At 37.0% G+C, this 121,896-nt stretch overlaps 4 protein-coding genes and 2 long non-coding RNA genes across 15 annotated transcripts; 2 read left to right on the top strand and 4 right to left on the bottom strand.

Annotated features, from left to right (window-relative positions):
* Positions 1–1,434: 1,434 nt before the first annotated feature.
* On the bottom strand, positions 1,435–4,735 carry LOC123317936. Of its 9 annotated transcripts, none has more exons than XM_044904568.1 (10): positions 4,529–4,735; positions 4,331–4,432; positions 3,949–4,272; positions 3,557–3,882; positions 3,254–3,489; positions 3,056–3,196; positions 2,457–2,997; positions 2,253–2,406; positions 1,749–1,876; positions 1,435–1,682 (listed from the first exon to the last, which is right to left on the bottom strand). In XM_044904568.1, exons 1-9 carry the CDS (start codon positions 4,719–4,721, stop codon positions 1,869–1,871), a joined length of 2,025 nt encoding a protein of 674 aa, XP_044760503.1. In that variant the 5' UTR covers positions 4,722–4,735; the 3' UTR covers positions 1,435–1,682; positions 1,749–1,868. The 9 variants fall into 9 exon arrangements, with proteins under 9 accessions (XP_044760503.1, XP_044760500.1, XP_044760499.1 ...); XM_044904565.1 differs by having other exon boundaries at positions 1,435–1,695; positions 1,749–1,868; XM_044904564.1 differs by having other exon boundaries at positions 1,749–1,868.
* A 16,786-nt stretch (positions 4,736–21,521) lies between these two features.
* Positions 21,522–75,405, bottom strand: LOC123318083 (protein henna). 2 transcript variants are annotated; one of them, XM_044904780.1, is made up of 6 exons: positions 75,077–75,405; positions 34,687–34,987; positions 27,638–27,997; positions 26,078–26,340; positions 21,871–22,100; positions 21,522–21,804 (listed from the first exon to the last, which is right to left on the bottom strand). In XM_044904780.1, exons 1-6 carry the CDS (start codon positions 75,161–75,163, stop codon positions 21,648–21,650), a joined length of 1,398 nt encoding a protein of 465 aa, XP_044760715.1. In that variant the 5' UTR covers positions 75,164–75,405; the 3' UTR covers positions 21,522–21,647. The 2 variants fall into 2 exon arrangements, with proteins under 2 accessions (XP_044760715.1, XP_044760716.1); XM_044904781.1 differs by lacking the exon at positions 75,077–75,405 and adding an exon at positions 38,932–39,059.
* Positions 75,406–81,169: 5,764 nt separating this feature from the next.
* LOC123318084 lies at positions 81,170–82,077 on the bottom strand. Its single transcript, XM_044904782.1, has 2 exons — positions 81,393–82,077; positions 81,170–81,319 (listed from the first exon to the last, which is right to left on the bottom strand). The coding sequence occupies exons 1-2, from the start codon at positions 81,610–81,612 to the stop codon at positions 81,216–81,218; spliced, it is 324 nt and encodes a 107-aa protein (XP_044760717.1). The 5' UTR covers positions 81,613–82,077; the 3' UTR covers positions 81,170–81,215.
* A 16,746-nt stretch (positions 82,078–98,823) lies between these two features.
* LOC123317707 lies at positions 98,824–99,597 on the bottom strand. Its single transcript, XM_044904314.1, has one exon. The coding sequence runs from the start codon at positions 99,595–99,597 to the stop codon at positions 98,824–98,826; it is 774 nt and encodes a 257-aa protein (XP_044760249.1).
* Positions 99,598–101,470: 1,873 nt separating this feature from the next.
* Positions 101,471–102,601, top strand: LOC123318086. Its single transcript, XR_006538251.1, has 4 exons — positions 101,471–101,500; positions 101,553–101,801; positions 102,081–102,238; positions 102,566–102,601. It is a non-coding gene; the product is annotated as an uncharacterized LOC123318086 (long non-coding RNA).
* An 8,571-nt stretch (positions 102,602–111,172) lies between these two features.
* LOC123318085 lies at positions 111,173–112,742 on the top strand. Its single transcript, XR_006538250.1, has 2 exons — positions 111,173–111,410; positions 111,476–112,742. It is a non-coding gene; the product is annotated as an uncharacterized LOC123318085 (long non-coding RNA).
* Positions 112,743–121,896: the final 9,154 nt, after the last annotated feature.

Raw genomic sequence — 121,896 nt, 5'->3', positions numbered from 1 at the left:
GGTTGAGAACAATTTTCTCGAACACCTTGGAGAAGGCACTGAGAACAGATATTGGTCGGTAATTTGCAATATCATGAATATCTTTTTTTTTATAGATGGGAGAAACTATGGCCTTCTTCAAAAGATTAGGGAATACTCCTGAACTCACTGATATATTGATGATATGGGCAAAATGAGGTGCGATTCTGCTCCTATCTTTTTCAATAGACGAGCAGAAATATTATCAATTCCCGAAGACTTGTTATTATTCAACGAATTTACTACATTGATCACTTCGTGGTCCAAAACTGGCAGAAAAAAGAAATTAGAATTTAAAATCGAGGAGGTAGTACAAACGCTAGATAAGCAAGAACCATAATGAAATATTAATGGAATCAACAATTCCGAAGGAATTGTCGTTCCAGTAACGTGAGTTAGTCATGAACTATCATAGGAAATCCCAGAGAAGTCGAAAAATTCAAGTGCAACTGTAGACCGGTTTCGGGATCATTTTCCCTCGTCAGTACAGTATAGCACTGAATCTCTCGATCGAGCATACACTAATTTCTCCCCGGTACGAAATTTCTCGACCAATCAGGAAACAGCACTGTATACCACTTATTTCCTCCCCACGTCGACGATTAGGTCGTCGACGTGTAGGAAAACCAAAATGCACCATAAACAACATAACCTGTATTCCGATAGTGACAGAGTGACAGCGACATGATCAAAACAAAAATGTTTTGATTGTAGCAGGTGGAATATGCTATTCTTTTTCATATTTGCGTGTTATTTTAAGGCCTAAATTTAATTACTTTTGTGGAGAGCAAAGATGTTTGCGTGTTGTTTGTACGTGTGCATATATTTTGTTCTGAATTTTCGAAGACTTGCGGATTATCAAATGAATTCAAAGTTAGAATATATAGATTTGTCATCAATTTTGTAATAAAAAACAAGCAGAAATATTGTAGTAATTCATTTGGGCATTACGATTACGAGTTCAACTTTTCGCAAATTACATACAGTTCGAGTACAATTCAAAAACTCTGAAGTGAAAAATAAAAAATTTTGATTACAGCAATTCGATAACGAGTTACGAATAAGCATGATCCATTATTTGTGAAGCAGTGAAAATAATGCCACAAATAATATTATCTTTTTTTGTATATTTCATTTGATCATCTCTAAAAAATTATGATTCGTACATACTGACAGTAGGTCACTTTGTATTATAAGTGGAAAGGCTCAAAAAATCTGAAATTAATTTCCTACTGAGGAGTAAAAGAAAAAATGTCTCGCTATTGATAAATGTGCTTCATTATTGTTATGTTAGTATTTAGCTGAGATTTGATCATCTCTCTCTGATTAGTACCAAACATACTTAAATTTTGTATTATGATTTGGAAAAACTTAAATCAGTTTCATTCTAAGGAGTAAAGGAAAAAAAAGTCTTGCTATGATTAACATGCTTCTTTATTCATGTTAATATTTAGCTGAGGTTAGTGCAACGGGGAACCATACAATTCTGCGTATGATACAAGAGCTCAGGGAAAAACCTCAGAAGAAAAAACCCTGCCTCCCCGTGTTTACAAAAAAAAACAAAACAAAATTAACAGGAGATATTCAATACTGAAGGACATCTTATCTTGATTCTTCCAAAAAGGGAAATTAGAGTCTTCTCCGAGGTGGTTGAAATTCAAAGTCTGAAATAGAAAGCTGTACAAGATTAAAAATTAATTATGTGTCAAATCAATTAAAAATTGACCAACCTCTTTCAAGTATAGCCTTAAAACCATCCTTACACCAACATGTTGCAATAGAAAAATACATAAGGACTCTTTCAATTCCAATTTTCCTCTTCTAACATTATTTAATTATCTCATTTAGATCTAGAATACTCAAAAAATAAAAGTCAAATGTACATCAAGCTTCTATAAATTATAGGAAAAATACTTCCTTTTTGAAATTCTTTTTATTACCACTACCTTGAATCGTACTTTTATTTGGTGTTAAAAAACATGCTTTATTTGTCGATAACCTTACAACCTTCCATTATATCACCTGTTAGTTAGTAGATTTGAGTAAATGACATGCAGTATTTCAAAAGAAACTGAAAAGGCAAAGAGTCTTCTTCATATTGATCTGGAATTATCAAAATAAGCTACATTTACACATCATACCAAGCCCCAATACATTAGAAAACATACATTTATTCCATAGACAATAAACCTTTTGACTCCACCAACATGATGTGCAACTTGACTACTTCTTACTTGGGAAATACAACTGTTTCTCTATTTTTCTTTTTCTGCTGGTAGAAGCATTATTGCATTGCAAGTTATAAGCGTCTCTAATAATTTTTGCAATGTTACGAAGGGTACCCACATCCAATAAACCAAGCTGCATTCTAGCTTGTTCTAATACAATCTATAATAAACTATGAAGAACCATATGCATGAATCATCACAAAGACTTACATCTTTTGTAGTAGAATCTATTGGATCATTTGTAATTTGACTGGATCCACCTACGACACTCTGGACATCCATTTCATAAGCAGCCCTACTTGTTGATGGTTGACATATATATAAGTTGTTGTCCTCATCATCATCATTTACAGTTCTCACACCTAAAACAGAATCGCTTCTCTCTGCGACCAGAGCAACTGCATGTATATGTTTACACATGGCAGTTTTTATAGTAAACTCTGCACATTGACATCTAAACCTATGGATGCATATTTTGCACTTAATGCAATATAGAGATGTGCAATCCTTATCACACAACTCATTATATGACACAATATAAAATTTATTACTCACGGATTCCGATGGTACTCTAAACTCACCAGTTTCTAAGCATACTACTTTATCGGTCAGTCCATTTTCTGCTTTCGAATGAGCTTCTCGGTTAACTCTGGCCTGGTATTGATTGGCAGAAGGTCTTTCAGTGTCAATAATGTTTTTCCACATCTTTTCATTTACCAATTCCTCCAAAGTGTCCAGTAATTTCTCTACCCTACAATACATTTTATAGAATATGATTATTATTCATGGTGCATCCTTCAAAACAATACCGTAAATTCTGATTTCCCCTCATTTTATTGTACTTCAATACTTTATTCAAGCTTTCTATAGCCATGTTGGTATTAATCCCAACATTTACTCTGTGGCAGTGAGCCCACATCATGATTCTTTCTTCACTTTGGAAATAATAACTGAAAAACATTTATGAAAATCTTCAATTATACTCTTCCACATTTAAAACAACTCACTTCTTTAAATATTTCAAAAATTCATTTTCCTGTCCTTCTTCCAAATGCTTGAAATATTCGTCTTTCATCTTGTGGAATGTTGATACATCAGTCTCCTTCAAAATTTTTCGCATTCTATTTTTCATCTCTTTTTTGTTGTCCACATTCTTCAACTTGTTTCTCCCCTGTATATTCCAATTCTTAATAACATGCCAAGTACAGAGGAGCCTTCTTGGCTTTCTTTCAGTTACCATTGCCTGGAAAATGTATTAAAAATTTAATAGCTGTAACATAAATCCAATATGTAGCTATGTTCTTCAATACCTGACACCATGCATTATAATATTTTATATCATCATCGGTCATAATATATTCTGCGTCCACTGGCTCTCCAATCTTAGATTTCAAAGCATCAAAAAAAATATTTTGGATGGTTTGATCCAGTCTATTCGATAATAAGAAAGCCACCGGGAAACCGATTTTATTCTCATCTTTGACTAAAACTATAGTCAGATCATAATGTCTTGAGTTCGTGCCATGGGTTCCATCGATGCATATTATCCTTTTGAATTGTTTGAGCTTTCTCTCCATATCATCGTTCATGAATCCTAGAGCAAAGTCTTCTGCCTTCAATCCTGGGTAGGTTTCTCCTGATAATTTTACAATTTGTAAAGAAAGAATAGGAATGAAGGCACAATTTTGAATAATATACATACCAATTTGCTTGAACAAAAAAACATAATTTTTTCCTTGACTGTTCCACTCTTTCACTTTTAAAGTGGTGGCAACCATGTCATCATCATGTCTCCTCTTCTCTATGTTGAATTTTCTTATAATATAAGCAAGATCTGCCCTTTTAAGCACATTAATTCTTTCTAGCTTATTGCCGGTTATAGTTCTTGCATCTTCCAAAATTCTTTCTTTTGTGACTCCAGCTGCCAATTTACTAGCAATCATTTCCTGCTGGTCCTTTGTCAAATGTTTAGATCGCAGTAGATCGTCATGACCAACATGTGTTTCAACAAATTTAACATCCACCCCTTGAACATATTCAGTATATCGCTCTAGAGAATACAACTAAAATATTACAATATTTACCTGTATTACATATCTTCACACGAATTCTAGAAGGGCAGAAACCAGAGATTTTGATACTTCCCCCAGTTTTCATGCTGCGTTTGCTACATTGGCTAGTATATCCTAAAAATGGAACAGATAGATGATATTACATTATCGATGGTGAAATAATAATACTTCACTTGTAAATATTATGATGAATAACAAATAGGTACAAACCTGAAAAATTACTACGATTGCATTCATAATATACCACCTGTCCATCGCTGATTTTACGATCTCTTCGTTTTACGTAATCCACATTTCTGTTATCAAGTGCTCTCCAAGTCTCAAATTCTTCTTCATTCTTAAAAGTAAAAAGTGATGTCTTGATACTTAGAGAATGAATCTGCTGTAAGTGATTAATCAGCATATCATGAGACTCAAGAGCTATTTTTTCTTCTTGAGGGCAAATGGGGCATTTTATATGCACTGTCTGTTTTGCAATAGGTTGTTCATTATGAACATCTCGCAAATGGCGATATTTCGCCGAAACACTAGAGTATTTCTTTTTACAGATTTGACAAATCAGTTTATCGCTGAAATATGAGGTTTTAATAATGAATCAATAATATGTATAATAACATAACATAACAGTGAATACATACTTTTCCCCATCCATGTTCAAGAATCTATTTCCTGAAAGCTAAACTACAAGTTAAAAATTGAAGCAATGAAAATTGCTTTAATTTGAAGAAACTCCTGAAATACAAAAGATATGAATTAGAGCAATAAAAATTGCTTTAATTTGAAGAAACTCCTGAAATACAATAGATATGAATTAGAGCAATAAAAATTGCTTTAATTTGAAGAAACTCCTGAAATATAATAGATATAAATTAGAGCAATGAAAATTGCTTGAAGATATTCCAAATATATTCTCAAAATATTCAGTAGCAGCTTTCAGAGCACAAATGTTTGGGCAAGTAAGCAACTATCAGAACAATTCAGAATTGAATGGCGGAAAGAGTGGAAAGACCGTTACAAATTCTTCAAGTTGAAGAATACGACAGAGACAGAGACAACTCCCACTCTCCCTCTCTCTCTATCGTTGTCGCATGACATGTGCTGTTTCCTGATTGGTTCGCATCAGGGAGAAATTAGTGTATGCTTCTCGATCGGAGGATGGTGGTCTTATGCGATCTTGGGACGTCGAGGGAAAATGATCCCGAAACCGGTCTACAGTTGCACTTGAATTTTTCGACTTCTCTGGGATTTCCTATGATAGTTCATGACTAACTCACGTTACTGGAACGACAATTCCTTCGGAATTGTTGATTCCATTAATATTTCATTCTTCCGATGCGTCCGGTTAGGCGCTTGGAGTACTGTATATCTTTTTATACAGTATTCCTTCCTTTTTGTAAAAAACCATAATGTTTGCTCAACTGTTTTTCAGTTACTGAGGAAAAGTATCCAGCAAATATAGCTGCGAGATCTTCTGGGTCAACATAAGATGCTCCATCAATAATCAACTCGACAGGCTTGCAGCCTCTGCTCGATCGGCCAGTTTGGGCATTCACAATACTCCACACTGTTTTATTTCTATTGTCAGATGCTTCAATCGAATTATTATAATACCTAGATTTTGTTTCCTTAATTAATGAGTAGTATGAGGATTTAGCTTTCTTATAATTATTATAAGTGGATTGGCATTTAATGTTATTATACAACCAATAAAGATTATTCAAGTTGCACTTCGCCAAACGAATCTCGGGAGTGATCCATAGTTTCTCATATTTAGCATGATTAGAACTTAAAATAATTGATGGGCAAAATTTCAGAAAACCTCCTTCAATAAGAGATATGAATGCTCCAAAGCATTCATCAACATCACAAGAACAATAAACACATTGAAAATCACAATTTTTGATGTAATGACAAAAATTGTCAAGATTCTGCGGGCTCAGATCCCGGACCAAATTATGTGAATTAGTATGTTCCGGAATGAAACTCAACGGAAACGTAACAGAAAGAGCTCTGTGGCCACCAATATGAGCCTCGTAGACCTCAACATTTGATTTGGGAAAATTCCCACCAGTCAAGACGTAATCAAGCTTGGAGGTGGATGTGTGGCCATTGACATTCGTGAAAACCCTTGTGGGAGCAGTTGATGAGATATGTAAATCGTAGCATTCAAGTAAGTCTAAGAATACAGTTCGATTAGGACATTCATCTTTTAAATAATTCACATTCATATCTCCGCAAACAAGCATTATGCCACCTGATTTGGAAACATGATCAAGTGTGTACGATAAATGTTCAACAAACGAAGTAAAATTACCTGAGGAAGATCGATAAATACTAAGAATAATATATTTGGATTTCATAACCTCAACTATATTTCCACACACTTCAAACACCACTTCCTCAGAGTATCTCGACACGGACAGTTTCTTTGTGGGTAATTTCTCTCTCACATGGATTATGCATCCTCCATGATTCCTGCTGGGAGGACAATATGGATCAGCTTGAACATAACCAGGAATAACCATTGTTCTAATATTTTTAGGACTACACCAGTGCTCCGCAATGCTGATAATGTCCGGTTTTTTTTCATTGACGTGGACCTCGAGAATATCCAGTTTATTAGAAAGGCCTTGAACATTCATTTGGGTTATCGTTAATTCTTCTCTAATGTGCGAGGAACCATTCGGTCCGGAGGACGATTGGCCTTTCTCGGTTGAAAAGAAAGATTTATAATAGCCTTGTTGGGCCAATTTGATCCATTGAGTGCTTTCTCGTACTCTGAACTTGGAATGAGAACCTTGAATGAGGAATAGCTTTCCGGAAATTTGGACTTAAGTTTCTCACATTTCACTTCGGAGAAATTACTTTTTAAAAACTGTTGAAGATTTTCAGCTGTGGTCTCGGGTTTCAGATTGGAAACATGGAAAGTTTTGAACTTTTCTATCCCCTCAACAGAAGTATCCCCTGAGCCACTTCCGACCACGAGAGAACGATTACGTTTAGTTGACTTCCTACGTGAAACAATGTTCCAGTCATCTCCCTTACTTTGTGTTGTTTGTGATCTCTGCTGATTCGATTGATCGTAATTTTTAACAGTCTCAGAATGAGTAGCTTCACCAGTAGCTCGTAGTTCCTTAACAGATGAATCAGTTCGGGAATTACCGCTGGCATTCGAATTTGCGATTTTGGTGGTAGACAGATTCGTGTTATATTCACAGAGTTCTACTTCATCTCCCGCACTCACCGGTAGAATATGTGCAGGTGATTCATCATCTCCATTGATAACAGTTGGAATTATGTTGATTTGTTTTTTAAGGTTTTCGATTTCATTGTTCTTATCGATTATTTCCGTTTCAAGGGAAGATATTTCATATAATAAAAATAAGTACACTTTCCAGTAGTATCCGAAATTGGGGATGTTTCACACGTATTAGATTCACTTTGACTTGCGATAATTTTGTCACAACATTTTTTGTATCTATTAGCACAACTAGGGTGATAAACTTTGGTACAGATTTTGCACAATATTTTTAATAACAGTTCGCTTACAGATACCACATTCAGGTATCGATATTTGCAGAGACTCGTTAATTCCAACTTTCTTACTCGACGACATGATGTCGAATGTATTGGGACATAGGCTAAGGGCAGATTGTTTGGACCAAAATATGGCGACAATAAAATATTGCTTTGGAAAAAATAGAGGGCGTTAAAGTTGTATTATTTTTTTCGTTTTTTGCTAATAATTTCACTGTATATTTTTTCATCCTTTTTTTGAGGAAAACAAAATTGAACAGTTCAGAGCATTGGAAGGGGATTTGAAGAAACGATTTATTTATTTTATTCATTTATTTGGACGATAAAGCATAATTAAAAACAATGTAACATAAAAAGAATAAACTTAAATTAAATGTTCTACGTGGCCTCCTCCGACTTCTATGCCTTTTCTAATTCTTTTAATAAAGGACTTTCGAACTTCGAAGAAAATATTATTCTGTCCCCTTATAAAAAATTCAACTTTAACGCCCTCTATCTTTTTTCACAGCAATATCTACGTATTTCCAATACGTACCTTGCTAAACTTGCTATAAAACTGTTAGATGTATCCGTCCCGCCCGTTCATCTGAGATTTGGTTTTCGACCAAATCGAGGTACGGTGGACCTGCGACAGCTACAAGAGAATCAGGCCCGTGAATAACAATCAAGGATCTATACAGCGTTGTAAGTAAGGCCTTGGTATCGGTGAATCGGAGAGCGCTATGGAAAATCATGGGACGGCTTGAAGTACCCGAAAAATTCTTAGCAGTGTGAAAGCCTTCATACTAACAACACCGCTAGAAATCAGCATAATGGCTCTACAACCAACCATTTCTTAACCAACTCTGGAATAAAACAAGGCTACGTGTTAGCGCCATTACTGTTCAATATTTTCGCCATAGCTGTCTCGATAATTTATGATATGAGTGTGCCTGTTAGAGATGTTGGAATAAGATTCAGATTTGATGGAGGATCTGTAGGTCACGGTTGGATCTCTTCACTCACAGGAGGGCACACAGTCGCAATTAGCCCTAAGAAATTATAAGTCTGTTCGAACCGTTTTTTTGTCTTTTTGTAGATTTATTCCCGGTAACGGGATACAGCAGCAATGAATGAATGGTTTTGCCTCAATTTCCAACAACAAAGAGTGATAGTTCAACAGTATCTTATTCTGAAGTTGTAGTTCTTGATTATCCACACAGAAAACTGAACGGCATGCTGAAGAAATGAAAGTTCTATATTCTTTCTCGAAACTATTACACCAATAATTGCTTATAAATACGGCACATTCGTAAGTCGTAGGAATGTATTCAAATCATTTTCAAAAATATCAGCAGAGGAGAAGTGGAAAAAGTGCTGCTAAAAAAACTCCCTTCAAAACACATACAGTAGAAGCCCCATTATCCGTACTAATTGTTGTCTTTAGGGTAAGGCATTCGGATAATCGGACGAGAGGAAGGACTATTGTACATATCATTGCAAAAATCATTATGTATATATTTATTCAGGAAAACAAAAATATCACTCAGCAAAACAATAAATATTCAAAAAAAAAAATAATAAATTTACTAAATTCCTCTCAAATATTTACTATGTAGATAGGTATGTGTATTGATTTCATTTTGGGTTGAAATATTCCGTGATTTTCATTTGAGGTCGCGTATCGGGGACGTCCGTATAATAGGGAATTCTTATAACACTGGTCCGGATAATGGGTTTTTAAAGTATAAGTACTATACGGATACGGTTTAACATTAACGCAGCTACAGCAATAGGTTCAACTGGCGAGAGTATATCTCATCAGGCCTTCAAAAGGCTCAAGGAGCTCATCATCACAGGTGGGTTCGTACCATGGGGAAAAACAGTGTGACTCTTGGCTTTCTCGATCGATCGGGGAAACCAGGACGTTTTTGGCTAATTATAAAGAACGAATTATAGTTGTCAGAGCTGATGATAAGGGTAACATTACAGTTATCATGGATAGGGACGAATACTTTAACAAAGCACTCAACTTGCTTGGTGATTTAAGTACATATAAAGTTTTAGCGTCTGATCCCACTGTTAAAATACAGAGCAAGAACAATAGATTGGTAAAAGTTCTGCTTAGAGAGAATATAATAACTGAAGAAGAAGCTAGGACGTTAATTACAAACAATGGAGTAACCCCTAAAATGTACTTTTTACCAAAAGTTCATAAGGAGCAGCTTCCACTCAGATCAATATTGAGTTTTGTAGGTTCGCCGATTTTTGCTCTGAGCAAATTTATTTCTCTGACACTGAGACCAATTTTTGTTAAAGATGAATCATATGTAAAGAACTCTTTCGAACTTTTCGACTCTATAAATGAATTTCAGTTGCCACCTGGCTATAAGTTGGTGTCCCTTGATGTGATATCCCTTTTCACCAATACCCCTACTGATTTAGCCTTAGATATAATTGAAGATCGATGGCGCCTTGTTGAGAACAAGTCCTTTGATTTTGCAACTTTTAAACTCCTTTACGAATTTATCATTGATAGCAGTTATTTTTCTTTTAATAACACCCTTTATCTGCAGATCTTTGGCTTTGGTATGGGAGGTTGCATTTCTTCCATATGTGCTGAATTAGTAATGTCTCGGTTGCAAAGGGTCTCTATTGATAAGTTACCTTTTTTTGTGCCAATTTTTCGTAGATATGTAGATGATCTATTGATGTACCGATCGATGGTAACGATGAGGTTCTGCTGGTCTTTAACAGTTTTCATCCCCGTTTGCAATTTTCTCTAGGAAATGAACATGATGGTAGCATAAGTCTTTTAGACCTTAAGATTCAACGTGACGAATTGAACTTCCTAACTGTTGATTGGTTCCATAAGCCAACTTTCTCTGAACGTTATATAAACTTTTTCTCTCATCATCCGCTCGTACATAAAATCAGCATTATCCGAAACTTGAAATACAGGGCGTTACACCTGTCTGATGAGTCATACTGGGGAAAAAACTTAGAATACGTAAGATCGATACTTCTTAAAAATAGTTATCTCTATTGTAAACCGTATTCTCGGTGAGGGTTTTCCGATTAGTGTCACAGGTACTTCTCAGGATGTTGTTGGCGTTGGGGATGTCCTGTCGAGGAAATTCTGTGGACTGGTTTACGTTAAGTCCCAATCGGAAAGATTGGCGCAGATATTACGATCTGATGATTTGCATGTGGCTTTCAGAAAAAAAACACCGTGAGCATTAATTTTTTCACCCGTATTAAGGACGTAACTCCGGTTTCGTCACAGTCTGGCATTGTTTACATGATTAGATGTAATGATTGCTCCCAAGTATATGTTGGCCAGACTGGCAGATATTAAAAAATTAGAGTTGAGGAGCATAAACGTTCAGTTAGTCTACTGTAATGAATTCCAGTTTTCTGAGAAAATTGGAGTTCATGTTAGTGCATGCCTTTCATTTCACATTTCCGCTTTTGAAAATATTTAATCCTCAAATATTCAGTACATTCATTCCGATAGGCAGAGTAAATGTAAAAAACCGTTTATCTGTGTTTAACGTTGTTTTTCTTGCATGCCGTTGAAGATTTTGACGTTTTTCTGATGTTGATATGCGATAGACCGGAGCTGACGACGTTTTTCACTCTTGTCGCATTCTGGAATTTTCAGATTTTTAATGTGTAATGGATTTGCCTATAAAAGCAGATTTTCCCCCGCGACGGCCTTTTTTTACTCTTTTGTCACTTTTACGCACTGTACTCTCTTTTCTCTGCGATTCGACTTTAATTTTGTGCACGACAAGTCGTTCAACGAATTTAGGAATAATTTTGTGTTGCGAGGGTTAGTGCTCTTAGGAATTAATGTTTAGTTTTCGTTTGTTCTCTGCGAGTGCCTGAAATAAAGGAGGTAGGTCCCCGTCTTTACCGTTCAGTTTCTTTATTAGACCTACGCCGGTTACTTCTTTGACACTGCTGTACTGTATCGCTTTCTGTTGTCTTTTATCGTACTTTACCCTGTTTCGCGAGTCTGACTTTTCCCTTCGCTATCAGTCATGGTACGTAAGCCCTTGGGGTAGTGAAGAGAAAGTCCTGTCAACCCCCTGTTCGCGTTTCGCGGTGTTGAAACCGAAATCTCTTCTTTTCTATCAGTCATGGTGCGTAAGCCCTTGGGGTAGAGAATAAGAGATACCGCTCGTCGTCAGTGAAATCCCGTAGTTGCGCTAAAAATAGACCTTTTCTTCGCTTTCAGTCATGGAGCGTAGCCCTTGGGGTAGCGAATAAAAGTCTCGAATAGATCCGCCCTGGTTGTGTTTCTTTTCATTTCTGGAGAAATACAATTAATTACATCCCGATACCGCATAGCAAGTCATTTCACTTCGCGAGGTCATCCTTAGTATCCATTTCGTCAGTTCTGGTTGGTGCATTTTATTGAACAACCATTGATTTTTCACTGTACCCGGTATAAACTATATATATAAAATAAATATAAAAGTGCCCGTGATCGGATCGAATTTCCTGAATGTATGTTTGCCTATCGATTCGCTCATATTTCATACCTACACATATTTCCGTTGTATATATAATCAGTTTCCGAAGGTGTGAATAAACTGGTACATAATTTGATTTTGACTACTTCGTTATCGCTACCACCCTAGATAACAGCGAACTCTGTCTCCGACTAGCAGCTACTCTGGTAGGTTTGCTATTCTTCCTAGTGAAAAGAATAGCTAGCGCTCGAGATAAGTTTTCTCCGAGGAAACCATGTTACACTACCTATCACCAACCCTAAGACTGCACTAGCTCTCCACAGTGAGTCAAGTGGACATCGCTTTGATTTCAATGATGTTTTTTTGGAGAGGCATCATTTCCTCGGCAAACGGTTGTTGCATGAGATGTTTCAGATCAAGGTTCATGATTCTGTCAATTCCAGAGCTGACATACAGCACCTTTTCAAAATATACCATAATTTATTGAAGAAAGTAAGGAAGAAAACGTAAAGATTTCTTTGTCCGCTCACATTTCTCTGTGTTTGTTTCCACATGTTCCCCATCTCCGTTAGTTGTCAATGTTTCTACTTCGATGAGAGGATAGGTACCATTGTTTAGATCTTCATGAATTTCATAAATATTCTTATTTTTTCAATGACAGTGGGAAAAGCAATTTCATCCTGTAAGTATCAATTGATCTGTTATTCTTTGTTTTCCTAGTCATTTTACCATCTAATCTATTTATTTATTTATCAAATTATTGATATTTGTTTACATATATATGTACATATTCTTCCATATATAATTTTTTATTTTTTTTCTTCTCCTTCTCCTCTGTACTGTGCTTTTTGGTTTTGACTCTAATGGCTTTATTTTTATAACTTTTTGTAATTTTATGCGATTTGTTATTTTTAAGATTTTCGTCATTCTCAGATCAATTTTTAAGAACTGTCTATTATCCCCGTATTATTTTGTACTTTTGTCTCACTGTCGTGAAGGGAGAGACTTTTGGAATTTTATATGCTCATTTTCAGTGCCCTGATGATGGAAATATAATTTCCGAAACGTCGGCTAGTTTGGAGGTTTGATTCTCGAATATTTCGACCTTTTTCACCACCATCCCTATACCAATATTAAAGCTTTCATCAAAACATATTCGAAGACTTCATGATGAATGAAGAAAAAAATAAATAATTATAGGTCCATAACTTGTCCTTCAATTGCACTGGAAGGAATATCATCTCTGCGTCAAAAACCTTCTGCTGATCTTGGTGGAGGATCACCCTCGTCGTTAGAAATGCCTTCAGTAGTAAATTAATAATAGCCAATTCTTGCTTTTCATTCGGAGGGTCTTTCGACCAGGTCCAGTCTTCCAAGTGATGATTCTTCTGTTCTTCAGTTGTTCGAGGGATACTACAGGACCCTTATGTTGGGGAATAATCTCCCATAGATATACCAGTGGTTATTCAGTAGAAAATTGAAAAAACGAAGTTCTTCAGCCTATGAATACAAAAAAAAATATTCATTCTATTTCTACGTGATTTTTTCACTGCAGCTCAGATAGTCTGTCCATCACACTTCCAGTTGGAAATTTTTTTGCCAACTAGACATTTACACCCTGTAAATGGAATACTATCTGTAATGAATGAAAACACCGTAGCGATGCAATTGCAAAAATTCTCTTCTTGCTTTCATATTTGCAAAATCTTTTATGAACTTTCTTGTATCCAAGCTGTCCAAAATTTCATGTTCAATTGAAACTATAGCTAAATTACCTACTTAGTCTTTACTGAAACATTGTTGAAAGTTGATCATGAATAATTTTTGATTATTCTTAATTTTGAAAAGGATCTTTCACCAGATGTAACTGAAAAGCCATATATGTCGGTACTTGGTTTTTGGATCTACTTACTAAAACTTCATTACTGTGTTCATATTGAAATTGTGTTGGTTTTTTTCTTGGTCGGACTGTTTCTAAGTTGACTTGGAAGCTTCTGCTAACACAATTTCAAAATGTTCAGCCGTGCGATATTGTATGAACTTATCAATCACTCGATTTGTCGCCCCCTTGACGTGCCGCACTTGTGGAGTGCACGCCCGCTTACGGCGCCGACGGGACTGTATGTTCGTTCAGTAAAATAAATATCAGTCCGGTGACAGTTTTCTAGGAAAGAACTTACTTCTAAGAAAGCATTTTATGAAAATAGAATATTAGTTAAAAATCACACGAATACCTAAATTTCGTCTAAATTATTCACAATTTTTTCGCAATCTTCATCTTGTTCGAATCCTTAAACAATCGTCGTGAAAATGGTGTGAAATTGGTGAAAGCAAGAGCACTTTGTCAACATGAGCACTTTCAATAAACTGTCTTAATTTTTTACACTGTTTCCATTCCAAATCGGACGATATAGGTATAACAATTTTTTCAAGTAACCTGATGCAACTAATAGTCCAAGATCCCAGAGCGACCAGACATAACTTATTTTCACACAGATGAAACTTTAGGATCTCAGTAGATTCTCATGTGCTTTGAATACCTGCGAACTTGTGTAGCTTGCCTAGTGACACCTGGGCAGATACCAGGTGGCAAAGATGACTAAAAATAAGTGTTACTTTACTTATTTTCACATGGCTGATATTTATATATGTTTTAAAGAATATCATTCTGAAGTTATATTATAAGTGTCAGACACTTCCCATGGGCCAAAACTCTTGCCAGACGCTTTGAAGATGCACAAAAAATAAATGAACTTTACTTGTTTTCACATGTATGATGTTATAAAATATGCCATTGAAGTATAGGTGAATCCCTCCACTCCATCCACTTCAACTGCTGAGCTTTTCTTCGTTAAACAATCTTCAAGTGGTAATAGTAGAAGTGAATAAAATGAGAGTTGTAGTACAATTATTTTTGTGTCAAAATTCTTAGTGTACTGAATTGATCCTACTCCTCGTCCTCCTACCTTGGCTGAAATGTATGTTGAACACAAATTTCGCAAAATTTTCAATGTCCATCGAGAATATAATACTTGATTATTGAAGGCCTTCAGGGAAAACGAACATGTATTTTATTAAATTTTAATGAAACTTCCAATTTTATATAGGGAATAATTTGATTTCGGATTCTCTAAACGTCTCTTCTTCCCTATAAAATCTGCCGAAAATCAAATAATCGAAAGAAAATTCTTTCAATCCGAATATTACAACCCAACTATGGAGCTAAGCCACATATTACAGCACAGAACGCGAATAGGTATACAGCATTGTAATCTGTGCTTATGAGCCGCCATGTTATTTCAAAATTTTCTAATTGTTGCCACTGTCACTGTAGACTGTAGAATGTACACATGGTTTTTCAGTTTTAGTGTATAATTTGTGTGTGGCATTGTTAAAATTAGTGAAAACTATGTCGCTCACACTCCCGGCTAATTTTCATGTTTAGGGGATGTTTGGTCACTACTATTTGTCTGACTGATGAAATATAACTTTTTTATAGTTACTTCAATTGGATATTTCAATATCAGGCATGTGAAAATAAGTAAAGTCCATTTATTTTTTGTGCATCTTCAAAGCGTCTGGCAAGAGTTTTGGCCCATGGGAAGTGTCTGGCACTTCTAATATAACTTCAGAATAATATTCTTTAAAACATATATAAAAATCAGCCATGTGAAAATAAGTAAAGTTCATATATTTTTTGTGCATCTTCAAAGTGTCTGGCAAGAGTTTTGGCCCATGGGAAGTGTCTGGCACTTATAATATAACTTCAGAATGATATTGTTTAAAACATATATAAAAATCAGCCATGTGAAAATAAGTAAAGTTCATATATTTTTGTGCATCTTCAAAGTGTCTGGCAAGAGTTATGGCCCATGGGAAGTGTCTGGCACTTATAATATAACTTCAGAATGATATTCTTTGAAACATATATAAAAATCAGCCATGTGAAAATAAGTAAAGTAACACTTATTTTTAGTCATCTTTGCCACCTGGTATCTGCCCAGGTGTCACTAGGCAAGCTACACAAGTTCGCAGGTATTCAAAGCACATGAGAATCTACTGAGATCCTAAAGTTTCATTTGTGTGAAAATAAGTTATGTCTGGTCGCTCTGGGATCTTACTCTATAATCACATAGACTCGCATAGGTATATAATATTATTATATTATTCTGATTCTCCCTAGGTACCGAAGTACCCCTCAGAAGCTCTGCGATCTTGTACTAGTTTGGAGAACCAGTTGTATTCTCTGTAGGTTTTGTTACTTACTCCTTACGATATACTGTATAATTCATTGTCCAGCCATATGTTTATGTTTGTTTAGTTTTTTCGATGCCGGAATCACCTTCTACAGTTCTGTACTTGGAAGTTAATAGAATTTTGTCGGAATTCTTGGGGTTGTAGTTCAGCCATCTTGAATATAGACAATTTTCGGTGAAATGACTCCACCCTCTGTCAAAAAAAATTGAGGATACCCTGTATACCAATTCATCGGCTTGGCTTGAGGACGCATCATTGACATTTTCAAGCATTCATAAGATGAGTTCAAGAAACTCGAAAGTAGGAAATTAATAAATCATGAAGCAAAAAAGCATCCTCCGTAAAACAGATTTATTATAATTACTAGTACTCAAATTGCATATCAAACCGAATTTGAATCTCAAGGAGGTGGCGTTGAAAATGGTGTCTCGCTTCCCTATGTCGTTTTCAAAAATCAGGAAGTACCGTATTATCAAAATGACTTATATTATGTGTGAAGCACATCAAATAGAAACCAACAGAATGGGCCCTCAACTAATTACAACAATGCATGAGATGGGTACCTATGTCCTAAACACTTTAGGCGATTTCGAATGGCTTTTTCGGTTGATTAATTGTTAACCGGTCGGTTCATAGACTTCCCGTCTGTTCCGATATTCCTGAACAGTACTGTCAGTATTTCAGAGACGATGCCTATTGGCCCAGTCGTCCGAGTTCTATTGTTATTCGATTGCGGGCCAGTAAAACCAGCAACACAGATTACAGAGATCTGTAATCTGTGACCAGCAATATCGGAAAAGGCCCGATGACGTCGGACCCTCAGTTTGTTCCGTCCCATTCGAATTCTTCGTTTAACAATGAAATATCTTATGAAATACGTCTAGTTCCGTAAATCATGCATTCGTTATAAGACATTTGAATTAATAAGGGATGAAAAGAAAACGGTTACAATTTATTTTCTGAAACTTTTTAGGGTTTTCACTCTCTGGAACAAAATCAATTGAAAAATTTGAATAACCGATTATTTTCTCCTGCGTACTCTAACAGGAGTTAGAGTCACTGTACTCTCTACGCTTAGCTTAAGGGTCTTTGATCGAGTCCACCAGAGGGCAGTCGTTGTAGCAATACTACAGTGACTTGATGAAGTCACTGTACAATAATCAAAAATGCGTTCTATTGCTGCTGTATAACAAACGAGAATTGATCGGAAACAGCCAGAACTAAAATTTATGGAGTTAATAACCTAACTCTTCGACAAAAACAAAACGATTGAAATGAATCGCTAGTGCATCAGAAACCAAGAAGAGAATAATGTTGACAACACAAATTATAATGAATTGGTCAGTTTCGTGCGAATTCCAAGTTGGTTACATCAGTTGGCATGACTGATTCACCGTTCATGACATCATTTTATACATATCCTGAATCCACTTTACATACTTCTATCTATATAGTAGCAATTGCCAAATCCAACAATTGTTGTGCCGAAGAACGTAGATAACCGGATAAGGTCCCGCGGAATAGCAACTGCAACAAGTTGCAAGGGATGTGTCTGTTCTTTCATTATAAGTGGCAGTGGCATTACGTGAGTTTTGTACCGGTGTGAATACAACGGCCAAAGATAGCAGACCAAATCTCCGGAAACACCCGAACGCTGACGCCAGTGGCGTACAGACTGATTCAGTTTGCATCATGAGAATTGGATGTATAATGGGAGACATAGTTCAATTATCAGTATATTGAGGACTTCAAATCTTCAATCGTTGTTTTTCAGATTAAATCGGAAATTGAGCGTTCGAATCGGATAGGTTCATTGAAATGTCTACCCTCCAATTACAAAATCCTATTTCATATGAAAACGTGAATCCTGCATCATAAAATTCACAGGGTGTATTCTTTGGGGCGAAAGCATCAAATATTGATTGAAAAATTCGACTTCGGATGGGGCTCCGGGGTTGAAATTTCAACCCTTGACATTGAAAATTCGTATTTCATGAGAAAACGTGATTTCTGCATCATAAAATTCACAGCAAATATTCTTTGGGGTGAAAGCATCAAATATTGATTAAAAAATTTGACTTCGGATGGGGCTCCATTGTTGAAATTTCAACCCCAGAGCCCCATCCGAAGTCAAATTTTTTAATCAATATTTGATGCTTCCGCCCCAAAGAATACACCCTGTGAATTTTATGATGCAGGATTCACGTTTTCTCATGAAATACGAATTTTCAATGTTAAGGGTTGAAATTTCAACCCCGGAGCCCCATCCGAAGTCAAATTTTTTAATCAATATTTGATGCTTTCGCCCCAAAGAATACACCCTGTGAATTTTATGATGCAGGATTCACGTTTCCTCATGAAATACGAATTTTCAATGTTAAGGGTTGAAATTTCAACAACAGAGACCCATCCGAAGTCAAATTTTTTAATCAATAATTGATGCTTTCGCCCTAAAAAATATACCTTGTGAATTTTATGATGCAGGATTAAAGTTTTCTCATGAAATACGAATTTTCAATGTTAAGGGTTGAAATTTCAACCCCAGAGCCCCATCCGAAGTCAAATTTTTTAATCAATATTTGATGCTTTCGCCCCAAAGAATACACCCTGTGAAGTTTATGATGCAGGATTCACGTTTCCTCATGAAATACGAATTTTCAATGTTAAGGGTTGAAATTTCAACCCGAGAGCCCCATCCGAAGTCAAATTTTTTAATCAATAATTGATGCTTTCGCCCTAAAAAATATACCTTGTGAATTTTATGATGCAGGATTCAAGTTTTCTCATGAAATACGAATTTTCAATGTTAAGGGTTGAAATTTCAACCCCAGAGCCCCATCCGAAGTCAAATTTTTTAATCAATATTTGATGCTTTCGCCCCAAAGAATACACCCTGTGAATTTTATGATGCAGGATTCACGTTTTCTCATGAAATACGAATTTTCAATGTTAAGGGTTGAAATTTCAACCCCGGAGCCCCATCCGAAGTCAAATTTTTTAATTAATATCTGATGCTTTCGCCCCAAAGAATATTTGCTGTGAATTTTATGATGCAGGAATCACGTTTTTTTATTAAATACGAATTTTCAATGTTAAGGGTTGAAATTTCAACCCCGGAGCCCCATCCGAAGTCGAATTTTTCAATCAATATTTGATGCTTTCGCCCCAAAGAATACACCCTGTGAATTTTATGATGCAGGATTCACGTTTTCATATGAAATAGGATTTTGTAATTGGAGGGTAGAAATTTCAATGAACCTATCCGATTCGAACGCTCAATTTCCGATTTAATCTGAAAAAACAACGATTGAAGATTTGAAGTCCTCAATATACTGATAATTGAACTATGTCTCCCATTATACATCCAATTCTCATGATGCAAACTGAATCAGTCTGTACGCCACTGGCGTCAGCGTTCGGGTGTTTCCGGAGATTTGGTCTGCTAAAAAATATACCTTGTGAATTTTATGATGCAGGATTCAAGTTTTCTCATGAAATACGAATTTTCAATGTTAAGGATTGAAATTTCAACCCCAGAGCCCCATCCGAAGTCAAATTTTTTAATCAATATTTGATGCTTTCGCCCCAAAGAATACACCCTGTGAATTTTATGATGCAGGATTAACGTTTCCTCATGAAATACGAATTTTCAATGTTAAGGGTTGAAATTTCAACAACAGAGACCCATCCGAAGTCAAATTTTTTAATCAATAATTGATGCTTTCGCCCTAAAAAATATACCTTGTGAATTTTATGATGCAGGATTAAAGTTTTCTCATGAAATACGAATTTTCAATGTTAAGGGTTGAAATTTCAACCCCAGAGCCCCATCCGAAGTCAAATTTTTTAATCAATATTTGATGCTTTCGCCCCAAAGAATACACCCTGTGAAGTTTATGATGCAGGATTCACGTTTCCTCATGAAATACGAATTTTCAATGTTAAGGGTTGAAATTTCAACCCCAGAGCCCCATCCGAAGTCAAATTTTTTAATCAATAATTGATGCTTTCGCCCCAAAGAATACACCCTGTGAATTTTATGATGCAGGATTCACGTTTTCTCATGAAATACGAATTTTCAATGTTAAGGGTTGAAATTTCAACCCCGGAGCCCCATCCGAAGTCAAATTTTATAATTAATATCTGATGCTTTCGCCCCAAAGAATATTTGCTGTGAATTTTATGATGCAGGAATCACGTTTTCTTATTAAATACGAATTTTCAATGTTAAGGGTTGAAATTTCAACCCCAGAGCCCCATCCGAAGTCGAATTTTTCAATCAATATTTGATGCTTTCGCCCCAAAGAATACACCCTGTGAATTTTATGATGCAGGATTCACGTTTTCATATGAAATAGGATTTTGTAATTGGAGGGTAGAAATTTCAATGAACCTATCCGATTCGAACGCTCAATTTCCGATTTAATCTGAAAAAACAACGATTGAAGATTTGAAGTCCTCAATATACTGATAATTGAACTATGTCTCCCATTATACATCCAATTCTCATGATGCAAACTGAATCAGTCTGTACGCCACTGGCGTCAGCGTTCGGGTGTTTCCGGAGATTTGGTCTGCTATCTTTGGCCGCTGTATTCACACCAGTGAGTTTTGTTGGTTAGGTCAAAGAGTAACAACTCTTTGGTTAGGTAGCTCACGAGGCTCCTAACGCCCAGTGAATTATGATGTCGAGATCTCTGCTGGAGCTGACATATTATCTCTTGATGTCCAGGTCCATAATGAAGACCGTTTGTCAAACAAAAGGCTTCACTGAAGTGTTACCGTCTATGAAGGAGTGGATATGGCAGTTACTTCCGTACAGAAGGTCAGTCATGTGAAAAAAAAAGCCTCATTTATTCGGCGAACGTCAGAAGAATGTCCATCGACACCAACCTCTATACTGCGTTCGGAAAGGAAATTCAAGATTTATCCCAGAAGTAGGTAATAAATTTCGACTTTCTACATAATTTAATCTACCGTAACATAACAATTTCTACAAAAACTTAACATGTATTCATTCATATTATACGTACATCAAATATTCGAAGATACTCTGTATACCTAAAAATATAAATTCACAATTTTTTGAGGGCATCGTTCAGTATCGATAACTCATTCACTATATTACCAAGTAACATTTCCACCTGTGGCTTCGAATCGAGAACTTCAATACTTTGAGTGTAGGCATTGTATCGCACACTAAACGACCTAGGAATTGTTGCAGCGTACTTGCTGAAATGAAAAAAAGACTATTATTCATAAATCTTTGAAACCATGGACAGAACTTATCATACGTACATCAATTTCTCCTTAGCATCGTCGAAGCTCTCTGCAACGTAATAAACTGGTTGATATTCAGTTATTGGGTATTTCTGCACTCCCGTCTTCTCTGGTTCAAATGGCCTAATTTCAGCTTTTCCTTCTAATGCATATTGAAGCTCGCCATAGGATGATAGAAGACCAGCACCGTAGGCTTTTATTTCGTTGTATTCTCGGCAAAGGCCGTACTCCACAGTGAACCAGAAGCACTAAAAGACAGAACAACTGATCAAAGTGGGTATAATTCAGTACCTAACTATGTGATGTGACCAAAGCTTACATAAATGTAACAAAAATTTTTGACCTAACCTAACCTAATCTGACTATGTGATGTGAACAAACTACGGGAGGTGTTTCCTTACATATAAATGTAACAAAAATGTTTGGGGCAATTTAAATATTTGTTTTTTTGCCCTGTATATTTTACAGACTTAAACAAGGTGATTCATTGAGTTATGCACATAGAGTTAGTAGGTGTAAATGGAGGACACCAAGGTGCTTCTCAATGATTTACAGAGTGTTTCAAAAAAAGGTAACCCTGTCTCTAGGCAATTTTATTTTAGCACTCGGTTTGCCATGAAATAATTCTCTCAAGTTTTTGTAATTAGAACGCAGTAACCTTGGCACCCATGAAATGTCGTTAATGTTATAACGCCGTTGCCACAACTAATATCAATAAATTGATAATACGAAAATGCCGAAAGTGATTAAAAAATAGCGAAAACAGGGTTTCAGGAAGTGCTATTTAGAATGGGGTATTTTCCTAAAACTCAAAAAAAGAATTAAAAATTATTTTTGGAAACCATTTTCCATTGGTTAGTCACCACATAAAAGGTTCCACTCAAAATTCAGTAGGAAAAAAAATAAAGCCTTTGAAAAAAAATTTGTGAGAGCTTGTGACGTAGAATGCCTTTACTAGAGTCTAGTAATTTTTGTGAATTCGACAACATCGGAACTGATCAAGAGGATATTATTGTCGCGTTCGGCCAGTAGACTCTATAAGCACTTTTTGTTCCGTGTCGTTCGGGCACGCAGTTTCAGAACAAAAAGTGTCAATAGTTGTCGTTCGTTCTAGACGGAGTGGAGTTTTCGGAATCAACTCTATGAGCCCCAGCTCCGAAGGTGGGGCGCGAAAGGAGTTTGTGTAGAAGTAGGGTTATGAAACGAGACAAACCATAAAAAAACAGCTTATAAACAAACTATTCATAAAACTGTAGAATTTCCGTTTAATCCACACTAAGAATCATCTATTCATATACATTTTCGAACAAATTGCAGTCAAATTCAAATTTTTCCCATGATTTTTGTGGTTGACATTTGTCATTCGTTCATTCAAAAATTGCCAATTTGTACAGACTCCATTAGCCCTAGCTGATCTGTGATAAAACTCTAGTTCTACTCGCTCTGTACCGGTGTTTACTGGCCGAACGTAGTCTATATAGAACTTGGAACATAAATGCATTTATGTATTTATGTTCCAAGATACAGAATTATATCTTCCTGAAACCGATGACAGTTTCTGACATTGTTTTAAACGTTCTTGTCAGATTGTTATAACTTGTGGAAATGGAGTCGAATTTTTCAAAAGCAAGCAGTGAAAATTTACCACCTGTAAACTTTTTCATATTGATGACTTTAGGAACCTATAAAATATATCAGCAATGCCTTCTTTCATCAACAATAACAGCCCAAGGAAGATCGAATATTAACTGACAATAAACAACCATAGACTCAATAATATATTATCAAGTCTATGGAGATCAGAAAACATTGATGAGAGTCATTGATGGCAATACACAACCATAGACGCAATAATATATGGAGATCAGAAAATTTGATGAGAAACATTGATGAGTGTTCCAACGATGCCGGATTGTAAAAGTGACGTAGAATGTTTCTGGGAGAATGCCTCCGCGATGTGAATTTCCGTAATTAAAAACAGGCAAAATACAACTGTTAAAATAGAAAAAAAATACTTTTCCATATATTTGAGATATGAGGATTTCGTTGATATATATTTTGAAATTTAGGAAAATACCCCATTCAGGTTTGCTCAATTAAATTGTAGGTAACCCTGATATTCTAATATCTACAATATATCAGACGGTAGCGAAAATATTCAATGTAAGTGAATTTATATAATGTTTCATCTGAAACTAAGCGACTTATATTTTAGCTTAATGTTTCCACAATCAGAAAGATTGTGAATGAAGAATATGACAAAAAATTTCCTTCTACTGAGAGATTTTTATTTTGGTGTGAATGAATGCGAAAACTTACTACAGAATTTTCGATGGATGTCATCGCAAAATAAGTTCCAGAAATTTTTCATTTAACTTGTCCAATATATTGTAAATGTCTTAAGGAATCAATAAATATATAATTATCATCAAAGTATAAAAATAAACAGCAATGAATACGAGCCAGTTGTCCTGTTAATTGTTAATGAAAATGAAATGAAATTAAAAAAAAGTTCCTCTTGCCTTGAAACTTCCTTCAATTCTTTTGACTTCCATTGATGCAAAATGATTTTTGTTGAAGAATTTAACATTCTTGTAATTATCCGTTAATTCCCAAGATACCTATTCTCAATCCAAGTGTCATATGCATTTCAGCTTAGGGTTGATTTTTTTGAAATATACAACTGATGTAACGTATTCAATCTCTATCAAAGAAGATAACCAACATTAAGAGGTTCGTTCAAAAAGAGAAAATAAATATCTCACGTTAGAAACCACTAATTTATATGGGGTTTTCATTACTATCTACTCTTCTTCGATAGAACATTCGCCTTTTCGTTGTCCTGACGATGACAAATTGGCTAGTTCGATTCAGATCGTTATACTTGTTGATATTCACAAATGGGTTTTGTGAATCTGGATTAATTCTTATTATTAATAAATAACCTTTTATTTTCATTTTAATATAAGCAAATTCCAAAGCCAACATTAGAAAGCTAATTGAACTTTTTATTCGAAACAATAATTATCAGTTGATTTCTTATGCATATTACTCTATTTGTAGGGCCTAGATATAAAACTTATTATTTAGAATGATTGTCCTAGAATTAATTTTTTTTATTCATTATGCTCTAAAATAAATGAAAAATACCCATAGTCCTAAAAGTTTCAATACGATGTTGATGTATTTTGTTATACTTATGCTACATTCTCATCAAGATAAATTTCAAATCAAGATAGGGGCGTACTCAAAAAAGCAACAGGAACAACGATCAAATATAATGGGGACCTAAATTCGGTGCTTATTGATAAAAAGTACATACCCTCAAACATGAAAAACAAAGTAACAAGGTTCACTTTTGAATATTTTTTCACCTATTTTCCAAGCAATTGGTAAAAAATTTTATTTATAATTTGTTTCGATTCATCGATAGATTAATATTTGAACTGAAGATTTTCTGAAATATTGATCAACCACTCTCCTGAATACTAAAGCAAACTTTATCAGATCATATATTTATCGATAAATCTATTATATATATATCCTTTTATAAGAGACAAAATTCAATTGGCTATCTGGGGAGGCTATCAGTATCATGGAAATACAGCATGAAGATACTGCCACCAATAATACCCAACCCTTTCAGTGACGATGGCGATCTTACGCGTATTCGAGAAGCTTTGAAATCATCCTCGCCCTGATTTTACTGATCTTCACTAGGAATTACGAATATTATATTTTTACTACTTTTATAATTGTCAGTCTCCTGAAAAGTAACCTCCTTTGGGTTCAATTAACATGTGCTCTAAAAATCTGATAAGTCAAACTACGTTATACGAGGGAGTAAATCAAGATTTGAATATCGAAATGAATAATTCAGAATAAGTGTTAAAGAATAATGAGTTATTATAATTATTTTCTATTTCTCGATTATTTTCGGGTCTGCCAGGCCGACCCTGAATACCTTGACGAGCCGTCATTGCAACCCTAGAATCTGAAGGTTTGGTGGTAGTGACATACAATCCCTTATAAGACTACTGAACCTAGCAGTAAGCGGTTCATTTTTGCAATAAATAAGAGTCCGGGAATTGAACAATTCGGAAGTGGACTGGTGTTCATCAATAACTACAGGTCGAAATGGCAAAATTCAAATTTGAATCGAATCATTATTAAATTTAGCTATTTATGAATTCAACTATTGATCAAAGTTAATAATAACACTCACCGTAGCCAGTCTCTCTATATAATCATCTGGAGCTCCAAGGGAAGCCAGACCTATTTCTTGTGAAAATTGAGCAAAAGCGGGATCAGCGAAAAGTGGTACATGTCCCAGCAATTCATGGCAGACATCAGGTTCTGGTGTGTAAAATGGTTTACTTGGATGTCGTATATATTGTGTCGAATGGAATACTCTGAATGCTAATCCAGCCAGGAAATCTCTCGAAGAAAGCAGTCCCGCCACTGGACGCAATCTGAAGCCTGTGCAGTCTGCAATTCGTTATTTATAGTTATCAGTGATTCTGTGATTCTTTCTTGATGTTTTAAATATATAGGTACTTGAAAACAGAGATCATATATACTGATATTACAAAGAGGTAAAGTCATAGCTTGGCACCGTTAATCAAATAATTAACTTCGTTAATCGCTGGTCCGTTAACTAAAAAAGTTAACTTCGTTAAACTTTAAAGCGTTACTTTTGAGACTATTTAACGCAAGTTGACGTTAATCGTTAACACCATATCAGAAATGCGCTTCCAGATTGTTGCGTTCAAGATATATTTATGAGAATTAATGATCAGGGTTATAGAAATTAACAGTTAAGGAACAAAATGAAAGAAGTGAATAATCAGAATGTGATTTGAATCATTAAATCTAGGTATCTGGTTCTGCAATATCAATATCCTCCAACATAAATTATAATTAATTTAATTAATATTAAATTAATTATTATAAATTGAATTAATAATAAAATTATTTATGAAAATCTGTTCCCTAAGAAATGCATCATCGTTGAACGAATCTTTTCATTTAATTTCTAACCATATTTTGAGAAGATTTTTAGCTTTGGTCTTTTTACTCTTAGACTTTTCTTTAGACAGAGTGACAAAATTGAAGAAATCTTTTTCATCATCGTCTTTGTTACTTGCGTTGCCACCTCCGTCATAGTTTCGAACCATCGAACCAACTTGTCAGCGGCGCCGAGCCGGGCTTTGTAAAGAGTTGGTCCGGATTAACGATTAACGGACTTGGAGATTATTAAACGGAAGTTAACGAGTCTGTTGATAAAAAATTAAGTTAACTCAAGAGTTAATCCGTTAGTGAAAATGTAAACTTCGTTAATTAACGATTAACGGATTACCGAGTTAATGCCCATCTATGGGTAAAGCTTGTAAGTTGTAAGCCTTGCCCTCCTTCCCCCTTCCCTATAATGTCCGTAAAAGCAATGGTTGTTCAGTGAAATAAATAAAATACAACATTGTGCATGAACGGATCTTCTATGAATCTAGTATGTATGTGGCTGTCAAGCCTTCAGGTTGGTGAATATAACTCACATTTACCGACCCGAAGACGTACTGTGATTGCGAAATACGTGTCGTGGTTAACCAACTCATGTCAGTGAAAATTATATATTTCAGTCTTTATTTCAGGAATGACATAGTAATTTGAGAGGCGGCTATGAATAATTGCATTCTTTCCCATTTCTTCTTTACTTATAGAAAATATAATTATGAAAGTTTTCATTTCTTCATAAAATTTTCGACATAAAACTATAAGTATAACTTACCCATGAGAAAATTTGTTATATCTTCAAGTTGCGGTATGTTATCTTCTCTATATCCACAGTTCTGTACAAGGAGAGGAAAAACGTGATTGTGTTCTTTACAGGCATGTGTGGGATAAAGGGCAGTCAGCTGCCTGAATACCTTTCCCCAGGTCTCAATTTCTTCCTTCGTATACTCAACTCTCGGTAAAGGTTCTCCGTGTTTGTAATTGTAAGCGATGTCAGCGAAATACTTTCTCCTTTTTCTGTATACGGGATCCGTAAATCCTGGATGATCAGCATCTAGTTCTGCCCCATACGATAAGATCTGGTTAGCGAATTTGTCCAGATCTCTTATTCTCCTTGGAAACCAGGGTACACTATCTAGCATGAATTAAATGATTGAAATTAGAAAATTATCAAGAAAAAGGAACTGAAATGAAAATTTTTCTTTAACAATGTACCTACTGTATATCTATAATACTGTAATGTAAGCTTTTGTTGAGATAAAATCACGAGAGTTAAGCAAAACCAAATCTCTTACTCGTTCAGAATCTTCGACAATGAATGACAATAAATTCAAATGCGATTTGTTTAGTCGACAATATTAGTGCTTGTGGTTGAAGTGTTGAATTATTCTTCAGCAGTGTTCGACTGTGTAAACATACATGTCAACAGCAGATTAATCTTCGTTACATTATTTATGGTCCTGAATGTTGAAATCGAAAGTTTTTTGAATAATTGACATGAATCGAGATAAGATTGATAAAAAAAAGTTGTCGGTCAAAAAACGTGGTAAAAATAAAGAGGTTTTTACACAAGGGATGTTTAACTGTATGAACCCAAACAATGCACTTTTATATTATAACCTAAACAGGGTGAATCCTGTTGAACTGCACATACTTCACACAAAGGTAGGGGGTACTTAGCCGGTTCCAAAAATATCCCACATGCTAAGTGTTTAGCCACTCGTTTGGATTGTACAGGGCGAATTCCAGTTTTGTGTCATATTTTGAAAATGCTCTAGAGTACGAACGAATGATCACAAACCCATCAAATTTGATGAGTGGGAGGACTACACTAATCCCCATACAGCACATGTAATAGTTCATCAGTTTCCAGAACCGGACTATATTTTTTTCATATTTTCGGAAATCATATAAAAAATCACCCTGTAGATGAAAAAGTTTATAAACTTGTTATGGCAATTCAATCTACACTACATACATTCTAAATAAGATTCATGAAATCTCGTGGCCTACCTACAGATTCAGAGAAAAAAAATATTGAAAATGCGTACTCGGAGATAAGTTTTTTGGACGGCTTGATTTTCATGGAAAAACCATACGGAGATGTATCTCAAAAAGGGCACAGAAGAATATTATCAGTTTAGATCCACTCGATGTGCAAGTATTGCAATATTCAGGGACAGACTCTCATTTCAGATTTTGTTTTTCAATAGCGGATAGGTCAAAAAAATCGCCATGTACATTAACAGCTAAAACAAATCAATGCACAATTCTGAATATCGTTCACACATTTTTCATTCACAGGTGCTCACTTTCATTTATTTGATACAGAAAAATAAAAACACTTTTGGATAGCTTCCCGCGTCTTTTCTCTTTATTTTTTCCCCGTAGAATGGTCAGTAATGTCGAAAAGAAATCTCCGGTTATTGTTCTACCCTTGTCCCTTATCCAAAAAATCAATCATGTTTACTCCATGGCCATCCCTAAAAACTGAAGCAAGAACTTTTCCAGCAGATTTTTGGACACGAAACTTTTTAGATCTTGGGGAACCAGAGTGTCGCCATTCCATCGATTGTTGCTTTGTTTCTGGATAGTAGAAATGTACCCAAGTCTCATCCATAGTAACAATTCGGTTTAAGAAGTCTACATTGTTTTCAATGTAGAGAGAGCACAGATCGAAAGCGATGCTTCTACCCTTTCACGCTTTTACTTTTGGTCAACATTCAAACATTTCGGGATCAATTTTGCAGCAATTTTTCTCATGTCCAAATTGACGTGAACTATATTATGAACGCGTTCGTATGAAATATTTAGTGCTTCAGATATCCGTTTTAGCCCAATTGGACGTTCTGATGAAATCATGTTATGAACTGCATCGATATTTTCGGGGACTGACACAGAAACTGGGCTTCCCGATCGGTCATCATCTTCAATGGAAAATTTACCTCTTCTGAAGGAAAACTGTGGGATGCCAGTAGTTTGCGGGCACGGAGTATAAAAATAGATAAGATGCTGTTGACAAGATGCCACAACAAGAATTGGCAATAAAGTACGAAGTCAAAAAAGGATCCATATTACAGTTACCATCCAGATTCTGTATTGATAATCATAAGCTCTAGTGGAATCGCACGGTTCTCACAGACCAGAAAAAACTCACAGTACATCTGACCTCATCTTGCTGAGTACGTATGAGAACAGACCTTTATTAATCGACGTGGCGATTCCAAATAATAACTTACTAGATAGGCATATCGAGAAGATTTCGACATGCAGAGACTTAGAGGAACAAACATGGAGACAATGGAAGCTGAAAGTCATCAAGACCATCCCTGTTGTAATTTCACCTGGAGGCCTGATACCGAAGAAACTACCAGAGAATTTGAGGAAACTTCAATTGGATGAAAATTGAGAACGGGAGAACATGGAAAGGAACACTATCCAATTCGACAAGGACTGCGATGAGTTCAGGAATCCAACAGTCATCAATCTCAATAAGGGATAAGTTCCTCTGAGGGCAAGTGTAAAATCCGCAAAATTAAAGTCATGTCTTGATTTCTCAATATAAATCGAAACCGAGAATCAGGAATTTTATACAAAGTGTGGAATATATGAGCCAGTCGATGAATTTGTTGGATTTATTCGAACCGCGATGTAAAACTTGACACTTCGCAACAAGGAACACAATTACTCTTTTATACAAGTCAAAAAATCAAGTGAAAAGCGCAGTACGATAGGTGGATAGGAACAGTACTCTACACAACTAAAAAGAGTTCCCTCGGAATGAAATGCTAAAGTTGTGACTTCACGGAGTGAATCGGACGGAAAGGAAAAGGGGGGATCCGATCTCAAACGCACGGCGGGTGTGCCGATTCGTTCACCAGCCAGAACCAAGAACGAACAATGAAGTCGGGGCTCAGCTCCAAAACTACGGGATTGCAGATCGAGAGAACAAGGCATAGCGTTGAGTAAAGGTTTTCCGCTCACAACGGGTTTGCCATAAAGCTCTTCCAGCGGATGGAAACCAAAAAGTATAAGGAAAAAGGGGCACAATTGTTCATCAATCTGGTTTCTGCTTTTAACGGGTTTGCACGCCAGCCAGAAAATTGTACTCCCAGAAGTGGTAGAACTAGATAGGATAGGGGGGTTGAAACTGAGGTTAAAAGTACGGAGTGCTGTCTTACCTCTGGACTCTGTGCACGGATGTTGTTTCCAGCGGTTGTTCTGACACTCGGCATACCCGTAGGTTCTTCTGCAGAAGCTATTCAAGCAGTGAAGATCACGGGGTACATCAAATTAAAAGTTCAGAAAGCCCGACTACAAGCTTATTTCTACACGTACATGTACATCATTGAAACATAAATTCTCAATACGAAAAGCTAGGATGTGAATAAATTTATATAATTCACGCCACTGTCCCGCTAGACAGAGAAGCATCAAATTTTTGTACCACAACAAATATATTTGTAGCATTTCAATGGCCATTTCATGTAAAGAGCTTTTCAACAAGAACTTTGTTTTTCACTATGGTCCCACCGGAACTACATAAAGGTTTTGACATTCGGATTTTGACATATCTATAGTGGAAGCTTGGGCAATTGTAACAATGAATTCCATTTTACTCGAAAATCGTTTCAAAATTCACTATGAAAATGGTGGATCTGTTAAAGTTTTACACATCGGTCAACATAATCGAGAGATGTTAACAACTAAATTTTGGCCTACTGTTGAAGAATATGGATATCACGCATATGTGGTTTCAACAAGACGGTGCCACAAGTCACACATCTACCGAAACAATGGATTTATTGCAAACCAAATTTCCTGATAGCATAATTTCACGAAATTCAGCCGTTAAATGGCCAGCTTGATCATGCGATTTAACACCGCTGGATTATTTTTTATGGGGTTATATTGAAGGCAGAGTCTATACGATGCCAATCGAATCGCTTGCAGCCTTAAAATTCGAAATGCGTAAAGTGATTAACGAAATAGACCCACCATTTGATGAAAAGTGATTAAAAACTTTGATGAAAGAATCGACCTTTGTAACCATGGTTGTGGTGGATATCTATAAGATGTCATTTTCTATTCATAATTGCCAAACCTTTCTTTTTGAATACAATAAAAATTTGAATTATTGTCATCTGAATTTATTGTTTTATTTTGATTTACAAAACAAACTTCTTGTTTAAAAACCCTTCATTTATGTTCCAAGTTCTTGGCAATATATGGTTGGGGTAGGTAGTGGTATATAGGGGTGCAAATTGTTTAACAAATTCCGGTTAAACTATGTATATTTCGTATCGAAAAGGTTTGAGCAGCTTAACTTCTGTTGGGCGTTGCGGATGACATATTGAGAACGCTTGATGAGCAAAAGGCCTCAATACTTAAGCCTTTGGATTTTTACAAAGCATTCTTAATCACGAACTTTTATGTGCTGAGTTAGCATTTAGACCAGAACCCAACCAATTTTAAAAACCCGAATTTAACGAAGTTCTTTGCAGTATTTAGTTCGACGGAAAATTCAGTTTGAAAGTATAAGAGAAAATGCAAACGAAAAATCGGAATAGTTTTATAATGATTGATGATGAAGATGGTGATGACTGTGAAAATCGATAACTCCATTGAAAGATATGCGGAAAACTTTCTGAAAATAAACACGAATGTTTTCGAATTGGCTGGTGGTATATTTATCTTGTTTTATTTACGAATTGCATCAGAATGTAAATATTTTGATGCAATTTTTCTATATAAGATAAATGTCAGAAAAACCACATTACAAAATTTCATGGAAAATACCGATAACTCAAAGTCAACTCAACTTGCGTCATCATTGAGCAATATTCCATTGTAGGTAAGACATCATAGGCGATGTTTTCCATCCATAGATCCTGTATTAATTTGCAACAGAAAATGGTCAAAATTACTATTGGCCGACAAGGTTATAAGAACTATAACAGTACTGAGAGATGTGAACTTAAATCTCTTGATGTAAATTTCTTGTTTAAAAATATATCTGAAGTATACCAATTGGAAAATATATATTCTTATCACTTATTCATTTTAGAATAACACTGGTAGAACTACAATGTGTAATGAGTTGAAAAACAATAGTCGATTAATTAGCAGACCATCATCATCATCAAAGTTCTCCTGGAAGGAAATATTGGCTAGTGCTATCCTTAATTTGGCCACATAAACGAATACATGAAAAACTCATTTCTAAAAAAGTTCACCCAATTGAAAATTTACACTAAAATACTGCCATTGGTATTTGTTATTTATTAATTTCGCGATAGCACTTACTAGTCAACTCCTTCTTCAAACGAAAACCGCGAATAAAGGGCATTGAGCTGAGTTTAAAAACATCTCATATGTATATGTAGGTACTCCGTTTCCGATATACAGGGGCTTTCTAAAGTTTCTCGAAATTTCGTTTGGCCATAACTTCTGATATTTTTGATCGATTCAACTGAAAATTTATGATTAGATTTAAGTTGTTAGTGTCAATGAAACGAAACATTAAAATTTGACAAAACTCAGGACCGGACAAATTAAGTCTATATTCAAATTAAAACTTATGAAAAACACCCTGTATATGTTGTTTTTCATCATAATTTTAATATTCTAGTTATCTGCAGGTACGATTGTCTCGAATTCAATGAATCGGGGGTATTCTCTATCCGTGGATTATTTTTAATGCAATGCCCTGCATAAAAATGGATATGGAAATGATCAACTAACTTTTTTCGTTCCTGAAATATGGCTTGATTTTGTTTTTTATATTTATAGTATATCCGGTTATTCAGAATTGTCATTTACAGTGATAATAAGCTTCATTATTGATGATATAAAGGCAGAAATAAAAAACTACGATATCATGAAAAATATAATTATAACTTGATACCTATTTTCAGAATGAAAAGTATAGACAACTTGGACCTCAAGTACTTTTCCTGATTCATTTTCCCCTCATTTGCCCTTTTAGTGGAGGTAATAATCGAAAATTCGAATATGATAATTTTTTTCGAATTTTTCTTCTTTAGTCCATTATTGTCATTATTGGATCTATGAAGATTATCGTTTTTTTACTCTTTGTTACTGAAGCATTGATCGCATTCATGCCAAGAAAGAAGAAAAATTTTCAGAATACCCAACAAGTTTACAAATAGAAAATATGCAGACGAATGGATTCGAAGTGGAGGATCCCAACATTGGCCTGCTTGATCCCCTGATCTGACACGCCTCCATTTCTTTCTTTGGGGTTATTTGAAGAAGAAATTCTATGAAACAGATATCCTTACAATGGAACAGTTATCAGATCGAATAAATTTCTACAGGAAATTCCACTGAAAACATAACATGACTTGAAAACTATTTATAATCTTAATCGAAATTCATTTTACACCATGAATAAGTAAGATTTCCTATTGCTATTATAGTCGTCTAGATATGCCTTGTTTTGAGTGCAATAATTAGGAAAAGTTACAAAATATTTACTATACAACTGAAGAAAATTGGACTCATCTATAAACCTACTCTATACGAACATTTTTGATGATAGCCTGTAGAATCCACCCAGGTGTTATAATATATAAATGAGTGATCCTGCATGAAAAAATAATGACAGTTTGCAAATTAAATTTGGTCTGTAAATGCTTCGTTTTCCGAGATATGCGGTGTTGAAGATTTTCTTAAAAACTCAAAAAAAAACTATGTATTTCCTCATTTTTTTGAAGCCGGTCGAGATAACCAGATGGATGTTTGTGGGTTTGGATAGGTAGTTATTGCTATCATGATCAATATAGTATATTCAAATCTTACCTTTATTATCTCTGTAATCTCTGGATATAATATTGAGGTAGTCGCTCATATCTTTGACATCTAATATTGCTGATGCAATGTCACCACTTGGTGCACATTCAACCATAAATTCATATCGCCCGGGTAATCTTGCGGACGGTCTTGATTCTATGTGTAAAAGATTCACGTCATTTTTCATGAAGATCTTCAAGAATTTAGCTAATATTCCACATTCATCGTCATGGGGGGCAAAAATCAAGCAGGTGCTTTTAGCCGAGTCTCGTCCTGTTTGAATGTAGTTTCCTCCAGGCATTAGCTTAGGCTGAAAAAGGAAGATTTGAATTAGATACGGTTTTGAATCCTATTGAATATTTTGAGAAAGCAGGTAGCCTGCTTCAAATATGATGATGTAATCAAAATACGAAAAGGCAAAAACCGACGAAATTCGAGTGAAACAAAAAAGAAACCAGATCAATAATTATCATTAAAAAAATATCTCTATGAAAGAAGACCAGAAAAAATAAAAATAAAAAGATTTATGTCGGTGAAAAATTCTTCGCTAAAGAAAAAAATGAAACCCATTAATAGCAAAACGACGTTTCGCTTGTAAATTTTCCACCTTCTTCAGGCTACAAGAAAAATACAAATACATGCGTGTATGGTAAAATTACATTGGTCGAGGTCGTTGCAATCACACCAAAATTCAACAAATTAAATATCTCCGGAGTAGGAAAGTTTTTAATTATTTTCTGTATACGTTAATATCAGATAAACGCCGGTACAGGCTGTCCCAAATTCGATTGTCAATGAGAGCATCTGGAGAAAATCTTCAAGGACCCCGAATTCTTTTTTCGAAATAATTAGATTTCAGAAATCACATCATATCTTGATTCGTTCTCGAGTTACAAGGGGTTTCTGAAAAATGACTCTTTTTTGGTTTTTTGGTTTATGTTCGAAATATTGGAGAAATCTGTTTTTTATTAATTTTTATGTTTTATGTTATACTCGTCACGGATCATAAAAATTAATCACCATTCCAGAGATAAAGAGGATAGTTCCTATGTGTTTTTTGAATAGGATACCTTATGTCTTGCAAAGCAGTTTTCCAGTCGCAGATTTGTCGAAAACCATCCCGTTACCGGTTTTTCGAGAATGCTGTCGGAGTTTCGTTTCAATTTATATGTATTCTTCATTAAATTAAAACATTCAGATACTTTCTCCTTCTTAAATGATATTATCTTGAATGAAAAGACATAAAATGAATTACATCTGTTATTAAATCAAATGACATAAGGTGTCCCATGTCAAGAATGAAGTCTAAAAACTAAATATCTTTGAAACGGATGACATCATATAGGATGTCTCATTAAAGAAACACCGACTCTCTTCTATACCTTTCCCTGAAATGGTAATTGATTTCTATGATCCGTTAAGAGTAGGTATTACATAAACCAGAAGTCCATAAAAATTAATGAAAAAAGTACTTTTGAATTTTCGAATATCTCTAGCATAAACCAAGATATACAGAAATATTTGAAAAAATCAGAAATGCCCTGTAACTCAAGAACGAATCAAGATATCTATGATCTGCTTGACCTCAGTTTATGGTTTCCGTTTGCCCCATTCTTCCCGAGAGACTGTGTATAAAAGATAACTCGAAAACCTCGAAAGATAATTTCCAGGGATAGTAGAACACCAAGAAATAAGAGGCATCTGTCTAATGTTAAGTTGGTTATCAGATTTGAAGATCAATTCAGATTCATTCATGCTGAAACCGTTCATGGTGAGAAATAATAAAACTTATCTGGATAGTAGAACACCAAGAAATAAGAGGCATTTGTCTAATGTTAAGTTGATTATCAGATTTGAAGATTAATTCAGATTCATTTATGCTGAAACCGTTCATGGTGAGAGATAATAAAACTTAGCTTGGCAATAAATTCATTTTAGAAATTGAATATGGAATAATTCGAGAATTTCGTTGAATTTAAATCGTGATATCCAAGTTGGTAAATAATATCAAATCGCATTTGTGTGGATTATCAAATACCCTGAACCAATTTTGAGCAGTTTCTATCCGGAAAGTTTGGTGGACGACTGCTCCAAGAATTTTCAAGGACCTCAAGTGACAATTCAGTCAGAGGACAACCGGGCCCCATTTTCCGGCAATGGTCCCAGTGTTGGTGTGGTAAAACAACCGACAATTGTAACATTTCATTTCATGTGAAAATTTCAAGCCCTTCAAGCAAGAATAGTCCAAGGACAATTTGTCAATCTGGTGTGATTTTCTTGCAATGGTCCCAATGGCAGTGTGGTAGAAAAACAGGCAAGTGCAACATTTTTTTGCATAAACTGATTTCAATAGTTCCAAGCAAGAATAGGTGAGAAGAAATATTGTGATATATTTATTTATCTTATTATTCATTACCCCGAAGAGCACTGGCAGTACAGAAAGAGCAAACTGCAGCCTCATAAGAGGGTGAATTTGAATGTAACACGCTAATTAAGGGTGCTTCAGTGCTTAAAAACGTCCTAACGGTAATCGTGGTGTCCGAAATAAAATGGTGATGATTAATCATTATTTCGGGATGCCTGGAGATGTTTTTTGCTTATACAGTCCCTGACCATATTATTAGACGCATTGATTCGATGCAAAATCTCAATATTGAATTATTAAATTGAATGTATATGTTACATATACTTCATCTGTAAATGGTTTTCACATATAATATATCATATTCAATAAAAAATATTGATTTATTGATGATTAAACATGAAATTCTAATATTTTGCTGAGCCTCCCTGTGTAGCTATGAGAGTTTCATTCTATCAATGCAGAATTTTTCGGTTTGCTGCATTCGAAGATAATGATTTCATATGTGGATTATCGAAATAACGTCCGAACCTGCAGAATGCAAGACGTCCACTGGAAGACATAGTACTGATTCATACTTAAGTACTAATACTACAACATCAAAAATGAATGCCAAATAGAACAATTTAATGAGAGTCGTAGATAAAACGGACATTCTGTGGAAATGAAATTCAAATATTCTGCTTTTTCCTCGGGCAATACCAGTAAATATAATAAAAAATCCTCAGTGCGTCTAATAAACTGGCCAGGGACTGTACATCTTCGATTCTTTGGATTCGCTAATTGTTTTGATAAAATATCCCCGATATTTATGTTATTGAATGAAAATAACAACACATAACACCTATAGTTCCATACCACATACCAATTCCCGAAACATTCACTGACTTACCGAAGAAAAAACACAAAATATTTGCGTATAGAAATATTCAATCTTCTACCAAGTAATTTCATCAATTTGATGTAAAAAATTTGAAATCGAAATAACTAAACTTTTTTTAGATATCGATCATACCGATTGCGGAATTCATAGAATATTTTTCTAACTTTTTCTAAATTTGTGATATGTTTGACGGTTTCCTTCTCCTGCATTGGTAATGAGTTAATGTTATTCTGAATATTCATAACTGGATTATCGATTGAAAACAAATAGATGTGCATACTTCGATCAAGACTCGAAATAAAGCAAACCTTAGCCCTTTTATATGTATAATCTCTGAGTATTCAACATGGGGGTTAATACTGAACAATGTTATGCGTAACATGAACAAATTCAGGTGTGCCTTGAACAATAATTTCTAAATTGTGAGCAATAGTTTTGCTTGAAAATTGTAGAACTCAACAATTATGCATTTCAGAATGACGACCCTTGTAGGTTATCTATGAAGATCTGAGAGGTGTTAGAAACAAAGAAGAGGACATTTCTATTTTAATTGTAGAGCAGAAGACACTTAAACCTGACAATCATTCTAATGAAAATCATGTAGTTTAGTTTCTTTAGTTGTAAGGATTTTCACTAAGTATCGACCACATCAATTCAATATTTATAGAGAATTAAAAAGAATGAGATTCATTCAAGATTCATGTCTCTTAATTAGTATGAAGTAGGATGAAAATTGTGAACCTCGGTCGAAATTTTTACCAAGATTATGCTTGCCGCACGTTGGGAAAAATCTGCTAGTACCTTTTTCCTAAAAAGCGCTATTTCAAACACAATTACGACATTGGGGTTAATGTAATCATTGTTTACATTTCTGGAAGATGAAGTTATTCAAAATTCAAGGAAAGACAACCTTTAAAATTCCATAACACATTTCCAGGCGAAATTTTTTGAACGCCCGTTATTATTCTAATGAATTCATGAGTGATTGAAAAGTCAAATAGAAACTTACATTTTTTTTAATACCACTCTTACCCATCTCAATGAAGAAACGGAATAATAAGCAGCTATTAACAGTGCAGCTGATTTTCTTAAAGAACAACGAGAAACTGAAACAGGAATTCCAATCATTTGGAAGGTAATTTTTAATCTTTGTTCGATTGAGATAGTTTTTTATTTTTCTCCGAAGCAGTCTACGGTAATTACGTATAAGTGTTTAACTTCCTTATTGCGTTGCAAGCGAGACGTAATTGGAAAAGCCAATTCATTCTTGAAGGTGATTCCAGAGCGAAACTTCGTAACCGTGATTGAAATTTCATCACTCCGAGAAAAAATTCAGATACTCGAACAGTTTTTGTTCTACGGACACGTCGGATATTTCAATCAAAATTAATCTCAAATAAAATATTTGGGTAACATATCAATGGTTTATTGAATGAAATTCCTTTTTTTTCTGAGGTATCTGTAGATGAATTCTCTCATGAAAGGAAAATATTCTTAGGTTGAAGAGATCCCATTTCTCTAGATATTAAGCCAAAGCAAATAATTATTCAAATAATGGATGAAACGAAGATTTTGATTTTGGATTGACACTCGTTCGGTAAATTTGAAAATATTCAACACTCAATGAGCGTTGAAAACGAACTATCAATACAGAAAAACCATTTAATGATAGTTTTCCGATTTATAATTGAAGGGCGTGAAATTCGAATTCTATTCCTTGTATTGAAGATTTGAATATCTAGGTTGTGGGGACCAGAAAAATCATCTGAGCAACAAAACAGAAGTAGTGTTTTGTTTTATGATCACATTGTTTGGAATTGCTATATTTTTATTTGAAATTTATGAAGAAACTATGACAGAAATTGAAGATTATGGACAACGAATAGAGTTCTGAATATATATAGGACACAAAAGTATATGGTGATTATACCTCAAAGGTGTTATTTCTGTGCAATACATTGATTGGAATGATAAAATTAGTTTCATTTGATCATTTATATCAGAAATTAATAAGAATAAATAATCAATATATTATCATCATAGCATATACTCAGAAAGAAGAAAAATTCGCCGAAGAAAGAAGTTGTGTTTTGATTGTTCCTATCTTTTGTGATTGTGTGCTCGGGGTTTGTTCCGGATGAGATTTTTTCTCATATGGGTGGCAAGTAAACTGTAGCTGGCTTCTCTTATAGAGAAAAATTTTTCGATTGATGCTTGTTTCGATAATTTTTTCATTTGCGAATTCGAGATTTTATTCTGAAATCGCGCGTGATTATCGGTACTTATCTGTTATTTAGCCTCATATGTAGATGATAGCACTTCTTATCAGTTTCGCATATACGGGGTGCATTCGAGATTTCTTGGATATTTCTATAATTTTATTGGTGTATCCTATCCTTAACATTTTTTTTTTTTGTTTTTCCTGCGGCCCTCTTGTTTGTTTGAAAGTCATCGGCTATCGGCCCGGCCGTTGTGAAAAGTGACCCTTGTTTATTTTCCCATATTTACACCAATCCGTTTTAGGTGATTCTGATGCCTACTATGTCTTGTATTAAATGTTATGTTACTGTAAAGGAGGGAACTGATAGGGTTGTTATATGTGATGGCTGCAATAGGCCTGTCCATGCACAGTGCTCTGAACTTTCGCCTGCTGAACTAAAATGTTTCGAGTCTCGACCCAATACCAGGAGAAGGGTCAAATACTTATGTGCGGAATGTGAGAAAGGTCTTCAGCAGATTCCGAAGATATTGAAGCTCATTAGTGATCTCAGGGAGGAAGTTCGTGAAATGAAGGAGCTGAGAACGGGGAGTACGGCTGGTAATCAGTTGAGTCCTGGACCATTGCTGGCTGAGGAGAGGATGATGAGCGAGTTGCTTGAAAGGAATAAGCGTTCCAGCAATTTTATAATACACGGCAGAGCTGAGAATGGCAGTACCAAAAAGGATCAGATGAGAGAGGACACAGTTCTTGTAGGCGAGTTGTTGAGGGAGTGTAATATACCTGAGCAAACAGTGGTACCTATCAGGCTGGGTAAATTTGATGACACCAGAGAATTGCGTTCCCGTCCTATAAAGGTTCGTTTATCGTCACCGGAGTGGGTTCCTCGGATCTTACGCAATTTCAGGAAACTCAAGTCCAAGTTTCCTAACCTGTCAATTTCCCCGGATAGGACGCCGCATCAGATGGCCGTGTTCAGGGCTGTGAAGACTGAGCTGGAAGGTCGTTTGGCTGCTGGTGAGACACAGCTCACAATAAAGCATATAAATGGGGTTCCCACCATAGTAAGTTTGGTGTCGGAAAACTGAGTTGTCCCAATGGGGTTACTACTTCTTCAGTAGATGATACTTGTGCTTCAACGGTGGGTGTTTCCGTGTACTATCAAAACGCGAGGGGACTCAATACTAAATTGACTAAATTTATGAAATCTGTTTGTGATTATTCATTTGATATTATTTGTATTAGTGAAACATGGTTAAGTGAGTCAGTTTTTGATGCAGAGCTGGTCCCTCCTGGTTACAGTGTAGTGCGTTCAGACAGACAGTTTGATGTGATTGGTAGATCTAGAGGTGGTGGTGTGCTTGCTGCATTCTCTGATGATTTGGTTTATGAGATTTTGGGTGTTGAATTTATAAGGGATCTCATTCCATTGGTCGATATCATTTTGGTTCGGTGTATTTTGCCTATTAGATTTTTAATTTGTGTTTTGTATGTGCCTCCGGATGTCTCACTTCTTCAGCTGGAAACGATGGTGACTGTTCTTGAGATTAAACTTCAGGGTGAGACAGTTATCGTTGTTGGTGATTTTAACGTTCCTGGGTTTTCTGGTTCCTCTTCTTGTCAGAGGTCTATGCTGCTACAGAATTTCTGTGACCTTGTGGGTATGAAACAGCTTAATGCTGTGTTGAATAGGGATGAAAGACTATTGGATCTGGTTATGGTTGGTGGAGATCTTGATGTGATGGTTTCTCACTGTGAGATGCCTTTTGTTTCGGAGGATCCATATCATCCAGCATTGAGTATTGATTTGAGTCAATCCTTGCATGTCCGTCTGGAGAATTTTCCAAGGGGGTCGAGACAGTTTTCTTTTGATTTCAGAAGAGCAGACTTTTCTGCTTTGAATAATTCTATCTGCAGCTATGATTGGAGTGTTCTGGAGATGTTCAATGATGTCAATCTGGCCTTGGAATTTTTTTATGATAAGCTTTTTTGTTTTTTTCGTGAGCACATTCCTACTAGGTCAGAGCCTTCAATGGCGAGAAGATATCCTGTTTGGTTCAGTGCTCGTACTAGAAGACTAATCCGTCTGAAAAATTATTACCATACCAAATGGCGTTCCACGGGAGACAGAAGATACTATGACAACTTCAAGCGTTTGAGAGCGAGGGTCAAGTCTGAAGTTTCTTTGGAGTATGATGATTATTTGGCTGGCGTGCAGGATGATATCAGATCTGATCCAGCATCTTTTTGGAGACACATAAACAGGAAAAGGAAGACCACTCGGATACCCGGGGTAATGCGGGATGATGACAGCACGTATAAGGATCCTAAAGCTATAGTTGATTCATTTGCATTTCATTTCTCAAGTCTAGGAGGGATACATGTCTCCACGAGTGAAAACTCATTTGATTTTGATCATTCTTCTCCCTTTGTCTTGCCTAAAATTTCGGAGGAAGAAATTGAATCTATTATGAAAAAAGTTCCTAATAAACTAACTACTGGCGATGATCAGATTCCTGCATTGTTGGTCAGGGAGTGCGCCTCTGCTCTCGCTTGTCCTGTTCATCTCCTCATTTCGATGAGTATACAGACATCGACATTCCCAAGCTTATGGAAAAGAGCTCGAGTAGTCCCGGTCTTCAAAAAGAATGACAAATGCGAGATCAAAAACTATAGGCCGATATCGATCCTCTCCAATTTCGCCAAGGTATACGAGGAGGTATTGTATAGAAGTATGCGTCAGGGTGTACAGTCCCACCTGGCTGAGAGCCAGCATGGTTTTGTGCGAGGTAGATCGACTATCACAAATCTGGCCACCTTATCACAGTATATTACAGAGACTGTAGATGATGGTGGTCAAGTAGATGTGATTTATACTGATTTTTCAAGGGCGTTTGATTCGGTGGATTTTGATGTGCTTCTCAGAAAACTGTCTTCATTCGGTTTTTGTCCTGCTTACGTGAGGTTGATTGGATCCTACTTGAAGGGAAGATACAACTATGTTTTTTATAATGGTTTTCGGTCCTTTGAATATGAACTGGAAGCTGGGGTTCCTCAAGGGTCGAATCTTGGCCCTCTACTATTTGTGATATTTTTAAATGATCTGTTAAATTCCCTCGGATGCATGGCTTTGGCGTATGCTGATGATTTAAAGTTGTTCCTGAGAATATGTGGTGTGGATGATCTGAGGATGCTCCAGTTCAGTTTGCAGATTGTCTGGGATTGGTGTAAGAGGAATGGGCTAAAATTGAATTTCCAGAAATGCTTCCAGATGTCCTACACTAGGAGACTCCAGCCCTTGGTTGCCAATTACTTCATTGGGGATCACTTTCTTGCACGTGTAGATCAAATACGCGATCTTGGTGTATTATTTGACAGTTCTTTGAGCTTCATTCCTCATATTAATGAGCTGTGCGCCTCTGCTTGTAGAACGCTGGGTTTTATCTTTAGATGCTCTAAAGAATTTGATGACATAGAATTATTTAGAAAACTTTATTTAACTCTGGTTATAAGCAAGCTAGAGTATGGTAGCATCATTTGGTTTCCTACCTATGATTGTCACTTAAATCTGCTTGAGCGTGTACATAGGAGGTTTTTCAAGTACGCTGCTTTCCGACAAACTGGTGTATACCCTGCTCGTGGAGCTGACCTTTCCTCCGTCATGAGAGAGATGAGAATATCATCATTGGCTGAAAGACACGAAAATCAGTGTGCAAGATTTGCTCGAAAGTTGCTGACCGGTACTCTCGACTCTTCATATCTGCTGTCCAAGGTGAATGTTAACGTTCCAAGGTTGACCTCTAGATCTGCTCCTGTTTTTCGTTTGCCGACACCTCGCACTAACTTGTTGATTCGTGCACCAGTTTATCGTGCGTGTAAAAGTGCAAATGACCTGAGCTTGAATATGTTTCCTTGATTGTTATGGTCAAGTGTTATGATTATTTTTATTGTTTTTTTCTTGTTCATTCTTTGGTTGGTACATTGTAGGGAATTTTCTGTATATGTTATTTTTCAGGTTGCGAATTTTCTCATTTTGTTAAATATTTTTTTTACTTTACCCTGTAATTGGGAGTACTCCTGTTGGGTAATAAAGTTATATTATTATTATATTATTATTATTATTATATACACAATTCAGTTTTTCACATAGGTATTACAAAATTTTCAGAACCACAATTGAAAAAAAACCTTACATGCATGTACAAGACCTGGAGGCCCGGAATTAGTATAGTTATAGCATGGACTCACAGAATACTCACAGCAGGTTTCACGAAACTTTGATTGGCTGATCAACAATTTGACAGTCACCCGAATCTTACATTGTAGGTGGAGGTAAACTACCTTCACCCACCTGAAGATGCTATTGTGATAGCGAAACGCGTGTCGTGGTTTAAAAACTCATTTATGAAAATCGTATAATCTGTTTAAAGTTCAATTACCTTGAAGAGTTCTTATTATCTTATTTGAAACAATAAAATCATGAATTGAATTCAAAGAAAACCTGCTAAACAAAGCATTTTGTTACTGCAACCATGTTTTTTTCAGCGCTGTATGGGTACAAGAATTAACGTGGGTGAACAGTTCTCAACTGTTTTGCATTAAGGGGAAGTAATACCTCAAGAATCTCCATTCAAAAACGGCATTCACTAGTTTCTAATTTGCGCTTTCAATTTCTAAAGTAAAGCCTTGATTTTTTTTTTAAATTGAAGTTAAAGGACGTCTTGATGTCAACCCGTCTCTTTTTTTCCAATTTAGTTGTTTTTTTTATGAGAAAAAACTTGAACTCCAGTGTCAATAAAACTTGTTTTCACAATCATTTTCTGACGGTTTTTCGACATATTTCTATAAAAATAACGACGGGGTGACATCGGCGATTAAATTCTTTATAAATTGCAGATATTTTTATAGCGATATATGGCAAAATTACGCTGAAATTCAGGAATAACTGAAAATTAAATTAACTAATATCACTTCTCACGTGGTAATTTCTACTTTTCAACTGACTTAGTATGTAATTCAGGCTATTGCTCAAAGATGTGACCCATTTTCGTATTTGGGGTAGCACTCATTCCTAACATGACTAAGACTGAAATTGCTGAATTTCAAATTCGCCATGACGAGATTCCTCACACCTTATACTACCAAGATAAACAGTCTACAGATTGTGTGAAATTTCTGTGACTATTTCTTCATAGTAATCTGGGATGGGATCACCATATAAAACTTAAGTTCTATTACGCGATCTCATAAACACCCTGCTCCAAATATACTATGGTAAGGTTTAAAGTGATCTATGCTATGATTTGGTTTCGTGAGGCTTGTCAACGGTTAGTGATCGTGTATTTATTACCCAGATAAAAGTTTCAAGGATGATGTTCAATCTCAAGATTCCAGTGAGCCAATTTTCAAGCAATAAAAGATTTTTGCTTTACTGTCCATTTTCATTCTGTATACTTTTAATTACAACAGACAAAAAATGTACTTTTCGAAAAAGTGTACTGATTTTCATGCATATAATGAATATACTTCATCACCAATGTTCATTGGCGCCAAGCTCTATAATCAACTGAATAAAAAATTTAAGAATTTGACAGATAGATAATTCAAAAGACAAATTAGATCATTCCTGGTCAATAAAACATATTACAGTGTTAATTAATTTTTAGAAGATTAGAAATTTTTTCTTTTTTTTTAACTATGTAGTTATTTTTGTTGTAATAATTTTTTTTTCAGCATGACTCGTCTTATAAACACATTCATTTAATATTCGGAAAGATCAATAAACGTATTCTATTCTACTAATGTTCCAACTGTATATTGGCTGGCTGAATAATATAATCGTCATCAAAACTCTCGACTACACCGCATCTACGCATCAGGTGTTTATTATTAGGAATTGTTGATAAATGAAATTGGGATTTATTTTTGAAGGATTATGAACGTTTCGGCCTCCCATTCTGACTCTGGGAAACATTTTATTCGATATGAGTATGTTTTTGTCATTGTATTGTTTTTTTGTTATTCTTGTTCACGTTTTGCATAGGAATAAATTCATTACAGCCTCAAGAATTGTTTCATTGTCGAATTTCCCGTGACAATTCTTACCTAATTACTAATTTCGTTTATCTCAGTGATATCGTAAGTGTGCGAACTCACATAAATCGAATGTGGACAGAAGACAATAATCCACGGAATCTCTATATTTTTCCATCCCTGTAGTCTACTGATCTTTCACTTATTGCTTGTGCAGATAAATTGAACCAAGGTCATCGTGATAAAAACAAAAAGAACACAATCTCATTGACATTGACCTTTACAACCGTTTCAAGAATACCGGAATTCTACCAGTAATCATCTGAATGTAAACAAAGAGTTGAATGATTCGTCAAACGAGTATGTGATTTTTATCTACGGTTGTAATGATGATTTTCATCTCATTCAGACTAATTCCATCCTGACGAAAATTTTGTGTTGTCAATTTTTGTATTGAATTATCCATATTTTATTAAGCCATCTTGGCATGGTTATTGAAGCATTATTATTCATGACATTTCACCTCGTCACACTTCACAGCGGTCGCTAACGAAAGTAACAATAAAATTCAGTAAGCCCAACACTTTTCGATTGTCAAAATAGTTATTTGTGCAACCAGTTGGGAAAAGCATTATTTTTCGAAGTGTTTCCCAACATGTTCAACATAAAAAAAATTATATTTTTGAATAGGGTGTGGGTATGAATTCAAATGAAAAGTACCAAAAACTTCTATGAAAGCGTTCCTCGGATATTCCTCTTAAATCGACTAGTGACGCAAATTATTAAATTTTTTACTTCGTTGCTATGGGAGCATTGTTTCATTATCAGTTGCGGAATATTTTCCTTTTCGTAACTGGTAACAAAATGTAAAGCGTTTCAAAACGTCAATGTGTTTCAAAATGTGTCACTTTATATGTCAAAATATATATATTTAATACTCTGTGTGCTAGGTTTCCGCTGCTTCATGCGATGTTCTCGGAAAAAAATTGTTTTGTCTTCTGAAAAATTCATGGAAAAAATTGTGCTTGATTGGTGTTAATCGTGCCCTTAAATTTTAAAGAAAATCCTTTGGATTTTACTAGAAATCATGAATATGGCCATGTAGAAAAGTGCGCTCCACATGTAGGGGAGCATTGATACATGGGGAGGCTTGATACAGGCTTATATCCGCGATCTGTAGCCGTTTTCAAAAGTATTATACTAGTGAACACTATTCTTTGGCAGAGGGCATTGCGTGACGTTAATCTGTAAGGCTAACAGTAGTTTGTTTGTGAAATATTCAACGAAGAGTGTTTCGAGGTGAGAAATTGTAAGTTATCTAAGGGTTTTATGATCATGCATTAATTCTCCGGCATAAACAAACATTTCACTGGGAAATATGCATTAAACTACTCAATTTACAGTTTTATTCGGTTTTCAAAATATATGAGTATAAGATGAAAACATGAATCACTTTAAAAATTGCTTTCAGGGAGGTTTGAGACATTTGTCGTGGGGGGGCCTGATACATGTATCATCTTCAAAAAATATTCCGTAGCTAGTTGGATGGGCCTACATGAAGGCGTTTTCACCATCCAACTTATCAAAGGGATTTTTAACAACTGGAATTTATCCGTACAATCCCCATGTATTAACGAGGCCGACTTTTCTTGTGCGGAAGTGACTAACCGACAGTGGCGGCTCGTGGGCCTAAGAGGCAGGGGTTCACAAAATTAAAAAAGCCAATGATTTCATTGAATGAGAAAGGTTCACGAATTTACATAATTGTTCACCATTCTGTACAGTGTTTGAAAATGAAATCCATTATTTTTTCCTTCTTTGCAGCGAACTTATCTATAACCACATCGTTAAAATTTTGTAAATTTTCAATAAATTTTTTTTCTATAGATAGCATCGCTAGTGCCGTAGGTCTTTCTTCATTCATCGAACTTCTTGCAAAGGTCTTAATTCTCTTCAATGTTGAAAAACTTCTTTCTACTTCAGCTGTCGTCATCCACAAGTATTTGGAGAAGGGAAAAAGTGGCAGAAAATATCAGTTATAGGTTATTTTCAATGATAAGTTTCAACAAATTGAGAGCACTGCTAAGATTTCTGAAATCAGGTCTTCTGTAAATAATCTCTTATTCGGTTTTCAACCTAATTTTATCAAAAAATGGATATGCGTCCACTGTTGTATCTAAATGCTGCATTGGAAAACGGTTTTCATACTGTTCAAATTTGTCTGCGCAAAAAAGTAATGCCGTTCAGGTTTTCGTCTACCATTTTTTTTAACGTGGAGTTTTTCTTCATAACTCAATGAATTAAAATTTTGTTTTAAATATTCCACAGCAAATTTTGTTGCATTCATAATGCAAACAATGAACGTATAATTTCTACTTCACCTAATGAATTACGTCGCGTGTCGAGGGATAAATAGTCCAAACGGGGTATCCGTAGATTTCACCGTTTGTGCACAGCGAAGTTGTGCTCCTGCTTAAGTTAAAACGGCGTACATCCCCCTCCGCCCGCTAATAAAAATTGTCTAGCAATTCGTCGTAAACCCCTCCTACTCGTTCGCACGTGCGACCGACGTATGTGGACGGCAAGAGTAGAGAAAAGCACTGCTAAGTCTTCGTCGCTGGGTCATGTTCGACATGTTCGTATTATTCATAAATAGATACTAGGTACAAAATAATATTGTAACTTAAGAACGGTAATTTATTGGTTAATTAAGAGAAGAAATTTGATTTTGCGTTACTTTGTTTGGGGGTTCACGTGCTCATGTGCTCTCATGCCAGAGCCGCCATTGCTAACCGACCATTTCCTGATTTTTCTACACCTATGGGATCAAAGCAAGCCAGTATCATTGCTGACCTACCTACTGATCTAAATAATCCTCTCGATTACTCTTCCAGTACATCGTATCAATCCTCCCATATGTGGGGAGGCTTGAGACAGTTTGCATGTTTTTGTGTTCAACGTTCTGTACATAATAAGATGTTTATGTTTTGAGACTTCTATATTTATTTTGTTGAACGATTAATTGAAGAATTATATAATATAAGAAAAGTCCTGTTTCTTCATATAATTCAGTTTCCAGAATAAAAATTCCAAAAAACGTATCAACCCTCCGCAGTCTCCCCTACTTGTGCTGTTGGAATTTTACGAATATTCCGATAATTTTTCAGAAAAAATATTTTTAACCAACATTCTCGTTTCTTTTTGTCCGAGTTGAATTTATATAGTTGCATAAGTCTTACGATAAAACGCTTCTTCAATAAACATGAATATAGCCCAAGATTCTTCTGTTGAATTATTGTGCGATAATATTTTGATTGATTTTCGTGAACTTGTGTTACATTTGTAATTACTACGTGCAATTTGAAATGTTTTTTTACATTTTATGTACAGGCTAGAAAACAGCACAAACGAAACACGGTTCAGGGCTCTTTCATTTTTAGCGCTCTGAACTTTCACAATGAGAGTCAGATATTTTCATATCGAATAGGCTGAAATTTTGAAAAATATAGTTTTTTGTTTGAAAATATTGAGTTTCGATTAATTAGAATTGTTGAAGGGGAGGTTCTTGTCATTTACACCTTGTACATTTTCGGTCTGAACAGTAAATACGAGTAGATCAATAATTCTACATATTGACAAAATTTAGAATGGTTGAGATTTTCTCGAAAAAATTTTCTCAGCAGAAATATGCAGAAACCTCCGACTCCTAATTTTACCAATTGTTTTCATAAGAATGCTATATAACAATGCAGAGAGTTCATTTAAAACAAGAATAGAAGAATTAGGGAGTAAGTTCATTGACGAGAACCCCAACTTATCAATGTTCAGCTCAAAATTAAAATTAGTTCTCCATAAACGTCTAATAGGCCATCGCTGTTTATCACCCTGTATACTAATCTGCATACGTATCGATCTCATCATAAAACTCAGAGATGTTGCATTTTACAGTTCTGAATTTAGCCGATAAAGAATTAAGCAATCCTACGTCAGCCGACAACAGACGCAGAAGTAACGTGAATATATAAACGTTATGTAAAAAATATAATATACAGGATGGGCAAAATTCGTTGTCTGAAGGGATTTCGAGAACTATAGAAGCTAGAAGAAAAAGGACGACACATTCTCGAGGTCTTTTTCCTTGACTTATCCAAAACTGAAAACAGATCCAGCCTAACGTTCATAGAGTTTGAGTTATGAACGAAAATTGAGAAAATGTCATTTTCAATGAAGCTGAATAACTCGCTGTTTTGAACTCGTATTTGAAATCCGTTGTTGCATTCTGCAGGCACTTTTTCATGAGGAATTCGAATATGATAATAGTTAATTTTTTGATTTAGGCATTTTCGACATACGACAGGGATTTCTGATTTTTCAAATGTAAACTATAGATGAAAGTTCTTTCATCATGCTGCAATTTTTTTGCAGATTTCAGAAATGTACTCTATATGTCGCTATTCACATTAATATAATGTAAGAAAAAAAATCAATACTTTTTCCTGCTTTTCGATTAACTGTTGAATTTTCAGTAGGCTGGCGTAACCATAGCAACCGTTGAAAATGAATTATGGTTCGTGAATTCTACATAATTCTATGTTAACTCAACCTTCTGCGATAGGAATCAGTGACTGTCAAATTAAGATATATGTGATTAATTACATGTTGAAAAATATATATTCTCTTAATCTGACAAATTGAGCTTGTCGAAAATGTGTGGGAGGGCGCCAAAATTGCAAAAAAAAATGCCAAGTGTACATTCTCGTTTTTTTTTTATTTTGAAGCTAATGATTAAAGAATAACGGAAAAAATATGACAGTTTTAGCAAGCCGAAACAATAAAAATTGGCCATAAAGGTCACAAAAATCAGTTTTTTAGAATTATCTTTTCCCCTGGGCTTCAAATATTTTTCGCATTCATTATAAAAGTTGTAGAGCATAACATTTTCTACAAATTTTGTCCTGAGCAATTTTTTCTACGTTCAAACGTTTTTGATATATATAGCGATTAATGCGAGGTGTTAAGCGATAAATGCTGAAGCGATAATTCACTCGTTGGAAAATAATACATTCTAAGGTTCAATCTCAGACAACAATAAAATTTTCGTGACTAATTTCGAAATTGTCATCATATAAATACCCTGTCATTTTGACAATTGGATGAATGTATATTAGACTGGGATTCTACATTGACCTTGCCCTTTCGCATGTGTGGCTAAGCTCCTCGCCCTTATCGCCCTCTAACTAGAGAACGGAGAAAGTTGTGTAGAATTTTATTATCTACATTCTTTCATAACGAAACAAAAACGATTAGAGGTACAGTCAGAGGAATATTCGAAAAAAAAGCATTTTTATCATCTTCAAAGTGTCAGATTAAGAAAATCCCCCCTGATTAAAGTCAGATTACTAGGTCAACAAGTCTACAACACCGAGATGAACCACGTGTATGGAAATCTGACGCGCCCGAGTATGTACAAGTAACGATTTTTTTTACATTTTCAAAGGACCGCTGTGACCTTGCGTCACGTCCAAATTGTCAGTCCCTTGAAAAGTAGCTTCCTTTGGGTCCAATTAACATATCCTTCAAAAATATGACACGCTGGAAATTTATTTTTTTTACAGCCGTACAGCCAGTTCCACCGCGCAAACTGTCAGATAAGCATGAATTCATTATCAGTGGGGCATATTAGTATCTCAATCTGATACGCTCGAGTATGTACACCCGACGATTTTTTTTTACATCTTTGAGACCCTGGAGACGCTTACCCCACCCCTGAAAGTGCATACATCATAGAAACTTTTTTCTTTTTACCAACTAATCTTCAAAATCTACTAGGTCTCCACGATGCTGGAGTATATCCTGATTTAGCATCGTCGGCTCCCCATATAAGACTATAAGATAAACATGCCAAACATCGCGAGAATAAACTATTTCAAATTAAACATCGCAATAGTTATTCGGCAATCCGTGATTCCAATCATAGAGGCTCAGGCTTACAAAATATAATGCATATTCAACGGTTGCTATGGTAAGTCAGCCTACTTATAATTCAACAGAGAATCGAAAAGCAGGAAAAAGTATTGAATTTCTTTCTCGTGTAACATTCATGTGAATAGCAACATATGATACATTTTAGAAATCACCAAAAAAATTGCAGCAAGATGAAAGAACTTTCAACTATAGTTCACATTTGAAAAATCAGAAATCCCTGTCGTATCTCGTAAATGACTGGATCAAAAAATTTAATAATATCATATTCGAATTCCTCCTAAAAAAGTGTCTGTAGAATGTTACAACGGATTTCGAATACGCAAATAAGCGAGTTATTCAGCTTCATTGAAAATGACCAATTCTGAAATTTCGTTCATAACTCAAAATCTTTGACTGATCAAAATCTTGTTAGGCTGATTCTGTTTTCAGATTTGGAATAGTGAGGAAAAAAGTTCTCGAGATCCCTTCAGTAGACAACGAATTTTGCTCACCCTTGTACTCACCACTTCTATGTGTTACATCCTTGAAGGTCGTATATGTTTGTTCACAAGAATAAGGACATAAACACTCCGCGTTGCACAAACATGATATAAGGAACAAAAATAAACTTATTATTCAAAGACATAGATTGGAAATGACACAAGCCACGCATATCTATCAGGGAATTAAATTGTATAATAAACTTCCGGAGCTCCGGAGCACATACTTGCAATTAATGATAAAGTTATGAAAATAATTTTTATCGAAAAAGTTTTTTATGCCCTTGATGAATTCTTCTCGCATGACCTAGGTGAATCCTGTCTTTGACTTGATGGCTCTCAATGGTTTTGTATGATTCGCCATTTTTGTATACAGGGTGGGATTTTTAAAACGAAATAGACGAAACAACCACCTTAATTGTTGAGGAAAGTAATTACCAATAATAATTATTTCGTTGTCTAATGTTGACAATTAACTGTTACCATCGTAACCACAGAATGAATTAGTCAAATAATTTATGATTACACATAGCATGGTTAGCGGAATGACTGGTACTGTACGAAATTCAAAATTGAATATCTCGAACATGAATGCATTAAATGAGAAAAAAATTAATATGCTGAATTCGGGATAAAAAGGCCTTTCAAATGAGGTATCACTCACCCTATCTTTTCTATTCAAAATTTAGGGGTTGGTGTTCTAACACCAGGGGTTGAAGCGATATAGTTGTGAATTTGATCTTGAAAGTTGTCCCCCTGGAAATAAAACGTCTTTCGTACGTTCAGATTTTGATTTACCATTTTTTATATATACATATATGTATATCTTCGTTCTTGCGTTCTTCGCGTTTCAAATTTATGTTGTATTCATGTCATTATTTACGTAAAATTATTGATATCTTTATTTGACACACCCTGTAATATTTTTGAAGGAAATAAGAAACAAATATGAATAATGTGTAGGTAAAGTAGTATATAGTATATATTAATCTCAACAATCATAGTACAGATCATAAAAATGAAACAAGTCAAATAATTCCAATCATCTCCTGCTAAACTACACAAATTCCTTAAAATCATGTGGTTCACCATTCAATATAAACTGGTGAATCTCTTTCTTGAAGTTATTACATTGTATTGTAATTTCCTTAAGCTTTACAGGTTCGAATCGACATATAGAGATGATGTTTCTCGAAACCTAAGAAAGTAATCTAGGGAAAAACCATGTGAAAACTTGTATAGTATTATTTTCATTCTTAAATGGAAGGGAACATAATAGTGGCGTTCGTTTCTGACCTCGGCTTTGGTTAGATTGTTCCGAAGGGGGGACGTTCTAAGAGAAATTCTTTCTTCCATAGATTTTTGGTCACGTGACGAAAAAATCCGTCTCATCTCGGATGGTAAAACGAACGGCTCTGCCCTGTGCATGCGATTAATCAATATACACGAGTTTATTGCCCACGAATATGGAATAAAAAGTAATTATTGATTAATAAATTAATTATATTCTCTATGCTTATCAGAATTTCATGATTCTTCTGATCTTCTTTCAAAACGATTAAACGTAAAAGTATGTTTATGCAGAATATATTATGACGCTCACTGCATAATAATTCATAAAAACCAAAACCTTCTACTTTTTCAATGATTCGAATTATTGATAATATTTGGAAGAAGACGGTGGAAAAAGTTTATTTCATAACAATTTTAAAGAAAATGAATTCTGGAGTAATTCATACCAAATCTATAATATTCGACTCGAATTCACTCATTTTTATATACGTCCATTCTATATCACGGATGATCCAAATTGATTCTAATAATAAACCATTTCCAAATTAAATTCTCCTAAAATATTCATTTAATCTGGCCTAGAAAAACCATTGACATTTTATCTCAAACGAGGAACTACGACATACATTATCATATACTTACATGATAACTGAGGACTGATATTGAGGAGACGTATTTCGAATGAATATTGTAGTGTATGATGAGATAACTTGTGGTGATAAACTAAGACTTTTTTCCTACTATCTGACACGGCTTTAATATCAATTAGCTAGCTGAATCCACTGAAAACTAATGAGACCTAAGAATACAGAACGAAATTTTGAATATAAAATAAATGCAAATATTTCAGTACGGATATTTGATTTGGCTGTGATATTACAGAGTGAAAGTGTACTTTCATCGAGATGGCTTTGTTGATTGTCACAACCTTCTAACATAAAAAAATGTGTGAACATTTTGTTCAGCGGCATTTGTACCGGTAGTTTAAAGATGAAATGAATGTTTGCTCGAAATGTAAATCCTACATAATAATATGTGATTTAGTTGAATTGAATATTTTTGAGAAAAATGCACTCTTTTATTAAAATAATATTTTCAAATAACATATAAAACAGAAACAGTATAAAAATATAATCGGTACAAAACATAATTGGTAAGAAAATAAACAGCATAAATATAATGAGTAAAAAAATATAACCAATATAAGTCAGCTCTCCAAATAATAGCATCCAAACATTTTTGTTGTCTCCGTGTCAAGTCATTTATGTGAAGCCAGAGTTGTTTCTGTGTAAAGCTTCTTGTGTTGAAATACAGAAATTCCTTCAGAAATACGAAAAAAAAAAACACCGTCTCTGTTTCCTCGGCCTCCCCATCCAAGGACACAATAAGAGAATATCACTTCTTGCTAAAATTCTGCGTGACTTGTCCAAGTTATTGAATGCCACCATTACCATTACTAACGCAAATTTAAAGGTGGGTACAGACAAGCTCCGAATAGCGCCGCGGTGAAAATTTCACCGTTCCGAACTTCCCACTGTACTTTTTGTCGATCCATCAGTAATCGAGCAGAATCTACATGAAGGGCGTGTTAAATTTGCGTTAGTGATGGTAATAATGATAGCATTCAATAACTTGAGCAAGTCAAACAGTATTTTAGCAAGTCAGTAGTGCTATTCTCTTATTGTATTTTTGGATGGGGAGGCCGTGGAAACAGAGATAATTTTTTTTTCGGATTCTGTATTTTTACATAAAGAGCTTCACACAGAGGCAACTCTGGCTTCACAATAATCACTCGACAAGAAGACAACAAAAATGTTTGGATGTTATTATTAGGAAAGCTGACTTATACTGGTTATATTTTCTTACTCATTATATTTATGCTGTTTATTTTCTTAGCAGTTTAATTCTGTACCGATTATATTTATACAGGGTGTTTCCTAATTGAATGTCAATACTTATGGGGGTGATTTTTGGACCCATTTTAAGAAAAAAACTTTATATGAACATATGTCCTAAACGTCTTACCTTATGAGATACAGGGAAGTAAAATTTTCATAAATAAATCATTTATTATCAATATCTACAATACCACTTCAAATATTTCAATGAAACTTGTCATGCATGTATACTATGAATCAAGAGGCATTTTTAAATGTCACTTTTTTCTTAATTTCCACCAGTGACGTTCGTACGTAATTTGACCTACCTATTTTGGCAGACACACACAGCCACAGATTTTTGCTGAAATAAAAATTATTTTTGAAATTCCCAATCATTTCTTACCAAAGTTGATCACTTGAATTTTTTCAATCGGATTCACGGTTTCCGCTTAAAAAAAAATAGAAACCGTTTCTCTGCATGATAATAACAATATCCTTAATACATACATATGACAATATCACCATGCAGTGACATACGTAGATTTATTTTTTTTAGATGAAACCTGTGCGTCGGACTAAAAAAATTTAAGAGATCAAATTTGCTCATAGTTGAGTACTGATTTTCTAAATAATACCACCCTGTATCTCAAAAGGTGAGAGGTTTACGACATATGTTCATATGAAGTTTTTTTCTTAAAATGGGCCTAAAACTCACCCCCATAAATATTGACATTCAATTAGGAAACACCCTGTATACCTTCCCCGTTTTATATGTATTATGAAAACATCCTTCTAATAAAAGAGTGTATTTTTTTTTAAATATTCAATTTACCCAAATCACATAATATTATGTATTTACGTTTTAGAAAAATATTCATTCCGTCTCTAATCTACCCGTACAAACGCTGCAGAACAAAATGGTCAGCCCAACACGTTCCATATAGAGCCAATGTATTTTATCCATAGACCGACTGGAACACTGAAAGATTCGCAAGCTAGTCCAGACATGAGATCGCAGTGCAACAGCGTTGCTTTCGTGTTTCCTTTGATGCGATAGCCCTTTACCGACACCGAACGGAACGCCATTATGCTACACCGTGATCGCGGCGAGGTGCGATACGCGGTTGCGGTCTACTCTGTAATCTGTGAATATGTTTTAATGCAAATTCTTGTTTACAAACAACATATTACAAATTTTATAGGAGTCTAAATTAAAAATACCCATTCATTAAAGGCGACAGTTTTATCAGAAAATAGATTTTCTTGTAAGAAATGTTTGAATCAAAAAGAACCACCTAATTATGCAGTGTTATAATTATAACATTAATCGTTTATACTTAAACCAATCCAACCAAACCCTTTAAAAATTGTGTTAATGGAAATGAAAGTCAAACTGTGTAGTCAGGTATTAAGCCACTCCGTGGGGTCAATGATGAAGCTCATTTCTCAATGGTGTAAGTTTTTTTTTCAAACATAATAATACAAAAATTTACTATTTTCCTTTTTAGAAATCAAGCATCCGCTTCAGCTTCCCAGAGAGGCTATCGACACTGCTGACTTTATACTATTCTTGGAAGAGTTATTTGATTCGTTGAATGTATCCAGAGCTTGGACATCCACTGCGAAACTCTTAAAGAAGACGGTTAGTATTCAAACAGAACACAATGTTTGTTGGGAGCAGGCGATACAAATTTTCAACAGTATTTCATTTTATTGCCCTCGAAAGAAAAGATCCATTGTGGTGCTCACTTTGAAGAATATAGTGAAAACATTGAAAGCATTCCTTTACCTTAGGCAAAAACTGTTCAATGATTATCACTTTAAATATATTCTCACTGGGGCTTTCAATCAAGATTGTTTAGAAAAATTTTTTGGGTACATTAGAGCACATGGAGTAAGGAATACAAACCCAAATGTTGAACACTTTATTTCATCATTCAAAACTTTAGTTATTAATAATTTCATGTCAGTGCATTCCTGGGGATCTAACTGTGAGGAAGATAAAACAGGGAGTCCTTGTTTAGACACTTTGAAATCTTTCCTGCAGGAAAATATAAAATCCACATAGGTCTTTGGCAACTAATTTTTTCTTTTCCAAATTATTCATGCATTCTAAGCTTTGGCATGCTGTTTTTAATTTCTATGGCCGACTACCAACAAACATTGTGTCCTGTTTGGATAATGTTGAAGATTTCTGAACATACAATAATTTCAACTGCATTTTTTTTATGTTAATGTATTTAATATTTTTAATTTTAATTTTATGCTTTATAAGCAGGCATTAGTTCTGTTGTTCTGACGAGCTCAAATGAGACCGAAAGCATGGACAGCATCTACTTTTTCACAACAAAATTTTAGTATTTATTATAATTATTTCAATATTTATAGCTTTTGATATTGCAGAGTGGTATAAAATAATTAAATTGCATATTTAATTTTTTTTTGTATTGATAGATTTTTAATTACAATTTTATTTTCTATGAACAATATTATTACTGTTTATTATAATTATTATCTTACGAAGTTATGTGACCCTATTGACATTTTACCTCTGCTCATATATTCATTGCCATAATTATAGCTTATGTATTTCCATATTTTTTTCTTCCTGTGCTGGAAATATCAATATATGTATATTTTTCATGAAAAGTTTTATTTCTCCTTAAAATTCCCCTAATAATCCATATTATTCTATCAACGTCTAAAACACCAGTGAATGGGCTAATTTAAATTTCGCGCTTTGCGATTGCAGTTTCCTGTTATACCGACATTACTCCCGGTTAGTTGGGTGGCAACCGCATGGGGGCGCTGAGGGCGGGATAAACTGTATTTTTCACCGTAGAACGTGAGTGTCAGATCTATTCTACTCTGTAATCTGTGGCGGTTGCAACCCTTCGTCCAGACTTGGGTACGCGACGCGGTTCAGTACGATATTCGGAGCATGCCTGTATGCACCTTAACACGTCTTTCATGCAGATTCTACTAATTAATTACTAATGGAACGACAAAATGTACAGAGCGCAGTTCGGAGCGGTGAAATTTTCTCAACGCACCTTGCAACATCTTCGCGAACTTTTTTTGATCGCGACGGCGTACGAGACCCGGTTCCCGGCGGTATACGGAGCATGTCTGTACCCACCTTTCTACCGAGCAGTGATCGCGGCGAGGTGCGATACACGGTTGCAACCCTTTGTCCACACTTTGGTACGCGACGCGGTTCGGTACGATATTCGGAGCATGTCGGTCTATGGATAAAATACATTGGCTCTACATGAAACGTGTTTGGCTGACCGTTTTGTTGTTCAGCGTTTGAACGGGTAGATCAGAGATGGAATATATATTTTTCCAAAATGTAAATACATAATATTTTGTGATTTAGTTCAATTGAATATAAAAAAAAATATACTCTTTTATTAGAAGGATGTTTTCATATCACATATTGAACATATTGAATAATTGGTACAAAATATGACTGGTAAGAAAATAAACAGCATAGATATAATGGGTAACAAAATATAAGCAGTATGAGTCAGCTCTCCTAATAATAGCATCCAAACATTTTTGCTGTCTTCTTGTCAGGTCATATATATATATATATATTATATAAAAATATAGAAAATTATATAAAAATATAGAAAATACAGAAATTCCCTCAGGAATACGAAAAAAACTATGTCTATTTCCTCGGTCTCCCCATCCAACAACAGGAGAATAGGACTTCTTCCTAAAATACTGTGTGACTTGCCCAAGGCATTAGAATGCTATCATTACCACTACTAACGAAAATTTAACACGTCCTTCATGTAGATTCTACTCAATTACTGATGGAACGACAAAATGTACAGTGCGAAGTTTGAAACGTTGAAATTTTCTCAACGCACCTTGCAACATCGCCGCGAACTTTTTTTGATCGCGACGCCGAGGCGTACGCTGCGCGGTTCGCGGTGGTATTCGGAGCATGTCTGTACCCACCTTTAGATACATGATTTGATCGCTTCCAATAGGTGTAAATCGAATTCAAAGTTCCCATAAACTTAATATGGAAAAATCATTTTTTTTTGAGGTTTTAACTTAATTGCGAGCAGCTTTTTGTATAATTCTCACACATTAGTGTTTTGAACTCTCCGCAAGCATAAACTAATTTTTCTCACTTTCATTTGCAGTCAAGAAAGATTGCCGAGCGATTTCATACGTTATCTATACTCCATCCACTTTTATTTTAGCACTCGGTTGGCCATGGAAATTTGAAACATTCCACTCTGTATAATACGAAAATGTGGGGTTATGTCGCTCATCAAAATATTTTTGGGTTTTAAATCAGCGCTATGTTGTCCGTTCTACGTGAAAGTCTCAGTTATAATTATGTATTTTATTGCAATGTCGAGAATATATACATGATGAATATAATTGAAATTTATACAAACTGATTGAAGGGATTCCAGCATATGCAGTTGCACGTTGGTTATCTTCTTTGGCTGAAGGTTGAAGACATCAGTTATAGAATTCAAAATAATTCAACCCAAAGATGAAATGCATCCCATTCAGTGGTAGGGAATGGGTATCTCCCAAAGAAATTAACGAATAATCACAAGAATGATAAATTCTTCAACAGAAATAATCTTGCATCAATGGAAGTCATTCAAAATCATTAGCAAGAGGAACACCTAAACAAAAATTTTATGTAAATTAACAATAGACAAGATAACTGGCTCGTAATTTTGGCTGTTTACTGTTTATTTTTAATGCTTTGATATAATAATACTGATATATTTATGGATCCCTTAAGGCATTCACAATGTATAGGATAAGTCAAATGAAAAATATAAAAATGAACGTTGTAGAACTTATTCTACGATGACATTAATCGAAAATCTTATAGTAACTTTTTGCGTTCGTTCACCCTAAAATAAAGTCCCCAAATGCCAAAAATTTTTGGGTCTCCCAATAGAAAGAAATTCTTTGTCCTCCTCTTCATTCACAATCTTTCTGACTACGGAAACATTTCGCTAAAGTATAAATCGTTTAGATTCACTCAGTTGGAGCATTATATAATTTTACTTACATTCAATAAGTTCGCTACCGTCTGATATGTGGCGTATGGACGTATGGTCCGTATATACACATTTGGTAACCGTACAGCTTTTCTCGACTCCCGCCCGATGACGCTCCCGGCGCATGACTCCCTGAGCGAAGAGTACAGGGTGGGCAAAATTCGTTGTCTACTGAAGGGATCTCGAGAACTATAGCAGCTATACTGCATTCACTTTTATTTTAGCAGTCGGTTGGCCATGAAATAATGTTATCAAGTTTTTGTAACTAGAACGGAGTAAGGCTGGCACTCATGAAATGTCGTTAATGTCATAACGCCGTTGCCACAACTTATATCAATTAATATTACGAAGATGCCGAAAGTGATTGAAAAAAGAGACAGGGTTTCAGGAAGTGCTATTTAGAATCCAGGTCCGCTCATTCAAATAGTTATACCCTGATATTCTAAAATCCACAATACGTCAGACGGTAGCGAACATAATTCAATGTAAGAGAATTTATATAATGTTTCACCTGAATCTAAACGACTTATATTTCAGCTGAATATTTCCACAATCAGAAAGATTGTGAATGAAGAGGATGACAAAGAATTTACTTCTATTGGGAGACCCAAAAAAGTGGTGGCATTTGAGAATTTTATGTTTGAGTGAATTATTGCGAAAAGTTCACTGCAGGATTTTCGATGAATGTCATCGTAGAATAAGTTCCCGAAAATTGATTTTTCTATTTTTCATTTGACTTGTCCTATACATTGTAAATGTCTTAAGGTACCAATAAATACCTAATTATTATCATTATATCAATTAATTAAGATGAACAGCCCACAAATAGGCACCAGTTGTCCTGCTAATTGTTTATTCATGTGAACTTTTTGTTCAAAGGTGAAGTTCATCTTGATCGAACCTTCCTTTTTTTCCTTTCACTTATATTGATGCAAGATGATTTTTGTTGAAGAATTCAACATTCTAGTAATTATCTGTTAATTCCTTCGAGAGATACCCATTCCCAACCACTGCAACATATGCATTTCATCTTCGGGTTAATATTTCTGAAATCTACAACTGATGTAACGTATTCAAACTTTAGCCAAAGAAGATAACGAACATTAACTCTCCTCAAGCAAGTACATATTATGATATTATGCTGATCTCTTGTATTTTCCATGCAAATAACTGGATTTGGTATGCCTTCAATCAGTTTGTATAAACTTCAATTATGTTCGTCACATATTTTCCGAAGAGATTCGACATTGTGATAAAATACGTAATAACACAAACTTTAACGTAGAACGGGCAACATAGCGTTGATTTAAAACCCAAAAATGTTTTGACAAGCTTCATAACCCCACATTTTCGTACTATACAGAGTACAATGTGTCAAATATCCATGGCCAACCGACTGCTAAAATAAATGTGAATGAAGTATAGAAGAAAACACATTCTCGAGCTCTTTTTTCTTGACTAATCCAAAACTGAAATCAGATTTATCCTAACGTTCATAGATTTTGAGTTATGATATGAACGAAAATTGAGAAATTGTCATTTACAATGAAGCTGAATAACTCGCTTATTTGAACTCGTATTCGAAATCCGTTGGTGCATTCTACAGACACTTTTTTATGAGGAATTCGAATATGATAGTTTTAAATTTTTTGATCAAGTCAATTTCGAGATACGACAGGGATTTCTGATTTTTTAAATGTAAACTATAGTTGAAAGTTCTTTTATCTTGCTGCAATTTTTTTGCTGATTTCAATAATGATTCATATGTCTCTATTCACATGAATATAACACAAGAAAAAAAATTCAATACCTTTTCCTGCTTTTGGATTCACTATTGAATTTTCATTAGAGGTTGGCATAACCAAGGCGACCGTTGAAAATGCATTATGGTTCGTGAACTCCACATACAACCTTCTGTGATAGGAATCACCGACTGTTGAATTAATTATTTTCTATTTATTTATTTCTATTTATTATAATTAAGAGCGAAGGCAAAGCGTGTAGCCGCTCAGAATATAAAATATTTCAAAAGAAGAATGATAGATATCCTTTAAAGAGTAAAAGACTTTCATCTGATTATGAGGAAACTTAAAGAGTCAATAATATAAATAAAATACGATAGTTAACTGTAATTATAATTTTTAAAAAAGTAGGATGTTGAAAAGTAGGTACTTCTGTCAACGGTAGTGTTCGAATTGTGAGCCATCGTTAGATAAGCATGCTAAACATAGACTTATAATAACCTGGACTCCGCCTGTGAGAGAGAGGTCGGTAGGTTGAATAAGATGGAGAGTTTGTGGGCAAGCTGTCAAAAGGTTATAGAACACAAGTTTATGCGAAAATTTTCTTTAATAAATTTTCAACAAGCTTCCGAGAAGACACATAGGAATTCCATAGCATTCCTTCGAAATGAATTATGTCCAAAAATATGTGAGTTTGGTTTCAGAGAGCACTGCTCAACCCTCCATCCACTTACAATACTGTCATCAAATGTGCAAACCGCCAAACTGAGCAACCTGAAATCCGCTGCTTTGTTTTTAGATATCAAAAAGGCGTTTGACAGTGTGTGGCACAAGGGGTTACTCTACAAACTCAAAAGACTCAATGAACCCTCATATCTAATAAAAATCATAAAGGATTTCCTCACTGCCAGAATGTTAAGGGTAAAAATAGGGAACGGCACTTCTCAAACCTTCACCATCGAAAAAGGTCTCCCACAGGGCTCACCACTGTCACCCCTTCTCTATAACATCTACTGCCATGACATGCCTGCCTCGGTCGGCGCCTTCCACCAATACGTTCTCCAGTTCGCGGACGATACAGCCTTAGTTTCCCATAACCGAACCCTACCACAAGTAATTAATGCTCTACAAGGACTAACAGATGCTACACTGGAATGGCTGAAAAAATGGAAGCTACGATTAAACCCCCTCAAGACCGAATTGATAATATTCAATCACAAAATTACGAGTGCTTCGCCAAACATCACGATCTACCAACACAGCATCCAGCCTAAAGCTAACCTAAAATATTTAGGATTTCAATTAGACCAAAAGCTGAATTTCAAATACCACAGTAACTTGGTTAAAAAAGGGGTAATTACCCGAGCTGAAGTTTTCCGCAGCCTTACCAGTGGCGGCTCGTGGGCCTAAGAGGCAGGGGTTCACAAAATTAAAAAAGCCAATGATTTCATTGAATGAGAAAGGTTCACGAATTTACATAATTGTTCAACATTCTGTACAGTGTTTGAAAATGAAATCCATTCTTTTTTCCTTCTTTGCAGCGAACTTATCTATAACCACATCGTTAAAATTTTGTAAATTTTCAATAAATTTTTTTTCTATAGATAGCATCGCTAGTGCCGTAGGTCTTTCTTCATTCATCGAACTTCTTGCAAAGGTCTTAATTCTCTTCAATGTTGAAAAACTTCTTTCTACTTCAGCTGTCGTCATCCACAAGTATTTGGAGAAGGGAAAAAGTGGCAGAAAATATCAGTTATAGGTTATTTTCAATGATAAGTTTCAACAAATTGAGAGCACTGCTAAGATTTCTGAAATCAGGTCTTCTGTAAATAATCTCTTATTCGGTTTTCAACCTAATTTTATCAAAAGATGGATATGCGTCCACTGTTGTATCTAAATGCTGCATTGGAAAACGGTTTTCATACTGTTCAAATTTGTCTGCGCAAAAAAGTAATGCCGTTCAGGTTTTCGTCTACCATTTTTTTTAACGTGGAGTTTTTCTTCATAACTCAATGAATTAAAATTTTGTTTTAAATATTCCACAGCAAATTTTGTTGCATTCATAATGCAAACAATGAACGTATAATTTCTACTTCACCTAATGAATTACGTCGCGTGTCGAGGGATAAATAGTCCAAACGGGGTATCCGTAGATTTCACCGTTTGTGCACAGCGAAGTTGTGCTCCTGCTTAAGTTAAAACGGCGTACATCCCCCTCCGCCCGCTAATAAAAATTGTCTAGCAATTCGTCGTAAACCCCTCCTACTCGTTCGCACGTGCGACCGACGTATGTGGACGGCAAGAGTAGAGAAAAGCACTGCTAAGTCTTTGTCGCTGGGTCATGTTCGACATTTTCGTATTATTCATAAATAGTTACTGGGTACAAAATAATATTGTAACTTAAGAACGGTAATTTATTGGTTAATTAAGAGAAGAAATTTGATTTTGCGTTACTTTGTTTGGGGGTTCACGTGCTCATGTGCTCTCATGCCAGAGCCGCCATTGAGCCTTACCTACAAAGACAAGGGAATCAACTCTCAGACTGCTGCCACTATCTATAAAAGTATATGCAGACCACTTATCGATTATGGGCACAATCTATACTTGGGCTGTAGAAGACCAACCATTAGGCAACTTGAAATAGCAGAAACAACTGCAATGAGGAAAATAACCAAAATTCGCCATCCCAATAATCCTTTACACAATCCTCCAAACTCGCTGCTATACGATCTACTCAAAATCGAGCCTATAGTAGACAGAATGAGGAAACTTTCCATGAAATTCGCACAAAGACTGCACAACTGGGAAATCCTACAACCGCACTTAAACCAACGAAACGAGCATTCCAAGTCCAGAGCAAAATACCCCCTAAAAACTATCAGAGAACATCTTGAGGAATTCAGAGACAGTCCTGCCCACTGAGTGAGCATGCAAGATGCCGATCAATGACCACCACTTCAACCACTTCAAAAAGAAATAATATAATATATATATTGAGTTTGTTTTTTTTTTTTGATCTGTACAAATTTTGAATTTTCAAACAATCAATCCCCAAATATTGTGCAATCTCACATTTCATTATTATAAACTTACCTGGCTGTAGGACTAATACTGTCGATGGCCATTTGGCCTTTTGGTCAATAAATTGCGTTTATTGTTATTATTTATTATGTGAGTTTTATTCAAGAATAGATGTAATGAGAATAATAATCAACGTATCAACACCTTGTGGGCAAAGTCTGCGAAAATTTTGAAAATTTTACATAATAAATGTTCATATCAACAAACTTCCGACAAGGCAAACAGGAATTCCTTAACATTCCTTCGAAATGGAAAATATAAAAATTATGAGAGTTTCATTCAAGAATAAATATAATGTGAATAATAAATCAACGTATGAACACCTTGTGGGCAACGTCTACGTCATATAGTTGTTTATATCCATCATATGATTTTGACATTGCCCACACGGAATCAGTTCATCTCTTTCTTATTCGATTAGAACGCATAAGCTTTTCTCTCTTTAATGCACCCAACCTCTCGATCTACTGAAAAGTCACGTGACAGTGAGTCCATGTATTATAAGTCTATGATGCTAAACATCGCGAAAACAAAACGATGACAAATTAATCATCGAAATATTCATTCAGTGGTTTCAATTATAGAGCCTCAGGTTCACAAAAGATGATGCATATTCGACGGTTGCGATGGTAAGCCAGCCAACTTATAATTCAACAGAGAATCGAAAAGTAGAAAAAAGTATTATTTTTTTTTCTTATGTTATATTCATGTAAATAGCGGCATATAATATATTTTTGAAATCAGCAAAAAAATTGCAGCAAGATGAAAGAACTTTCAACTATAGTTTACGTTTGAAAAATGAGAAATCCCTGTCGTATCTCGAAATTGACTTGATCAAAATCATATCATATCATATTCGAATTCCCCATAAAAAGTGCCTGTAGAATGTAACAACGGATTTCGAATTCGAGTTCAAATAAGCGAGTCATTCAGCTTCATTGTAAATGACAAATTCTCAATTTTCGTTCATAACTCAAAATCTATGAACGTTAGGTTGGATCTGTTTTCATATTTGGAATAGTCAGGAAAAAAGAGCTCGAGAATGTTATTCCCAATTTTTTTCTTAGAAACCAGAAAACTGAGCGAAAAGAAATTTTGTATACAAGGCAAGCAAAAAAAATTTGGATGGTTTCTCCTCATAATATCAGGATGATGACCGCCTACTATGTAAATTTAAGTTCGAAGACTTCAGTCTCAACAACGTTCCTGTTGATAAATTATTTTTCTCGCAAACCGTTACGTTTAGCATGAAATTACCACTTATTCATTCGAAATGAATCGAACTGTTTCTGTGATATAATTTTCAGTGCAATGATATGAAAACACCACCGAGATGTTTTTAATGTCTACTAGCTCCCATAGGACATTTGCCGTATTGCATTTTTGTAAATTTTGTGGTTTCTAAGAAAACAATTAAGAATTGTTTTTCAGGTGCCATTTTTGAAAATTGCAGCTAAGCAGAAACTTCTAAAAAAAAACATCATTTGAAAGAACCTCATTATTTTTGGGCAAGGAATGACCGTTTCAATATTTTTCACAACTATTCATATACACCTTGTTTGAAAAGTAGATATTCGAACTCAATAGATCTAAACATTTCACCCAGTTGAAAAAAAAAACCAAATGACCAAAAAATCCTCAGCAATTAGATGTTTATCCATTTCTGATACAAACAATAATTAAAGTTGCAATTTATGCGAAATGTAACAGTTACTCATAGGGAGTACTCAAATATATCGCATTCAAAAGCTTCTTGGAGAATGATCAAGGATGTACAATGTACAATGTGGACATTAACATACACATATTGTTAAGTTTGCGATTTTCTCAACTCCACTTCCTTAGTGCAAAATTATTCATTTATTATTTATTAATTTATTTAAGTAATACGCCATTCCACAGCCTGGGCCAATTATAGAATGGGAGAAATTTACAATAAAAAGTAATACGATAATTTAACCTCCTGTACAATTCGTAACTAAACTAAGCAAACAATAAGCACCTTTATAATATCCAAAGCAGAGCATGAGCTGAAAAAAAACTCCATTGGAGAAAAAAGCTCACTCGGCGATAAAAAAAAATGTAACCAAGAATAGCCCTTTTTACATCAGATGGATTGCAATGAAATATATCCATAATGCTCTGATGGGACATGTAATCACTACGCATTCTATACAGAGGCGAAAGAAGTACATTAGAACGTGGAAAAGGTAGGTAAAATGTGGTCATATTTCGCACGGGTAGTCTAGGAACATGAATATTTATAAGGGCAAGCAAGTACGGACAATCAATTACTGAGGATAAAATCTTCATCAGGAACAGAATACCTAAATAAGTACGCCGTCGCTCTAGAGAATTAACTTCAAATCTACTTGAAAGATTTGCATGTGCAGTACCCCTGTTTGGATAAACACCGTCAATTCGAAAACATATATACTTTAAAAATCGCCTCTGTACATTCTCTAAACCATTGACATGCACATCGTACCCTGGGCTCCATATTAAGCACCCATATTCGAGCCTTGACCTCACAAGAGCATTAAACAAAGTGAAAAGTGTCCTGTTATCTTGTAACCACCTTGAGTTTCGCAAAATAAAACCAAGCGTTTGAAATCCTTTTGAAACAATAGATCTCACATATGGTACAAAACTGAGTCCCTGGTCAAACAGAACTCCAAGGTCCTTATACTCCGCCACCCTACCAAGGACACGGCCGTCAACGTTATACGAAAACTCAATCATTGTTCTCTTACGGCTGAATGATAACACGTTACACTTTCCGATATTTAGGGGCAGTAAGTTATCCCTGCACCAACGATTCAAGCCATCTATGTCACCCTGAAGATCCCAAGAATCCTCAATCGAAAGAATACGACGAAATAATTTGAAATCATCTACATAAAGGAGGAAACAACACACTAAATACAGACTAATATCGTTGATGAAAATTATGAACAACAGTGGCCCCAAAATAGACCCCTGTGGAACACCAGATGACGCCACGAACGTATTCGATCTAAAACCGAAGCACCGAACCCAAAGTTTTCTGTCCGAGAGGTATGACTTCATGAAGCGCAAAAATCCGAGATTCAATCCAAAAGCTGATAACTTCTGGAGTAGTATACCATGATCTAGTCGGTCGAACGCTTTCGAAAAATCTGTATAAACCACATCGACTTGAGAAGATTCATCCAAGGCTGCAGTGATGTACTCAGTCAAACAAGTTAAATTGGTCACGGTTGATCGACCCCTCACGAACCCATTCTGACTGTCAGAAATATGACATCTTACATGTGAGTAAATTATGTCATAAAGCACTCTCTCAAAAACTTTACTGAAGTTGCTCAAAATAACAATGGGTCTGTAATTTTCGATGTTAACCCTGTTGCCCTTTTTGAAAACAGGACACACTCTACCCCAGTGGTTCTTAACCTTTTAGTGATCAGGGACCATTTGACAAAATTGTTGTCTTGTCACGGACCACCAACTGTTCCGAGGTAATATTGAGTACGTAAATGTCAATTTTTGTGAATGAATAAACAAGGTTGTTGTAGTAATAAATTTGAATCGGGCTCGACTTCGATTTATGCCCCACCTCAGATTTTGATGATTATTTTTATATAGATAGAATTTTTCATGAGAAATGGAATGGTAGTAATCTCAATCTGCGGAAATTTATAGTTCATTAGCTATGATTTTTTGAAATGTTCGTTAAATGCACTCAATTATGACATTTGAGTGTTTGTTCACTGTAATTCTCGATTAATTCGAATGTTTTTCTCAACAGAACTCAACCAATTGGGATTTTGAGGTTATTCATTGGAAGAAATGTGAATAATTGATCAATTTTGGCTAAAAATTGAACTGAATTATTTTGAGGTTAGGTTAGGTTGGGTTAGGACAGTGAAAAAACAATTTCATACATGAAAGTATCATTTTTGGCGATTTCAATTTAAGTTTAAAGGACCGAAAAGTGAAAATATAATTTTTCATGATAATATAATGATATAGCCCGTATTTTGATGAAATTTTCAAAAAATCGTTTCTCTCAAATTAAGTTTGCCGGGATTGATAGTTGTACGAATAGATTTTGTATCTTCTCTTGCATCCAGGAAAAAATCGGCAAAAAAATCTGACGTAGGCACTTTGTCGAATTCGAGAAAAAGCACTTTACAAAAATTTCAAAAAATCATAACTGCCGAACTAGAAGTTTCCGCATATTGAGACTAATACCATTCGATTCCTTATAAGAAATTCTGGCCCAGTTGCAGGAAAGTCCATTAAGATTTGATGTCCTATCAAAATTTAAAACTGTCATTTTTGAAGGGGAAAATGGAGGATTAAGATTTTAATGAAGTATTAAATTTTAATGGACTTTCCTGCAACTGGACGTAAATTTATAGAAAAATAATTATTAAAATTTGAGGTGGGGCATAAATCGAAGTTTTACCAGAAGCTTTATTATTTCAATGCGATTTTTTTCACTGCATACTCTTCACCAATTTATGAATCCTTCGTTCAGTGCTAGGTACTTAATGCCAAACTGGCATGTCGGCACTGGCATCCAACGGATTTTGATTCTTGTTTTTATTTACCAGTAGAATCGAAAACCCCTGCTCGCATAAATATGCCGATGAAAAAAGAGAGCATTGGGGTCTAGTCTCCCCATATTTTCTATTGAAGAAACCCAGTTCATTATAACACCCGTCATATTTTCGTTTTGGTGGCATTTTTCTAAAAACTAATATAAAATAATTGTTATCAATAAGTGCTCTTCAGTGTGGTTCAACCCTATGTCATGTCGGTTGGCTTCGCGGACCACTTCAGGTGCTTCCAGGGACCACCAGTGGTCTGCGGACCACCGGTTAAGAACCAGTGCTCTACCCTCTTTCCAGATGGTCGGAAAGGAAAGTTTTGAGAGAGACAGTCTATAAATAACAGTCAGAGGCCTGACCAAAACGATCGCACAGTCCTTCAACAGAAACGAGGGAACTCCTTCGGGTCCCGCTGTCCTATTTGCCTTGCATTTTTTTAAGGACTTGATCACAGCATCCTCCGTTATTTCAGGAACAGTTAGAGTTTGGCCAAAAGAGTTGACAATTATATCGAGATGTTCCGATGAAGTGAACATAGATACTATTATGCGATTTGTCTCTGTTGATATTTTTAACATATTGAATCTGTAATCATTTTAGAACATAATATGATTATGTTATGAATAAATTTCCATGAACTCCACCCAGCGAATTCTAGAAAAAAAAAACTTTTTTAAACATTCTGAAATATTCTATTTATTAAGCTGTGGTTTCAAGATTAACTTAAACTAAATCCGGCGCTACAAAACGTGCTGTGCAAAGATTTATAGATACATCGTGGAGTCAGTTACTAATAAACTCAAACCATGGATCGATAACCATCTATTGCGAACAATAAAATATAAAAGGAGCCTTTGGCGACGATACATTCGAAGCAAGAGTGAAGCTATATTTAAACAGCATCGACAGTTATTCAACTCCTTGTCGCAGTCGATTAGAAGAGCTAAAATTTCTTACATTAACAGCTCGAAATCTATCAACAAAAAGAAATTTTTTAAGTTTACACGCCAATGTCTCAACAGTAAGGTGTCCATCCCCTCAATTAGTTCTGCGGAGAGTGGTGGTTTGCTCAGTTCCAGAGACGGCAGAGTCCATTGCATCTCGCTTCTCTGGAGCCTTTGTGTCTGAGCCTGTGGGCCCGATGCCGCCGCTGACGACCCCCCGTAATGAGTCATCAATTTCAGACATCTTGATCACGCATGAAGAAGTTGAAAGACAACTCAGATCTCTTAAGATTTCGTCTTCACCTGGTCCCGATAATATCAGTGCTAAATTTTTATCAGAATGTGCTTCCAGCTTGTCTGTGCCTCTTGCGTCGATATTCTCTTTTTCTCTTGCTTCTGGTGATTTACCCTTATCCTGGCGTGAAGCGAGGGTCAAACCAATTTTTAAGAAGGGCAACCGGCACAATCCCAACAATTATTATCGGCCAATTAGTCTTACATCAATAGTCTGTAAAATTTTAGAGAGAATTATTTCCGAGCAGCTAACATCTTTCCTCTTTATTCACAAGAAGATTCCTGATTCACAGCATGGCTTTGTCCCTGGTCGATCCATAATTACTAATTTATTATTTTGTCTGGATAAATGGAAGTCAGCACTGAATGGGAGGACACCTATTGATGTTATTTTTTTGGATTTCTCCAGAGCCTTTGATAAGGTTCCAATATCTCATCTGCTCTTCAAATTGGAAAATTTTAGCGTTCGTGGTGCACTTCTCAACTGGATCAAGGGATTTTTGACCAACAGAACATTTTCAGTGAAGGTCGGACAAGCTTATTCAGAGCCCAGGGAGGTGCTTAGCGGCGTGCCTCAGGGGTCGGTACTCGGCCCTCTTCTATTTATAGCATATATAAGGATCTGACTTCTTCCATTGCCTCAACAAGTGCGTCCTATGCGGACGATGTCAAGTTTTTTGGAGAGGCTGAGACTTGCAAAGGACAACTCCAGGAAGACCTTGATAGAGTGTGCCTCTGGTCATCTCGATGGCTCATACACCTCAACCAGTCAAAGTGTCGTGTCCTCCATCTGGGTGCAAACAACCCTCGAAACAACTATTATATTGATGGACTTAGAGTGGAGGGGTGCACCACACATGTTGACTTGGGTGTGACCATCACCAGTGATCTCTCCTGGTCAAGCCACATAACCAGAACACTTAGCAAGGCGAGGAGATCACTTTTCATTATACAGAGGTCCTTTAGGGGGTGTGATATCGCTACCATGGGCCAGATTTATAAAACATACCTGAGGCCAATTTTAGAATTTGCTGGTCCTGTTTGGCATCCTTGGCTCAGGGGTGATCTGATGCTCCTGGAGGGATTTCAGCGCAGAGTGACTCGTCTGCCTTATGGCGTCTTCAGACCATCGTATCAGGAGAGGCTGGATCGGATGGGGCTGTCTTCAGCGGAGGATCGACGGCTGCGCGGGGATTTGATTATAACTTTTCGTGCGCTCCGTGGAATGTTCGGTACCGACATCTCACATTTATACCAACTGAATACAAACAATCTGCGTGGTCACAGCCTAAAACTTAAGCGTGAGTGTTTTCGTGCAAAGTGTCGCGAACATTTTATCTCTAATAGGGTGTTCAGTGTTTGGAATAGACTCCCCAGTGACGTCGTGAACGCACCCTCGGTCAATTCCTTCAGGAACAGACTTGACGCCTGGTTCAACAACGGGTTTCGCATCTGAGCATTCCATTTTATTTTTGCTGCTGGTTCTTGTTTTCTTATTGTTTTCTATTTCCTGTATTTGCATGTTCTAGTTTTTACTTTTCTTTGAGTTCATAGGCTTCTGCCTCAACTCTTTAATTCCATTTAATAATAATAATAATAATAATTATAGACTATAGTGATATTGGTGCTGTGACTATTCGTGTTTCGTTCTGTGAATGCGTCAAGTTGAGTGAATACAGAAAGAAAATTTTTGTGAATGAATAAACATTAATTAATTGATTGACATACAGTGAAGTAGTTATATAATTAGTTTTTAACTAAAGAACCTATCGGAATAATGACTATCTCATTGTTATTTCTTGATCTACTCATCCCTCCCATTTTTGCACCTTCGTAATGTTCAATTAATTAATAAATTGACATGGAGTAAAAGTATTTATATAATTAGTATTTAACTGAAGAACCTATGGGAATAATGACTATCTCATTGTATAATAATTTCTTGGTCTACTCATCCCTCCCATTTTTCCACATTCGTAATGTTCAAGTTTCAACATACCTACTCAATATAAAATTAGGTGATTGAAGTCGAACAACTTTCACACTCTTCAAAATCCAACATGCAATTTATTTGAATAATCAACGAGAGAACTTGAAATTATTATGTTAGATACTGAGCTAGAAAAAATCACCTTTCACTGAAGTAGAGAGAGGGCACAAATTGTTGAAAGAAGTTTGTGACAGACATAGAAGGCGTATAATGAGTATTCAAAAATTTGAAATGAAAAAAATTGAACATTTCCATTCAGTTGTTTTCATTGAGCTGCTGCATCTAAACAGGGGTTACTAAAAAAATTTGTGACTAATGTTACGAGACAGTTTTAAGATTTTTCACAACACTCAATTTATTGGTATCAATCATTACAGCCCTGATTTTTCTTCTTGCTGGACCATGAACCATGAATTGTAATGAAGATTTAAGATAAGAGGTAGAGAATTTCGTTTTCTTCTTATATTTCGAATTGTATGAAACACATCAATCTTGAATGAAGTAATTAGTATCTATTTAGTTGTTTAAATATCCTTTTGAGAATGAGGGCAGAATAAGTATTGCAAAATTGAACAAATACTTTACTTTTGGTTGTGAAAATGGTATGTGTAATTGTTTATTGTACAATATTAGGTACAATAGGTATTTATTTCTCATACCTGATTCTGATAAGGTTAAAGACACAAATGAGGCATTCAGAGCAAAAGAGGCTCAAGCCACAATTTTTCTGAAATTGAGTTTAAATTTATATGATTTTGTAGGCCGTTCCTACTTACTGTTAACTCAATTTCACGAAACTTGTAGTTGGTGCTATTGCTCTAAACACCTCAAATATAGAGTGCAAATTGGGTAAACTGGGTAAACACCCCCAATATGCGATGTTGCGGACAAAGCACACTCTCCAATTAGTACTGGTGGCCTTTTTTGTTTTAAATCAACATTGTGAAGTCGCATTTCTACTATAGTAATTCTCATTAACTTCCCTGTGACTGAAACTGGTTGAGTGCGTGTCGTCAATGACGCATTTTAATTTTATTCAATTCAATTTTAAATTGAATGTCGCTGTTTTTTGTGGTTTCTTTACTCTCCTTACTTCACTTCATAGACAAAGCAGACGTCAATGTTGAAAAGAGTTTGTTTTAATTTTAATCTTAGTTTGAGTTAAGCGGAGTTATCATCACGGAATTAGCCGAAACTAGCCCCAAATTTAAGATCATTGATATGCACGGAACATTTTTTGTGAGGATTTATTGCAGGATTTGCTGGGTATTTTTTTTGATTTTTCAAAATATTATTTAAGCTTTAGTGCAAGCTCGAGTCTTGCGAGATTCAAACGTCTTTCCTTAATGATTGTTTGAAACATGTTTCCGAAATATTTCCAATCTAACCAACGGTAGAGCTGAGGAATCAATAGTTTTCCATAATAAGGAAATGAGAAAAATACATTGTACCCATTCCTGTTGGTTTTGAAAAATATTTCATTTTTGATAGTCAGTGATGCAAACATTTATTTAGCCACATCAATTGTTCATTCTTTAGATTTTCAAAGAGTTGAGAAAAGAGACTCACTTGATCAGGAGGACTAGGCAATGGACTGGCAGGGTGTCCTTCTTTTCCATTTTCCGCATTTTTGATATCTCTTGGCGTAGACATCATACTGAAGATTCAAACTACACACTTCTGAGAGCACTACTCTTAAATTTCACGATTTGTTTTATTTGCTTTCAATGATGAACCGGTCTTCTATATTCGAGTTCAAGATGAAATGTTATGGATTGATTTGAATTACTCGTATATCAAAATAGTTCAGATGATGAAATACGAATATCATGTTGTTTAATAATTATTTGATAAATTAAATGTAAACCACCATTGCAACACGTCTGATATCTTAACTGCATTCCCACGAAATGGATCTGCGTATTTATTTTCAATTTTATTTTAATCGGTTTCGAAGCTGCTCGGAAACCTGTCGTAAACCTAATTATTGTCATCTTCCGATATAAAACAGAAAATTATATTGGGTATACAGGGTGTTTCATGAGTTGTTGGCCATAGCCTGATGGTGAATGCAGGTAATCCAGGCCTTTCAGAAAACTTGCCTGTTTTGTAACCTAAGGCTAGTTTCGGTGATACGGGGTGATTCATGAACATAAATTTGCGATAGCCATAACTCTGGAATGCAAGGTCCGATTTCGATCAAATTTTATGGTTTTGTTCACTTCAGAAAGTTCTTTCAAACGGCTGATTAAATATCCATATTTTTAGGGCAGTACTCAGAATATCATGATTTTTCTTTCATGCCCCAAAATCTACATCCCTTACAAAAATTTCGTCATTGCCATTAGAAACTATGTTTTTTTTCTAAGGAATCCAATTTTCACTTTGCATGGCATATTTGTGAGAAGAGAATACGAACTGGATGAATTAATCTTTCATGCAATTTTTTCGAATTGCGGTCCTGTTTTTATTCCTTTAGGCCCGGTACTTTCACCTGCGAATAACTAAATTTATTCGATAGATAAGTCATATTCGTAGGATAAGTAAAAATGCAGACTATTCACTTTCAGATATTTTCAAATATGAACAGAGATCTAATGTTGGTACGTCATTATAGATATAATTTTTTAGATTCTGGATGTATGGTTATTCTTTGTGTGATTTTCACGGAATATTCGCTTTATAGTTGGAATCATGACAATTTCTTCAATGCGGTATCTTATTGTACATTAATCAGTGAAAAGTAGTATACCGTGTTTTTATAGAATTACTATTCGTCAAATAATTTCATGTGAAAGCACCGAAATAAGGCATCCTTCAGATAAAAATTATTCGACAGATACCGTCAAACGGGGTGAAATGGATCAACCGTGTTTTCCCGCCATAGACATAGAGACATGGACTGAGCAATGTCAGCATGAAATTGGCTTTTTTTTATAGAAAGAGAGAAATGATGGTCGGGCACAAGAAGATATAGGAAAGGAGGCGCAGGTCACCAGTTCGTCGGGAAAATTATGACGTCATTGGACGCTTATGTCAAGCTAAATAATTGACAGAACTGGTGTCTTTAGCAGTGGCGTAGCTTAACGACGTAAATTATTCAGAATAATCTGAATAATCGTTAGGAAAGATTAACTTCGTCATTAGTGAGCACTGGGAAGACTTTTAAAAGGTATTGGTACTTTATAAATAAGTTTGTCAATGTAGAAAATGCTGCACGTTTGAAATGCGTTATTTCGAAAACTGAAATTTGAATGTTCAGTCTATATAATTAATAAGTATTCAATTCATTTTGCAGATCCTTATTCGAAATTCGCTCGATAGAATTCAAAATCACGTGCAATATTTTTCAGGTCTACAATACAAGAAGATGCCAGGATTCAAAGGTTGATTTAGATATTTTGAACGAAAAATCCCTATTCATAGAGATATCGACAAGCTGAAAAATATCAAAAACGGACTAGTGATTGTCGGAAAGATTTGCTGAGTTGTTTTCTGAATCTGAGAAAAGTTATTCATGTCCAATATTTTAATATGCTACTTAAAAAGCCGAAGCGACAAGGGATCTCTCTTTGCACTGACAAATTGGCAACAACATGCACAAAATAATTAATTATTTTCTGTTTTTTGCTTTCATCATGAAATACATTTTTTCTTTGGATCCCACATATGCATATTATTTCGCCCTGTTTGACTTCAATGCTCCCTTCTCCAGCTTTTCCAGTAATTTTTCATTTTGATTTATAACGATGATCCATTCTCATATTGAAATTTGTCTTATCTGCTTTGGACGCTTAGGCTATACATTCCGTATTCAATTTCATTATTGTCATTATATCAATACATTTTTGATTAGTGAGCTAATAATTCCTATTTGAATGATATAGGATGATTGTTGAGTATTTCTCATTCATCTCGGTTCAAGATATATCAGTATAGAGAGAATATTTTAAGGTATACAGGGTGTATATAAAAGAATTTGTGGAAAAGGCGACAAAATCAGTTTTTCACAGAAATGCTCCATTTTCGATAAACATTCAAATATCTTTTTTCGTGAAGAATGTTATCACCTGTATATTACCTTAGACAAGGAAATACATGCCAAAATTATTCAGATGTATGAATACTGTTTGAGGTCCGGAGTATTCCCAGAAATATGGAAAAAGGGCACCATAATCACCATTGCCAAACACGGTACAGACCATCATAAAATACAAAATTATAGACCCATAACACTGCTGCCTGTACTGGGAAAACTTCTTGAAAAAATAATTAAAAGAAGACTGGAAGAGAAAATTAAGAACGCTATCCCAAAGAGCCAATTTGGATTCCGCTCAAAAAAGTCAACAATTCATCCTCTTACTATATTTGTATCCAACACACAAAACGCCCAAAGAACCCGGAAACAGACAGCTGCTGTTAGTTTGGACATCAACAAGGCATTCGACAGCGTGTGGCATAAGGGCCTAATTTTTAAGTTACACAAACTCAATACTCCGAACTATTTAATAAAAATGGTGAAAAGTTTTCTGGAAGAAAGGAAACTCTGTGTAAAAATCAATGAGACAACATCCACCTCATTCTCACCAGAACAGGGTACACCACAGAGTTCACCCCTTTCCCCTTTGCTCTTTAATATTTTCTGCTATGACATACCTGAGAACAATAGCAAAGATCAGTATCTCCTGCAATATGCCGATGACACCATTATAATCTCGCATGGAAAAACCGTAGCTAAGTGCATAAAGGCATTACAGCTTTACATGGACCGATTGATAACCTGGTTTTACAAATGGAGGCTACATCCCAACCCTGAAAAATCTAAATTCATAATCTTCAACCACAAGATCAGACCAAGTTCTCCTCTAGTTCAGATAGACAGTAGAAATATAACTCCGTCTCCGTCAATAAAGTACCTTGGCATACAAATCGACTGTAAACTGAATATGAAGCTTCAATCAAACCTCTCCAAGAAAAAAACAATTGCGAGAGCGAAACATTTCAAATGTCTCACCTACAAGAACGAAGGAATAAGCATTGAAAATGCCACAAAAATATACAAAACAGTTTGCAGACCAATTCTGGAGTACGGGCATACATTATATGCAAATGCCACAAATTCGGTATTAAAAAATCTAGAGGTAGGGGAGAGAACATCTCTGAGAACAATAACACGAATGAGACACCTCAATAAATTACACAATCCATCCAATGAACTACTCTACAGAAAGACCAAAATACAGCCAATAATAGAAAGACTGAAAATTTTAAATGGCAGATTTTTCAATCGGGTCAAAGAACTGGAGGATATATATGGCATGTTCCACAGAGATACAGCGAGCAACCCACTTAGAAAATTTCCAGACCAAACAATCATGGACAGTCTCACGTCCATGGCTATGTAGATCAATAAAAAATTAACCTAATTTAATATATAATAGACTAACCTTTTTTTTTTTTGCTACATCGATGTATCTAAATGTACAAGGCTGAAGGACTTTGGTCGATGGCCTTTGACTGTGGTCAATAAATGACAGTTATTATTATTATTATTTGTATATTACCTTTTCGGAATCCTCACAAAATAGGCAACTTCTCAACGTAATATGCAGAAAAGGTCTAGTGTCTTTTTTTTATACCACGTCAGATAGAATCAAGCACAAAAAAACACTTCCTTCAGAACATGAATTTCAATTTTGTTTTTCAAAATCCCTGTATAATATTTTGTGGTATTTTTCATTGCATGAATTGAAGTAATCATTCAACAAAATTTACGGAAAAAAACTGATTCGAAAAGTATTTAATTGTAGCTTCCGCAAGAGAGAAAGCATTTTGAGTTAAAAAATTCAACATTTTAATAAAACAACAAATATCTCGAGAACTGTGAGACTTTCATATGAACGAATTTTTCACATCAGGTAGAGCACATTCTGATCTACTTTCCGTTTTCGTTTGACGAGGTCTTTACGGGACACCCTGTATATCAAAAAATAATACTACATTTTAAATATTTTGACCTATATTATGACAGCATAATTTTAAGGCAATATTGAAACACGGGACTGCTAATTACTTATATGTATGAAAAGATACAGTTATAGAACATTAATGAGAGGCTACAATTGGGATGGTATGGTTACATTGATTCAAATTCTTTTCAATTATCTCTTTTAACTAACCCTTTTAATGATAAGCTTCTGTGTTGTCAGGAATCATTAAGCTACTACAGTTTTTTTCATTAGGTGTTCATTACGACATTGGTTTCACTCTATCAAACCAACTTATAGAACTGAGCCATATGATAAATTTTTCGTACTCAACATATCCATATTGATTTGAATAATGACTGCACCATTTTATTTCTTTCACTAAGCTCATTAATGGTACTTTCCTACTAAACTTCTAGTCGAGACACTTCTCTTGGAAGTTCCAATAACAGTTAGCCATTATAGGATAGTGTTTTCCTGCAGTACCTGGAATTAAACCTCTTATCCGGAAACAATATACCTAAAAACAAAAATTAATTGGAAGGAATTTTCTACTAATCTGTTGAAGAAGAACAAGGACATCCTTGAAAAACTTTAACAAGAGAACAGGCTGGACTTATGTTGATGAACCCTTGCATACTAGGATTGTTTCCTTCTCTATAGTCTCCTTATTTTACAAAGTACATGCAGGTAGTTGATGTGCCTCAAGTTAATTGTTGACATATACACCAACTTCTTTTGCTGAATTTTCTAGGGTATGTGTTGAACATTTCAATGGAAACTGATTATGTTACGAGAAAAGTTATAAAGAAGCACATGTAATAATGAAAAATTATTTTATATACCCAGCCTTTCTGAGTTGAGAATTGAAATAATAGATCGGTTTTCAGCACATTTCTGACAAGTCTGAAGGTACTTTTTGAAATATCATACTTACTATTATAAATGTATCAAGAAAAACTGAATTGCTTTCCACTATCGTACTTGTTCATCAATTAGACATAGTTTATACTTATACGGTTTTCTCACATATTTCCTGAAAGTTCATCTTTTCTCATCTGTCTTTTCTAAATCATGATACTTATAGACGGAGAGCCAGAGCCAAAAAAAGTCTCTGAATTTCTTAAGCCTGGTTTTTTCTCAGGTGATTACAATCATAATATACAATAAAATGCTGCGGTCAGTCAAGTGGATGTTAGAACATGTGCCTCTGGTCTGGTGCGCGGTCAAACATGTCGTGATAACCGACATAACAAAATCAATTTCTTAAGGCTGAAACTTTATAAACTTTTGTATTTTGGTATGTAAATCAAAATTATGATAGTCAGTCAACGTCCGATCGGGACACAGCTGGTCAGTCAGCTTCAATGTGCGTAGCGTCGTTTATAAGGATGCAATTCGTTTATTGAGCGTGAAATTTTTTTTGTTACTACTACTGACTATATTATTGATAAATAAAATGGTCAGTCGGCCATTCCGTAGACCAACGCCCGTCAGTCAGTGGATAAGAAATTAAATTTTTTCGCTCCCTATAGATATTACATCATACTCATTCAAAGTATAACACATTTATTTTAATGAGCAACTGTTCTTTAAAATCTCAGAAATAAAATTCGTTCAAAATCAACAAGATACTTAACGAACGTGGGTATACGCACAAGTAAGAACTCATTGATTTTCAAACATTTCTAATATTTATTTAATTCATTAACGATAACAAGCTATAAAGAATCATCACATGATTCATAATCTGAATCTTCATCTGAATCCATATCATCATTTTCACTATCGTGATCTGACAAGTCGAGCTCGGGTGTTGCAGAATCTGAAAAATAAATAAAATTCAGTAAAAAAAGTATTTTTGTGATTGTTTAATCCAGATAAAGATATTTCTATACCTGTATTTTCTTGTAGAGGTGGAATAATGACATCTTGTACAAGTTCTGGTAATTGGTCACCTTTGAACCAATCAAAGTCATATTTCTCATCCACCAATTTCCACCCGTAGTCTGTAGGAGATAGCTCCGTTGGAATTTGACGGTGAGCATTACGCCAAATATTTGAAATGAAGCTCACTCTTAAGAACTGCTGCATCAATTCCGATTGGCATGGTGGCATACTCGACCCATCTATATTCTTTATTTTAATTTTAAAAGGATGATTTGTGGTGCTTAAACATTTATACGTCTGTGAAAATAAAACGAATCTTGCCTCGTCAATTGATTTAATTTTTTTCAAGCCGTATAAATGGCAAATTCTTGAACCTTATTGAACATGTTATTTTAGTTGCTTGCATCTACAAGTTCAAGGTCAGCGAATGTTTTTTGAAAATCTTCGCTTTGCTTAATTATCTGCAGAGGTTTTTTTTACCTTTCCTGTAAAAAGCTGGGTTAAAATCACATCCAGTCAAAGCATGCAGTCCAGGAAGAGCATTGCAAACTGAATTTCCCAATTCTTGATGCATTCTACTGACATTAATCATCCTTTGATGCTTTCCAGTCACACGTCCAGTCCAGTCTACGCACATTAAAGCTGACTGACCAGCTCTGTCCCGATCGGACGCTGACTGACTATCATAATTTTGATTTAAATACCAAAATACAAAAGTTTATAAAGTTTCAGCCTTAAGAAATTGATTTTGTTATGTCGGTAATCACGACATGTTTGACCGCGCACCAGAGGCACATGTTCTAACATCCACTTGACTGACTGCAGCATTTTAATGTATGTATATTATGATTGTAATCACCTGAGAAAAAACCAGGCTTAAGAAATTCAGAGACTTTTTTTGGCTCTGGCTCTTGGACTATTACTCAAGTGAACTCTTATATTATCAATTACACATTATACATGTGTCTTCAGATGTGACGGAGCGTTGTTCAGGAGCTCCTATATCGAGATCTAATTCTCCAGAATCAGATTAGAAGAAAATTTGAAAATTGTTCAGTACTCGAGTGCTTACTTTATAGTCATTTTATTTAACACTATTCCCGATAATTTTCCGGTTTTGAGTGTCAAAATGGCTGATCGATCGTGCAAAATCTGTACAAAACCAGTAAACAGAAAGAATCCAGGTCTGCAATGTAGTAGTTTTTGTGCCGGATTTTATCATGGTCAGTGTGTCAACATCGCCAGCAATATGCTCGATAATTTGCGTTGCGAGGGTGTCACGTGGACATGTTTAGATTGTCAGGGTACACAACGTACATCTGTTGAAGAACCCACGACACCTCGATCGCATCATAATACTGGTGACTCAGCGTCACATGCTCTTGAGAAGATACGTGAGGAACTTGCTAAGATTCGTGAGTCACAGGTTGTGCTCCTGCAGTCTGTCGATTTCTGTAGCAATAAAATTTCCGAGTTCGAGAAGGAAATTAAAAGATTGAACGAATACACACGGAAAACTGACCAGCTCTATGAGGAGAACAAGAAGATGAAAGGTGAAATCAACGATCTACAGGTTAAAATGAACGATTTGGAACAGGTTTCTCGTCTTAATAATGTTGAGATACAGGGTGTCCCAGAAAGGAGTGGGGAGGATTTACATCGCTTGGTTGAAAAAATTGGTGAGCACATTGGCTGTGCTGTGGATTCCGGTACTATCGACTATGTTCACAGAGTGCAGTCTAATCAGAAAGCCCCTAAAAGTAAAACCAAAAATATTATCGTTAAATTTAATTCTAGGAAGGAAAGAGACCGTTTTTTGATGGCAGCGAAAACAAAGCGCATCAGGAATGGCCGTTCATCAAAATTATCAATCGAAGGTGTTTCGGATGAAGTTTATATCAATGAGCATCTCACTCTAGCTAACAAAATCTTATTCAGGGAGACCCGACAGGTTGCAAAGACTAAGCACTATAAGTATGTCTGGTCTAAGAATGGTTTTATATTCTGCAGGAAAACCGATTCCTCTAGGATTTTCTTCATTAAGAACCAGGACTCGTTAGAGAAGTTGTAGGACCTCTACACCGCAGTATTAGCTCATTACCTAGCCGGTCTCACTTTATGGATAGGTTGTTTATATATGGACAGAATGTTAACGGTCTACGTTCCAAATTGACAACTTTCAAATTGAATGTTTCAAACATGAATGCAGACCTATACCTGATAACTGAATCTAATCTTGATGGTGGTGTCTCGGATGCGGAGGTTTGTGATCTGTCTGTGTACAGGATTTTTCGTCGTGACCGGGAAAGTGCCGCTACTATTAAAAACAAGAAATCCGGGGGTGGAGTGTTGATTGCTGCTCGGTGTCGGTTGGATGTTGTGCAAGTGGAGATCCTTGTGGTGTTCCTTGCTCTGGAGAGAAAGATGTTGAAAGATGTCTAGTGAGTGTAACAATTTCTATATTCCTCTGAATACTATAATAGAATGTTGGATTTGATTTTCTGTTCGAGAACGAAACCTGCCAGTTTGATGCAGAGTATCATTCCCTTGGTCGATCAAGATTCTCACCATCCACCAGTTGAATTTTATGTTCCTTTTTCTAGGCTAAAGAAGTTTAAATTATCGGTTTCATATTTTCTAATTTCAGGAGGGGTGATTACACTGAACTGAATAATTTTTTTCTTTCTAAAGACTGGGACAATATCTTTGATATCTCTGTTGAACAGGCCGTTTCCGTTTTCTACGAAATTCTTAAGCAGGGTACAGAGTTGTTTGTTCCGAAAGTTAGGATCAAAAATAGAAAATATCCGTCTTATTTTTCCAATACAACTATCGATGTAATTAAACTGAAGAATAAATTTCACAGAAAATGGAAGAAGTTCGGTTGTGAATATTATTATGAAAAGTTTAGACACTTGAGATTTAAGAGTAAAGACATAATACATAATGATTATAAGCTATATATTGATGCTGTGCAGGAACAAATAAGGACTTTTTTGGAACTATGTATCTAATTGTAAAAAGGATTCTTCTGTACCCTGCACAATGAAATATAATGACTATAGCATAGGGAGCTGAGGACGTATGTAATCTTTTTGCTTCTTATTTCCGTAGTGTGTACGAACCTGTTGGACAGGCTTCTGACAATGTTTGAATTTGGGAGGGAGTTGCCCACTTCCCTAGCTGCGCCAGTGCCTTAATTCAAAAGACTGTTTATATGTTCGTTAGAAATTTATTTTCTTTGTTTATTGTATTTTGTTTTGAAACAAAACATGTTTAGTTTTACACAGAAAGAATAAGGGTTTTTATATTTTCTCAATGATTCTAGTTCTGATTACACAGCACTTGTTGGACTAAGGATTCAAAACACATTTTTTTTTCATTTCATCTGATCCACATCCATCCTCGGATCCTCGTATAGTTAAAGTGAATATCCATTGATTTTTAAAATGTGATCGCACTTCAACAAAAAAAATTTCAAAAACTGTGCAGCCAAAAACTTTGGTAAATAGGCCGATCGATAGCAAAAGGATCATAGAATCTATATTATAAACGCCAGCCCGCTCGCACTGATACCTCGATTTTGGATTCACTTCACTCCGTTTGACGGTACTTATTCAACATAGTCAAAATTTATTCGAAGGTGAAAGTATCGGGCCTTAGTAATATTATTTAATGCCTTCTCTAGAGATTTTGACACTTTAAAATTCTGTTCAACTCGTTTTCATTTTAAATCCTCAGTTCCTACTGAGTGTGAGTAAAAAAGTGATTGAAAGTATGCATAGTCAAAATATGAATTCTTTTGGAATTACATTTTGAATTTAGATTCAAATGTAGTAAACCCGCTTGAGAAATGTAATACGTGAGTGAATTCGCTTTGAAACACAAAAATTTTGACATCTTGGTTGATTAGGTGGTGATACGGGCTCGACAACACCTAATCAACCAAGATGACAATTGATGTTTTAAGTCCATTATGATGTATTTTACACTGAAGAAGGCGGATGCGCCGAAACGTTTGTATGAATAAATTATTTCACGTTTTTCAACTATAACCTAGACACCCAACAAATAAAGTCAAACACGTTGATATATAAATAACTATGAAAAAATGAATTTGAATTTACTTCAGAAAAACCTGACTATAATTCACATGACAATTGCCATCTCAATTTATTCAAAGGGTTTCCATTAACTTTTAAGCATTAAAACGATTAATGTATTTTCATTTCAGAAAATTAGTTTGAAGAAACATACACTTGTTGAAGTGATATAATTTCTTTGGTAATTTATTGCCGATTTTCGATTGTCCTACGACCACCATTATGAGATAAACTCTGTTTCCCAGGTTATGTAACAAAGATTTGGACAATTCCGACCCTGCTGCGGAGTCGAAGTACCGGAGGGTAGTAAATATTCTTACAGATTGCTGTACATGAATTGCAACCAAATCGAAGCAGACTGGCATGGCACTACTGCCATCATGGAAGTTTTTAGTTGCTATGTACCGCCACTTTACGGCCTACAATTTCGGCTTCATTTCGTTGAACCGCGTTGTTCCTCTAGGTGGGTTTAATACTCAATGGTCTCACCTAGTTCTGTCAGTTGTTCACTTACTTATTATGTTTACTTACGTCCAGTTTCATAATCAAATTTAAAGTCACTTTAAGCTTAAAGCTTCCTTCAGTGTCTTTTTAGTAGGATTAAAGGAAGCTTTAAAATTAAAGCGACTTTAGGTTTGATTATGAAACCGGCCGTTGTACATATGTTTCATCAATCATATTTTGAACAACTGACAGAACTAGGTGAGACATAACTGTCCTGTTAAGTTTCATTCTAATTGTTCTTCGTTAATGTATGTTGTTAAAGTACACTTCTACATTTCTGATGGTGTTATAAAGGGTGTTTTTGGACTCCTTTCCTTTTGTTCGTTTTGGTGAAAAAATAGAAGCATTCGATGGACCGAAAAAAATTACATGAAAAAGTTACTCTCCTATCATCGACAAAATTAAGAACATATTGATCATGGCCTTGTCCGACATCATGACGCGCGGACGTGGTATTATTTGCGCTCGATGTAATGTCAAAGTTGATAGATATGATGATTCCATCAACTGCATTAAGTGTAATAATGGTTATCATTTGAGATGTGTGAATTTAACTCTAGAAAGTTTCAATAAATTGCGTGAAGATACCTCACAAAAATGGGTTTGTGATGACTGTCTACAACCTGATGTTGCCGATGCTGGTGCAATGATTTGAAATCATTGATAGTATCGCAAAATAAACAAATCAGCGACCTCAAGAAAGAAATATGTACTCTTAAAAACATTATGGCGACAGCTGCTACCGCTGATAATACCCCTTATTTCAGCCTGCCGGAATTCCCTCGTTGAGTCATCGATGCATGTAGCCGGCGCTGATAACACCCAGATTTCAATCGGCCGGAATTCCATCGCTGATACGTCGATGCATACTGAACAAATTCATCTCGATGCTCAAAACATTCCTAATTTTATTAATGATAGCAATGTTAATGCCTCTAAAGAGAGCGGATTCAATGGGAGTCGGCAGAATGGGAGAGATAATTCATCGGGTTGGACTGTTGTAACATCGAATAAAAATAATAAGAAAAATAAAATCAAACAAAGTTCACCTAGGGCCGAGACACCACAAATTCCCCCTGCCAAACACAGAGAGGGTACTAAAAAAGTACTGAAACCGATAGTGGGAACCTCGAAGACGGGGAATCTACATGCTGTCCCGAAGATTCAATTCTCGCATATCCATATTACACGACTCAGCCCGGAAACATCTACGAATGAGCTGCTGGACTTTTTCGATGGGAACATACCCAATGTCTCTTGTGAAAAATTAACTTCTAGGAAGCCTGAGATATACTCGTCATTCAAGATTACTCTACCCACGGAATTTTTGGACAAAGTCTTAAATCCTGACTTCTGGCCTGCAGGGATTGCAGTGAAAAAGTTTTTTATGAAACGACGCCTGTCCAACACTGCTTCGTGAAAAACAGAGCCAGTTCAACGTTTGTACCATTTTCTGATCGCTGTCACGGAGAACTCAATGGTTATAATCAAAATGTTCGTGGTCTGAATATGAGGTCTCATGAATTCAGGAATTCAGTGTCGAGTGGTGATTTCGATTTTGTATCTATAACTGAGACTTGGCTGCAGGATGGGATACAGGATGGTGAGTTGTTTCCTTCTGAATACGATGTGTTTCGGTCTGACAGGGATTTAGTGAGAACCGGCTCATCTACCGGAGGAGGAGTGTTAGTTGCGGTTCGGAGTGAGTATTGTGCTGAGAAACTAGATTTATCTGTTCTGGTAGATTTGATGCCTTCTGTTGATGTGACTGCATGTAAAGTTAGGTGTAACTTCAGATCTGTAATTATACTTGTTCTTTATATTCCACCTAAATTGGACATTGAATTGTATGAGTTGTTTTTTGAAACTTTGTCATCCCTTGACTTTATGTTGAATAGCCAACTTATTATATTAGGCGACTTTAATGCCACAAAATATGTTGAGAATTCGCTAACTGATCATCGAACTGTAATTATCGATATATTTAAACAAACACTGAACCTGCATCAGTTCAATAATATTGTTAACAGTAATGGTAAATTGTTGGATCTCGTACTTTCTAATATTGAGTGCTCAATAGCTGCCTCTGACTTCCCGCTCGTCTCGGTGGATTTCCATCACCCACCAATTGAAATTTTGTTTAGTTTCAGGCAGCCTAGAAAAGTTCGCAATTTCGGAATCGATAAGAATGCGATGTTTTCGTCTTATAATTTTCGTAAAGCCAATTTCATTGATATGTATGATCACTTCCTCAAGGCTGACTGGTCAAGGGTTCTGAGTAGTTGTGAATCTGACATAGCATGCACTGAATTTTATGACGTTCTCAATAATATTTTCGAACAAACTGTTCCAGTCAAGGTGAGGAGGAAACAACGTTTTCCTTCATGGTACTCCTCTGAGATAGTTGCGTTGATCAAATTAAAGCTAAGAGCTTTAAAAAATTACAGAAAGTTCAAAAATAATATTAATCTTCTCAAATATAGATCACTTCGTAAGCTGCTCAAATCTAAAATAAGTATCGCACATCGAAAGTTTGTTAGTTCTTCTGAGGATAAAATACGTACTGATCCAGCGTCTTTTTGGTCATTTATGCGTGAGAATAAGGGTTTTTCTCGTATACCTGGTGTAATGAAAAATGGCGATGAAACTTTTAAAACTCCAGCTGAAGTTGTTGATGCATTTGCTGCTCACTTTTCTGGTGTGTATGAGGGACCTGCCGATACCTTGTTTATGGAACATGCTATTGATAGTACTTTCGTTGAACTAGGAAATATTACGGAGCATGATGTCATTAAGGCGTCTAAAAGGCTGTCGAACAAGTGTACAGCTGGACCTGAAGGAGTTCCTAGTTTTTTAGTCAAGGACTGCATTGGTGCGTTTGCTGCACCTCTAGCGCATATTTTTAATTTGTCTGCTATTAAGGGAAATTATCCTTCTATCTGGAAACTATCAAAAATTATACCTATTGTAACGTTTTCTTCGCTTGATTAAAACGTCCAACTTATTAAAATTATTTATTTACACTTAATACACATATAACTCACAAACTAACTATTACACTAATATTTATTTCCACTCTTGTTTATTTCCACTAGTCACTTGCACTGTAACTGTACTTGTACTTGTACTTCCTACCTGCTCCTCCGCTGGGCTTATATAGGCGCCGGAAACATTCAGGTACCTTCGCGAACCTTTCGCGATTCTTCCAGAAGGAAGCGACCGCCCTGGTTCTCGAAAGGTCCGACCGCAAGGGCCGGACTGGTTACACTGTCCCCTCCTTAAGCCTGTTCTGTCCCAGAACAGATTTAGTGAATTTCTCCGAGGACCGTGGCGAAACTTGCACTCATCACCATTCCTACAGTAGCCATTCTGATGGAAGTAGCACTCCACAGTTTTTCCAGGCTCCCTGGCCTGCTTTGGGTTGAAACTGCACACCAGGATCCGTATACCAGTCCCCTGAAATACCACCTCCAGCATGCTTCGCACAACTCGCCAATTTAGCTGGTCCAATCCGCAACTGAGCTTGGGAACAGCTAATTTCCTAACCCCAAAGCGTTGAAGGTCTTCTTTCAAGCTATGCAGTGCCGTCCATAGATTCTGATAGGTTGGCTTCTGATAGGAATGTTGCTTTGTGACTAAGTAATAAATGAACCGACCTTCAGCCTTCAATTTCAAAACTTTCCCGATTCTTGGCTGCTGTCGCAATAGTTGTTCCTGACGTCCAAATTTATTTCTGAATACTCTTGCTATTCCTTTGCTCATACGAAGGTCCTCCGCTACGCAATGAGCGAGAGAGTATTCCTCAGACACAGTAAAGAGATCTTGATGTACTTCCTGTGTAACGCCGAACCGTGCAACGCGTGTCTCACCATAACGATCCATAAACTTCTGGTAATCGCTGCTACCTTGCATCGGGGCTTCCACAAGACGTACTTCTTCTTTGTCCTGCGCGTACGGGGCTAATCGGTTGAAATGGACAACCCTTGGTTTTCCTCTGGGGAGCTTCCTTATCCGGTAAACTACATCATTTATCCTCTTGACTACTTCATACGGTCCCTCCCACTGCCTCTGCAGCTTTGGTGAAAAACCTTTCCTCCTTTGTGGATTATGTAGCCACACCAGATCTCCAGCGGTGAATCCACCTTCAATAGCCTTGATGTCGTAGCGCATTTTCATTCGGTCACTTGCTTGCTGCATTTGATTGCGCACCTTGCCATGAATGTAATCCAGCTTGTTCCTTAATTTACTAACGTAGTCCTCCCCAGCTACGTCTTCTCCAGGCTTACATCCAAACTCTAAGTCGCAAGGCAGTCTTATTTCTCGGCCGAACCTTATACTGGATGGAGTTTCCTTGGTAGATTCTTGAACCGAAGATCTATATGCCATGGTGAATAGATGTATATATTCATCCCAATCCCGCTGGTGATCAGAAACTACTTTGGCCAGATGTTTTCCCATGGTCCGATTCATTCGTTCGACCATGCCGTCTGATTGTGGATGAAGAGGTGTAGTCCTTGTTTTGTGAATTCCCAATTTGCTGCATACTTCTTGGAATAGCTTCGATTCAAAATTTCGGCATTGATCACAATGCAGCTCCAGAGGTATTCCAAATCTGCAGAAGAATTCTCTGACCAATTTATCAGCTACCGTACTTGCCTCTTGATTAGGAATACCGTAGGCTTCCACCCATTTCGTGAAATAGTCCATCGCTACCAAAATGTACTTGTTTCCATGGTCTGTTTCGGGAAAGGGGCCAGCGATGTCGATAGCTACTCGTTCCATGGGGGATCCGACGTTATATTGTCTCATTGGTGCTTTTCCTTTACCATAAGGTCCGTTAGCAGCAGCGCAAACCTTGCATCTTCTACACTAATCTTTAACGTCCCTCTTACAATTTGGCCAATAGAATCGCTGCCTGACTTTTTCCAATGTCTTGGTTATCCCGAAATGTCCACCTGAAGTTCCGTTATGTAGTCTGGTCAGAATGTCTGTCACACGGCTCTTCGGCACAATCAACTGAAGTCTCTGCTCAGTTCCATCTTTACTTTCCCAACAACGTTTCAGAAGACCTCCATCAATCTTCAATGTTTCCCATTGTGCCCAATACGACTTTACATTCTGGCTCAGTCTGGATACTTCTTCCCAAGTAGGTCGTCTACCGCTCTTCTTCCAACTCAGGATTACTTTCAAGTCGTTATCTTCCTCTTGTGCTCTTTGAATTTCTTCAGGTAGCCAGTCGTCTTCGATTACGGTGGTCCGCCTTAAATCGATCTTTTCTTCCAGGCGCGAACAATGGCTGCAATTCTCGGGACAAGGTCTTCTTGATAACGCTTCTGCATTGCGATGGCTAGTCCCCGCTCTGTGTTCAGTGTCAAAGTCATACTCTTGCAGCCTCTCAATCCATCTAGCCACTTGTCCTTCCGGGTTCTTGAAACTCAGGAGCCATTTCAAAGCAGCATGGTCCGTTCTTAGTAAGAATTTCCTTCCGTACAAATATTTGTAGAAATGTTCTACGGACTTGATGACTGCTAAAAGTTCTCTCCTGGTCACGCAATAATTCCGTTCTGGTTTGGACAACACCTTGCTGAAGTACCCGATGACTCTTTCCTGTCCATCCTGGACTTGTGATAGAACGCCGCCAATGGCTGTATTACTGGCGTCGGTGTCGAGCACAAATTTACCTTCAGCCCTTGCGTAACTCAGAACTGGAGCTGTGACCAGAGCCTTTTTCAATCGTTCGAAGGCTTCAGCGCAATCATCGGACCATATGTACTCCTGTCCATCTTCCGTCAATTTCGTCAGCGGCTTGGCAACGTTGGCAAAACCAGATACAAATCTTCTATAATAAGTGCAAAGGCCTAAGAAACTCCGCAACTCACTCTTGTCTTTCGGTATAGGCCATTCCTGCACTGCCTTGATCTTATCCGGATCAACTTTCACACCTGCCCGTGAAACTACGTGTCCTAAATATTTCACTTCTGTTCGAAACAGATTACACTTTTTAGGACTTAGCTTTAGGTTGGCATCACGAAGTCGCTGGAAACCTCTGATAGGTTGTGTAGGTGATCTTGGAATGATTTTCCCACTACTATTACATCATCAAGATACACCAGACAAGTTTTCCAGGAGAGCCCTCTCAATATTGTCTCCATCAGACGTTCAAATGTGGCAGGAGCATTACATAGACCGAAAGGCATGACTTTAAACTGCCACAGACCTGTTCCAATACTGAAGGCAGTTTTTTCTTTATCCTTTGGATCCAAGCCAACCTGCCAATATCCACTCTTCAGATCCAAGGTGGAAAACCAACGTGATCCCGAGAGTGTGTCCAGGGTATCGTCAATTCTCGGTAAGGGGTAGCTGTCCTTTTTCGTGGCCTGATTGAGCTGCCTGTAGTCTACGCAGAATCTAGTGGTTCCATCCTTCTTTTTCACTAATACAACGGGCGATGTCCAGGGGCTATCGGACGGTTCGATTACACCTTCTCTCGCCATGTCTTCAATAATCCTTTCAGCTTCTTCTCTTTTTGCCGGAGGAAGACGTCTAGGATGCTGTCGGATAGGTTGTGCATCACCAGTATTGATCTTATGCTGCACAACATCGGTTCTCCCTGCTTTTCCATCCGTAGCAAAAACGTCGGAGAACGTTTGAACCAATTTCCTCACTTCGAGTAGTTGATATCGGTCGAGCTCTCGACATTTTGAAGTGAGGAGGGACACCAGTTCTTCAGAATTCCTTTGCGATTTTGAGACATCTGCAGTACTTATCCCACCCGAAATATGGTACACAGATACACCACGTCCAATCAAGGTATCCTTCTTCAGGGTGACTGGAAACATGTTGACATTGAGCAATCGGATGGGAATGCTGTCTCTTACCCTTACCAAGGTCTTCCCAAGTAATAGTCCTTTAGCTAAGGTTGTATCGTCAGAGGGCTCAATTACTCTCACGCAGCCACTCCTCGTTACATCCTCACATCTACCAGTCACTATGCCTTCAGTTCGGCCCGGTAACGTGATGTCCTCGGTCAGTCGAATCCGATATATCTTGTCGTCCACATCATTGAATGGAATCTCTTCACTTCCTAGCCGAAGTACATCACTCTTCATATCCAATTGGCATCCAAGCTTCTTAACAAGGTCCAATCCCAGAATAACTTCTTCCGTGATTCCAGCTACCAGAACTTCGTGGCTAACTGTTGTGTTTCCCAATTCAATGGTGGAGACGATCGATCCATAAGTCGGTATTTCCTGTCTAGATGCAGTTCGAAGTTTGATCCTAACTGGGCGAATCTTGAATCCTTCAGCAATTTCTGGACGCACAATGGTTTTAGTCGAGCCAGTGTCTACCAGTATTTTCACACTTCTATCATTTATCTTTCCTGGGATAACTATGCTTGATAAATCCTTAGACATTATTCCTCGGATTATCACTTCGGGGGCATTTTTGGCTTGGGTCGATTTATGCCCCTTATCACCGACCCCTTTTAGTTTCCCTGCTGAGACTCTTTTTCCAATTCTGGACAGTTTCGCTTAAAATGCCCACTTTTGTTGCAGTTCCAGCACACAGCATCCTTTTTCCTAACTTGTGATATTCTGCGGATTTCTTCTCTGACAATGTCCTGAATAGATCGGTCTGTTTCTTGGACTTGTCTTACACGAAGGTGTCCTCTATGTGACGCTTGCTTTGCTGCCTCAATTTCTAAAGCCTGGGCTAAGGCATCATCAATGGTTCTAGGGCGTGCTAGTCTCAGGGCTTGTTGTATTTCGCTATCCTTTATCCCATCCACGAATGTCTGGATTGATAGCTGTTCCAGGAAGCTATCTGGGGCAGATGGATAAGCTAGCCTGTCTAATCTCGCCACATCAGCTTCAAACTCTTGGAGATTTTCCCCTGTTTTCTGCACTCGGTTCTTTATTTGTGCATGGTATACTTGTTGTAGATGAGCATCACCATATCTCATCTGAAGTTTCGATGTAAGAACTTCGTAACAGGCTTGTTGACTCTCCGGGATCGTCTGGAGAATGTTGAGTGCCTCTCCTCGTAGAGCTATAATTAATGCCGTGGCTTTTTAGTTGTCGTTCCAATTGTTTACCAGGGCAGCAGCTTCAAACTGTTTTTGATATGTCGACCAGGGTATTTTTCCATCAAAAGTTGGAGGCTTGATCTTCATTCTACTACCTTCGCCGTCATTTTCCGCTTTCGCTGTGCTGTAGGGTGTTGAAGCCAGAATATCTGTTCTGTTTGACATTCTTTTCAAGGAATCTATGAACTTGGAATGATGCTCAATTATTCCTGCCATTTCTTCAAACTTTCCGTTAACCTTGTCAAACTTTTCATCAACTTCGTCAAATTTTCCACTGACTATATCGAATCTCTCGTCCACTTTATCGAATTTTTCATTTATTATTTCCAGTTTCTCATCCAATTTATCTGATAGTTGACTCACCACATCGTTACAATTTTCCCTAATCTGGTCCATTTTCTCATTCAATTTCTCATCAATTTTCTCATTTAATTTTCTGGAATTTCCTTCCATTTGTTCATTCAACTTACATGAAGTTCTCGTCCATTTTCTCATTCAACTTACAAGAGTTCTCGTCCATTTTCTCATTCAACTTACAAGAGTTCTCGTCCATTTTCTCATTCAATTTTCGAGAATTTTCTTCCATTCTTTCGTTCATCTTACTCAAAAAGTCCATTACCGCTTGAGTCTCCATTGCGTTCTGTAATCTTGTGGTCACTGGCATGAACAAATAACCGAAAATATTTATTTAATTCGAGCGATGTTGAACCGCACACTTGACACCAATGTAACGTTTTCTTCGCTTGATTAAAACGTCCAACTTATTAAAATTATTTATTTACACTTAATACACTTATAATTCACAAACTAACTATCACACTACTATTTATTTCCACTCTTGTTTATTTCCACTAGTCGCTTGCACTGTTACTGTACTTGTACTTGTACTTCCTACCTGCTCCTCCGCTGGGCTTATATAGGCGCCGGAAACATTCAGGTACCTTCGCGAACCTTTCGCGATTCTTCCAGAAGGAAGCGACCGCCCTGGTTCTCGAAAGGTCCGACCGCAAGGGCCGCACTGGTTACACTATTTTCAAAAAAGGTGAGAAATCGAATATAAAAAATTACCGACCTATTGCTATTTTGTCGAACTTTTCCAAATTATTTGAGATTATTTTGTATAATTCAATTTTTCCATCAGTTAGGCACCGTATCAAACCTAGTCAACATGGTTTCATGCCAAAAAGATCCACCTGTACTAATCTTGCCTGTTTTTTTGAATTGGTGCTTGATTCATTGGATAAATCTGAACAAGTGGACGTAATCTACACGGATTTTCAGAAAGCATTCGATAAAGTCGATCACAGAATTCTGTTGAGTAAATTGAGGTTTATATTTGGATTTGGAGATAGGTTGGCCTCTCTGATGGAGTCTTATTTGTGTGAAAGAGTATGTTTTGTAGAGATCGAGCAATCTCGCTCATTTGAGTTCTGTGCAACATCTGGTGTTCCTCAGGGCTCTAACTTGGGACCTTTGCTGTTTCTTCTCTTTATTAATGATATTCTAAATGACACTGACATTTTTATTTTGATGTTCGCTGATGATTTAAAGCTATTCACCAGAATATTCTCGATTACTGATTGTGTTCGATTGCAGAGGGCGCTCGATACTCTCTTGAGATGGTGTGAAAGGAATAGGCTGTCGTTGAATGTTTCCAAGTGCCATGCAATGTCTTACACGAAAAAAAGTAATAAAATTCTTTATAATTATCGAGTCGATAATCATGAATTATCTCGTTTAACTGAGTATAGAGATTTGGGGGTGCTGTGTGACAGTCTGTGCTCTTTTGTACCACACTTGAATCAACTTATTTCTTCTGTCAGTAAAACATATGGATACATTATTCGTAATGGTAGGCGCTTCAACAACTCGAACACGTTGATAATTTTATTTAATAGTTTTATTCGTAGCAAATTAGAATATTGTAGCATCATTTGGAGACCCATATATAGTTGTCATAAAAAACGAATTGAATCAGTACAGAGAAAGTTCTATAAGTATCTAGTTTGGAGAGAAGATGGTGTCTATCCAAATATAGGTTGTTGCAATGATATGTTACTTGGTAGATTTGGAGCTGAGCCCATAGAACAAAGGGTCAAAGTAAAAGCACTATTGTTTATTTTTAAGATTGTGAATAACCTAATAGATTGTAGTGATTTGATTGAGCATCTTCCCTTTTTGGTGCCACGATTGGGCTCTAGGAGTGATGCTGTATTTTACTGTAGGGCAGGTAGAACAAACGCCAGTCTCAGATCACCAATTAATTTTATGTGTAACCTATTCAATTCCATAGCTGGCAAATGTGATTTATATAATGACTCTCCCCGCTCTATAGTGGCTGCATTTATGGAGGGGATTGGTAATGTCAACCAATTATAAGAATAAGTTTTTTTTTTTTTCTTTCATTGCTCTCAATATTTTATGTATACTTTCCTGTAATTGGGTTGTTTGACCTGTTGGAAATAAAGTCTTATTAAAGTCTTATTATTATGGCCTGATAAAATATCGTTATCGATGAATCTCGCGATGAATCATATGACTACAAAAACTCAAATATCTCTAAAACGGTTCAATATCTTGTATTTGGATAAGAGTATCTTTTTCATGTGATTTTCTTCGCTCCATCGAATGCTTCTAGTTTTTTCACCGAAACGAATACAACAAGAAGTTGTCCCGAAAATTCTGCATTCATGTGTTTTACCAAACACCATCTGCCTACGATAACACACCTAAATATAGCAGATTCACAAATTCCCTTTGTCACACAATATAAATACCTTGGCATGATCCCCGACCCTAAGCTTCTGTGGACAAGTCCTATTAAATATACGACGAACCGTTGCGAAAAGGCTGTGAATATATTGAGATGCGTAACAAAAAAATCTTGGGGCGCTGATCCCAAAACAGCACTACTTTTTTATAAATCGTATGTGAGATCAATTTCAGACTATGAAAGTATATTTTATGGGTCGTCATCCAATACAAATTTAATGAAAATAGACCGAATCCAATACAAGGCCATAAGACTCTGCATAGGAGCAATGAAATCCTGACCATGCGATGTAATATTGGCGGAAGCGAATGAACCTCCCTTAGATCTGAGACGACAATACCTCGCCGAAAAGTTTGTAGCCAGGCTCAGAGCATGCAACTCTTCATTAATAACTAGGCTTGCACACCTGAATACAGAGAACCTTGCAAACCCTTGCGTATAAAAAATTCACCTCCCTGACGATCGCCTTCTTTAATACCCAAGAAATTTCCCACGATCCCAACCAGTTGGAAACCTCACCATCATTTTCATTTCGAATTACTTCTTTTTGAGCCGTTGATAATTTTTCCCAAGTATTTAGACATCCCAGTATATAATCATGGTATTGTCCAATCACTGATACAAGACCTCCACATAACAACGACCATTTTCACGGATGGAAGCAGGGATTCGTTGGGTGTTGGTTGTGCCTTCTGCATTCCAAACTTGAACCTGACTAGAAAATTCAAATTGCCAGAATCTTGCAGCATTTTCACAGCTGAGGCTGTTGCAATCGAAAAATCGTTAAAATGCTGAATACAGCCATTCTCAATAGAGAATGGCAATGGTATTGATGCAATTATCTTTTCAGATTCGAAGTCTGTTCTCGAGAATATTAACAATATACGATCAAATAACAAAAGAAGACCACTAATCTATCTAATTAAAAAACCTCCTCATGGAAGCGTCACATAAAAACATGAAAATTTTTCTTGTATCTTTACTTATTTACTTTTTGAAAACTTAGAATTGAACAACTGATTAGTTTTCCAAAAGTGACTTTATTTTTCTATATTGACAATTCTAATAGTTATTTTCTACAAGCGCTTGCAATATATAAATATATCCATTTCACGAAACAGATCATATCTCATTTGATTAATTCATATATAATGACAGACGTAATTCTGCATGTCATTACTATGAGTTCCTCATCGTTGACGTTCTGTGCATAGAAACATGATAGAATTTAATTTACTCTAAAATATTTGCGTGCGGGAAAAACCTCTGCTAATCCATTCCCGCACGCAAATGCGTGCGGGAAAGAAATAGCAGGCGTTTTTCCCGCACCTTTCGGGAAAGTGACTCTTTGCAACTTGGAATGCGTGCTGAAAAAGGGTTGAACGCGCACGCTTGTAGAATGAAATATATTTCAACCTTAACTATCAAATTCAATGATGCCATGATATTTTCAATAATAAATTAATCTAGTTCCAACATACTCCCCCGCGAAATTATCGAAAACCATAACGATAAGGCGGCTCACCACACGTCCTATTCTAGTTGTGATTTCTTTCTTCATCTTTATTTGAACGGCTTCCTTCTGAGTTCAGCTCTAGTCTGTGTTCTTTATTCTTGACTGATCAGTTCGATCTTTCGTTGATCTATTCAAATCTTTGATTTCCATGGGATATAAACGTTGGAAGGGTCGTAAAAGTTCACCAGTTATTGTTTTCACCTTTGCTACTCTCGACACTCTATCTCTTCCGGGGTAAAGTGCTGATATTCTCCCCATTTTCCAATCTGTCCGTTTGGTATTTTCTTCACCAACCAGAACTATTTCGCCAACTTCCAATTCACGTGGATTCCGACGACCAGAGTTAACCAGTTCTGCAAAATATTCTTTTTTGAAGCGTGTTCTTAGACCTTCCCGTAGCTTCTTCTTCTTATGTTAGGCCTTAGGCCTGTTCTTGACGATCTTTAGAATCTAATTGTCAGTTCTGCAGAAGTAACTGCGATGTAGACTGCCAGCTGTCTCGCCATCTATTGAAGGGACGTCCTGGTGGTCTCTTGCCTAGTGGCTTCAAATCCCTCGCTATTCGGGCTAATCTTTGAGGGTCCATTCTGCTCACATGCTGGTTCCAATCCCTTCTTCTCTGTCTTCCCCATCGCACAACATCCTGGACTTTACAGAGTTCTCTTATCTGACTATTGGGTATTCTGTCAAGTAGTGTTTTTCCTGCAATTGATCTTAACGCTTTCTTCTCTGTTGTCCTCAAAATCCTCTTGGCTTCCGCTGTATCGGCTCTTGTCTCGATAGAATACGTCATGATAGGCCTAACACATGCTTTATATATGCGTACTTTTCCGTCCAATCTCAAATCCTTATTCCTCCAAATGACATCACGCAGACAACCGGAAACATACGCCGCTTTGTTGGCTTGCTTGCGTACGGCTGCTTTAAGGCCTCCGCAATCAGAAATCTCCACCCCCAGGTATTCGAACTTAGACACTTGCTCAATTATTTCATTGTTTATTACAATTTTACACCTTTTGGGTTCCCTTGCGATAACCAAGGATTTCGTTTCTGATATTGATATGATCATGTTGTACTCTTCTGCTGCTAGTTTGAATTCATATGCCATGCGCTGTAGGTCGTCTTCGTTGTCGGATATTACGTCATCTGCAAAACACACAATTTTTATCATGTCCGTTGAGAGCCTGTATCCCTTTCCTGCTTTTTTAACTCTCTGTATAATTTTGTCCATTATCATACTGAATAGTAGAGGACTTAGACTTAGACGGGTATGAGAGGGATGTAGACGGAAAACTGAAGTTCCAATAAAAAAACTAACGGAGTTTCGTCTTACCTCTGGGCTATATTCGGCCACTTACACTCACAACTCTCGAATTCACCCGAATGGTACACGGTAATTACTGAGAGAAAACAAAACTAAAAATTTATATTCTGAACGGCAAAAAAATGAACCCAAAACTCAAAAGGAATCTTATGCTAAAACTCAACGGCGTAAGGTAAGAGTGAAAATCGGAAGTCAATCAGTCAAGCGAAAATCGTAAGTTAACAACCAGAAAAATAAATCGTAAGTCAAGTCGCCTGCGAGGGAACATCTGATTTTATACCCACAGGGGGGGTGCGGAAATCAGATGTGCCCGACAGTCGAAATTCGGTAAATTTGCGTCGATGAAAACGTCTTAATTTCGATTTATCGGCGCTAGCGAACAAAAAACTCGGTTATCTTCCAATTCAGGATGTTTTATACGGTGCGACATCGTTTTTAGGAAATAAAAACGGAATAAAAACGGTACGGTATGTTTACAATTCCGAACGATGTCGGAATCCTGAATTGGAGATTCGAAAAGATTTCTCGGAAAATTAATTCAAAACAAAATTATTCAAAAATGAAAACTAAAATAATTATTCTAAAATGAGGGGGTAGGTTTGAAAACCACCCTCTCGTTACATCCCCCCGGCTTCGGTTGAAAAATTGAATCCACGATGAAGTAGTGGATTAAATTTTTCACGGTGAAATCTACTAAGTCCAGTTTACGGTTTAACTATTCACGGCAAGACGATTGAGATCGGATTTACATTAAACAAGTTCACCTAATCTACTCCAGGTGGCGTATACTCGGCTAATGCGATCTCGGTTACTCCCACTCTATGGTCCGCGTTGACGGCGCGCTTGGATGTAGAAGTTCTGTGTTCTATCAGCCAACCTCCAAATTCCAATTGTCAAATTTCGCCGGGTGGTTCCAAATTTCGATTAGTGTTGTTCATAATCGGATGATTTCAATAATCGGATTATGGCGATTCGAATGATCTCAATAATCGAATGATCATTTGAATTAAAAATAACCTGAAACCTTTGGTTCTATGACACCTACGAATCGAGCATTCGAATCGTGGCGCCGGTGGCGGTGGGGTTGCAACAGATTGTCGAGCAGACATTCGAATTCCTCTCATCATTTGAATGTTTTCGAAACGAAACTATCTCGATCGAGTTTCGAAGCTCAGTAAGGACCGGACTGCAATATCAATTAGTTTCATTACTGATGTTTTGAATTTAGCATCCAAAATAAATAAGAGTTTTCTTCATTTCTTACTACCTCATTATTAACGGTAGGATGATCGATTTGCGATTCAATTATCGTTATTGATGGTGGACTAAGTTCTACCGAAAAAATCATTGAATACTGTCAGAAATGAAAGAAGTTTCAATTTCCGTTCAATTCCGAATAATAAATTCCGAGATGAGGAATGTCTTAGTCTACGCCTGTTAAAAGAAGTAATAAGACTTAAATGCCCATTAACAACCTTTATATGAACTCTAGAATCTACATTCACAGCTGCCCGATTCTCTACATCCTAGTGCCGAGGCCCAAACTCCAAAAGATTTCAGGTTATCTCATTCACCGATTTCTCCATAATCTTCTTGCAACGATGCAAAACGGTTAAAGTTAGGTTCTGTAATCAGGTTATTTTTCATTCGAATTCTCGATTTCAATAATCGGATGTTGCCGATTATTTCAATAATCGGATTAACGATTATTTTCAATTCGAATTATAACATCACTAATTTCGATTTCTATTTCCATCGGTGAAAGAAATGCCGGAAAATAGTGGAAACAGTGCAGGACGGAATCTTCAAAGTGAGTACCATTTCGATTTGTCATTCGTTGTGTTATTTCTGAACCATTTTAGGGTGGACTTCGCAAAGCCAGCTCCGGGCACATGTCATGGGGGTTAACAGTTACCAACATCATCGAACCAGGGTAGTTTGGAACACCAGACAGCGTCGTTGGCTCTCCCTGTGACGGTGGTGAGCTTCTCCGAGGGTGTTGGAGTCAGCAGCAGTTGTAGGTTGCATAAAAATGAGAGAAAAGCATTTAGTATACTGATATCCTGGAGCAGAGGGATAACAGGGTGTACGGTGGAATTTCGGAAGAAACGGTAAGTACGGTCGGTAATTTTAATAAGGAGATACAAATATACTGTTCTATTTCACTTACCGTTCAGGCCAGTTTGTAATATCGGTGTAAGCGGTGTCAGCCTTCTATTGCTATTTTCTGTTCGGTTATTGTATTTAACAGTGACACAGGGGTGAAATAGAGACAGACAGGACAGGTGTATCTCACTTGTTATTATCGGTCCCACAATTTATACAGAAAAATTGAATTAACTGTAACGGTTCCTGTTTTTCCAATGAATTAACGGAATTTCCTGTTGTAGGTGTGTGGGATACGACTTACCCATTGGATGACAGTCAGACGGTCCTGTTTGGTGGCAATGAAGCTGCACAGAACAAACAAAACTGTACGGAACAGAATCTTCCAACACTGGCAGACCAGGTTAGATCTATCGGTTATGGTGGAATCGCGGAAATATAGGTATGTACATTTTGTCAGTTACTAAGGAGATACAAGTATAAGGCTCTATTTCACTCACCTAGGCACTTATTCGGTGAAAGCAGCGGTAGTACCCCATTACTAACCTATTTGTGGTGATGAATATTATTTTAACGGTAATAGAGGAGTGAAATAGAGTCAGACAGAACGGATGTATCCCATTTATTATCGGTGCATGCTATAATATACGGTACGGTTGATTTTTATTTCGGTTGCTATACAGTGTACTTACTAATGATCAGACGGATGGAACGGTTTTAAATCCTTTACGTGAATATTGGTGATTTTCTTACCACTGTCATCTTTCAGGTCATAAACAACGGGTGAAATTACTTTCACAACGGTATACGGACCAGAGAACTTCGGAGCCAACTTGGCTGCAAAGCTATCAACGGCGGATGACAACGGATTAGCACGGCGCAGAACTCTATCACCGACATGAAAACGAACTTCTCTTTGACGAAGGTTGTAATGGTGAGCCTGTTGCTCAAATGCACGGTACAACCTTGTATTGACAAACTCATAGGCCTCCTGAAGATGACGGATTTGTTCTGTACGGTGAGTAAGATTTACTCTACTTTCTTCTGGGCTTCTGTTTGTCTCCTCGGTGTCTTCGTCTTGGGTGTTTGACGAGTAGATTACCTTTGGGACTGTTACTTCCCTTCCATAGTTCAGGAATGCCGGTGTGAATCCTGTAGATTCTTGTTTTGCGGTGTTCAGGGCGAAAGTTAGTTCACCTAACTTCTCATCCCAAGTACGGTGGTCGGCTTCACAGAACTGACCTATCATAGTTTTCAACGTACGATTGGCTCGTTCTACGGCGTTGCACTGTGGTGTATACGGAGGGGTGAAACGGTGAGCAATGTTTAGCTCTCGGAGACTGTTTTTGAACAGCCTACTGTCATACTGTACCCCGTTGTCAGATATCACCAGTCTCGGACAGCCATATCTGAGTATAACCTGTTCATACAGGGCTGAATAAACGGTTTTAGCGGTGGCTTTCCGCAACGGACGGCATTCAACCCACTTCGTGAAACGGTCCTGCATCACCACTACGTAAGAATTTCCCTTCTTGGAACGGGGAAGTGGCCCGACCACATCTGTACAGACCTCTTGGAACGGTGCATCAGTCATTCTATGTGGTTGCATTTTTCCAGGCGTCTTCTGTTGTGGTACTTTGTATCTTTGACAGGATGGGCAGTTTCTTACGTATTTTGCGACATCTCTGAACATCCCTGGCCAGTAATAATTCCGGGCTAGCCGAGAGATGGTTTTGGAGATTCCCAGGTGACCAGCTAATTCTGAATCGTGATTTTCTTTCAGGACCTCCAGTCGTTGTTCGGTGGGTACACAGAGCTTCCATGGTTGTCCGGATCCAACTTCAGTAAAGTCGGAAGAGTCCCAGAAGTGACGATACAGTTTCCCATCCTCAACGGCGAAGTCAGGGAAATCTTCTGGGTCTCTTTGTACCTCTTGGAGCTTTTTGTTGTACCAACTGCAGCGAACTTCGACGTCGGCCAGGCATACGGAATCTACAGACGGTAACGGATTTCGGGACAGACTGTCGGCGACTTTGTTCAGGGCACCTTTCCGGTATTGGACTTCAAAGTCGAATTGCTGAAGGAAAACGGCCCATCGAGCAATTCTTCCGGACGGTGACTTGATGGAATTCAACCATTTCAGACTCATGTGGTCGGAAATTACGGTGAAATGAAATCCTTCCAGGTATGGTCGCAGTTTCTCTATCGAGAAAACAATGGCGAGACATTCCTTTTCGGACACGGAGTAATTTCTTTCGGCGGTGTTCAAGGTACGGCTGACATAGGCAATCACCCTTTCCTCTCCATCAAGAACTTGGGTCAGGGCACCTTCAAGGCCTACGTCACTGGCGTCTGTTTGCAGGACGAACGGTTGATTTAAATCCGGACAGGCCAGTATCGGTGATTCGGTCAATTTTTGTTTCAGGAGGTCGAACGCTTTTTGTTGTTCTTCACCCCACTTCCAACGTGGTTTCTTCTTTAACAGGTGAGTTAACGGTGCAACGACATCGGAAAAGTTCTCTATAAAACGGCGGTACCAGCTAGCAACTCCCAGAAAACGACGCAATTCACGGATGGTTTTCGGCGCTGGGAATGCTACGATAGAGGAAACTTTATCCGGGTCGGTACGGATTCCTTCGGAGGTAACGACATGTCCTAGGTATTTTAGGGATTTTCGCACAAAGTCACACCGGGGTTGAGACGAAGATTGCCTTCTCTCAACCGCCGGAATACCTCTCTTAAGCTCTCCAGCTGCTCCTCGAAAGTTTCCCCCAAGACAACTATATCGTCCAGGTAAGCGAACGCCTCCGGTTCCATTTCTGGGCCAATGACGGTATATAGGAATCTCTGGAAGGTGGCCGGACAAGCGTGAAGACCAAACGGCATGACGGTGAACTGGAACAGTCCCCTTCCAGGAACTGTGAAGGCAGTAATCGGACGGCTTTCCTTTGCTAACGGTATCTGCCAGTATCCTTGTTTCAGATCCAGTGTGGATATGTACTTGGCCTTACGCAGTTTATCCAGAATCCCAGAAATGTACGGCAACGGGTATGCATCTTTTACAGACACTTGGTTGACGGCACGGAAGTCGATGCGAAAACGGTATTTTCCGTCTTTCTTCCTGACCAATACTACCGGTGAACTCCACGGTGACTTGGAGGGTTCAATCACTCCCTCAGCCAGCATACGGTCTACTTCCTGATTGAAGATCTCCTGCATTTTCGGGTTTAGGGGTCGGTATCGTTGTTTGATCGGTTCGGTGCCCGGTTTCAGTTTGATCTTATGTTCAATCAGGTCGGTTGTACCATATAGGTCTTCAAACTTCTTTAATTCTTCTTTCAGAAATTCCTCCAGTTCCTGTTTCTGAGACTCCGTCAGCTCCAACAGGTGTTCTTCGGCGGTGTGAACTTCTGCGGTGGTTTCGACAGGAGTCATCGGTTTCGAGATCAGACGGCCTTCCAGAAAGCACTCGGCGGTACTGAGATTTACGGAAAACTTGAAAGTCGACAGAACATCCATCCCCAGAATAATGTCAACCGGTAAGTTTGGTACCAGTAAGAATTTCAAGTCAGGCAGTGTGTAATCGGAAATTTGCACGGTGGTGGTGTACAGTTTCGGTGTGACGGTGGTTTGTCCGTTCGCTATTACTGCGAAACTGTTTTGCATTGTTTGTCCTGTGATTCCTTTACTTTCACACTGATCGGATACGGCCTGACTGCAGAAACTCCTGGTCGCTCCGGTATCTATCAGTGCTCGGAAGTGTTTGCCGGCTATTCTGACCTCTACTAACGGACGGTTATCATTACAGGTAGTCGGTGCCAGTGGAGTCAAGATTCCGGGAGATGTGGTCGACTCCGCCTCTAATCTCCCCTTCAGTTTCCCGAACACGGACAGTCTCGTGAGAGAATGTTTTCTCTGTGGCATCGAGAACAGAAGATCTTCGGTGGCCTGCGACACTCTCGACGCATGTGGCCATATCCACCACATCGGAAACACTGTGTCTGGAAGGACACTCTCCTCCCTGATGGTGGCTCGTTCCGGTCAGCGGGGCTATTTTCGGCTGGAAGGCGGGGTGGCGGTGTTGCAGGTCTGGATCGACCTTCGGACCTGTCTCCAGAAGTCGGACGGTGAGATTCCTGTCGCTGGGCTATTGACTCTCTGGACTTGGGTGGCTCTGGACGGCTTTCCCTCGGCGGAGAAAGTCGTGTCTGGTTGGCTTGTGTCGGCGATACTGATTCCCTGTGATCGATTGTTTGGTGAACCTGCTCTCCGGTATCCATAGAAAAACTGGCTTGATATCGGTTCAGTTGACAGGGACTGTACGTCAGGTGAGGTTCCTTCACAAAACCTGGTTTTGAGGGTGACCGAGTGTACTGGCTCATCTGCCACTGGATCAGTTCAAAAACTTTTCCCTTACGGAGATTTTCATCATAAGTCTTGGTCTCCTGGAAGGTCAAGGCTTGCTGTAAGGGCGGGATCAACCTCTGTCGGATAAGCCGGATCTGCTCCACCTCGGATGGTTTTGCATAGGTGAGTTTCTGGAATAAGTTCTGCATCCGGGTAACATATAGAAGCAGTTTTTCTTCAGGGCCTTGTGTTCGCCTTTTTATTTCCTCCAACAGATTCTCCTCGTAGTTAACTGGCAGAAATGCTTCTTTCAGTTGGTTGCTAAAATCCTCCCAGTCCTCAAAAGTACCTCTCCTGGGGATGAACCAATCCCTCGCATCCTTTCGTAGTAATTCATAAACTGATTCAAAAACTTGCTCCAGGGATACCCTACGGGATTCAGCCAGCCTCTCCACCTCTTCAAGAAATCCAGTCACACTACCAGTGCCATCAAAGGAGATGTTCCATTTGTGTACCGGAACAGCTGGTACTGTTGATCGAGACTCCGGTTCCGATCTGGCAGGTGTTGTGATAATTGGCCGGTCAGAATTTATCCACGGTGCAGGTAAGTGTGGAAAAGACACCCTTCGTGTGAAATTAACCCATCTACTTTGTGTCGGGCCCTCAGGTGTTGCTGTCCCACAGTCCTGCGACTGTGTGAGAGGTATCGCTGGTAATTGTTGCAGTAATGCTCTACATGTCTGCCTTGTCTCATTCATGACCTGTTCTAATGTTGGATTCCTTACAGGTGTACCGGTACGTGAGACATTAACTACTGCAGGAGGAGCGACACCATCTCCTAAGTCGATAAGTGATGTTTCAACCTTTGATATCCTCTCCGGTTGGATCGGTGACATCCCAGGTGAACTGGGCACCTCCTCATCCAAAAGAGACCTCTGACCTCGGTTGGATGTCTGCGGCTGTTCACGATCACTCCTCCTACGCAGCTCCTCCAGTGTCGCCAACGCCTTATCTGTAGTCGCCTTCATTTGTTCAATTAATTGTAACTGTGTTGTGACTGCGGTGACAATAAAGTTCAGCCTGCCTTGAATGTGTATTAATCTGGTGTAAATTCGCGAAAATTCGTTAGCAGCATTATTATGATTGAAGTTCTGAAGGGATTCCACCAAATCGGTGAGTTTATTTTGACAGATCTCAATCTCGGAGGCGGGATTCAATGATGTTGGGGGTAGTGAAGGTTCATTAGACTGAAGCACTTGTCGTAACAGACTCCGTTTAGTCATCACAGTACCGGGTATCGATTGTCCTCTCAGTTGTAATTCGAATGTGAGTTCATCACTGAGTAACCGGTTCACATCCATGTTCGACATATTATATTCAACTGAGTCCGATTCAGAACGCACCAATATTTCACACTCGGTATGTCTTTCACAATCCGTTTGAGTTCTAAGTCCAACCCGGTAAGTTAATCGTTAACCAACCTATTCACTTAAGTTCGAAGTGGGTATCGGTGCAACCCAAACAAAAATTAAGTCTAAGTCCCGGTGTATCAGAAAAAAGTCTAAGTCTCGGCCTACCAAAAACAATCTAAGTCCCGATGTATCACAAAAAAAAATTTTCAAAAATTTTTAAAGTCCAACGTTACTCGAAAAAATTTCTATCAGTCCCACTAAAGTCCGAAAAGATTCGAGAAATGCCGCACACAATCGCAAGTCACTTCGTATAGTCTGAAAAATTTCTTGAAATTCGAATAGCACCAAAACGCACAGGTTAAATTCTAAACAGTCTTTCAAGTTAAATAGCCAGAAAATAAATCACAATAATTGACTTTCAGTTTTCAGAAATAATCGGTAAGTTTCAACAGAACAGGTCAAAAGAAAATAGAAAACAGGTAGATAGGTTATCAACAGGTAATAGGTGATTCCCTATTGAACTGATAGGTAAATCACACCTATTAAATTTTACCAATTGCGACAATAAATTTTCAATTTTTCAAAGTCCAGAAATTCACTCACCTTCAATGTGAAATTAAAACAGTTCAATTCAATAAATCAGAAATAATTAGAAATCGGAAATAATTTTCACTGATATAACGGCGTAATAACAGTTCAGTTTTCAACAACTCAATACAGTTATCGGCAAAAAGAATAATCACAAATTATTTTCAACGGGGTTCAACAGTAGGAAAATTTTCAAAATATAGTCCAATTCAATTCACAGTATAACAGTTCAATATGAAGTGGCAGGGAATAAAACACAGTTCAAGTTTATTTTTCACAGTTTTCCGTTCAAGGAATAGTTACTCACTGTTCTGAGGTTTTACTCACTGTTTCGGGAATTCACTCACTGTCCGGTTAATGTCTCTCACCTCAGATGTTTCCTGGTAGATTCTGCTCGTTGCGCCATTTTTGTAACGGCTTCTCTCGGTGAACTCGAGCGCCAGCTATTCTTTAAGGAAAAAATAGCAAACCTACCCTGGTAGCTACTACCCGAATACAAGGTTCCTCGGTGTCTGGGGTGTTAGCGACAACCAGTGAAAACTTTTCACAAACCTTTTAGGGCTTTCACTCCCAATCTCTGAAACAATATCAATTAAAAATGAAATCAACGATTTGCTCCTGCGTGAATTCTTGCACTAATTTGTCAGGAGCAAATTAACTAGAAAAAATTGTTGCCTGACAATGAACTCAAAATAAATAACGTTGAAACTATAATTCTTCGTAACGTTTCGGAGTCTATATCAGACTCCTTCATCAGACGAAAAAATCTACTTTTGAAAATCTTCTGGAATTGTCGCTTTTTGTCTGACATTAATTGTCAACACACAGAAACAGAGACTGCACAGAAACGTTGATTCATTTAATTTTGAAATTACCGGATGACAGTTCCTTCTTTAATAAATTGATCCAAATATGATCTATTCCTACCGAACAATTTGCCAAATTATTATCCTGATCCAATATAATACACGTAGACTCTTTAATTTTTCGTTTATAATGGTCTGGTTCTGTCATTAAAATTTTTGTGTTGTCCCAATCCATCATGTGGTCTCCCGTATTAGAACAAATGTGATCTGCGATTTGCGATCGATTAATTTCTCTATTTTTAATATTATTTTTATGTTCGCGTTTTCTTATTTCTAGAGGTCTGGACGTTTCACCTGTATAAGTTTTACCACAAATACAGGGTATGTTGTAAATACAATTTTTTGATTTTTGTTTTTCGTTCAAAGGTTTAGTTTTTGTTAATATAGATCTTAAATCATTTTGCGTTTTAAAAACAGTTCGTATGTTGAAATTCGAACCGATTGTTCTTATTTTTTCTGAAAGGCCATTAACATAAGGAATTACATTCAACAAATTTGGTTGTTCTTGACGGTTTGTTGGTTACTAAGTTAACAACCAGGAAAATAAATCGTAAGTCAAGTCGCCTGCGGGGGAACATCTGATTTTTTACCCACAGGGGGGGTTCGGAAATCAGATGTGCCCGACAGTCGAAATTCGGTAAATTTGCGTCGATGAAAACGTCTTAATTTCGACTTATCGGCGCTAGCGAACAAAAAACTCGGTTATCTTCCAATTCAGGATGTTTTATACGGTGCGACATCGTTTTTAGGAAATAAAAACGGAATAAAAACGGTACGGTATGTTCACAATTCCGAACGATGTCGGAATCCTGAATTGGAGATTCGAAAAGATTTCTCGGAAAATTAATTCAAAACAAAATTATTCAAAAATGAAAACTAAAATAATTATTCTAAAATGAGGGGGTAGGTTTGAAAACCACCCTCTCGTTACAATCGTCGAGAATTTACCTGTCTCTTTTTTGTTCACATAGAGGTGAGTGTAGACTGTGGACCAATCAAAATTCTAGAAAGAGACAACTGCATTCCCGACGTGCGTTTTTCTCTGTCACTTTTTTTGACCGTATTTCATGCATAGATATAATAGTCCGGGAGGCAGGGGCTTTTTTTTCAAGGAATTTCATCCCGGCTGAATTTAATACTGTAGCCTGTAGTCACATTGCAAGTGACGAAACTAACCGTCAGCTTCAATACCATCGGTGGGTGCGCGCGTGGGAGGCGGCGGAACCTGGGAAAAAATGCAAAATTTCAAGTGATTTTATCCCGGCTGAAATTTTTTATACGTGATATTAATGTTAAATAGAAACAAAATAGTGAAGTCAGCCGACAGGCGGACGGTGGAAAATACGTCAGTCGAGCGCGTGAACTGGGGAAAAAAATTTGAAAATCAAGTGATTTCATCCCGAATGAAAACACCTCCATATGATTTCTTACATATATGGAAATATAAAAATGACCGTCAGCTGCGTGTCTAGCGCGGGAAAGACCGTCAGTCAGATCATTGAAAATTCCGCGCGCCGTATAAATGCATGAGCGCGCTCATACTGCTGACGGTCATTTTTATATTTTCATATATGTAAGAAATCATATGGAGGTGATTTCATTCGGGATGAAATCACTTGATTTTCAAATTTTTTTCCCAAGTTCACGTGCTCGACTGACGTATTTCACACCCTCCGCCGATCGGCTGACTTCACTATTATGTTTCTGATTAACATCAATATTACAGATAGAAAATTTCAGCCCTGATAAAATCACTTGAAATTTTCCATTTTTTCCCAAGTTCCGCCGTCTCCCACGCCAGCACCCACCACACTTATTTTCAAAGAAGCGCTCGTTGAATTTTTAATAGACGATTGGTTAAATGATCACATGGCATCGTGGATTGGGAATAAAACAGTTTTCGTAAACTATATGGAATGCCACAAATATGAAGTTGAAGAGTAGGGATCGGTCGCCCGAAAACTCTTTGAATCGAAAGATCAGTGCCCAGAAAATGTATTGCCCCGAAGGATCACTCGCCAGAAAATACCGCCCACTACCTCCTGATTGGCCGACTGACCAAAGGACAATTGTCTGTCATCTTTGTCTAACCATTTATGAAGTTTGACAGAAGTTAGGCACAGATTTTTGATATGATTGTACAAGTTGGAACAAATATGGGGATTTAATTTCAAATTTTAAATTTTGTACAGCTGACAGCTGACCATAGATAACCTAACCTGTTTGTTTATATTTACATAACCGTTACAGTCGGAGCCGGAAACTTTCTGATTTTTATTCGACTTATTACACTAATTAAATGAGACCATTGATATTGATACTTTGAAAGCAATCTGATGATTACATGCATTAAGAGTTCTTCTTTTGGGTACATCAAACTTTCCATTTTCCAAAAATAAAAGTAGGTATCGAATGAATTGTACAGAACAAGTACCATTCTATTCAGTTATATATATATTTTTTTAGGTAATATTAGATGATCGAAATACTCAAAAATCTGGAGCATTCTCAAATAACAAAATTAAAATTTTAAATGATAATCAAATGTGATTTAAACCAATACATTTTATTGAGGAGTAGAATGAGTATCTGTTTTTGAAGTGGTCAGTGAGAGTCTGCAATCTCGAGTTCCCGATACTTATCACTTTCAATCCCTCAAGAAAATGCAGAATTTTCTTGAATTGAATAAATTATATGGATTACAAGAGACAATGTATGAAAACGTTATAACATTCTCCTCAAATATGATTTCCCAAAGAAGATAATATATGAATACTGATGGAAGAATCAATTTCGGCCCGAAAAATGCCTTTTAATATAAAATATTTCAGCTTATTTCGTGAAAAGTTATTATTCGTACAATTCACTGCTAGGGAGAAAGGGTCTTTTACTGGAGCTCTTTTATCATACACCAGATTGTGTGGTATCCCGTCACATTAAACTCTACTAAAACTTTATCTCATACTGTTGCTTTACTCATTGTTGGATGTTGAACATTGTTATGCTTATTATCAAAAAAATATATCGTGGGCAAACAATCAAAACCCACTAAATCCCTTTTTTTTTTTGTAAAATGCCATTTTATCACCTGTAAAAGATCTTTAACTCCAAAACCATCTTTCCAAGCGATCTATAACCTTCATAATTTACATCAAGCCCTCAATAGTCTAACATTCAACAGTAAAAACCTATCAAGTCCACTTAGGGGAATTCTCAGAATGCAATGGGTTATGATTGTATGCTCACGATATATAGATAGATGTAATCAATCAATCAATGATCGAAGTAACATTTCATTTATGTCAACATTACACATTAAGCATGGATTTCACAAAACTCCCATTGTCCGATCAACAATATGACAGTCCCTCGGTTTCCTAAACCAAATCACTGTTACTTTTGCATTTCTGAATATTTGGAAGGAGTATCAATTGAGAATCATTGAATGGAGGTGTATATAGATCATAATTGGATGCCAGAATGATATTCTGAATGCTCATGACTGAATTATCAATTGCAAAAAAATTGACGTTTATATGTCAAGCAAGCTTTGATTCCCAGATCAAGCTTTGTGAAACCGGGGATAAGGCTTACATTAATTGTGAATGAGCTGTAAACAGTGAATTATTGATTTGAGACTGTAGGCTTCACAGTTTCATTTTTTCCGAGTACATTCTTGATATATCATTTCATATTTCATGTATTTTCAAGTGAAATAGAAATTTTTCATATCTCTTTTCTTTCATTTCACAAATCCTATCACTATTTCAATATTACAATATCTTTGAAAATGGAGATTTAGCAGAGTGGGAATGGGATTGAAGAGCAACAGAGAGCAAATTTTTCTTGGGATGTGCCAGAATTATTTTTTCTTCAGAGTTATGGGTGTATAATAATAATGAGGAAAATTTTTCTTGATTGAAATGTTCATTAAGGTTTCATAAAAAAATTATGCTATAATGAGTTTTAATTAATTGAGGGAATAATAGAAAACAGTGTGTAATTGTAACATTAAGATACGAAAAAGAAGAAATTAAGAATAATACAAATAATTATCAGATACAAACAAATAAATTGTATGATGACTGTAAGTTTCAATTTTTACAATGGCTTGGACCAGGACCGTCAAAGCTTCGGCGGGCCTTGGTACATAAAGAAATTACAGGTCCCCCGTTGGTTTTAGGTGTTAGCATTGTATAAAATACAGGCCGATTCTTCAGTAAGGGCGATCCTACGGGAGGGGGGATAAAGAGGGTAATTACCCCTCCAGAGCCCACAACGATTTCGATTTCATTTATGAAAAAACTGAGAAAAAACAATATTATATAATAAAATGAAAAGAAGAGATTCCTTGTACAATTTTAAGAGAAAAATATGCCAGCTCTGGACACTTGCAAATCATGTATTCAGCTGTTTCTGCTTCTGATCGACAAAGACTACAAATCTCATCTCCTGACTCACCCATACGGTGCAAATGATATTTGTACCGACAGTGCCCTGTCAGCAGTCCCACCATCACCCGAGGCTCAGCTCGTGACAACTTTAGCAGTTTTCTGGTGTAGATCGGTGAAATCATCATGAATTTCTTTGACTGAGTAAGTCCAGGAGTGTTTCTCCAGAGGGTTAGTCTGTTGTTCAACTCCCATTGTTGGATCCCATTTGTATTGGTACTTTCCGAGCCCACAGAAAGGCTAAGGTCCAGCAGGATGCTCTTTTTGCAAGTTCATCGGCTTTCTCGTTTCCTTCAACAACAGTATATAGTGCCCTGGGTACCCATATTATAGTAGAGTCACTTTGTTGTCTCTGGCCAGTTGCTTTATGGTATTACGGCACTCCCATGTCAGCAGAGATCTCTGGCAGTGTGATTCTAGGGACCTCGGCGTGGCCTGGCTGTCCTTGGCGATATAGATATGCGCACCTTTGCAGTTCATTTTAAGACACTCCTGAGCGCATACGTAAACAGCCAGTGTCTAGGTATTCAAAATAGAGGGTTCACCTCCCAGGGCTTTGGAGATCCTCAATTTAGGTCCATATTCGCCAATGCCAATGCCTATTTTTGATCCATCAGTAAACCACGTGGATGACTTTTTGTCCAAACGATTTAGGAAACTTATATTGCACTAGGACGGTCAGCTTTAATCGTTTCAAAGGGCGTTTCGAAATCGAAAATGATTGGTATAACATCCGATGGTTTTTCCAAGAGGTTTGAGTCCAGTGGATTCAATATCCTCATATGTCCAACCCAGTTTTCGTGTAGGAGATTCCCGTTAAGGGATGTTCTTATTGCTTCTAGAAGGCTACATTTCCTCACATGTAAGTGTAGCGAAGGCAGATCAAGTGTGGCCTCAAGCGCTGCTGTAGGAGATGTATGAATAGCTCCCCTAGCACCAACACAGGCCAGCCTTTGCTGTTTCTGCAGCAGGAATGGAACAATAGGGTGGAAAATACCAACGGGAGAAGACTAAAGATTTATGCTGAAAAACTTAATGCAGTTGTGATAGGACCTGATATACCGACCTATATACCAAGAGTAAATGGACTACCCGATGTACTGGACATTGTCGTAATGAAAGACATCACTGAAGAAATCAGCATTGATACAATAGAAGACGGAACTTCAGACCACAATCCCATAGAATTCATAGTGGGACATGGCCCAAGAAACGAAGAAGAGACACAAACCAAGGATCGCACACAGACTGGGAGAAATATAAGAATTCACTTCAGGAGAAAATCACGGAAATTCCCCGAATAAAGACCCGAGATGAATTAGATGAAGCAGTTGAAAAATTGGAAAATCAAATAAAAGAAGCCTATGAAGAAAGCACCAAGAGAATAAGGAAACCAATTCCGAAACATTCACATGGAGATACGCCAAGGGATATAAAGGAACTTATAAAAAAAACAGAAAACTCTACAGAACAACAAAAAGAGAAGAAGACAAGAAGAAACTGAAAAAGCATAGTCAGATATTGAAAAATGCTTTAACAGAACTGCGTAATAAAAGATGGCACCAGAGATTAAGTGAACTGAATACAAAAGATCACTCGGCTTGGAAAATGCAAAAACGCTTACGACGAGAACGGACAGTTATACCTCCAGTGCATGGAGCAAACGGAATGGTATATACGAGACTTGAAAAAGCCGAAGCACTTGCCGACTCAATTGAGAGAGAAGCCAGAATAAACTACAGAAATTATGATGACAATGAAGATCTAGAAGAAGAATAACTGATGATGGAACCACCGGATACCGAAATCATTCCAAAACCGGCTTCACCAACAGAAATCAGAGAGATCATAATGAAACTGAAAAACCGGAAAGCACCGGGAGAAGATAGGATATATAACGAATTATATGCTGAAGAAATTGCCTAGAAAAGGAATAGCAGCCTTGACGAATATAAAAAATGGAGTGATGAGGACCGAATTCTACCCAAAGAGATGGAAAACTGCAGAAATGATAGTTTTCAATAAGCCTGGAAAGGAACGGAAATTTCCTCAAAATTATAGACCAATCAGCCTACTATCAGCACTACGAAAAATCGTCGAGAGGGTTATCGCCAAAAGGCTGAATGAGAAAACAGAAATGTTGAAGATAATTCCACCCGAACAATTTGGATTTCGACGAGAACATTCGACTGAACTCCAATTACTACGGCTCATAGAATACGTCACCGAAGGAATGCAGACCAAACAGGCCACAGGATTAGTTCTGATGGATATCGAGACAGCTTTTGATAGAGTATGGCACGAAGGCCTAATCTACAAGATGAAAGAAGCAGGATATTCGACCAAGCTATGCAAGATTATAAGGAACTATTTGAGGAATAGAAACTTTTATGTGAAGATAGATGGAGCAACCTCTTAAACCAGACAATTGGAAGCGGGTGTGCCTCAAGGATCGGTACTTGGACCTCTGCTTTACGTAATATACGTTTATGATATCCCGAAGAATGCTAGAAATATGCTCACCTTGTACGCAAATGACACAGGAATAGCGTTCAGACATCGACGCCCAGAGATCATACAACGGAGACTTCGGGAAGCCTAGCATAGATGAAATACTCAAATGGTGCATCAAATGGAAAATCCAAATCAATGGAAGAAAGACTCAAGCAATATCACTGCAAAAGAGAAGATTGTGGATGGAAGAAAACCTTGAAGTTGATGGAGAAGAGGTTGAATGGAAAAATGAAGCAACATACCTAGGAGTGACGCTTGACAAAGGACTCACATGGAAAAACCACATCAAATGTGCTGTCGATAAAACGAAAGCCGCAATGAGTAAACTTTATCCACTCATAGGCAGAAGAAGTCATATGAATAAGAACATCAAGTTGACGATGATTAAAACTATTGCGCGACCACAACTAACATATGGATCGGTGGCATGGGGCTTCGCAGCCAAGACCCACATCAAGAGAATACAGGCCACTGAGAATAAACTCCTTAGAATGGCGATGATACTAGGGTACGTACGTACCCTAGTTTGTTAGGAACAAACAAATCGTGGAATAGGAACCAGTTACTGAATTTATGAAGAGAAAGGCGGAAAGGATATTCGACAAAGCCAAACAACATCCAAATGAGGAACTACGAAGATTAGTCGACTACGATCCAACGGAAGAAGCTTGAAGGTCAAAAACCTACCACCGAAGACCGAGAGATCAGTTCAGGATTTAAATGTAACGAAAGAAGAGCTTAGCCTATAAAAGCTATAGGCAGCATACAACTATCAACACGACTATGATCGTGTGAGAGTCCAGAAACCATAAGAGTCAACTGGTTAATAGGCAAAATGCCCGAAACCTATGAAGAAGCAGTTAAGGGTTTTTAGTGGGTCTCGAGCTCAGAGAGTGAGAATCCCCACACTGTTCCCCCTCAGGAGAGGATGTATTCGTCTGTTTTGCAGATTTTCCTCCTGCTACACCAAGAAAAAAAAAGCTTGCCTCTCACAGTCACCACTATGTCATCGGCGTATGCCAGGGCTATAAAAGCCACCTGCCGTTAGCCTCTCCAGAAGATCGTCCATGACCAGACTCCACAGCAGAGGTGATAGTGAATTGGTAATTTTTCATTTTATCTGGCCCTTTCCTCAAAAAGTTTGCCCATGTCTGACCTAGACATTGGCTGTTTACGTATGCGCTCAGGAGTGTCTTAAAATGAACTTCAAAGGTGCGCATATCTATCATGTCATTCCGAGTCAATCGCTTGACTGGAGAAGACGTGCTACAGTGCTCCTAGTGCTATAAAAGAGAAAGCGGACGAGAAAGTCACAGTGCCGTAAAAGTGAAAGCGGAGGTGAAAGTGCCCACTAACAAAGCTACGGAATATTTGATTCCGTCTGTGGAGTTTTTGTAGGTTCTATATTTGTTATCGGAATTTTAATTCGTTAAAATTTTCAAAGTTGGTGTTCTTCCTAAGTGTCCAGAATTTGTTTTTCGTTGGTACTGCAGAAAACATCAGGTGAGCTTATTTTTCGTATCTTTTTTCCGATTTTTCTCATAGCGTAGAGAATTTTTTATGAGTCGTTTTGTTTTTATGCATGAGATATATTTTTCTTTTTTTGTCTTGAAAAATTTTATTTCAAATTGCTTTGAGTAGCATAGTAATTATTAATTAGATTTTAAAATGTCTGACCATTCGGACTGCGATTCCGTAATGGAAGAAGACGCGCCAGAAATCGCTAATGTCGTGTCCGAACACGATATTTTGAGAGAGGAGAACGCAAGTTTGAAAGCGAGGGTGAATGAGTTAGATAGATGCGTATCTAGCTTAGTTGCTGAGATTAAAAATCTCAGGGAGAGGCTCGAGTTGCAGGAGGGAAATAAGGAAAGTTACTCCAAAGCACTCAAGAAGAACATTATTTTGAAAAATGTCCAAGAAGTGAACTTACCGGTTCGAAAACAGAAGATGGAGGTGGTCAAAACCCCTCAAACCAAAATTTCCCCACCCGCGAAAAGAGTGAGAAAGGATAGCTCCTCGTCAAATGAAGATAAAAACAAGAAAAGAGTCTTGGAAACCCCAGACCAAGAGAAAACCACTCCAGTGGAGAGAAAAGAAAAAATCCCCCCTGTCACCCTGAGAGGTACGTCCGAATGGACGTCAATCTCGAACGCGTTAATGCGAAACGGTATTAAATACCAAAGAGCGACGACAGTAAAGGACGGTATAAGAATCGTCCCACAAAGCGCCGATGATCATAGAAGGATGACGGACTTCCTTCATAAAATAAGTAGGGAGTTTTACACTCTTCAACGGGAGGAAGAAAAGAAAATATACGCGGTAGTGAGATACCTACCGCTGGATGCAGATATCCCGACGATCCTTGACGACCTCAAGGATCAAGGGATCGTCGATGCTGAGGTCATAAGGATGACCTCAAATAAAACAAAAAATCCGATGCCCTTATTGCTGGTTAAAACCCAGAATAAGGATATCTTCGAGGTGAAAAGGCTCTACAACATGAACTGTGTTGTTGAACCTAAGAGAAGGACGATTGGGCCTGGACAATGTTACCGCTGTCAGCGATATGGACATGCCCAAAGTAAGTGCACTTTTCCATGGAGGTGCGTGAAATGCTCCGGTAATCACAGCTCCAAGGAGTGTACGCTTACCAGGGAGAACGAGGAGCGAAATGCCTCTTGTGTTCTCTGTGGAGAGCAAGGACATCCAGCCAGCTACAAGGGATGTAGCGAATGGAAATTGGTCACTAAAAAGACCAAGAGATCGCCAAGATCAAACCAGACCAGCTCGAGGCCAACACAAAATACACCGAGGCCATCCCCAAACTCTTCGGAAGTGAAGAAACCCCAGGAAACTGCAACCAAAGCAGTCAAAGAGACGAAGAAACCAGAGAAAAAGACGGAAAAGGCAAAAACCGTCAAAAAAGCCGAAACCAAAAAAGGAATTTCTGGAATCACTGAGGAACTGGATAAGTTCACGAAAAACCTCCTCAGCACGATGATGCAGAATCTGGAGAAAGAGATTGAGAAGAAGATGCAGCAAATTATTAAGAATATTTAATGGCTGACACGACGATAAAGAACAATCTCATAATCGTCTCTTGGAACGTCGAAGGATTGAGAGCCCGCAGATCAGAATTCGAAGAACTGATTGAAGAGAAGAGACCGGATGTCATAGCTCTCCAAGAAACGAGACTTAACCCCAACGTTCGGATAGCATTTCCCAATTACAATATTTACAGAAATGATAGACCTAACAGCACAGGTGGCGTTGCTATACTGGCTAGAAGGAATATGGATCACCATTTCGACCAAATATTCAATGGACAAGAAGTAGAAGCAATATCGATTATTGTGAATACTAATCGAGGGCAAGTGAAGATTATTTCAACTTATAAATCACCGGATAAGGACATGCTGGAAGAGGATCTAAAAATGCTACTAGAAGGAAGACACCCGAAAATCATAATTGGTGATCTTAACTGCAAATCGCAGGAATGGAATAGTAGAGTGGAAAATACCAACGGGAGAAGACTGAAGATTTATGCTGAAAAACTTGATGCAGTTGTAATAGGACCTGATATACCGACCTACATACCAAGAGTAAATGGACTACCCGATGTACTGGACATTGTCGTAATGAAAGACATCACTGAAGAAATCAGCATTGATACAATAGAAGACGGAACTTCAGACCACAATCCCATAGAATTCATAGTGGGACATGGCCCAAGAAACGAAGAAGAGACACAAACCAAGGATCGCACAGACTGGGAGAAATATAAGAATTTACTTCAGGAGAAAATCAGGGAAATTCCCCAAATAAACACCCAGGATGAATTAGATGAAGCAGTTGAAAAATTGGAAAATCATATAAAAGAAGCCTATGAAGAAAGCACCAAGAGAATAAGGAAACCAATTCCGAAACATTCACATGGAGATACGCCAAGGGAAATAAAAGAACTTATAAAAAAGAACAGAAGACTCAGGAAAATCTACAGAACAACAAAAAGAGATGAAGACAAGAAGAAACTGAATAAGCATAGTCAGATATTGAAAAATGCTTTAACAGAACTGCGTAATAACAGATGGCACCAGAGATTAAGGGAACTGAATACAATAGATCACTCGGCTTGGAAAATGCAAAAACGCTTACGACGAGAACAGACAGTTATACCTCCACTGCATGGAGCAAACGGAATGGTATATACGAGACTTGAAAAAGCCGAAGCACTTGCCGACACAATTGAGAGAGAAGCCAGAATAAATTACAGAAATGATGATGACAATGAAGATCTAGAAGAAGAAGTGGAGGCAAACGAAGAACTGATGATGGAACCACCGGAAGCCGAAATCATTCCAAAACCGGCTTCACCAACAGAAATCAAAGAGATCTTAATGAAACTGAAAAACCGGAAAGCACCGGGAGGAGATAGGATAACGAATTATATGTTGAAGAAATTGCCTAGAAAAGGAATAGCAGCCTTGACGAATATAACAAACGGAGTGATGAGGACCGAATACTACCCAAAGAGATGGAAAACTGCAGAAATGATAGTTTTCAACAAGCCAGGAAAGGAACGGAAATTTCCTCAAAATTATAGACCGATCAGCCTACTATCAGCACTAGGGAAAGTCGTCGAGAGGGTTATCGCCAAAAGGCTGAATGAGGAAACAGAAATGTTGAAGATAATCCCACCCGAACAATTTGGATTTAGACGAGAACACTCGACTGAACTCCAATTACTACGGCTCATAGAATACGTCACCGAAGGAATGCAGACAAAACAGGCCACAGGATTAGTTCTGATGGATATCGAGAGAGCTTTTGATAGAGTATGGCATGAAGGCCTAATCTACAAGATGAAAAAAGCAGGATATTCGACCAAGCTATGCAAGATTATAAGGAACTATCTGAGGAATAGAAACTTTTATGTGAAGATAGATGGAGCAACCTCTCAAACCAGACAATTGGAAGCGGGAGTGCCTCAAGGATCGGTACTTGGACCTCTACTTTACGTAATATACGTTTATGATATCCCGAAGAATGCTAGGAATATGCTCACCTTGTACGCAGATGACACAGGAATAGCGTTCAGACATCGACGCCCAGAGATCATACACCGGAGACTGCAGGAAGCCATAGATGAATTACTCAAATGGTGCATCAAATGGAAAATCCAAATCAATGGAAGAAAGACTCAAGCAATATTACTGCAAAAGAGAAGATTGAGGATGGAAGAAAACCTTGAAGTTGATGGACAAGAGGTTGAATGGAAAAATGAAGCAACATACCTAGGAGTGACGCTTGACAGAGGACTTACATGGAAAAACCACATCAAATGTGCTGTTGGTAAAACAAAAGCCGCAATGAGTAAACTTTATCCACTCATAGGCAGAAGAAGTCATATGAATAAGAACATCAAGTTGACGATGATTAAAACTATTGCGCGACCACAACTCACATATGGATCGGCGGCATGGGGCTTCGCAGCCAAGACCCACATCAAGAGAATACAGGCCACTGAGAATAAACTCCTTAGAATGGCGATGGACGTACCCTGGTTTGTTAGGAACAAACAAATCTACAAGGACTTGGAATGGGAACCAGTTACAGAATTTATGAAGAGAAAGGCGGAAAGGATATTCGACAAAGCCAAACAACATCCAAATGAGGAACTACGAAGATTAGTCGACTACGATCCAACAGAAGAAGCTAGAAGGTCAAGAACCTACCACCGAAGACCGAGAGATCAGTTAAGGATTTAAATGTAACCAAAGAAGAGCTTAACCTATAAAAGCTATAGGCAGCATACAAATATCAACACGACTACGATCGTGTGAGAGTCCAGAAACCATAAGAGTCAACTGGTTAATAGGCAAAATGCCCGGAACCTATGAAGAAGCAGTTAAGGGTTTT

This window comes from Coccinella septempunctata, chromosome 7 (genome assembly GCF_907165205.1).
Source record: "Coccinella septempunctata chromosome 7, icCocSept1.1, whole genome shotgun sequence".
Lineage (NCBI taxonomy): Eukaryota > Metazoa > Arthropoda > Insecta > Coleoptera > Coccinellidae > Coccinella > Coccinella septempunctata.
Note: the sequence above shows the minus strand (reverse complement) of the source record. Positions and strands in the feature narration are given on the sequence as shown.

Coding starts and splice junctions, on each gene's coding strand:
- LOC123318083 (XM_044904780.1), bottom strand. CDS start 75,163: ATGATGTCTACGCCAAGAGATATCAAAAATGCGGAAAATGGAAAAGAA. Junction 27,998..34,686: donor AGATTACAGAGATAATAAAG/GTAAGATTTGAA, acceptor AATTCATGCTAG/ATAGTGTACCCTGGTTTCCA. Junction 26,341..27,637: donor TATAACAAATTTTCTCATGG/GTAAGTTATACT, acceptor AACGAATTGCAG/ACTGCACAGGCTTCAGATTG.
- LOC123317707 (XM_044904314.1), bottom strand. CDS start 99,597: ATGGACAAAATTATACAGAGAGTTAAAAAAGCAGGAAAGGGATACAGG.
- LOC123318084 (XM_044904782.1), bottom strand. CDS start 81,612: ATGCCACCATGCCAATCGGAATTGATGCAGCAGTTCTTAAGAGTGAGC. Junction 81,320..81,392: donor ACCTCTACAAGAAAATACAG/GTATAGAAATAT, acceptor TTTATTTTTCAG/ATTCTGCAACACCCGAGCTC.
- LOC123317936 (XM_044904565.1), bottom strand. CDS start 4,721: ATGCTGATTAATCACTTACAGCAGATTCATTCTCTAAGTATCAAGACA. Junction 3,883..3,948: donor TTTTTTGTTCAAGCAAATTG/GTATGTATATTA, acceptor TAAAATTATCAG/GAGAAACCTACCCAGGATTG. Junction 2,407..2,456: donor TAGATTCTACTACAAAAGAT/GTAAGTCTTTGT, acceptor AGTTTATTATAG/ATTGTATTAGAACAAGCTAG.